Source organism: Myodes glareolus, chromosome 15 (assembly GCF_982192425.1).
Source record: "Myodes glareolus chromosome 15, mMyoGla1.1, whole genome shotgun sequence".
In the NCBI taxonomy this organism is placed as follows: Eukaryota; Metazoa; Chordata; class Mammalia; order Rodentia; family Cricetidae; genus Myodes; species Myodes glareolus.
In genome coordinates, this window is record NC_142040.1 from 65,742,945 (window position 1) to 65,859,425 (window position 116,481).

The 116,481-nt window shown below is 47.0% G+C and overlaps 2 protein-coding genes, 1 non-coding gene and 1 pseudogene across 7 annotated transcripts; 2 read left to right on the forward strand and 2 right to left on the reverse strand.

Moving 5' to 3' along the window:
- Nucleotides 1–6,587: 6,587 nt before the first annotated feature.
- On the reverse strand, nt 6,588–6,774 carry LOC148119714 (U2 spliceosomal RNA). The gene has a single exon (XR_015735063.1). It is a non-coding gene; the product is annotated as a U2 spliceosomal RNA (small nuclear RNA).
- Nucleotides 6,775–23,802: 17,028 nt separating this feature from the next.
- On the forward strand, nt 23,803–106,981 carry Myo10 (myosin X). 5 transcript variants are annotated; one of them, XM_087896965.1, is made up of 35 exons: nt 23,803–23,887; nt 25,447–25,550; nt 31,444–31,573; nt 34,599–34,717; nt 34,929–35,075; nt 35,250–35,350; nt 35,460–35,526; nt 36,049–36,141; nt 36,550–36,618; nt 37,721–37,803; nt 40,445–40,553; nt 41,658–41,738; nt 70,899–71,023; nt 71,131–71,245; nt 73,054–73,160; nt 74,568–74,795; nt 75,475–75,523; nt 76,079–76,963; nt 77,861–77,984; nt 80,628–80,871; nt 84,051–84,146; nt 86,569–86,662; nt 89,357–89,412; nt 91,955–92,097; nt 92,595–92,789; nt 93,700–93,857; nt 95,717–95,840; nt 96,663–96,960; nt 97,911–98,118; nt 99,011–99,147; nt 99,969–100,089; nt 100,488–100,940; nt 103,931–104,122; nt 105,538–105,635; nt 106,760–106,981. In XM_087896965.1, exons 3-35 carry the CDS (start codon nt 31,450–31,452, stop codon nt 106,788–106,790), a joined length of 5,274 nt encoding a protein of 1,757 aa, XP_087753091.1. In that variant the 5' UTR covers nt 23,803–23,887; nt 25,447–25,550; nt 31,444–31,449; the 3' UTR covers nt 106,791–106,981. The 5 variants fall into 5 exon arrangements, with proteins under 5 accessions (XP_087753091.1, XP_087753092.1, XP_087753094.1 ...); XM_087896966.1 differs by having other exon boundaries at nt 105,538–106,981; XM_087896968.1 differs by lacking the exons at nt 23,803–23,887; nt 25,447–25,550; nt 31,444–31,573; ... (7 more) ...; nt 40,445–40,553; nt 41,658–41,738 and adding an exon at nt 50,444–50,577.
- Nucleotides 87,772–88,638, forward strand: LOC148119715 (PRELI domain-containing protein 1, mitochondrial). Its single transcript, XM_087896970.1, has one exon. The coding sequence runs from the start codon at nt 87,925–87,927 to the stop codon at nt 88,573–88,575; it is 651 nt and encodes a 216-aa protein (XP_087753096.1). The 5' UTR covers nt 87,772–87,924; the 3' UTR covers nt 88,576–88,638.
- Nucleotides 106,982–110,604: 3,623 nt separating the features above from the next.
- LOC125414949 (E3 ubiquitin-protein ligase RBX1 pseudogene) lies at nt 110,605–110,936 on the reverse strand (annotated as a pseudogene).
- Nucleotides 110,937–116,481: the final 5,545 nt, after the last annotated feature.

Here is a 116,481-nt window from a genome sequence, read left to right on the forward strand (position 1 = left end):
GATGTGAAGTTCTTCTTCCTCATCTCTTTTGAGGGAAAAGTACGTGATTTTTGTACACCAAACTTGAAGTTAGAACTAGTCACTTATGCTCCTTTTTGAGCTGAGCTCGGCTGTATTATTGCCCATAAAGGGCACAGTATGACTAGGCCATTGCTGTGCTGTGTGCGGGAGGTTACAGTCCAGTGCAATCAAAACCGCTCACGGTCAGAAGAGCCACCACTTCCCCTGAGTCCCAGCTCTGCACAATGCCTGTTTATATCTTAACACATTTAGGGGGATTCTTTGAATTTTGCTCAGGGTGTTGTTTTAATGTTCTCTTTCGGAATGAGCACAATGCCATACCTGTGCTCGATCCAGACAGCTAATTTATCTGGTTACAGTGTGCAGACATGATGGATAAAAGCCATCTCACGGGTTGGAAGAAAAGTGCCTGCAGGGTTGCTCTGCTTTCTTGGGGGCCCTAGGGTGCCCACTTCCTGTTCATTCCCCTTGGTGGCAGAATTCAGTCACGCGCAGTTGTAGATGGAGTCTGTTCTTTACTCCTGACTGACATCTGAAGGGAATCCCCAGCGTCTATAGCCATTCATGTTCCATGTCCCTTTCCTCTGGGCACACAGTCATTCTCTCTCTCTCTCCCCTTTCTCCTTCCCTCCCCCCTCCTTTCCTTCTCTCTCTCTGTCTGTCTGTCTCTGTTCCTCATGAGGAAAGGTGACATTATGTCTCAGGATTGGATCAGAACCAGGGAGTCAGAGACAGCTCAGTCAGCGAAGTACCTACCATGTAAACACATGAACCTTAGTCAGTGTGTGAATGTAAACAGCAGTGCTGGGTGGGAGAGCAGACAGACAGACAGACAGATGGGCCCCTGAGAAGTGACCCACAGCCAGCCCAACAGAGTCCATGATCTCTGGGTTCTCAAAGACAGAGTGAGAAGTGATTTAGGAAGACAGCTGACATCAACCACTGACCTCCTCTGTACATACACACATGAGCATATGCCCCTGCCCGTGTGCATACATGAACACACACATAAATATACACCACACAATTTTCTTTTATAAAATTAAAACAAACCAAATGGGCAGACCCCCCTGGTAATGTCCTAGCTGCATTCACAGTTGTTCGTACCTATGGAGTCCCGTCACTGTGGACATATATAATCAGTTTCTGGGGGTGAGTACTCTGTTTCTCTGGGGAGGAGCTGGTGTTCTGCCTTCCACTAATAAAAAAGGACTCTTCCTGCTAGGCCCCACTCATGCAAATTCCTGCCATGTGCTGTGGGACAATGATCTGTACCCTGTCATTTGTATTTTAATGAAACGCTGATTGGCCAGTAGCCAGGCAGGACGTATAGGTGGGGCAACCAGGCAGGAAGTAGAGGCGGGGCAACAAGAACAGCAGAATTCTGGGAAGAGGAAAGAGGCAGCCTGCAGTCGTCACCCAGCTGCAGAGGAAGCAAGATGAGAACCCCTTGCTGACAAAGGTACCAAGCCACGTGTCTAACACAGACAAGGATAATGGGTTAATGTAAGAATTAGTTAATAAGAAGCCTGAGCTAATAGACCAACCAGTTTATAATTAGTGTAGACCTCTGTGTATTTCTTTGGATGAACGGCTGCTGGATCAGGCAGGACAGAAACCTGTGTCAACAGCCATGGCTTTCTGCTCTGAACTGACAAGTTGGTGGCAGTAAGGACCACTTCCAGCAAAGACATCTGCTGCTCTCTGCTCACGAGGACTTGATCCAAAGAAAACTTCTTTTTCCTAGCATTTACCATTCGCTATGGAAAGAGGTAGAGAATACCTAATAAAAAGAAGAGAAGGTTTGAGACTACGCAAGTGAGAACCAAGCCCCACTTTTCTTCAATGGCCCCGTCAGGTCCACGGGGCTAATTTAATCTTTCAGAATTGCCCTTTCTGATAATTTGCTTTTGGAAAGGTCAGATATCATAGCCCTCTTTTCATCATTGCTCTGAAATAGAACAATAGAAAGCTTAGAAACTTTAGCTGTTGAATTTTCTTATCCAGCTTATTCATCTCATACCAATGAGTTTTTATTTAGAAAACCCCAGCCTGGAACTTGGCACCACATTCCGGAGCATTTGGAAGATGTCTAGAGCATGTCCCTGGCCTCAGCCTGCAGTTTAGCAGGAGGGAAAACCCAAAACTAACTGACACAGTGTGACAGCCTACACACTGAGCAACTGAAGATCCAATCTCACTGAGGGAGAGCAGATACGAGAGTGATACAATCTTCTCATGACCTATGTCCCTTAACTCCTTCTGTGGGAGGGTGGATCCCTGTCCAGTACTTGCCCTAGGTAGGGAGAAGGTGAACACTCTCCTCTGGTCGCGTCTGTAGACCCCGGGGCTCTGTCCTGCCTCTGGCATGTTTGGCTCCATGACCCTCCCACAGCAGGTCCATTCCTCCTGACACCGCCCATGTCAGAGCCCTGCTTTAGATTCCAGCACTGGGTTCCCTTGTGGTAACTCCAGACTCGTCTGTGTTGGGGGCTTCCCCTCATCTGCCTTCTCATCCTTGCCTGCTCTTCACTGTCCCTCCTCACTATGGCCCTGGCTTCCACTCTGGGCCTCCTTGACATATGCCTGCTAGTCTTCACTGTACCTACTAGTCCCTTGGTGGGAGTGCGGGTGGCGGTCTGAGGAGGGTTCCCCTCCTTGGTCTCATCTCTTCCCACCTCCTGATGGAAATTGGTAAACATCACACCAAGATAAAAGTTCAGTTGTATGTGAGGGCTTCACTGAATTAGGAGAAGGTAAGCTGTGGCTATGGAACCCGGTGTTTGCTGGGAAATATTGGAAAATTCACTGGGATAGGCATGCAAGGTTAGAAATCCATTTGTTTTCAACTGAATAGCTGTCTCTCTGGGCTATTTGGCAGCATCTGAAGACGTTTTCTAATTATTATAGGTAAGTTGAGAAATGCTAAATATCTCTAGCTGCTAAAGGCCCTTGAATGGTTTCTGACAACCTCTACCACCGGGGATTATCTGGCCCCACTTGTCACAAGTGACAAGATTGGGAACCCCCACCTGTCATGTTGATCTGAAAAGTGTACAGTCGACGGTATAGAGTCCACATTACCTCTGTTAAAAGTTTATAGAAAATGACTTCGCTGGACAGTTGATAAGGATCAGATCTGCCAGCCAAGAGTGTTGAGATGGAGATTTTAGACCAGCATTGAGATGGAGGTAAGGCCTTAGGTGAGAAGCAGGAGAGAGAGCGAAGGAAGGATTCCCAGCTTGGGAAGCCCTGTGGTGGGAAGGCGCGACACCAACAGTCTTGGCAGCTCCTCAAGGACTAGAAAGGATCTGTGGCTTTCGGAGGCCTGTCCTAGTCACCCCTGGAGCCTGGATCATCTCAGCGTCTGAACAGTGCTGACTGGAGCGGGATGAGGTTCCCATGATTCTGGCAGGAAGCGTTGTGTCCGAGTGTGGGTGGGAACTGCCAGGCTTGCTGGTCCGGCAGCTCTGCTTTCTGCCAAATGGAGGAGATGCTCATCCCCCATGGCAGTGGCTGTCAGTTGGGAGTTAGCTCTGTGGAGGAGACTCCCCTCCCAGCAACTAAGGAGCGGCTCCAGACCACATCACTAGAGCCGCAGGGAACCTGCTTTTATGGTGTTGAGGAGGGCCCAGAGGAGGCTGTTTTGTGTTCCGCCCAGCTAACTCTTCTGTTAGTTTGTTGGTCTTGCAGAATAAATAGCCGCAGAGATCGGAATCAAAGGAGCCGGCTGGGGAGTCAGACTATGTCTACAGATACGGCTCTGTGAGCAGGGAAGATGTTCTGCATACATCTCACGTAGCTGTAGTTCTTTCAAAAGTAGCTTTTCTTGGTTAGGGGGCCCTTTAGCCCCAGTATGTAAGGGTGTGCACTCTTCCCGGGTTACTTTTGAAGCTCGCTTCTAGGAAGAGAAATGCACTAGCCGAGAGGTTCTGGCCAGCTAGTTACCTGTTGGCTTTAGCAGACACTCAGTGGCGTGGCGCTGGCCTCTGGGAAAACCACAGGTGTCGTAACAATGGGCATATCCTGTCATGGAGGTTTCTGTTCAGGCACACCATCATCAAAATTTGTGTTTCATTTCCACAAGCTGAGTCTCCCCAAAGAAGACATTTTCATTCGCTTCTGTCTGTTGGCAAAGCCAGAATCAACAATCTCCACAAGTCACAAGTTTCAGGAGGGCCTAGAGCTTGGACCATTCACCCAGTTTGGCTTGTGGCACACACCAGGAACAGCTGTGTGGTGAGGCTTGTGAGGAGGCTCTTGTTTTGTGACTTTTTTTTATCCCTCACTTGAAGTCAAGATTTGTGTTACCAAGATGTAATTGTAACCATCTGGCTGGTTCTGAGTGTTTTTAACATTTACCCCACTGGGCCCACAAGTCGCCACCATCCATGCCCACACACAATGGCACCTATGGCCACAATTAGGGCCTGTGTTTTTACAATGTTCACCACATACCCTGATTTGCCATTGGTTCAGATTCCTTTCAGCATGACAAGAACTTGAAACATAAATTCATTCATAGGAAGTGGAGACACTGAAAACTCTAAACCGGGTCCCTGGGCTTCGGCTCTTGTGGTGCTGGCATCTTTTTAAAAGCATTTTTAACATTTAACATTTTTTGTTGTTGTTTTCATTTTGTATAAGCAGACCATGCAAGTCGTTTTTTAATATAGGACTGAGCAAAGAGCACCCTTGAACAGAACGCAACAGAATGGGTATGTTGAGGCAGCATGGGGAGAGGGGGCTGTGTGCAATGTATGTCCCCAGTATGTCCGTATCGATTTAGCCCTGCTGAGTATCACACTCTGTGCTGGGCTCCAGGGTTGCAGAATTCCTCTTGTTCACAGTAACTGTCTGTTGAAAGATTGTGTAAGTGGAAGTCACTTAATTGATTGGTGAGGACAGACATTAGCAAGCCATGACTGCGGCTCAGGGCGGCAGTGGGCGTGCTGAAAACACTGAGTCTGGTGGCGAAGCATCAGGATGAGGAAGCGGCAGGGTGTTCCTCAGCCAGGGTGTTAGCTGCATGAGTTTGGAGCATCCGTGGGGACATTTGGCTAAAGAGGAAGGTGGCTGTCATGGCAGCATTTGGGCGCAGAGAAAGAGTAAAATAGCTCAGTGCATGTATCCAATGCAGGCCATTCAAAACACAGGAACAAAGGCTGCACATTGCTGGTCAGCAAGGTGCCTGCGAGCGGGTGTGTGCGTTAATGAACGTTATTCAACTCATAAAAATGATGACAGGAAATAGACATGAGTTTTGGGGAAACTATAGCAACAAATATTTGGCTAACAGTAGAAGGCACCAGATCTGGTAGGAGGGTTGATGTCTTAGTCACAGAGAGTCAGGGAAGCAGAATCCAGTTCCTTAGTCACGTTGGCTGGGAAGAAAGTTGAATTCACTTTTTAAACATTATATATTTTATTTATTTAATTTATCATGAGTTTCTCTCTTTCTGTATGTGTATTGTATGTGTTTATGTTCATGCATGTACATGCCATCATGCCCATGGTGCACACATGGAGGACAGAGGAAGCTTGTGGGACCGTGGTGGATGGGGATCGAACACAGGTCATTAGGTTTGCTGGCAAGTGCCTTTCTTCCTGAGCTGACTTGTTGGCTCTAAAAGTCTGACTTTCTGTAAGATCGCTGAGTTGCCATCTGGCTAGGTGTGGTGACATTGTCAAGGTGTGTTCTGTGGGAGGAGACAGGTGCTCAGGAGAGTTTACCCTCGTCCATGTTGGATTTGAGCCATCTGTTGGGCACCCACGGAAAGAGATGCAATAGTCCATTGAGTAATGGATCTCTAGCTGAAGTTAATGACACCAGGTAAAGATTTAGAAAGTGAACCACTGGGGCTGAGAGATGGCTCAGCAGTTAGGAGCACTGCTGCTCTTCCAGAGGTCCTGAGTTCAATTCCCAGCAACCACGTGGTGGCTCACAACTCTCTGTAATGAGATCTGGTGCCCTCTTCTGACCTGCAAGCATTTGTGCAGGCAAAACACTGTATACATAAAAAAGAAAAAAAAAAGAAACAACTGTCTTATTGAACTAGGATGACTGCAAGAGGAGATGGGGCAGTGGGGGTGGGAAATAAATCGAAAATAAGCAACTTCTATTTCTTCACAGCATCTCGCTTCAGGAGAACACCCCCCAGCATGAACTGTAAATAACCAGCTCCCCTGATACATGACAACCTACTTGATCTCTGTTCAGCTTTGCAGCACCGCGGGGGAAGAGGGTTGTTAGCAATGACAATAATAAACCCCTCTGAGTCATGGAGCATTTCCACACAGTGATCATGTAAGCTACTGGAGGGGACCAGGCTCCGGCCGAGCAGAATCTTGGTCCAGAGATGTTAAGCCATGTATCAGGGAATGCAGCCCTGGGGCCGAGGACCAGGTGTGTGGACGTCTCCAGACCACGCTGTCCCGATGAGTTGTTCCATTGAGGGAACTCTGCTGTCCCACCAATACTGTGGCTACCGTCACGTCTATAGCTCAGTGCAGCTAAAGCCTGTGGGTCACACAAGATTTTTAATTATACTTGATTTTACTGTAAGATGGGGTATATTGTCCCTAGAGGTACTAAAAAACCAAGCCAATGTGTGGAGTGGACATAACAGGCTACTCTATTTCCCGCCTCCGAAAATGCACTCCCTATCTCATTCTTAGCTACAGGGTGCATCTGATGCTAAACCACAAGAACGGTGACTCCTCTTGGTCTCAGTCTAAGGGCTGAGAAGTGAGATGCATGACTGAGAAAGAAAAACAAACACTCTATGAAGATACACCGCATGCATGGTGCTTTGACATACACATATACTGTGAAATCCAATTAAAATGTTGATGGCCTAGATATAGGTACTGTGAAATCAAATTAAAATTTTGATGGGCTAGATATAGATACATTCTGTTTTTTCAAGCCCTGAACTGATGGATTTGGTGTCGAAGAATCACCATTGAGTTTCTCTTAGCATTTTGGGCAACACATGCAGTGGCTGTTCCCAATTATTAGAGTGGGCAAGGAAGCATGTTTTTCAACATGAGTTATGTGGAACCTTTCTGGCGAGAAAGTTTACACGCTTCAAAATAGGATGTGTTTTCTATTTCTGAACAGCCATTAAAATGACTGTGTTGTTTAGTGTTGTGGAATTTGGAATCCAGCTTGCAGAAGCCGGCACCTGCGTGTGTCCAGCCTTAAGCTGCAGAGTCATCATGGCCGTTTTGGGAGCAGCGATAATACCTTTATATAGAGCACAGAATTATCAAAGCTTGCAACCAGTGCTGCTTCACAGCTGCTAGGGTCTCTTCCAGGGCTGTGCCTTCCGCCCCACTTGGTACCATCTGCCATCCTGGCCTCTTCTCCCTCCACCTGCCATTTCCCTGAGCTGCTTGTCGCATTTCTCTTGTTATTTACTGACCCCTCTAAAGTCACAGCTTGTGTTTTGGAGACAAAAATCACTTTTGCAAAGGGTGGTATCCTTAACTGGGATGCTGTCTTTGACCCTAATTATTTTGTCCAGGTTTCAAACACTGACTTGTTGTTGTTTGGGTACACTATTGTGAGCCATTACTGTGGTGGCCTTTCCAGAATAGCCTTCCGTGATGAGGTTCAGAAGTGTGCTTCGGCACCTTCCTTGGCACAGGCCCTTAAAGTTTACTAGTAAGGATGCTTCCGTGGACTGAAGCCGTTGTTCTGACAATACGGTCACATGTCACTGAATGGTGGGAATGATGCCTGAGAAATGATCCGGGCAGCATTAGTCCATTGTCATCATGCAGGGGGTGTGGTGTAGGTAGGCAGTCATGCTGCTGGAGAAGTACCCGAGAGCTTTGCATCCTAATCTGCAGGCAGCAGGCACAGAGATGCGGAGAGGGAGGGAGTTAGGAAAGAGATCTTAAGAGAGACAGAGGCTGGGTCTGCTGTGGGCTGTTGACAGAGGCTACTTGTTCATTCCTGGCCGCCTTGATCTGAAATAATTACACAGAAACTGTATTATTTACAATACTGTTTGTCCAGTAGCTTAAGCATATTGCTAGCTAGCTCTTATATCTTAAATTAACCCATTTTTATTATTTTATATAGAAATATTTTATATACCTCTATTATTTTATATAAACCGTGAGGCTTGTGGTTTACTGGCAAGATTTTGGCTAGCGGCTCACATCTTTCTTCTCTTGCAGCTACATGGCCTCTCCCTGACTCCTCCTACTCTCTCTTCCTCTAACTGCTTGGAATCCCACCTTGCCCTATTCTATGCTGCAATAAGCCCAAAGCAGCCTCTTTATTAACCAGTGGTATTCACAGTATACAGAGGGGAATCCCACTTCAGTGGACTTTTGAAACCTCAAAGCCTACCCCTAATAACACACCTCCTCCAGTAAGGACACACCCACTCCAACAAGGCCACACCTCCTACACCTTCTAAACAGTTTAACAACTAGGGACTAATCATGATGTACAAATACATCACCTTGGGCGGGGGGGTTGCATTCTCTTTCAAACCACCACACCTAGGATCATGAAATATCAACTGAAGTTGTTTTGGAAAAATGTAGACTTCCTTGTCATCTAAAATGCTGTGACGAAGAAGGTTGGCATGGTGCCACATGTCTATCATCCTAGCACCTGGGAAGCTGAAGCGTGAGAATGAGGCCAGCCTGAGCTACAGGAGAACTTGTATCTTAAAAGAGAAAGAACAAAAGTTCCTATGGCAAGGATAAAGTTTTTGTGTGCTCAGAATCTTTTGAAGTCGAGGTACAGTACTGATAATGATAAGCGAAAATAGTCAAACTCTCCTACTCCTGTTGGGAGAGCTGTATCCACCCTGCACACTAGAAGGGGCACTATAAAGGAGACTTTGTTTTGTCAATACTGGGGACCAAGCCCAGTTCTCTAACATGTCAAGCAAGTGCTCCACCACTGAACTACATCCCCCAGCTCCAACTGCTTCCTTTTTAGCAGTCAGGTACAGCTCCACCTGATGTCATTTGCCCAACAGGGAGATGTGTCCCAAGCCTTATTAGGGCAGGAAAATTCAACTGCTGGGCTGGGTGAAAGCTGTAAAATATAAAAGAGCCTGGAGTTGAAGGCCGACACATACCTTAGAGTAGGCAGCCTCTACGGCTCGCGCAGATTTACTCGTAATTGACCTTAAAAGGTACAAAGGTGGTGGATTTTTGTGGCACTGTAGGTCAAAGTCAGGACTTCATCCTGCTAAGCAAGGGTCCATCTCTGAGTTACATCCCCAGCCACAAAAGGCAAGATGTTTTAAACATACTGAAATGCGAATCATTTTGACAACCTGTATTTCAGTTGTTACATTGTCTTATATCTAAAATGGCAAGTAAGAGAAGAACTTAGTGTGGTATCACCCATTATCTGGACTTTGTACTAAAACTCTCGTTGTTGGCAGACCACTTACGGCCCCCACAGCCATCCCTCTGACGTAGCCTTTCATTTTACAGGCCACCCCTATGGCACCGTTCTCCAGTGTAGCCATGGGGCCAGGCCTGGGATGATTTCAGCATAGATTGGCAGGTACCACCTACCTTGTCCACTGGGGACATCGTATTTGTGGGCTTAGAGCTTGAGTGAGAACAAAACTCCTCAGGACTGTGTTAAGTCAGCTACGGACCCGTGTTTGAGGACACAAGGGCACAGGCTGTAGCCTTTGGAAGTTTCCTTCAAGATTGTGGAAAATCAAAACTCTGGGGCAAGAATTATACCTCTCAGCCATGTCTATATAAATTTGAAATTCTCAGTAGTCTGTCAGAATAAGAAACCTTGTTTCTTCCTGCCAGCTCACTAAGTGGTAACTGAGCAGAGCACCCTCCCTGTCGGAATGGACTTAGGAGATGTGTACAGTCACCCGAGCTGCTGTGGACATTAGCCAGGTAGTCTTTTCCTTAAAACCACAGCAGCTTCAATAGCTTTGTCTTCTGCCTATATCACAGGCTGTGGAGACCCTTGATTGAGGTGATTATTGGCATCAGGAGGAGGCTTCCTCCCTCCTGAAAGGTGGTGCCTTCATGAAGGAGTCTTTAGATGTTTCTAGAAGGATGTTAGTGACCTTCAGGTCATGGGCTAGCTGTAAATGCTGGCCCTGGGTGGTAGTGGCCACATCAGTGGGGAAAGCAACCATAGTGCTTTTCATGAAGTTTGGCAAGGGTGGCCATTGAGATACACCACAAATTTTTGATCTCTGCAGACTGCTTTTGAATAGCACAGCTGTTGCCAGAAGTGCTTTGCTTCCTCTGACCCCAGGAAGCACTGTCATTGGGTGAGGACAGCATGTAGACCTGGACTTCTGGGCTGCGGACAACCAGAGCCAGCACAGTTGCCAGACTGGTCCCTGAAAACTATTTCACTGGACAAGTCCAGTCTGAATTACTGCAACCAAAGAAGTGAGTGGCAAGACCGTGGCTGCTGCCTTTACCGTTGCTAAGGAAGGCTGTTGCCTCTCCTCCTGCATAGCAACCACGTCATCCATGCAGTCAGAATGAGCCACATCCCAAAGGATGCTGTGTGATTTAGAGAAGAACATGGCTTTGAGACGGTAGCAGAAATAAGCTCTTTGTTTTTAAGCAAGCTTGCAGAAAAGAGGACCTAGAATTGCTGATAGTTTTTGGGGTTTTAGAAATAAGGGTAGGGATGGGAAGAGGGAGGTGCCTGCCGGGCAGTGGCTTTTATCTTAACCTTACTCCTGGGCTTTTATCTTAACCTTACTCCTGGGGCAAAGGGAGGCAGATTCCTGGAGCTCACTGCTGGCCAGCCGAGCTGAGTCAGTGAGCTCAAGGTTCACTAACAGATCTGGTCTCAAAACTAAGACGGGGGTTCGAGAACGGTGCAGAGGTTAAGGGCACTTGTTACACTTCTAGAGGAACACACACACACATTTTTTTAAAAGTAAAAGAAGGTAGGAAGCAATTGAGAAAGATCCCTGGCCTCACTCTCTCTCTGACCTTAATAGGTATACAGCAAAGGGAGGGGTGGAGGGAAGTACTGTGGGAGGGGTGGAGGGGGAGTAGACAGCTCAGAATTTTGCAACATTATACAAATCTTACAAATAGACATGCAAAATAATCAAGATATGATGTAGCATTTTAAACCAACAGTCTCATTAATGACAGGTATACAACCTTGCACCACATTAAGTGAATCAAATGTGGTAATCTACATAATGTCATGCCTATGGCTAAGTCGGGCTTAGTCCCAGGCCCCACTCATGTGCCCATCCGAGCCACTATGTTGATCGAATGCAGTTGCTCCTCTGTTGACGTGTTTGGCTTTCTAAAGAGTGACGGCATTGACTGTTGACCTCTGTTGAGGTGAGCGAAGATGGATCTCACAATGGAAACACAAATTCTTTGAATTGGTAGTTAACAATTAGAAACAACACCGAAAGGGTAAAAATGGAGATAAGGACCAAGCACTCAGAGCCTTAAGTGTCCCCACATAGAGAGCTAACAAGAGAGAAGGGACCAGTATGCCTGGACCAGAGAAGCTCTTCTCCTTCTACAGAGGGAGGAGTGGCTTCCATTTTTCTTTCTAGCTAAATTTTCCCTATAGAGCTATGATAAAGAAAAGTGAACTTTCAGGGCATCCCTGTTTCCTAAGATTTTGTGGAATATTATTTTAAGGTATGCAGCAGTTGTTTATTCTGTGGAATATTTGTTTAATGCTGCAAAGATATGTTTTATTCTTCTAGGTTGCATTTGTTTAACTCTGTGAAGCTGTGAGTCTTTGCCTGTCTAAAGCACCTGATTGGTTTAATAAAGAGCTGAATGGCCAATAGCGAGGCAGGAGGAAGGACAGGCGGGGCTGGCAGGCAGTGCCTGTAAATCAGAGGAGAAATCTGGGCTAAGATGGAATGAGAGAAAAGGAGGCAAGAAGCCAGGCAGATACCAGCCAGGCACGTAAAGAAGTAGTGAAAGTAAGATACACAGAAGTGAGAAAAGGGAAAGGCCCAGAGACAAGAGATAGATGGGGTAATTTGGGATAAGAAAAGCTGGCTAGGAATAAGCGAAGCTAAGGCCGGGCATTTGTAAGAAAGGAAACAAAGAGCCCAGAGGGAAAAGACTAAAAGCAGCCAACCACACAGACCTGCTCGTAAGTACAAAATAGCCTTAGTTTGTCTAGCTGAGGTGAACTTTATTTAACATCAAGTTTGTCACGGGAAGTCTGCGAACCAGTGAGATCTAGTTCATCCATGATGTTGACCAGCCCACGCTTTAATCTGGTCCCCACATATCATTGTCACCCCAGACGGAACCTGGTCCTGATTACACTGCCACAAACAGGGAGTTCTGCTACTGCTGTCTTCCTGTTTCTGTGTCTTTGCCTATTCTGGCAAATCCTCTACACTGATACAGCATATATGAGTACGGCGTTCCTGTTCTGTGCCTCAAGATTCTGTTGATGGCTGTACCACAGCTTTCTCCCTTGTTGGTCTAAAGGTGGCATTAGGGTTTCACACCCTTCGGTTGTGTTAATAACGCTGTTGTCAACTTGGGTGTGCGTATATTCGACTGTCTGCTCTCCAGCCTTTTTGGTTGTAAACTTAAGAGCGCAGTTACCATGGTAATGCCATTTATGTTTTTAATCTCTTTTTGGTTCGGATTATTTCCCCAATCTAGATGTTCTTACGTTGGAAAGGTTGCACTGAACATACATGGCGGTGCCTGGTGTTCTTGGCAGTTGCCGTGAATGTAAAAATCACTACAAATTATTATAATGAGGCACAGATGTTCTCAGAGTGCATGGACTTTCTGTCTACCTTCGCTGCCTCCCTGCCCCATAATTGCTGTACTTTAGTGAATGTGGTAACTAAAGTAATGAAGGTTCTAGCATTAGGTTGCCTGGATTGCTGTGAAAAAAACCCACAGCACATACTTCACGGTCTCAGAGGCCAGGGTAGCAGATACGATTGGTTCTTCCTGCATTTTTTTCTACCAGCCTGCTTCCAAGTGTACATCCCTGGGCTCTCTGAATGTGCCCAGCTGCCCATTTCTTATGAAGACACCAGGCAGAATTGGATTCGGATACCCCTAGGAGGCTGAGTTTAAATTAATCGCTCTTTAAAGGCCCGGTCTACAAGTGCAATGCTATTTTTAGGTATTGTGGGCCGGGGCTTCAACACATGGGAAATGGAGAAGGACACACAGGTCCCTGTAAAGCCGCAGCAGGTGTGCTCCCTAGGAGGCAGGAGGTGTCCGCGGATGCTGTTTCCTTGTCTGTGTGTGACTCTGGAAAACCCGGGAGCCTAGATGCAGGAGTGCCAGTGAGTGGAAGCCCCTGTGGAGGGAACCCAGGGTTCTCAGCCGTGGGAAGCAGCTTGTGCTGTAACTGCTGGGGGGGAGGGGGAGTAATTTCTGCCCAGAGATTGACCCAGGAAGATGATGCTTCCAGGCATGGACATTCCTGACAAGTTAGGTGGCACTCGCATTTCCCAAACAGTCTGTCATCCTTAAAAACCTGTGACTGCTTAGTGGGTGTGGTGGCACATGCTTTTAAATCCACCACTCAGGAGGCAAAGACAGGCATAACTCTTGAGTTTGAGAGCAGCCTGGTCTACTGATTGAGTTCTGAGTTTCAGGACAGCCAGGACTACATAGAGAGAGACTCCATCTCAGAGGGAAAAAAAATGAAAGAAAGAAAGTGAATGATGAATGATGAACCCTAGCATGGGATTTGCCACTGGGATGATTTTTAACTATTTCAACAGACATCTGTCCCCAGTGTGTCCATAACTTGACCTCTACAAGTTACCCCACACCCAAACTGCTCATTCAATAGTACCGTCCCCTCTCCCCACCCCACCCCCCTGCCCTTTTTTCTATTTTCTGCCTTTGTCACCTGCTGTTTCATAACAGCCACTGGTGGAGGAAGGGAACCGGAACTGACTGGGCTTTGTGCCAGGAAAGGATTGGGATTGAGGAGGTCACCTGGGAACAGGGATTTGGTCTGGGCTCATCGCCATCCGCATTCGCTGTTAACCATTCCCAGGAAGCGCGCACTGAACCTGCTCCCGGTGCATCTGCGCAGTGACAAGATTAGGGTGTAGGGACGTTGTGGACAGTGGGCGCTGAGGCCCTGTGAGACGATCATTTCGCCGGGTCGGTCCTGGTCCCTGTGCAGAGTGCAGAGCCGGCGAGGTGCGAGGTGCGAGTCCGGAGCCTGGCTCACTGCCCCGCTAACGCTGCCCGGTCCTTCCCCTCTGCTTGCAGACCTACATCGGCTCCATCATCGCCTCAGTGAACCCGTATCAGCCCATCGCCGGCCTGTACGAGCGCGCCACCATGGAGCAGTACAGCAGGTGCCATCTCGGCGAGCTCCCTCCGCACATCTTCGCCATCGCCAATGAGTGCTATCGCTGCCTGTGGAAGCGCCATGACAACCAATGCGTGCTCATCAGGTGAGCCAGGAGCAGCGGGGTGCAAGGGGTAGGCCTACCGTCCCGAGCCCAGCACGAACCTGCAAGCGCCGCTGGCGGGATAAACGCTCTGCAGCCACCTGGCTCCTGCTGAGGGCGCACAGAAAACACATGGAGCTTGCAGATGGACTGTGTGGGTTGGCGGCTTGCCCTTCAGAGGCCCTCCATTCATTCATTCATTTGTTCGACCATTTATGCATTCCCATTTTCTTTTCCTTCCAATTTTCTTGAATTATTCTTCAGGCTATATCGTGGATGAAGCGTGATTTTAAAGATAGATGGCTCTTTCATATTTGAAATATTTTACATATTTTAGAATGCTTGTCATGATGCTCAAATGTTTGAACAAGACTTCTCTTTTTCCTCTGCTATGATAGAAATCACCCTAGATAACAATGTCCCGATTTTAAGTATTTTTTTTTTATATTGGGATGCCCCCAAACCAGTGATTCTCAACCTGTGGGTTTAGACCCCTCTTGGAATGACTGACCCTCTCACAGAGGGTCACCTAAGACCATCAGAAAACACAGATATTTACATTATGATTCATAACAGTAGCAAAATTACAGTCATGAAGTAGCAACAAAAACATTTTACGGTTGTGGGGTCACCAGAACACGAGGAAAGATATTAAAGGTCCCAGAACTAGGAAGGTTGAGAAGCACTGCCCTAACATTTACCTGTGAATTAGCAGGAGAAAGAGAGCTTGCTGTGCATGTGTTAAGAGAACAGTACAAGGACATGCTTATTTAAAATAATTTTGTGTTAGGTAAGACAGGCCTGTTCAAGCCAAGCCTTGCTTTTTTATGTGTTTGTTTGTATGATTTTATGTCTTTGGTTATCTTTGAGATGGGGTTTTACTGCGTATCTCACACTGTTCTCAAACTCATAGCAATCCTCCTGCCTCAGCCTCTGTAGTGCTGGGATTGCATATGTGTGTCAAGCAACGTACCAGCTCTTACTTATTGGGAAAATAAAGTGCTAGGATCCCCCACCCTAAAACCCTTTCCCATTAAGAACCACATTTTAAGAAGAACTGGGATACGTTTTTATAATTTTCTTAGGTGTTATTGTTAATGAATACAAATTGTCCCACTGCACACATCCCGGTGGCATCCTATGGGAACTTACTGTTTGTGCCGGGAGTCTGTTCCAGGGGCGATGAGCAAGGCCTGGATGGAGTCCAACACAGATGTGATGAACGTACTGAGGTTTCCATGGAGTATGAAAGCACCTCATTCATTTATCCCTCCAGGAACCCGTTCATAGGACACGACTGTCACCGAGGACTGACAGTCCACGGAACTGCTGTCGTGAATGATTTTGACGACTGTTTTACATGGCTTTCTAGCCCCAACTGTGACAGAACAGTTATATTATTTCAAGAGCAAAGGAAGTGGAGAGGACAGTTGGGTTTGGGGGAGGACAACAGAGAGAAACCCCCGGGATTTCCAGTTCCGTGAAAGTAAGACACAGGAGACAGATGGAGAGCCGTATGTCACATTTTCAGACTTCAAGCCAGTCGCACTTGCCAAAATTGTAGCCCAGTGTCGCACAGACAGACCACCTGGTCACGGACACAGCCAGGTAATGGGTGGCCTTCAGCCCCACGGGAGACCAAGTCCCAGATGGTGAGGAGTGGATCAGAGGCCAAGCAGAGCATGCGCTAGGGCCATTCCTCTCCCCAGATCATGGAAACTGTCAGGGGAGGGGTACCAGTAAGTCCTCCACAGACCCCAGGCGAGGGGACACTGGAGATGTGTTCATCCTGTTAAATGACGGCTAGCACGTTTTTACAGGATTACGGTGTATCGTTCACGGTGCCAGGCTGGAAGACGCAGAAAGCTTTTGCAGGCTTTGATGTGGGCACTCTGGAATGAGCACTGCAGGTGCCACACAGTTTTCATCCTGCACAATCTGCCCATTATATTTGTTAAAAGTTTCGCTGCTTTTTGAGCAAATGGAAATTGCATGTGTATGAACGACTGAGCTAAGTCCGCCTCCCCCGGAGCACACGGAGAGAAGGACTCTGTTCCCGTTGTCGCTGTAGCACGGCTAACGTGCAAGGTTGGAGAAGTCACTTGGACAGAACTGAATTCGGTAATGCAGACAGGGATCGTGCAAATTCAAAGTTAAGCAAAGCCCAGAAGTAGCATTTAAGAATAGTGTGTCTCTGGCCTGAGCTCCCAAAGTCCAGTTGAATAGTGGGAGGAATGAGAATATGAGCAAAGAGGTTAAGACCATGATGGGTACACCCATTGAAATAATCTACCTGAGCTATGGGAACTCGCCAGCTCCAGAGGGACAGGGAAGGAACAAGTGTAGGTCCAAACTAGACCCTCTGAAGTGGGTGACAGTTGTATGGCTGGGGCAGATTGAGGGGCTACTGGCAGTGGCACCAGAATTTATCCCTACTGCTTGTACTGGCTTCTTTGAAACCAATTTTTTTTGGGGGGGGGATAGACACCTTGCTCGGCCTAGATATAGTAGGGAGGGCCTTGGACCTTCCCCAAAGCGTTGTGCCTTACCCTCTCTGAGGAGTGGATAAAGGGTGGGGCGGGGGTGGAGTAGGTGGAGGGAATGAGAGGAGGGGAGGGAGTGGGAACTGGGATTGGTATGTAAAATGAAGAAAGATAGTTTGTTTTCTTTTTTTCTTAAAAAAAGAATAATATGCGTAATGAAGTCACTTGCAACTCAAGCACCATGGAAAACTGTCATTTTTTTTTGTTTTTTGTTCTTTTTTTAACCCCTATAAGTCAGGGTCTGTGCACATTGCCCAAGCTGGCCTTGAACTCAGGACACATAAATCTCAGTCCAGGCATGCCGGGATTAGAACTGTGCTACTAGGTGGGAGGTGGTTGGTGCCCACCTTTAGTCCCAGCACTTGGGCAGCAGAGGCAGGTGCATCTCTGAGTTCAAGACCAGACTGGTCTGAGTTCCAGAACAGCTAGGGTTACCCAGAGAAACTCAGTTTCAAAAAAACTCAAATAAATAAGTAAAGAGAGGGGGGCGGGAGGGAAGAATATGCAACTTGATTGTGAATTTTTTTTAGGTAACTTTATAGATTTTTTTTTTTTTTTAAAGACAGGTTCTCACTATGTCTCTCTGGCTGTCCTGGAACTCATTATGTAGACAGGCTAACCTCAAACTCACAGAGGTCACCTTCCCCGCCTCCCGAGTGCCGAGATTACAGGTGTGCACCACCTTGCCCAACTCTAGAAGGTTTAAAAGAATATGGAGTCTTTACTTTAGCATCTGGGAATGCTGTTGTGACATTAGCGGGAAGCAAAATGTACCACAATATCAAACTATACTTCACAGTTACATTACGTACGGAGATGCTTGCTACTGATGAGTGCTGGATTGGTTACTTTGGGGGATGGTGGAGGATGAGAACGTGACTGATCAAGCCCTTGCTAGACCAGAGCAGTTTAAGGGGAAAATCGGTGTGGTCCCTTGCAGGTGAGACAAAGAAGGTGGGTGGGGTTTTTATCCACAGGCCGGGAGTGAGCAACAAACAGAAAACCCCCATTACGCGTGCTGTTAATCCCAGTACTCAGGAGGCAGAGGCAGGGACTTTTCTTGTCTTCCTCCTCCTCCCCATTCCCTGCTCCCTCTCCTCTTCCTAATCCTAATAAAGAGAATGTGGAATTTTAAAGCTAAGTAACTGGAACAGGCATCTGTGTGGTTTCCTCGGGCCTGCTCTGCCCCCTGGTGGACAAAGTGTGTCTTTCTAGTCTCACAACCTTCTCTCATGCTATCAACATTAAAATCTATTCGATTCCTAGCCCTCCACGCGGTCAAGTAAATACAAAAAGAGCTTGTTTGGAAGTGGACTGGGTCTTGTGGTTCAGCCTCGGCTGAGATCCCCAGCTGGCTGAGACAGCACCAGGCCCTTAGGCTTCCAGGCTGTGCCTCTTTGATCTCTGCTTCACGGTTGTTCTGCTCTTACACTAGTTTTGAAAAAACTTCATAATTTAAAAACATGTATGTGTGTGTTGTACATGTACATATGTGTTGTACCTGCATGAGTTAATGTGCAACACATGCATGCAGGTGCCTACGGACGCAGGAAGGCATTGGCTTCCCTGTGTCTGCAGCTACAGGCTGCTGTGAGCTGTCAGGTGTGCCTGCCGGGAACCCAGCCCAGGTCCTCTGTAAGAGCAATGCGGGCTCTTAACTGCTTAGCCCTCTCGCCAATCTCTGGAACTCTGCTCTTATTTTGCCTTTTAATGGATGTACCTTCTTTGTTTCTCGAAGTGTCTCTCACTGAGTGAAGGCCCAAATCTGTGGGTGGGTTAGAAAGGGACCACGTGGCACTGGTCGTGGGTGGTGAGTCACGTTAAAAGGAAGATGAAGGGCGTGGGTGAGGAAGATCGAGGGGACTGGAGACCATGAAGAATGCTCCTCTTTATAACCTTTTTCGTGGAGAAGATAAGGTTTGAACCTGGTGCGCGACTGTCTGCAGAGATTTGAACTTCAGTCTCCTCCAGCCGAGTGGAACTTCCTGCTGCAGGCGTGATGGAAGGATTGTTTAACTTGCTAAGATCTTTGGACTTAATCCCTGGAGACACCAGAGTCTCTTCTTTATTTGGCTGCCAACTAGGAAATGATAGAAATTAGGTTTGACCTGATTTACATTTTGAGAAGGTTGTTTAGTTTTGGAATTTGAGTCATAGGAAGGGCATGCTTAGTCAGCAAAAGGGCCAAAGTACTTCCGTTTTCTGTTCTGTGATCAGCTCACCAACGCCTGAGCGTCTCAACCCTACCCTGAAATTGCAATGAAAGCATGCAAAGAGATGGGAGGGCAGGAAGATGGGGTGTAAGGACCAGAGGTGGCCAGGACATGCATGGATCTAGAACACAGCCAGCACCAGTGTGTCCTGCTAACAGGCCAGCATCCCCATACCATGCATGGAGAGTGTGTGCATGCTGGGAACCCCTCCTGCAGGTGTCTGGCTCACCTCCCCCTTGCTTTCCAGAGCACATTGCTCCCAGCGTCCTGGAGCCTCACTACTCCCGGTTCGTTAATGCCCCCTTATGGTAACTTGGCATAATCACCCAAGAATCTCTAGTGTGTTACATGTTGAGGCAGGTTCTGTGACTTAATTGAGTCACCCCAGTTTCCCCGCCCCCCAGCCGGCTCACTCTCTTCCTTGAAGCATAGTCTGTCTGGTGTTTCTCTCTCTCTGGCCCTATCATTTCTTCTATCTTCCCTCCTCCACATTTTTTACCCCTCAGCGTCTCCTTGGTCCACCAAGGCTCCCACCCACCCCGGGGAAGTTTTCCAAGTCCTCGGGTGTCATACCCCCATATCTCTCGGGTGTCTCCAGGGCTGGGTTCTGGACTCTCATCATTTTCTCTCCAAAATATCTTCCTCCTCCTCTTACCTTTCTCAGCCACGGTTCCCCTGCCTGAAATACTTTGCTCACTCTCTCTTAGCTGTGACTAACAACGACATCCACAGGACTTTGCGGTCAGGTACCCCTAGAGTTCAGTTCTGACCCAGGCCCTCAGCCCTGGCCTCCTTCCCTTGCAGAATCGCTGGGAGGGTAGTCATGCAGGGTGGGTTTCATCCTTTTGCAACACTGCTGGTTTCATTCTTATGCTCATTAACTGCATGGTTTCACACAAAAGTACTGCTCCTATGCCCATTCATTTAACAGCCACGCACCAGAAATCCACCTGAGCAGGTGTTATTGGGGGACTGGGGATGTGCGTGGGAACACTACGAAATAGAGATCTTGCACGTGCCGAGCTTCCCTCATTTGAAAAGTGCCATCTCTCTCCTGAGTCTAGATTAAGAAGCATCTTTCTGCTGAATCTAGCACAAGGAGCATCTCTCTCCCGAGTCTGGCATAAGAAGCAGCATAGGGGAGGCCACAAGTGGACCGGCCTGCAGGAGAAAGAATTTCTACTTTCCTTCAACTCAAGTTGTTTAGCAACAGGCAATTTTAAAATGGCATTTATGACTCGAGTGAGAGAGGAGGGCATGCATGGGCTGTAGGAGACAGGCGTGTGGCGGTCACAGGAGAACTTGCATGAGTCTGTTTTCTCTTTTCATGTTCAAGAGAGTGAAGTGAGGGTCATCAGACTCGGTGCAAGCTCCCCTAGTCACCGAGTTTCTTCCTGGCCCAGCAACAGGGATTTTGATCTCCATTCTCCCCGCTGTTAATAATGACAAAGTTGGTTGTTTCAAGAATACTTGTCTGTAGACAGAGTTTCTCTGTGTCCTGACTGCCGCTCCCAAATAACCACCAGACTTATTATTAATTATAAATGTTCAGCTGATAGTTTAGACTTGTTTTTAGCTAGCTCTTATAACTTAAATTAACCCATTTTTATCGATCTGTGTACTGCCTCAAGGCTAGTTTTACGTCCTTCCGCTCCTGCTCACACTGCATCTCAATGACATTTCCTCTGACTCCACCCTTCTCCCCAGCATTCTCTATGCCCTAAAAATCCTGTCTAACCAATGATCAATCAGCTTTATATTAACCATGAGGGCAGCATGTCTTCATGGTGAACTGAAAGATTATTCGCTAACACTTGTCTTCCCCTAGAAACCAAAATGTGTGTGTTTTGTCTTTCAGTGGAGAAAGTGGGGCCGGGAAGACGGAAAGCACCAAGTTGATCCTCAAGTTTCTCTCCGTCATCAGCCAGCATTCCTTGGACTTGTCCTTACAGGAGAAGACGTCCTGTGTTGAGCAAGCCATCCTCCAAAGCAGGTATCTCACTGGTGTTCTTCCTCCCAAGCGATAGGATGTGCTTTTCCTCTGGAATGGAATAGCTAAAGTTCAGAGGTCTCTCTCTGTTCGTGACTTGCCTGTTAGGATTCCTCAAGAGATCTGTGCCTCGAACCTTTCTTCCCAGCACTGGGGAGGCAGAGGCAAGCAGACCACTGTGATTTCAAGGCCAGTTGGGCTTACATAGAGAGTTGGAAGCTAGCCAAAGTGACATAGTGAGCCTTCGACTCACCTCCCACACCCTCCACTGACCCCTTAAGCAGCACTTTCAGGAACCTTCAGCAACACCTGCTTTGGCAGAAGCAGCTCCATGACCCTCCTTCCCAGTTGAGCCACTCAGGATGATACCACAAGGTTTTGAGAAGCAGCCTAACTCCATCTGCCTGATTGCCAAGGGCTCCAACTCATACTGACCCAGTTGCCACGTGCAGTGGGCTTGGCATTCAGACTGAAGAAGGTGCTGTTCGTGTGAGCAGAGTGCATTTTCATAGCCTCCCTGGGACAGATCAGCAGGACCCAGCAGGACCCAGCCATGCTCCTTGGAACCCGGACAGAGAGCCCCGTGGCCCCGTGTCATCTACAGACAACTGACTCGGTGTCTTATTTGTGCTTTGTCAGGTGGTAGAACTGGTAGACACATTATAGACCCCAGATGCAGAGAGCTGACCAGGGTCAGCAACCTACAGCCTAGGACAGTTTCCCGCAGCTTTTTAGTTTTAAATCATGGATACAGCTCAGTAGTAGAATGCTTTCTTAGTATGTTCAAGATCAAAGGTACCGTTTGTACACGCTACACACACAATCTTTTTTAATTGCAGTTAAATACACATACTTTAATTTTTAGCCATTTTCTCACAGCCAGCTCAGTAGCAGTGGTCACCACTGTCGAGTCTCAGGCTTCTACATCTGCCTCCTGCAGCCTTCATTGTAAATAATTTTCTTGGGACCCTGCCATGGTCTCTGTGTTCTTCCCGGCTGCTTTCACGCGATGGCGGCAGCAGTGAGTAGCACTCTCTGGTCCTTTGGAGAACTTTCTCGGACACACTTGATCTATCATGACTCCATTTCACAGTTGGAGCTCATCCACGGTGTTAAATAAATTACCTCCAGGCCACGCAGCAAACGTGTGAAATGTCCAGAATCGAGGGCTTTCCAGCTCCTAGATGTGAGTGTGGGCTCTTCTGTGCAGCTCTTGGGCTGCGTGTATCAACCTAGTTCATCCGTGCAGAGCCGAATCATGTGGTCCCATGATTACCATCCTTAGGTGTGTGGTATTCTCTTCCTTATCCTGACTAAAGGGGTGTTCTGTTCAGTGAGTGTTCAGGAAAGCCAGCTCCTCTGTAAATAACCAGAGTCGGGCTGGGCCCTGTGCGCACAGATTTCCCGCATTTGTGTGGTTGAGCATCTGCCCTGACTAATGCTCCGCTCTGCTCGCTGTTCGCAGCCCCATCATGGAAGCGTTTGGCAACGCGAAGACAGTGTACAACAACAACTCCAGTCGCTTTGGGAAGTTCGTTCAGCTGAACATCTGCCAGAAGGGAAATATCCAGGGCGGAAGAATTGTAGATTGTATCCTGTTTCGTTTCATGTTCACGTTCGTCTCTGCACTTGGCGCTAACAGTGGTCACTTTGCTGCTCTCTTGTTGTGAGGGCCCCGAAGGAGCGTGAAGTGCTTGTTAACTCTAGTTCAAGTTCATTTTTGCTTTGATATTAGTGCCTTTGTTTTTCCTTTGTAAATATCTCATATTATGCCTACAATCTAGATTCATGATTTCTTAGTCTGTTTTCTGTTGCTGTAATGGAATGTCTGAGTGGGAACTTGATAGAGAAAAGAGATTTTTGCCCCCTTTTTTTTCTTTCTGATCACTTTATCTTAGCTCACAGTTTTGGGGGCTGAAAGTCCAAGGTCAGTCATTTATTCAGATCCTGGTACAAGCCTTCTAGCTCCATTGTAGCATGATGGCTGGTGTCATCGAGGGAGCATGTGCGAGAGAGCACATGACAGGAAGGAAGAGGAAGAGAGAACCAGGATGGCTGGACTCCATTCTTGACAATTCTCAAGAAACTGACATACCTATGAGATCAGTACTAATGTAGCTTTAATAACCTTGACCCAGCCACCTCCCACTTTGCCCCACCTCGTGTACGGGGTCTACCACCCTCATGCCATAGACCAAGGACTCTGTGCAGGGCCCGTGTGTAAAGACACTCAAGCCATGTCTACCTGCCGCAGTTGTCAAGCCCTCATTGTGTGCTTGAATCCAGTCCCTTCATTTGGCACCTGCTAGGGCACCATGCCATTGGAGCTGAGTTTGGGTGAAGTGGGCTCTGCTTTGATGTCTTCTGGCACCAGCGGCAGCAATGTCGGAGCCATAGCCCAAGTCAAGACTAACCTCCTGCCGTGTCTGTTTTCTTCCTTGACTTGCCTTCCTTTTCACACGAAGATTTATTAGAAAAAGTAAGTAACTGTGATTCAGTTCACAATTTTCCTATAATGACATTTTTTGTTCTGTATTAAGTGGTGGAAATTATTATTGTCATTATTATTATTATATTATTATTATTATTATGATAAATGTGGTTTCTCTCCACAGAACCGAGTAGTGAGGCAGAATCCCGGGGAGAGGAATTATCACATATTCTATGCACTGCTGGCAGGGCTGGGGCAGGGAGAGCGAGGTGAGTGGTGGGCAGCAGCTCATGGTTTATCTCAAGCACATCGGGAATGACAGCGGCCTGGGCATGCCCGGACTTCCGCCGACTGCGGTGACGTGTGTGCTTGAGAGTGAAAGATGCCGAGCTGATCTGGGATCAGAACAACAAAGGGAGGAAATTAACAGCAGAGAAACCGCAAACGATTTGTATCTAGCGTATTTTTAATTTGATGGGTATTTTGTAAGAAATATATAGTGTACTATAATCACCTTTATTGCAGTGTTTGTGTGTGTGTGTGTGTGTGTGTGTGTGTGTGAGAGAGAGAGAAAGAGAGAGAGCTAACGAGTTTGCCTGTTTGTGCGTAGAGACGGTGTGTGTGTGTGAGAGAGAGAGAGAGAGAGAGAGAGAGAGAGAGAGAGCTAACGAGTTTGCCTGTTTGTGCGTAGAGACGGTGTGTGTGTGTGTGTGAGAGAGAGAGAGAGAGCTAACGAGTTTGCCTGTTTGTGCGTAGAGACGGTGTGTGTGTGTGTGTGTGAGAGAGAGAGAGAGAGAGAGAGAGAGAGAGAGAGCTAACGAGTTTGCCTGTTTGTGCGTAGAGACGGTGTGTGTGTGTGTGTGAGAGAGAGAGAGAGAGAGAGAGAGAGAGAGAGAGCTAACGAGTTTGCCTGTTTGTGCGTAGAGACGGTGTGTGTGTGTGTGTGTGAGAGAGAGAGAGAGAGAGCTAACGAGTTTGCCTGTTTGTGCGTAGAGACGGTGTGCGTGTGTGTGTGTGTGTGTGTGTGAGAGAGAGAGAGAGAGAGAGTGTTTGCCTGTTTGTGCGTAGAGACGGTGTGTGTGTGAGAGAGAGAGAGAGAGAGTGTTTGCCTGTTTGTGCGTAGAGACGGTGTGTGTGTGAGAGAGAGAGAGAGAGTGTTTGCCTATTTGTGCGTAAGAGGCCAGAAGTCTTCCCCTTACCTTCGGAGACAGGACCCCTCCCTGAGCCCACGGCACGCTGTTGAGTGTGTCCTGGTTGACTGGTGAGCCTGGGATTATAAACTCACTATCCTACATGGCTTTTCATGTGTGTTCTGGACACTGAACTGGAGCTGCTTGGCTGGGCTTTCTCCCCAGCCTACCTATGGCTGTACTTTAAAAACATACCTACGTCAAATTCCTAAAAGCTCATTTTTTTTTCTTTTCTTTCTTTTTTTTTTTTTTTTGTCCTACTAGAGAGTGAACCCAGAGCTTATGTGTTTAAGCAAGTCCTTTCCCATTTAACTGTCTCTAACCCTAAATGTTTGGCTTTTAAAAGGAAATAATAAAGTAAAGCCTTCATTAATCTGTTTTTTTTTCTGATCCTATTTAATTTAATTGAGTTGTTTATATTTTGCTTGGATTGTTAAAAGGTAGCATTATTAGCATCTTAGTGTGTGGCATTTGGGGTATAAAATTGTGTGTGTGTGCGTTAGTTATTGAAGGCACACTCCAGTCTCCCGCGGACTCAAGGAAGTATAGAAGTATGTAAATTACAGTGATCGCTTCTGACATTTTTCAGCCAGGGCCAACTGAGTCCTGATGTCCCGTCTTTCTTTGTCTTTCTACAGAAGAGTTTTATTTATCTTTGCCGGAGAACTACCATTACTTGAATCAGTCTGGCTGTACAGAGGACAAGACAATCAGCGACCAGGAATCCTTCACACAAGTTATTGTAAGTTATCCTCATAAGAGTCTGGATTTCATTTTTGTTTTCAAGAAAAGTTCTTTTGTGTAGTGAAAACAGACAGGATCACGTTTGGGAGGATATACGAGAACTGCTATTTCTCCCCCTGTAAGTCACCGTGAAGCCTGCTTTCCAGGCTGGAAAGGGACCCCAGGAATCCTTGGAAATGACGGGTGGCTGTGTTGGTCAGGACAGGTGCCTGACTCTCTGCCAGCAGCCTGTGCAGTCTGTGTCCCCCTTTCTCAAAACAAAACCCCAAGAACCTGGGCTTTGCACCCCACAGATATTCTCCAGTTTTGAGGTTGCAGGCAGAGTTTCTTTTGGAAAACAGGTTCGTCATGGGACAAGGTCAGAATGGGGTTGTTACCCGGTTCCTGACTGGAGCTAGTTCTGGTTGCATGTGCCGATCTTGACTCTGGCTCGTGGCAACAGTGGTCGCTAGCATATCTCGGTTCCCACAAGGGCTCTGGGCAGTGTGGCTGCACCGAATAAACCTGGTCCCTGCACACCGCCATCAGCCTGTCTGACTGGGTGTGCCCGGCCATCACATCACGGTGGGCTCAGTGTCTTTGCCGGAGTCCTCAGCTTTCGGACACAGTGTGGATAGGGTTTGACTCATCCTTAATCATAACCGGGTGTTAATGCGGCTGACACAGGTTGAGGTACCCTGTCCCCACTACCTACAGCCTCAGAGTGAACTGTCAGCGGAGGGGAAAACAAGGTTTTTAAATGTGCTTAACATAGCCAGGCCTTTTTCCTAGTTGCCAATTCCTACGCAATACAGTATAGCAGGTATGTATATATACTGTATTAGGGATTTAGAGATGATATAGAGATGTGCATAGGCCATGTATACATATTTATAAGGGACTGGTGCTTTAAGGTCTTGCTCCTTGGCAAATGACATACAAAAAGGACTGCCATGTGATTTCAGAATGTCCACAGGTCACACAGAAACTCTCCTCATCCCATGTAATCCAGGTCAAAGTTGGAAGTAGAATTCAAACTTGGTATGATGGCTCATACCTACAATCCCAGCATTTCTGTGGCTGAGACAGGAGGATTGTCACGAGTTTAAGGTTAGCCTAATATGCAGAGTTAGACCCTGTCTCAAAAGACATACATGCATTCATACATACATACATACATGCATGGGGGCGAATGAAATTCAGAGCAGACGAGGGAGTAGTGTGATCATCTTTACTTCCTGGGAAAAGCCACACAAATGTGCCGAGTGATCACTGTCTCCCAATGTCTCTGTGTCTCTCTCTGTCTCTGTCTGTTCCATCTTTGTCTCTGACATTCATTCATTGCTGTTCTAGCTGTCCTCAGTAAGAGGGATCAAACCTAGGGCCTCAAATACACAAGGCAATTGTCTTGCCTCTGAGCTACGCCCCACTGAAGACGTCACTCTTTGGTGTGTATTCCTTGGAGGGAAAGGATTGTCAGCCCCCATATCTATGAGTCCCATCTCTCCGAGGATAACCAAATTCAGATAGAAAGTACTTTAGAAAGAAACAAACACAAAGGTTGCGTCTACAAAAGCATTGTAACATAAGAACTGCGCTTTGGTAGCATATGCCTTGAGTTTGGTACCAGAGGTGATCTAGAGGTGGTTTAAGTCTGCAGGGGTGGGGTGGGGAGGGGGGTCAGGCACAGCGACACATGCCTGTGATCCCAGCACCACAGAGGTTGAAGCAGGATGACTGATGCCAATTTGAGGCCAGCCTGGGCTGCTTTGTGAGTTCAGGGTCAGCCTGGGGTAGCCTTGCCTTTGAATGAAGTGTGTAGGATGACTGTGGGTCCTCTGCAGGTGCCACACAGTTTTATGTACAGGACTGTATCACGCACAGGTCCTGACAGACCACTGTGTTCTAAGCTGTCTTTCTTTTATTTTTTTTTTTTAAAAAAAAGATTTATTTTATTTATTATGTACACAGTGTTCTGTCTGCATGTATGCCTGCAGGGCAGAAGAGGGCACCAGATCTCATGATAGGTGGTTGTGAGCCACCACGTGGGTGCTGGGAATTGAACTCAGGTCCTCTGGAAGAACAGCCAGTGCTCTTAATCGCTGATCCTTCTCTCCAACCCCCTAAGCTGTCTTTCTTCATTCCGTTCTGGTTGCACGCTTTTCCCACTCTCCAGCCTTCCTCTCACGGTTTATTTCTTACTGTTTGGAGATTCGCACTCATTCTTTCTCCTCATGAGCGGGGAGGGGAGAAGAGGCAGTTATCTAGTCTACTCTTGCTGCAGGCACGCCCACTCCCAGAGAGCTGTGGCCACCAAGACACATCGCCTGGGAAAACCTTGGGTGCTGTTCCTCTCTCTTCCTCTTGGGGCTTCATTTCCCCACACAAAACTTTCTGTCGGCTTCAAGTCAGGTTAAATAGTTTGTGTTTCTTAATCCCTGTGTTTCAGCTTTATGGTTACATTGAAATAACAAGTGTTGGTATTTGAAATTTGATCTTATGACAAAATCATGTAAAAGACATGGATATTTACATATGAAATCAGCATAACGTTGGTTAATGTCTTCTAGTTACACATTCTCTTTATGGATCTCCTTGTAGATCTGTAAATGTTCGATTCACAGCTGCTTCTTACTATTGGCCACCAGAAGTAGAGGTGAAAAACTAGCTGATCTTTACTAAGATCATAAATCTGACATTTTGTTATTGTTATTTAGCCATTTAATTTTATTCGAGAGATTCTAAGCAAGGCTTCAAAAAAAAGGGCACAACTTTGATGGAGGAGGAGCAAACATAATCTTCCTTCCTGGAAACAGCAAGGTCTTCCTCCTTTCAGACTAATTGGGAGACATTTAAGATAATTTGTTAGACACACAGATGAGATCCCCTTGTAGCAAGTGAAGCACATGCCTGAATGGAATGTTTAAAAATATTGTAAATTTGTTTCTTATATAAGAAACGAGGAGGGCAGGAAGCAGCAATATGCATTAAACATATATAGAATCCTTTTGTTTTTAGACATTGTTTTATATAATATCATACATATAGCAACTTTAAGTGACGAAAAATAATGAAACATAACAAAAGTATGTCCCAAAAGTGTTACTTTACATGGCACAATTCTACGATTTTATTTTATTTTTATGCCATTCTCTGGATGCTATGTTTTCATAATGAACATATTATCTTTTCCATGATTATATGATTATTATTTGGAAGGACACCTGCTTTTCATGGTCCATAGGCTATGAATGTATGCTCAATGTTATAGCCAGTTTTAATACAGCTTTCAGAATAAATTTTTCAACTGAGATGACAAGCTGTTTCAAGTCAGCAGTAGCAACTGATCTGTCTTACTGCCTCCATCTGACCCACCAGGGTGGTGGCTGACGAAACGTGTGTGAAATAGCTGGAGACTTTGATGCTTGATGCCCTGTTGGTTCTCTTCGCAAATTCTGAGTGTTTAGAGCATCCTTGACTGTGGACCACAGCTAAGATTTCCAGACTTCAGAGACCTTCCTGCACATATCCAGGGGTTCTGCGTGGTCTGTGGCTGTATTTACGTATCTGAAAATTCATTTGGCATGAGTCAGATTGTATGACTTCTCGAACAATTGATTTTTCCCCTCTCTCTTTCAATCTTGGAAAACTTAGGAGTTGTTGATCTAGGGAACAGGTAAAAGGCTGAGAATGTTGTTGATTTGGTGGGCTTTGCCTGACCGGCACAGAGCCCCAGGTTCCACCCCAGTACCACACCACCACACAGGAGGATTAGAAACTCAAGGTCATCCCTCCTCAGTACATAGTAAGGTTCTCTCTCTCTCTCTCTCTCTCTCTCTGTCTCTCTCTCTCTCTCAAATAACAACAACAAAAAGAACAAAAAACAGAACAAGAAGTAGAAAAGACTCTGGGAAGATACTGAGTTTACTCTCGAATGGTACCACAAAGGGAATATGCCAACTTCCTATCTTAGGATGCTGCAGCTAGGGGAGGTTTCAAAATGAGTATTACAGAGGTGTTCTTGAAATACTGATCCCTTGTGCAGTGATCCCCAGCAAGAATATCGTGGAGGTAGTGATTGGGTGATAGGCAGAGGTCCTGATAATGTATCTTCTGAGGACACTGTGGCTTCTGCAGAAATTCTTCTTGTGGGTCATAAATTCAGGGGAGCCCTTCCTTCATGCCCTGCCGACTTTATTTGACCAGTTACAACTTGACATAAATAACTCCACTTTGATTTCAGCAGCCTTCAGTCAACATAAGCTAATGTAATACATTATATCCCTTCGTCGTCACCCCAACACGCTGGACCTGCAGATTGTTTTAATACGTCTGGTGTTTACTTTGGTTCCGGGGATCTGAATGCACGTGCAGCACGTGCAGGCACAATGCTTGCACGGCAGGCGCAATGCTTGCACGGCAGGTGCTTCACCCACTGAGCTGTCTCCCCAGCCCCCGATAATTCTGTGTTATGAACTGCGTGTTTATACTATTTCAACCGATAGGAACTGCTTGCTACTGTTCATACATATTTTTAAATCTTCTTTTAGTGCTTTAGAAGCAAGGTAAATGACTCTGTTTTAGCTTCGGAGCAGTAGTTGTGCCTTAATCTACTGCTATTTCAGCAGCGTTTGCAGCTCCAGTTACTAGTCGGCTTCTCTAGCAGCAGCCTGGCAGGAACCCTGTGCCTGCAAGCAGCAACTCTATTGTTCTATTTATAAATAAGACTCAAGATTCAAAGGCTGGGGTAAAAACCTGCCAGATCAGAGAGGCTAGGTCACAATTAGCTAACCTCTCCTTGCTGGTCTGAAAGACCCAAGCTTCTGCTTCACCAAACCAGAAAAAGCTGCACCACTTCAAACCCCGCCCTACTACTTCCTGTGTCTCTCTATCTCTCCCGGATGCCCTCGAATGCTCTATGATTACTTTCAGTCAACTAGTCCTCCTGACCCAACATTGATTTTATTTAATTAACAGAAATGCAAACTTGGGGTTTGCAGTGTGCAAACATCGCCTAACATGATTCAGTGAAGATAGATGTTCATTTCTGTGGTCCTTGTCAAACTGACTGGGGGGGATAAAAACACATTATTTTCTTTTGATTTTTGAGATGATGTCCTGCTACGTGACCCAGGTTAGCCTTGAATTTGTGGTAATTGTTCTTCTCCTGCCTCCTCAGTTCTGGGATTGCAGGCATACAGTGCCATGATTGGTTTTGGCTTAGAAAATACCTATAAACTCACAGAAAGAAAGGAGTGAAGTCCACATTAGCACAGCATAGCTCCTTTGTAATTATTTTGTTCATTTCTGACTCGGTTTTTAACTTTGTTTTAAAAGTCTTGAGACAGCCAAGCAGTGTTGGTACACACCTTTAATCCCAGCACTCGGGAGACAGAGGCAGGCAGATCTCTCAGTCTGGTCTACAAGAGCAAGTTCAAGGACAGACTCCAAAGCTACAGAAAAACCCTATCTTGAAAAACAATAAATAAATAAATAAATAAATAAATAAATAAATAAATAAATAAATGTCTTGAGGCTAAGAGATGATCATTTATTTCTTAACCACAGCTCTCCCTTTTTGTATGTCCCCCTGCCTCCAGTTTCTGTAAAGGAAGCAGTGCTCATTGCCCTTTCCTGTTGGAGGAGAGCAGTGTTTTGTTGACATGACAGTGATTCCTCAGATGCTGTTTAGTAATGGAAGCCAGAGGCTGTCTGTCACAGACGTATGGTCGTATCTTGCTGGATGCTCAGTATTTTTCATTTCTGCCTTGTTTTATTTTTTATATTTTTACTATGCAGCATTGTTAAAGTCAGTGATTATCCATCATGGCTTTTTTTTTTTCCTTTTTCTTGTTCTTGAAACCATACCTACTAATTTAACTTAATCATGAGCAGTTTGTGTTTTCTTCTAGACGGCAATGGAAGTCATGCAGTTCAGCAAGGAGGAAGTTCGGGAGGTTTTGAGGTTGCTGGCTGGGATACTGCATCTCGGCAACATAGAATTCATCACTGCTGGAGGGGCGCAGGTTTCCTTCAAAACAGGTGAGATAAGCCATTTTTGTCTGTTTGTTTTTGTTTTTTGAGGCAGTGTTTCTCTGTGTAGTCCTGGCTGTCCTGGAATAGCTCTGGAGACCAGGCTGGCCTTGAACTCACAGACATCTCCTTGCCTCTACTTCTCAAGTAGTATGCTGGGATTAAAGGCGTGTACCACCACCATGCTATTGACACATGGTTCTTTACAGAAAGTTTTCTGGTGCCTAGAGTAGTGCCAGATTTCCTCTCTCTTTTACATTGGGGCCTGAACCTATGTTCTCACCCACTCTCCCATGCTAAGCACATGTCTGCCACTGTGCCATGTCCAGGTCAGGAGCTGTGGAACTTCACCTGTGATGTGAAGTGTCAGGGCAAAGGTCAAAGCCTACGGAACGTTCCAGAATTGACATCTGTTCTTATTCTTACTAAGAAGTAAAATGGACCAAATAAGTAGAATATGAGCAATATGCTCTTGATATATGAAAAGTGTTAAATCTGGCAGTGAGTGTCCTACTGTGTCTTGGTTTTTAGAATTTTGAAAGTGTGGTGCCTCGTGACAGTCCATCAGACTCGCCATGCAGATGCTGGTCCATAGCCCAGCTCTGCCAGGAGGTGTTCCCCCACCCATCCCATTTCCCTTAGGACTTTCTCTTGGTTGAGTACCTTGGAGTTTGTTGTCTGTATAAAATGCCAGTTGAAGTGTTTTTAAATATGTACACAGAAGCATTGTGAGTTTTCTGATGGAAGCAATAAGCGGTGTTGCAAAAACTGGAAACTGAATGTGTTTGGGATCACAGTGCCTCTCTGGGAGCCCCTTCCTTGGGCAATGGTTATCGGGTGTTTGACCCCAACTAGTTCCTTTCCACACCCTAGAAGCCCAAGAGCTTTGTTTAGGGTCGTAGAGGGAGAAATGGTTTAGAGATCAAGAGATGAGGGCTTTTTGAGAGGATATACATTCTGTAACTCGAGTTCTAGAGCACCCAGTGCCCTCTTCTGGCCTCCTCGGGCAATGCAAATGTTCATTCTCTGTGCTGCAGTCCTGGCTGTCCGGGAACTCTCTTTGTGGACCTGGCTGGCTTCGAATTCACAGAGACCCATCTGCCTCTGCCTCCCGAGTGCTGGGATAAACGCGTGGCCTGGCATATGTATATTCTTAAAAAAAAAAAGCTTTGTTTATATGGACAATGCATGTTCACATCTAATGCATTAGAGATTATGATTAACGGTTGAGTATTAGTACAGGTCTGATGCCAGCACATGGGAGGCTGAGACAGGAGGATGGTGAGTTGCTGGTCTGCCTAGGCTACAGACCAAGCCCAGAACCCTTGGAGAAGCTGGAGGTGGGGTCATGTGTCCATAGCCCCAGCACTGGGAAGGGCAGAAACATCCAGATCTCTGGAGCTCCTTGATCCGTGAAGTTCAGCTTCAGTGAGAAATCCAGTCTCAAAAAACAAGGGGGAGAGTGACTGAGAAAGACAATGTCAACCTCTGGCCTCCACCTACATGCACACACCCATATGAACATACAAAAGACACACATGTATTAATTCACTTAATAATAATACATGTAGCATACTAAAATAAATATGGTTTTGTTTCCCCAAACAGAAAAAGGTCAGGAAGAAGAGTTCCATTATTTTTCCTCTTGACCACTTTTGAAATTTTTTATTTGATTATTATTATTTTAATAAAAATATAATCATATCATTTTCCCCTTTTATTTCTCTAATCCCCCCACCCTCTCACTCCTTCTCAAATCCATAGCCCTTTTTGCATCAGTGTATGACTACAGCAAGCTGAATCCACGTAGTGATGTCTGTATGTGTATGATTTCAGGGATGACCACTTGGCGTGGAATTATCAATTAAGGGACTTATCCCTGAGGAAGACTGAGTCTCCCGCTGTCAGCATTCCTTAGTCTCCTGTAGTTCTTCATCTAGGCTGAGGATTCACGAGATTTCTCTCCCTCTCTCCGTGTTAGCATATCTCTTGTGTCGTCCTTGCGCGGATCTTATCTTGGCAGTCACATTGTTGAGGACTGTGGATGAAACTTCGCTGTCATTTCTAGCAAACACAACCCCACGGCAGATTTCCTGGTCCTCTGACTCTTACAGTCTTTCTATCTCCTTTTCCCTGATGCCCTGGGCTCTGGGTGAATGAGTTGTGTTGGAGAGGTCTCCATTGCATTTGGGTATGATCCATTGCTCCCAGAACTTTGATCAACTCTGCTTCTCTGTAACAGTCTCTGTCTGTAGTGACTTTGTTGTTGTTTGTTTTTGTTTATTGAGGACAGGGTTTTAGCTTTGGAGACCAGGCTGGTCTCGAACTCACAGAGATCCACCTGCCTTTGCCTCCCAAGCGCTGGGATGAAAGGTATGCACCACCACTGCCCAGCTGTAGCGACTTTCTTTAATGTCCTGCATCATAAAAGGCAGATTTTCTGTCCCTTTTAAATTATTGTATATTTTTATTGTGTATGTATGTGTACCTGTTTGTATGTTACAATCTGATTGCAGGTTTCTTCACTAAGCTAGATGCTTATGATCCGCCTACAGTGGGTGCTGGGAATCAAACCCAGGTCCTCTGCAAGAGCAGCAAGTACTCTTAACTGCTGAGCCATTTCTCCAACCCCAACAGCTTGTATCTGCTTTTAAATTCAGTTCGTTAAGATGTCCCTGTGTCTTGAAACCTCTTAAAAGCATGTTTGTTCTGGTGAGAGCTCTGTAGTGGCAAAGCCAGTCACACTTGAGTGCTACCAGTGAAAATAGTCACACACCTTGTCAGCGTCTCAGGGTCACCAGCCATCACTTTGCTCAGGCGTTGGGTCCTTCCGCTCTCCTAACCTGAGATTGCTATGGGAGTTATTTACTTAGCAATGAGAGAGATATGTCCATCAGTTCTGCCTGAGGAGCTGCGGAACGTCCTCTGCTTTCTGGTGTTGTGGCATGTGGTTGGATTTGAACCCAGCTGAGGTCCAGCCTCTGGTGTGTTTGAGCGACAGTAGATTCACCTCTGCCTCCTTCTTCGCTTCCAGCTTTGGGTAGGTCTGCGGAGTTGCTTGGGCTGGACCCAACACAGCTCACAGATGCTCTGACCCAGAGATCGATGTTCCTCAGGGGAGAAGAGATCCTCACGCCTCTCAGCGTTCAGCAGGTATGGCCCCTCCCTCAGTGCCGTTGAAACTTGTCTCAAACGACATCTTTGGGGTTTCTGATTGAGGTCTTGCTTTGCGTTGTGTGGCCACAATGAACCGTTTAAACATCTAACTCATAGTCAAAATATGAAGTATTCCCCAGAGCACTGTATCCCCCAGTGGGGTGGGACAAGCTGGCTATGCCTTCTGCCACTGTCTTCTCCCCTCCAGGCAATAGATAGCAGAGACTCCTTGGCCATGGCACTTTATGCACGCTGCTTTGAGTGGATAATCAAGAAGATCAACAGCCGGATCAAGGGCAAAGAAGACTTCAAATCCATCGGCATCCTTGACATCTTTGGATTTGAAAACTTCGAGGTACGCCTGCAGTCACCAGGATGGCTACCTTCAGGAAGCTGCTCTTTAACACATTCCTTAAAGCAGTCATAGGTGTTTCTCTCTGTTCCCCTTTCTTCTCTCTTGCCCCTCTGTCCCTTTTCTGTGTACCCTTGAGGGTCCCGAAGAACTCACTTGATGTATCCCCATCCTTAGGTTAACCACTTTGAACAGTTCAATATCAACTATGCAAATGAGAAGCTTCAGGAATACTTCAACAAGCATATTTTTTCTTTAGAGCAGCTGGAATATAGCAGGTAAGCACACAGCGATTCTACTTCAAAAATGTTTTTGGTCTTGATCAGTAATTTAAGTTAGCGTGAGGTGTGTCTTGGTTTCCCACGGCCCTCGTTCTTCTTCCCCCAGAGAAGGGCTACTGTGGGAAGACATTGACTGGATAGACAATGGAGAGTGCCTCGACTTGATTGAGAAGGTAATGGGTCGCTGGGGAAGGAGTGGTTGCAGTCCCAAGGGTGTCCAGCTGGGGTGAATCATAGTTATGTGAACAAAATAGCTTGTGCAAACACACACATCAAAGATGTGAATGTTTAGAACACAATGGGCCATTTGGAAACCTGAATGCGAATGCACCGTGGGGTTGGATTTAAATACTTGGCTGCTGCCAGGCTATTGTCTCACCGAACTCAGTATTTCAGAATCAACAGTGTGTGTGAACTGGCCTCACAGATGTTAAGTGCCAGCAGATCCTTGTCCACCGCACTAGTAGGCTTGCCAGTTCTGGAAGTTTATCCATACCATTTCAGTGGGTCCCATTTTTGCAAAGACAACTAGAATTTCATTGGTTTTCTTGGTATGTTTCCTTCTGAATTTTTCAGCCCCAGAGAACACGGTGATGTTTCTTTTTTTAAGCACTGACTGGGTCAGATCTCTGAAGTGGTTTGAGAGACAGACATTCCACATTTCATTCATTCACTCTTTGTTTCTCCTCTTGTAGAAACTCGGCCTGCTTGCCTTGATCAATGAAGAGAGCCATTTTCCGCAAGCCACAGACAGTACCTTGTTGGAGAAGTTACACAATCAACACGCTGTATGTCAAAACCTGCCAGCCTTTCTCGTTTTTGTCTGAGCAGCAGATCCGAGCATTAAGATGATGAGTGAGGTGCCCAGGGCTGCTGGCCCTACTATGCCTCCCACATTTCATGTTCTGTGTCCCTGAAACTGAAGCTTTCCTCCTCCCTAAGTGGAAAAGAGTTAGCTTTGGGGAAGCTGGACTGAATGTGCCCAAGTTTATTTCCTAAGCGGAGAACTGGAATGTTTAACCTATTGTCATGACACACTGAGAGCAATGGTTGGGAGCTCACCCCTTGCCATATGCCAAAACTCTGATGGGATGTGGCTAGCTTTGCAATTGTGTTAAAATGTGGAGTTTCCAAGATGTCAAAGGAAATCAATGAGTAAAATAAGACTTTCGTGGTTTTTTTTTTTTTAACATTAGAACAACCACTTTTATGTGAAGCCCCGAGTTGCGGTCAACAATTTTGGAGTGAAGCACTACGCTGGAGAGGTAATTTCTTCTTAAGATGCTGCGAAGGGCTGGCATGTGGCTGAACTGCCACTGCTCTTACTGTGACTATGAAAAACCCCAAGTTCGATGCCCAGTGCCACATAAACCAGGCATGCTGGTGCACCCCTGAAAGCTCAGGTGGTGGGAGCAGGAAGATGAGAAGTTAAAGGGCATAGCCATGCCAAAATACAGCTCTCATCTCAGAGGGGCAAGAGGAAGTCTTAACCTGAAGCCAAGTGTGAATGACCATACCTGGGAACACCAGTGTAGGTTACCCCAAACATCATGTTCCATGAAATTTTGTAATAACAGAACAGAGAAAGTCATAAATCAAGACTCTCTTTAAATGCATTGGTAGGAATGCCAGGTAGGTAGGAACAGCAAAGAAAGCAGAGAGCCCCTACTCCAGGCCTTGGCTGCTCGGAGGCCGCTCTGGGCTTTCCTGTTGGTGGGAGCTGGTGACCTGTTGAATTAATGCCTCCCAAAATGTTCCATATGTCGGTCACAAGGACAGTAAGTCAGACACAGAGGAGGATAATGGCTATTCAAGAGGCCAAGATAGCCCGTGATAATTTCTAATTAGGCCCCCTACCTACAACATTCCAAACTGTCCACAGTCATTGAGCTGGTTTAATGTTAGGTCTGGTTTTATAGGATCCTGTTTCATTAATGTTTCACTTAACCTGTGTAGAATGGTCAAGCCAGGCACACGGTTGTGTTTCTGGGGGTTTCATCCACGGTCATTTCTACATATAGAGGAATGTGTGGGGTCAGCCTGAACTGCCTCAGACCAACAGAAACAAACAAGCAAATAAAACAGGGTATTTATTGATATTTGCCTACATAGTGCTCACAAGAAGTAGTTGTTTGAGAAGCCAAACACAGCTTTGTTAAAATGATTGCTTTTCATGAGTCTAGCTTTTCCAGAAGTTGCTAGCTAGGTGTGCTGACTCCTGCCCATGGTCTCAGGACTCAGGAGGATCCTGACTTTGAGTCTAGCCTGTGCCCCATACCGTACCAAAAGAGTAAGGGTAGTTGATCGTAACTTGAAACTAATTCATTGCGAGTATGACACTGTCTCTTGTTTTGCTTTTGAAACAAGGTGCACTATGATGTCCGAGGCATCCTGGAAAAGAACAGGGACACCTTTAGAGACGACCTTCTCAACCTGCTGAGGGAAAGCAGGTACGTGGGGTCTCCTCTAGGAAGTCAAATTGCCTTTTGTGTAGCTGTCAGTAGTTTTTGTTTGTTGATTGGTTTTGGTTTTTCGAGACAGGGTTTCTCTTTGTGGCTTTGGAGCCTGTCCTGGAATTCACTCTGTAGACCAGGCTGGCCTCAAACTCACAGAGATCCGCCTTCCTCTGCCTCCCGATACCCTGCAAATGTCAGTAATTTGTGGCTGCTGTTGAGGAAGCATTGACTTAGCTTCTTCTCCAGGTCACACTGCCTCAATGACTTTAGGGATGCACTGTAGTAGCAAGGACTACCGCTTAATGAGGAGAAACCACAGCAAAGCCATGCAGTAGATGCTCTCCTCATTTCTGTTACAGGAGGGGAAACTGAGGCTGGGAGCAGGTAAGTAGTTGCTGAGGGTCGTATCTGAGCTGGTAGCCAGGGCGAGCTTAGCTATGAAGTATGTATGACTCAGAAACCTGCTCCTGACCAGTCCAGCCTGCTTTCCCCACTCCAGCCACAGAGCTGTTTTATGTCAGGTCGGTGTTATAGGATCCTGTTTCTCTTCGTTGTGAGATGTCAAGAAAGTGAAGCAAGGGTTAATGCAGCCAGAATTGTAAACGTATTGCACATTCATGTATTCATTCATTCGGAACTGTTCATGCACGCCATCGAGAGTTAAGGCAAACATCTAGAAACTTTAATGGTTGATTTCGCTATTTGTATCCATGAAGCCAGGAAGTCCCCTATTGTCCCGCGACTGGTGGAAGAGAAAGAATTTGCGACAAAGCCCTTTCTTGTAGGCTTTCCAAACCTTTGGAGGATCTAGCGTGAATATATACAGAAATAAACTTTTAATATCTGAGGAAGGAAGTAGACAATTGTGAAAAGCCACACTGTTTCTCAGAGTGTACATACCAGGTGGCCATCCTGTCGCTTAGCCAGCTGTGAATTGGGGTGAAGGGAGCCAGGCTGATCTCCGAATCTGAAACTTTTGATCTTCAAGTTTCTGCTCGCATGTGACAACACACCGCTTAAACTATTATCAGCTATTTCTATTTGTAGATGAGTTTTCACGCCTGCAGAAAATACAGGATGCTGGGAAAATGCCACAGCATGTTACCTGTCAAAGTGGTCTTTCTTGACTGGGCCTGTTAAAAGGATACATTTAAATCCAAGCCACCTGCTGGTTTGAAGCGGAAGTGCTTTGTTGTGGTGAAAGCTAGCTCGTGGGCTGGATAGTGGACCAGGGTCACCAGCTGTCGCTGTCCTTCTGTTAAAAGGGGTGCTAGGACAGGGGTCGTGAATTTGCTGCTGCAGCCTGGGGTTTTCTTTTAGACAATTGGGGAGCCTCTCTCTTTGCTCTCGCCCTTCACTTTTGACCTCTTTGCCCATTGCCACCTACAGGATGGCTCTTTTACCTTTCCTGGTGACAGTGAAGCCAACGACCTTCCCAGCTTTATAGCACATAATGTCCTCTGTGCCCGGAATATAACGAGTTATTGGGAAGTCTTTTTTTTTTTTTAAAGATTTTTTTTAAAAAGATTTATTTATTTATTTATTATTTAGTTTACAGTGTTCTGTCTGCATGTGTGCCTGCAGGCCAGAAGAGGGCACCAGATTTCTTTTACAGATGGTTGTGAGCCACCATGTGGTTGCTGGGAATTGAACTCAGGACTTGTGGAAGAACAATCAGTGTTCTTACCCTCTGAGCCATCTCTCCAGCCCCCTATTGGGAAGTCTTTTGATTTATTAATAGTGGCAGTGTTTTAAGAAATTGACTACTATAATAGAGCTGGAATCAATATTGACTGAGACCCAGGCACTGGTCTTCTAGCCTTGGACTGTATTTCCTCATTTTATTCTTGCTGTAGTATCAGAGAACAAATGACTCCCACCTGAACCCTTTAGAGAGCGATGGAGCATCTTACATTTGTGACACAGCCGGGAAGTAGAAGAGGCAGAATTTGAACCTTTATCTGCCTTGCTCCCAACACCTCTCTGATCGGACCTTCACAACACTACACAAGGGCATAACCCAACAGCTCTGCATCTTTTAGTTCCTCCATTGAGTTAACCAACTATTGACTGAAAATATTTATTAAAATAAAATTTTTAAAAAAGCCTGTGACTGTGCTGAAGATGTACAGACTTCTGTCATCACCATTTTTTCCCTAAACAACGGCACTTTACCGACTCATGGAGAATGTCCCTTGTGTTACTGTAAACCATATAGACATGGTTTGGTGCTTGGGACAATGTGTATTTTCCATGTAAACATTGCCCTATCATAAATAAGGGACTTGAGCCTTTGGGTCATTGCTTTCAATGAGAGGTCCTAGAATCTGTTCCTTAGCGACAGATGAGAAGTTTAGGGGGTTCTCCAGACAGCCCTATCCCTCAGTGAGACCCCCCCCCCCGGGTCATTGTCTTTTCATTTTCTCCCTCCTCTGAGGAAGGACTCTGGTACTCCCAGGACTGCCTCCAGCCGCCAAGCGCTGGTTGGCTGAATCTTTCACGTGCTGTTGCAGCTCGGCAGGCCTCAGTGTACGACGACGTTAATTATCGTTGTGGAAATCCTCTGTAATTACACTGACCAGGCACCTGACACTCGCGTGCACTCACCTCACAGTCCTGCCCGTCCTTCACACAGGTTTGACTTCATCTATGACCTTTTTGAACACGTCTCAAGTCGCAACAACCAGGACACCCTGAAATGCGGAAGCAAACACCGGCGGCCCACCGTCAGCTCACAGTTCAAGGTCAGTCTGCACCACTGACTTGTGTGAATCAACTGAGGCAGGAGTGGGGTGTGTGAGAGGTGTGTGAGGAGACTGGACTTGGTTTCTGTTCTGTCACGTTTTTAAGGCAGGCAGAGCTTCACAGGTACACATCTTGGGCTTGAGGATGTACTTGCTTTTTTTGTTCATTTAATCATACTTAAGGACCTTGGTTCCATTTCCAACACTCAAAAAAAAAAAAAGGATCAAAAAAAGGTATACACATGAATATTTAGACTTTTCTTTAGATTTTATAAATTAAATTATACTATTCTTTCCCTCTAGTGGCATGACACTTATAATTACTAATAATTACTAATGTCATTAAAGTAGAAATATTTTGGCCAGATAGTGTTAGCGCATGCTTTTAATCCCAGGACAGAAGTAGGTGAATCTCTGTGAGTTCAAGGCCACTCTGGTCTACAGAGCGAGTTCTAGTGATGCCAGTTACCCAAATTCAAGGGAAAAAGGAGCACCAGCATTTTGAATGTGTAAAATTCAATGTGTAATTTTCTGTCATTTGGAAGTAGAGCCTATGAAGATCACCGCCCCCTCGTTGAATTATCTATTTGCCCTTAAGTGAAAACCCTGACTCAAGGGGCAATGGCATCCTGTCAGTCAAGAGATGCTGAGAAAAACCGCCCTGGGAGGGTTGTGCTGCTGGAGACTGAGCGGAGGGAAGAACACCTCCGCTTGCTTGACAGCCCTGGGACTGTAGTGTGCAGTGCAGGCTTTACGCAGAGAAGATGGGCAATGCCAGGTCCCATCGGTGAGGTGAATGCTTACTCTGTGCCAGTCGCTGAAACAAGCGCTCTGCATCCATGGCTGTGTCCCTGCTAGCCTCCCCCTCTGAGTACGTGTCGCTATACGTTATGGAAACAGGAACTGAGATCTGGGGAAGTAGAGGAACGAAGCAGGACTTGAGTCGGAGCTGCGTCCGTCAAGCCTAGACTCTAAATGTTTAAGTGAGATCCTTTGTCTTGTTTTATGTTATGGTGAGGTAATGTAAAACGAAAGCCTCTCATTTCTCTGGTTTGTTATTTTTGTTTTATTCCGCCTAAACCCACTGTCCTCTTCCTCTGACAGGACTCCCTGCATTCCTTAATGGCCACGCTAAGCTCCTCCAATCCCTTCTTTGTGCGCTGCATCAAGCCCAACACGAAGAAGGTAAGGCTTCTGAAGGACCAGCCTGGGCTCTCCTCAAGGACGGTCTCCAGGAGCAGTCCAGCCTGGTCTACCAAGGACAGCCTCTGGGAGTGGTTATGCTTAGATTCGGTTTCTCCAAAGTCCTTCGTCACAGATGGTTGAAAACAGATGTGGCATTCCTATAACCTGACAGGAAGTGGGAATCCCTTCATCCTCTGAGCCTGAGTCAGCTTTTGAATGCTGCCATGTAGATTTAGGAAATACTACTTTGAAAGGAGACAGTGTAAAGCCGACATGGTTTCTTTGTTATTTGGTTTAAAATGCTTGGTTCCAGCTCCAAAATGCAAAAAAGAAAAAAAAAAACACTTAATATGTTTTCTGGTGTAGCTATTTTTTAAAAGATTTATTTATTAATTGTGTATGCAACATCTGCCTGCATGTATCCCTGCAGGCCAGAAGAGGGCACCAGATCTTATTACAGATGGTTGTGAACCACCACGTGATTATGAGAATTGAACACAGGTCCTCTGAAAGAAAAGTCAGTGCTCTTAACCACTGAGCCATCTCTCAGCCCCTCTTTTGTTTTTATTTTTGTTTTGTTTTAAGTTTTCTTTTTTAGTTTTATTGTTCAACTCTGGGGAAAAGGTTATAAGCTAAGTAACAATGTTTTCAGTACTTTGTCTTTTCAATTAAAAAAAAAGGCAGACTTACTTATTTTATGTATATGGGTGTTTTGCCTACATGTATATCTATGTATCACATGAGTGTCTGGAGCCCTCAGAGGTCAGAAGAGGGCATCTGATTCCCTGGAACTGGAGTTATGAGCTAACATATGGATGCTTGGAATGGGTCATGGGTCCTTTGCAAGAACAACAATTGCTCTTAACCACTGACCTATCTCTCCAGACCTATTTTAAGTACTTTGATAACAAGGCCAAGGCAACTTAAGGCTAGATTTTTTTTAAATATCATGACTCAATTAGAAGCAGTTTAAAAAGGAGAAGCTGCTGGGGCTGGAGAGATGGTTAAGTGCACTGGGTGCTCTTCTGAAAGACCTGTGTTCATTTCCTAGCACCCACATGGCAGCTCATAGCTGTCTGTAAATCCAGTTCTGGCATCATCACACAGACATACATGCAGGCAAAACCCCAATGTGCATAAAAATAAATAAATCAGAGAGAGAGAGAGAGAGAGAGAGAGAGAGAGAGAGAGAGAAGCTCTTCACCAAGAGAATCCAAAGCTAAAAAGGAGAACTTGTCACAAGTGTGTATTTGGGGTTGTTTTGTTTTTTGAGATAGAGTCTCATGAACTCCATTCTTTCTTTGAAGTCACTATGTAGCATAGGCTGTATTTGAACTTCTAATCCTCCTGCCTCTGCCTCCTGAAGGCTGGAATTGCAGATGTGTACATCACACCCAGTTTTATGCCCTGTTAAGGATTGGCCCCAGGGCCTCATGCACCTAGGCAAGCAAGCATTGTTTCAACCAAGCTACATTCTGAGTCCATACAAAATGTTAATGAGTTAATTTTCATTTGCCAAACAAACCTCTTTGGAACCCTTCTTTAGAGAGAGTTAACCACCCCCGACCCCCATACAGTTATTTCTAGAACTCTGTCATGTGAAAGAATAGAAAAGATGAAGATGAGAAATCTGACCTGGCCTTTGTCCCCTTAGAACTTGGGTTTGGGGGCTGAGGAGGTGGCTCAGCGGTTAAGAGCACTGACTGCTCTTCCAGAGGTCCTGAGTTCAATTCCCAGCAATCACAACCATCTATAGTGGGATCTGGTGCCCTCTTCTGTCATAAAGGTGTGCATGCAGATATACACTCATATACATAACATAAATAAATCTTAAAAAAAAGAAGAAGAGCTTGGGTTTTATTCTCCCCGCCTTCCCCCTGCTGCTAACAGTGTCCTTGTTTGACTCTGGGCTCTGACTTAATGTTGTATTGTTTCCACATACAGTCACAGATGTGTTCCTGTGTGTTCTGGCAGGAGTGGCCTAATTAGGCAGTGTTGCCCTTCTGTGCGGTAGGGTTAATAATGCCACATCTCATCCTTTGAGCCTGTCAGCTTTTTCTCATTTGGAGTCTGAAAGTATGGATGCCCATTGGATTTTTTTAATCGAACCGTTTCCTTACAACCAGGAGACATCCCTGGGCAGGTCTATTGATATTAGTATCTCAGACTCCGTGAAACGGGAATGTGCCCTGATGCTGACTTTCCTCAGACAAAAAATGTCATTTTGAAAAATTTCCATCCTTGATAGTTTCTGTTCTTAGATGGCACAAAGTTCATTTTTCCTTCAGACTACACTATAAATCTTGAAGCCCATCTGCAGCCAGAATTGAAGAAATGACTTCCTTTTTCTTGTTATTTTTCCATGCTGAGATTTGATTGTGCCCAATTACTTGGAATTTTGTACTTTACAAAGTGATCCAACGCAGCTCTGTTTACCTTGGCTCATGGCCTCGTGTCCTCCTGACTTGCTGCAGACACTAGTTAGTCACTTGCCAAGGGATGGCTTGATATCTCGATACCATTTTAAAGGCACTAGAATATGAAGGCCCTGACACAAGAGCTAACTTGTCTCTGACCTAAAACGTAGGTGTGGTTTATGAGTGTAAAGAATGCTAATTAGAATACGGTGATAGCAAGTAATGACCTGATTAGCGTCCATTCAGTTCCGTCAAGAATATTGTTCTGTTCCTGCCCATCGCGTGCTATGAAACATACAACACCGATCCTTGCTTGGAATTTCTCACAAATGGTTTTAGTCTAAAAGCAAATCCAGAACTTTTCACAGGGATTCTTGCGTCTCCCCCCACCCCCACATTCCCTGTGTGTCCTGGCAGGGGACTGTGTGTCCCTGGCACCCAGGGAGGGATGAAGGCCCCTCATCTCTCCTCATCCTCTTCTGTCAGGTTCATTATGGGAAACTGGAGGTGTGTTTAACTATCTGTGGAAGTGTTTGCATATCCTCAGGATGGAGATGTTGGGTGGCTTGAACAGATTCTAGAGTTTTTTTTTTTTACAGTTTCTGTGGCCAAAAAAGGCAACCATAATAGCTAACAAAGTCTGTGGGCTGACTAAAGAACTGGATTAGAATTGAAGGGACCTGCTTTCGGGAGTCACACAGTGACCAGGTGTGTGAAGCCATGCAGCATGTGTCTAGGGATTAGCAGCCTTCCCTCCTGCCACCAATTGTTTAGACCCCAGGATAGTCATTCAAGTCTGAAGAATTGGGGATCCTTTGTGCCTTTTGTATACTTGTCTGTTGTTGCTATGCTTTTGGCTCCCTTCCCCATACACATCCAACTCGTGCGTGCGTGAGTGTGTGTGTGTGTGTGTGTGTGTGTGTGTGTGTGTGTGTGTGTTGCTGTTGGTTTTCTCCGCCCCCCCCCACCCGCATCCTTCACTGCACTCCCCCCATGTGTATTTGTAGGATGGGGGAGGAGAGAGAGAGAGAGAGAGAGAGAGAGAGAGAGAGAGAGAGAGAGAGTCTTTCTGCTGCCAAATTGCAATGAAGCCAAGAAAACTCACTCCTAATAGAAGGTTGTCTGCAGCCTGCCCTGGGCTTGCTGGGCTTGGGACAGCCTGGGGAGGGTATAGCTCTCTGCTGAGTTTAGACATTCATCGTTTCCAGAGGACGGATGAATTTACATGGTTGTATTTAGACGGTGATGTGCCCTTTCAGCTTCCTTCTGTTGGGATATACTAGGGTGTAGCAATCGCTGGCCAAAAACTGCCCCCAAACCTGGGAGACTTCTGGATTGAAGGCTAACCTGCTGGACCTCATCTGCCTCTCCCCCTCAGGGCATCCTGGGCCTGTGATCTCTCTCTGCCCCATATTTTAGCAAGTGAGATCTCATCAGGAAAGGCTTTCATTAACATTCCGCAGAAAAGCCCGAGGTTATCCTGAACAGCATTAAAACCGAGGGCAGACTGCTGAGTGTCAGGGAGGCTGTCGGTCCTGCTGTGAGAACTAGTTACAGCTCCAGGGAGCCCGGGTGAAGCTGAGGCCACTGCCCACAGCATCAGCCGAGCCTGCTTCTTGCACCACGCCTGGCTACCATGTCTCAATCTTCTGTCACTAGTTTGGTTTGATGAGGGCCTAGATTTGAGGAGGGAAGCGTTATGGGTTCCAGGATTCCAGAACACTGCTGTCCAAGTTTTAATAATAGATTTTCCAGAACGTGTCTCCTCCCGAAAGCCAAGATAGAGATGGCATCTGTAATATGTATGGTCTTGCCGTATTAGCATGTTAATTCACCTCAGCTGTCTCTATCAAGGGACCCCTTCTCAGGTTTGATAACCCTAGCTTTCCGGTCCTGCCAGGTCTCTTTCTCAAACCATCCTCCGGCTGTGGGTTGGTGCCTCCTACTCAGATACCGAGATCTCTGCATGGTATGGGCATTCTGGAACCATGTCTTTCATGGATGTATGGATGGCAGATATGCCCACGGCAAAAAGTTAAGCAGAAAGTTTAAACATTGGAGCTTAATATTTGAATTACTCTTTCTGGAATTATACATTACTTGTTTGGTCCAAACACAATCTATTATTGTACTTTATTGAACCTAAGATCCCGTAAGTGTGAAGTGCAGAATTTTTCTGTCACTGCAGGTTGAACAGTCTCAGCAAGGATGCCGGCCAGTCCACACAGACGCCATGCTTGCTCACCACTTTGTTGCCATTTTACTTTAGAAAGTGCATAGAGTGGAGGTCACTCCTCTCCCAAGTGCTCCCAAGTGCATGCCCTGCTCCTCAGTCTCCCAGCTTTCGGATAAAATAATTTTATGTCTTGGATGATCTGTAGTAATTTTGTTTTGCTTTCTCAGAACTGGGGATTAAACTCCAGTCCTCATGCATGCCAGACAAGTGCCCTGCTGCTGAGCCGCTCCTCCAGCCCTGCTACATAAGACACAGGAGAGAGACAAGCAGAGTGGGTGGTTAGCTTCATAGTTTGTAAGAAAGTAGAAAGGGCTCTGATGAAATTCACTCGCACCAGGCAGTGTGTTGCCCTGTGGGGGCTGCTTGGGGTTAGAGGGCAGCGGGTTAGGTGACATCTAATCAGACACATCTAGATTTCATTTGTATTAATAAAATATGAAAGCCAGGCGGGTAGTGACTCACGTCTTTAATCCAAGCACTCGGGAGGCAGAGGCAGGCAGATCTTTGTGAGTTTAAGGCCAGCCTGGTCTATACAGTCAGTTCCAGGACAGTCAGGGCTCCACAGAGAAACTCTGTCACGAAAAAAAACTAAACTAAACTAAAATATTAAACAGCCACATACCTTTAATCCCAACCCTCAGAAGCAGAGGTAGGCAGATTTCTGTGAATTTGAGGCCAACCAAAGGCTACAATAGTGAAACCCTATCTCAAAAAGAAACATAACTGGTCTTCCCCAGACTAGTTATCTTCTTTGGTGCATCTGTGTGAGTATGTCCGTGTGTGTGTGTGTGTGTGTGTGTGTGTGTGTGTGTGTGTGTGTGTGTGTGTGTGTGTGTGGTGAACTCACTGGCATGAGTGGTGTGCTGTCCTTGTGGAGACCAGACGAAGCCATGCTGTGTCCTGCTGTATCACTTCGTCTTATTGTTTTTGAGGTCTTATTGAACCTGGTCAGCCAGCTTTCAGAAAGCCCAAGAGATCTTCCTGCTCCCTCTCCGGCCTGTCTGCTCCAAGCACTGAGGTCACAGACATAGTGTGACCAAGTCTAGCTTCTTAACAGGCTCTGGGTCAGACCTCGAGGCTCATGCCTGCCTGCAGAGCACACACAATTAGCTACTGAGCCATCTTCCCAGCTCTGGTTATCTCTTTTAAACGTCACACAAGGGGCCGGCAGAATGGATGAGCAAGTGTCGGCCCTTGCCTCCAAGCCTAACAACCTGAGTTTGACCCGAGTCCACGTGGTAGAAAGAAAGAACCGACTCCTTTGGGACTGGGACTTGTTTCTGTTGGCCACGTTTGTCACCAGTCACCTACACATCAGCTCCTGTTGCCTGGGGCCGCTGGGTTATTCATCGTCTGTGCCCAGGACTCTGAGGGTTAACTCCATTGCTCTGATACACAGGGCTCTGTTTAGCCCATTCAGAGGCACCTGCCTCTTGCCTGGAAGGGAAATTGCTACATTCCTGAAGCACAGGAGCCCTAAAAGCAATGGCAGGAAGTAGAAATCCAAGGCGTATGTCTAGGCTTGGCTAAACTTTCCTCTCTAAGCCTTGTGTCCCCCCCCACCATGACTTCCTTGCCTCTAGACTGTATGTTTTGATGACGTCTACATAGATGAGTGGTTATATGTGTTTTGTGAGGGTGTCAAGATGTTAAACAGCTGCAGAGAACCATGTGAAGTCGTCCGTGCCTGCCTTACATTTATGGTGGAGAAGTTACTCAACGTTTATGACTTTTATTGTTATATGCTTAAAATTAATTAATTAAAAAATTAATTAAATTCAGGCCAGTTTCCTGACCAAGGGACCACCCTTCAGGAAGGCAGGTTTACCCGAAGCCATGCTAATGAGGTAGGAGCAAAAACTTGCCCTGTAATGAGATGTCTACTTAACCTGCCCCCTAGCGGCCTCACTCGGAGAACTGCAGACTGTTCCCTAAATCTGCCGCTTTTCTGAGGGACTCAGATCATAACTATTCCTTTTCTTCTCTCTCTCTCTCTCTCTCTCTCTCTCTCTCTCTCTCTCTCTCTCTCTCTATCTATCTCCTTTTGAGACAGGGTTTCTCTGGGGCTTTGGAGCTTGTCCTGGAACTTACTCTGTAGACTAGGCTACCAGGCTGGCCTCGAACTCACAGAGATCCGCCTGTCTCTGCCTCCCGAGGACTGGGATTAAAGGTGTGCTCCACCACCTCTGGTCTTCGTCTCTTTTCTAAGTATGCTTTTCCTAATGCTTTGGCCTTCACTCTTTCTCTGAAGGCCCATGCCAGCTTATTCTCTTTCTCTGCTCTCCTCCTCCTTCAAGATTCACACCTGGCCTGCTCCAGGATCTCCTCTGCTAGCAATCACTGTCTTCCATCTTCCATTTGGGTCCATTCTTGAATTCTTTAATTATAAATACTTAGAACCTTCCAGGGGGCATGGCAGTGGTGGCACACACACTTTAACACCAGCAGAGGCAGTGAGGTTTCTTTGAGTTCAAGGCCAATCTGGTCTACAGAGCCAGTTCTGGGACAACCAGGGCTGAACAGAGAAATCCTGTCTAAAACACAGGTCTCCTAAAAGGAGACCCTGATTTTCACAGTATCACTAATGTATCAAAATGTTAAATGTTCACATTTGGCTCAAATTACGATGAGTATCTTTTTTTATTATTATTATTTATTAGGTATACAATGTTCTGTCTGCGTGTATGCTTGCAGGCCAGAAGAGGGCACCAGACCTCATTACAAATGGTTGTGAGCCACCATGTGGTTGCTGGGAATTGAACTCAAGACCTTTAGGAAGAGCAGGCAATGCTCTTAACCACTGAGCCATCTCTCCAGCCCGATGAGTATCTTTTTTAAGAAACATTTTGTAAGATTAGTTTGCGACAACCTGGCTGAGAGGTTAACTTCTTATTGAACAGAAGAAAACATGAATAATGCCAGGCAGCGGTGGCACACGCCTTTAATCCCAGCACTCAGGAGGTGGAAGCAGGTGGGTCTCTGTGAGTTCAAGGCCAGCCTGGTCTCCAAGAGCTAGTTCTAGGACAGGCTCCAAAGCTACAGAGAAACCCTATCTCAAAAAACCAAAAAAAGAAAAGAAAACATGAATGATATCACTTTAAGTAGAAAAGATTATGTGAGCCGGGCGGTGGTGGCACACGCTTTTGATGCCACTTGGGAGGCAGAGGCAGGTGGATCTTCATGAGTTTGAGGCCAGCCTGGTCTACAAAATAAGTTCCAGAACAGTCAGGATTATTACACAGAGAAACCCTGTCTCAATAAGCCAAACAAACAAACGAACAAACAAACAAATGAATCTAAGATTGTGTGAAGGATGAAAGTAGGGGTTTTGTAGAATTATGTAGACTGTCAGCTCTTTTAACTAACTCTGGGTGAATTGAGGTCTTTCTTTAGAGGTTGCTACATTTCCTCTGTGTACACTCCCCCATCGTTAACTAACCTTCAATAATTCTGTTTTTCTGATTGCCTCCAATATTCCTGGCTGGCTTTGACCATCTTCCCCCAGCTAGGACACATTTCTAGAGTTTTCCTTTTGCTTAGAGAATATCTCATACAGAAGACCTGTGAAAAGGCAGCTTTGCCTTTTGAGGAAATTTTGGTAAAAAGAAACCATTAAAGCAACTATTCTTCTCCCTCAACAAAACAATCCAGTAAACCCCTCACTGGTCACTTCAGCCCTGTTTACCAAGTTGTCATGGCAACTATTCAGCTGCCCTGTGTAAAGACCTGGATAAATAGCTGTAAATGAAACTCAGCTCAAGTGAAGAGTGTTGTTCTCCAGGTGGGTTTTCCAAGATCACAGCTAAAATACTTGAGTGTCTTTGTCCTTGGGCATCTCTAAATACATACATACATATATAAAATCTTTGAAAATTTAGCTTCTTTGTACTCTTCCTTGAATTTGTGTATTTGTCAGTGTGTGGATGATGGCTCTTTGTGCCTAGAGTCGAAAGTATTATCAGCCATTCCTGTCACGCTGGCCTGAGAGGCTGGGCGTCTTTGAGTAGACTCAGGCAGGAATGAATTTTAAGCAAGCACAGCCCAAGACAGCACATAAAAGGCAGGGAGCTGGGCGAGCTTCGGAGAGCGGGGATTGCCTGTCAGCTCAGATGCTCTTGCGCTTTTCCTCTGGAGATGCAGCTGTTCGCCTTGGACGGACCCTGAAGGGAGGGAAAGAAAACTCAAGGTAGGCTTTTGTTTTGCTCTGTTTTTCCTTCTTCGGGGCTCTGCCTAGAAGTTTTGTCTACTTTGTAATGGTTACTGTCGTGTAAAACTGTAGGATGAAATACCAAAGGAGGGGTTTGGTCGCCTCTCTGAGCCCCAAACTTTAGGTCCCTAAACAAATGGGGAAGGTGCTGGTTCGGATGGTACAGGTTTGAAATATTAATAATCCTTTGTAAAAATGAAGGCATTACTCCATTTATCAGCTGAGGCATTGACTGTGTGATCTATTTTTGATAAGCCAAGTATTTAAAGAAAAACACATTTTGAATGAATTGAAGAGGAAACTTGGTAATGGTGTCTTTTGTTTGAATTTGAAGTATTTCTCCCTAAAAACTTCTTACTACCATCTTATAGCTTTCCCGTGCCTTGGGCTGCGTAGAAATGTTCAAAGAAATCCGCACAAAAGTTAACTCTTCCTAAATTTGCCTTTTAGGGGACTACTGGTGTGGAAATGTGAGAAGTTAGGTGAATTAACTGATCTGTTGGATAATGTGAGCTTTTTTCACACATACACACGCACGCACGCTCGCGCACACGTCTGTGACTATTGCTACCAACCTGGAGAACTATGAGGAAGCACGGGAATATTGTGCTCGGTTCTCTGAAGGGAAAGGCCCCCTAAGAAAGAACTCTTGGAGTGAGGGAAGCCAGCACCGAGAGAGAGTGGGATGGCTTAGGCTGGTGTCCATTCAGTTGCTAAGTGGGTCCTGGGAGGGATTAAATGTTTTCAATATGAAGGTAGTCTTTCATATTAAAGAGGACAACATTTGAAAGCCATGCATAATAATGGTCTGCCACCTACTTGGCTACATCTACCTTTCTGTTGAAATGGGCATCTAGGGTCTAGAAATAATCAAAACCTCTCTCGTGAGCTTGTGCTTATCTGGGGCCTTCCTCCCTCTGTGTGGGGAGAGGTGTCCAACTGGACCACTGTGTGGCCATCCCTCACCACCCTCACGTTGTTCTGCTGAGTGGACCAGTGTTTGTCTCCCTGACGGCCCTCATGGCAGGTCAAAGGTTGTATAGGAGGTGATTGCTGCTCTCTCTGGCGTCACAGCTGTAAATGGGGCCCCTGCTCCCTCCTTGCTATTGTCCTCCAGTAGCCTTTAGCTCCTCCTGATGGACTTCCAGAACGTTATCCAATCAGATGGGAGACCCACTGGCTCTTATGAGGAGCCTGCCCCAGACACTTGGCTGTCACTGACAGATTTGGGGGGAGGGGGACGGGGGTAGTCTCTTGGCATATGAAGCTCCATATTAGCATGCTCACAGGCAACCCCCACAGCGTGTGACTTCTGTCCCTGGCTGTCCTGTTACTTCCCAGCTCACTGAGCTCAGCAAAGAGCACTCTTCCATTCTCATTCTGGCCAAGTGGTGGGGGGTGGGAGGGCGCCTGACTCTCAGGGTAGCTTCTTCCCTCTTCTACGAACATTGAGGAAGAATGGTAAGAAATATACAAACAGCATCTGCCTCCACTCATGCCAGTGTAAAGGACAGGTTTATTATTTCTAAATATTGGAAAGTTGTCAGTGAACTTTTTTCTTTATTCACCCATAATTTCACTACCCAAAGACCATCCGTTTATATTTGAATGTATATCTACTGCTTCCCACCAATCCCCCCGTCCCTGGGGACTAACCAGGACCTTGACCACCCTCCCTGTTCATCTGAGCTGCATTTCCAGTCTCTTTATCATAGTCTTAGTTTGAGACAGGGTCCTTACCCAACTGACCTTACGCTTCCTTTATAGGCTAAGTCCTCCTTGGCCTTGGCCTCCAAGGTAGCTGGAATGACAGGTAGGTGCCACCATACCCAGCTATACTTATTTTTTCTAAACTGTTTCTCTGTGTAACAGTCTTAATTGTCATGGAACTCACGCTGTAGGCCAGGTTGGCCTCGAACTCACAGAGATTCACCTGCTTCTGTCTCCTGAGTGCTGGGATTAAAGGTGTGCACCACCACCGCCTGGCCATTACGATTTATTCTTATAGCTGTAGGATTCTGTCAAGGGCTGTGTGTGTATGCGTGTGTTGTGTGCATGCTGGTGAATAAACCCAGGGCCTTCTCTGCACGATGCAGGTGAAGGGACTTGCTTTTTAATGATCTGTGTCTCCAGTCCTCAGTGGCAGTATTTGAAAGATTTCTGCTTCTGCATTGTCTCTCTTGCTGCAAGCAGCACTGTTGTCTTGTTCCCATCTGCAGATACTGTTTTCTTAAAAGTCTTTTTTTTTTCTTTTCCTAAATCCAAGTGTGTGCATTGTTATGGCTCTATTAGTATACGTATGCATGTAGCTGAGTTCCTGTTCAAATCAAGAAATAGGTAGCCTTCGCTGGGCGATGATGGTGGCACACGCTTTGCTTTTAATCCCAGCACTCAAGCAGGCGGATCTTTGTGAGTTTGAGGCCAGCCTGGTCTACAGAGCAAATTCCTGGACAGGCTCCACAGAGAAACCTGTCTCAAAAAAAAAACAATAAAAAAAAAGGAAGGAGGGGAAAAGGAATAGGTAGTTTTACTATATAAAGAGCATTTACAAACTGATTAAAGCTATAACAGATGCTTTAGAGAAATTAAGAAAGCACAAGCAAAAAATTTGCAAGAAGTAATGAAATTTGGGGATCTTCAAATTAAAATGTAATTTTTCAGGCTGAAGTTTGAAATTATGTTTGTTTTTATTTGGTCGGTTTTGGTTTTGGTCTGGCAGCCCTGGGACTCAGTACGTAGACTGAGCTAGCCTGGAACTCACAAAGATCCGTCTGCCTCTGCCTGGGAATAGAGGTGTGTACCATCACGTCTGGCATAAATTAATTTTTAATTGAATTTTTCTTCTTGCCTGCTTTGATATACAGTTATACACACATACATTAATACACCTTGATAGAGATAGACAGACTGACATATCTACCTTCTCAAGAGGGAAGAGGTGAGGCCTGAACTGGGCTGTCCCCTTGAGCAAGCAACTTCTTCACTGCTGAGTATTTAACTAGTCTGAGGCTGTGGGATCAAAGCCTTTCGTGGCACTCTCTGTAAGCTTCCTGCCTCCTGCTCTGCCCTCCTTCCTGGTCTCCACCCCACCCCCAGGCAAGGGGCACCGCTAGCTACTAACTGCCACTCCTTCCCGCCCTCTGACCAGCCTCCCCACCCCCACGCCAGGCTCTTGACTGGCTCCTCCAGGCGGAGGCCTGGCCTTGGGCTCTGCCCCCACCTGCCTGTTCCAGCCTCCAGATCCAGGCTCCTTTCTCCTGAAACTCCTGGCTGGTGAGTACCTACCCTTCCCACCACATCTTTCCAGTCTGAAGCTTCGTATTTGGGTTTCACAGTCGCCTTAATTTTGTAGTCCACTTTTCTGGGTGCAGTTGCCTGGATTTTCCAGTTCTGTGCAGCCTGGCTCTTTGAAGTGAAATGTGTCCATGATTTAATTTCACACCTTTCCCTTCCTCCCCCTCCTCTCCTCATACCCCCTTACCATTTTCTTTCTCAGCAAGTTAAGGCAGAGATTGCTGCGCTTGGCCCTGCTGACAGGTGGGCTGGGCAGTTGAGGGTAGTTGTATTCTAGCCTGTTCTTTGCAAGAGACTCAGCAGTGATCTTGGTCCTCACTCAGTAGATACAGGCTGTAGCCCCCAGTGTCTACCATAGAACCTCTGCATGAGGATTTTAGAACTACTTGTTGCTTTTTATTTTATTATTATTTGCTCTTAGGGAGATGGCACTCACATTAAATTTTTCTGTCAAATTTACTGTCGCTTTTAACCTCGTGTTTACTCATAGAAAACTGTATCATTTAAAATCTTCGAGATGATTTAATGCCGTGGTTTTAGTAAGCTGTGTTCTGACTTTGAGAATGTTTGAGGGGCTTTTAGGCCAGTGTGTTGCACGTCATTGTGTGGTGGCTGTGCACTGTCCACCCTCTCGGATGAATGGCTGCCCTAGTTTCAGTCCTGTGAAAGGATGCAGCCGCTCATTAACGCGTGCCAGATGCTGCTCTGGTCGGCACTGCACTTTAAAGGGAATAATACTTCTAGCTTTGGAACGACATGGGGATCGTCTCAGCGTCTGCCTCTAGGCAATGGAAGAGAAGTGGCCCTGTTATAGACATTGCTACTTCTCCCGGCTCCCAATCTTTATGGGGTGAAAAATCCATCAAAAAAGTTTGTTTCCTTGGCTATTTTTAAAGCTCTAAATAAGAAAAAAAAAATGAGATGAGGTAAGGCTTCACTTGATAAACATAGATAGCTGAGATTTCACCTCCTGGCCTAGGCAAAGGAACAGGGTAAGTCTTTGAGATGTGTACATACTGACTTCTTTTAAGGAAGCCTAGACTTAGATACAGTTATTGCAATATTTACATAGAACACCATAAAGATTTGCTACACCACAGGAAAGTCCCATGGGATCAAGGAAACCCAATACAAATCATTTTCTTACGTTAATTGTGCCCAGATGAAGTTCGAGAAGAAAAATTAGCTTCATTTTGTTTATTTATTTATTTTTTTGACACTCATTCTGAAATTTGGGTCTGTCACTTGATTCGAGGATTTGCATTGCATAATTTCAGCAGCGCCCAGGCTAGTTGGTTTCCATTGGATCACAGGTGCACGCCCTGCCCTGGGAGTCCAGTCAGAGGTAGCTGCAAATTAGGGAAATGAGGTCCCGGGGAGGTGGAAGAACAGGTTGGACCTGGCCATGATGTCATTTGATTCTGATTTCCAGGCATCTAACACAGCCTGTTAGTACTCAGGGCGGAGCATCAAAGGAACAAAGAGGGTCTGGAGCTGCAAAGCCATGCCACCGGCCGCCTCTTAGACCAGCCTTGCTTGCGGCCTTCCCCTCACCTGTTGCTCCTGCTGTCTGGAACAAGCTAGCGGCGGTCCGTGGTCGGCATCACCTCCAGCTTCTGCCGACGTCCATGGGGTGAAAACTTTTCCTTTCTCGTGGCTCATTTAAGAAAAGCAGCTTCAAGACAGTCGCCACTTGTTCTGTAGCGCACTCCCCAGGTCTTCTCATGCCTTGCAAGTTAACATCATGTTGCTATCGGGCGTTTGAATGGTTGAGAAGGTGGTTTGGGAATATTCAATGGAGGCCCAGCTGGTTTAGGGGCCCAGGGATTTTGTTGCCGTCGCTTCTTATCATTGTGCAGGTCTCCTTGTAGACACACAAGCCATAGAGGAGACACCAACTACTCTCTTTTGAGTGCGTGTTGGGGAACTGGGGAGACCTGAGAGGAGTTTTTAGAGTGTTCCCCAGCATATGATGTGTCCTGGGGTGTAGTAAGGAGCCGCTTGTTCGTTCCCGACTTCTCAGCCCTGAAATAATCACACAGAACTGTATTAATTAAATCGCTGCATAGCCCATTAGCTCTAGCTTTCTTAGTCTATTCTTATATCTGGATTTAACCCACTTTTATCTGTGTATGGCCATGTGACTTCAGTTTACCGGCTAAAGTTCCAATCTGCGACTTCTGTCCCCAGTGGCTCAACAGTGTCCTCTCTGACTCCGCCCTTTTCCCCCAGTATTCAGCTTAGTTTTCCCTGCCTAGCTTTGTTTCACTATAGCTCTGCTGTAGGCTTGGAGCAGTTACTTTATTTATTAAGATAATCATAGCATACAGAGGGAAATCCCACATCACTAGAGTTTGAAAACTTTGTTTACCCTGGTGACCTTCCATGGTATCATCAGAATTTCAGCTTTATCCTGCACAAAGCCCCGCTGGCGTGTGTCCCCTTGGACAGGACTGTATTGCTACATCTTGCGGGGCCAATGGCAAGGGCTTTCAGAATTCTCGAAGAACAAGTTAACTGTGTTGTTGGCCCAGTGAGAAAAGTCACCGTTCCATTAGATAGCCCATGGAAAACAGCATGACAAAATGCTTTATTCTCTAAACATCCCTGAGGACAGTGACAGGTGAATGCCACCTACCTGTAGCCAGCTCAGGTCACCGCCTGATGTCTGAGTGTTCATTTTGTCACTGATAGTTTTGAAGATGAATTTTACCCGCTTTGGGAAGGACCTAAGGATTGCCTGTGAATGCGTCCGTGTCCACGCTCCGGCTCCATGTCACCACTGATGTCACGGAGGGCTGACAACCCCCACCATCCTTTCCATCCCTGTGGGACATAGTGACACACTTGTGTTGCTAGAGGACTCTGGTGCTGCATGGCCCTTCAGAGAAGAGGGCTCATTTTCCAAACTTTCCACGACCTCCCCAAGTAGAATTTGTGGGGGATGCATATCCATCCCGAGAAAGACAACTGGAAAGGCCAGCCCAGGACGCTGCAAACTATTCTCAAAAGGCCAGCTGGGCATACTTGGTGTAAGGTGAAGTGGGATCACTGGTGGAAGTGAGGAAATGTTACTCTAGGGTCAGGTGAGCAGAAGGAAGGTTGCCCGAGTGGACAACTGATGGCTATGTCTCGGGTTCAGGAAATGCACCCACCACCGCTGCTCCTACCGTATACTTGTAAATGTTTCCGATCCCTCCTTTTATTATTATTGCTTATTTATTATCTGTGAGTGTGTCTGTGTTGATGAGGACCTAGGACCTTGAGTATGCTAGGCTAAGTTTTTTGCCACGCAGTTACATCCCCGGCCCCTTTAGTTTGAATATTTTGCTTAGTCTAAAAGTTTCTCTCAAAGTGGGGTGGTGACACACACCTTTAATCCCACTACTCAGGAGCAGAGGCAGGTGGATTTCTGAATTTGAGGCCAGCCTGGTCTACAGAGAGAGTTCAAGGATAGCCAAGGCTACACAGAGAAACCCTGTCTTGAAAAAAACAGAAACAAAACTTTTGTTGATAGCAAGCTCTTTCATACAAATTTGGCCATAGATGCTGGCAGGGTGGTGCCTCATCCCCTGGGTTCTCCTGTGGTGCACGCCTTTAATCCCAGCATTTGAGAAGCAGAGACAGGCAGATCTCTGTGAGTTTGAGGCCACCCTGATATGCAGAGCGATACCCAGGACAGGCTCCAAAGCTACAGAGAAAACTTGTCTTGAAAAATCAAGAAAAAAGAAAGGCAGGGAGGGAGAGAAGGAAGGAAGCAAGCCTAGACTGGCAGGCTACGGGCTCCAGGGATCCCCAGATCCTAGCCCCTTCTGAACTGGGAATCTAGTGTGCTTAGACTCCTGGAGAATGCCCCAACCAAGGATGGGAATAACCCAGCTTTTGACCTCTTATTTCCTAGCAACTTGTAACTGCTCAGTGTAATACTGTGTGATGGCTCTAATGTATCCTTAACAGACATTAGCAGATAATGCTAAACAGATTCTGTGGGCTGGCTAATTTCCCACTATGACATGCAAGCAACCACTTTAATACATGACTGGGCAGAAGAGAAGACTCCTAGGACACCATGCTCACCCATGCCCCCGCCACCAGGCCCACCTGCCCTCAGTAGAATTTACCCAGGGCTTGCCAATGCTTTTCTACCTGTCTCAGCACACTGCATGGAGCAATCGTCAAATGAGGTTCTCCGTTTGATTTTGTTTTACTCCCGGTATTTTGCATGTGTTCATGAACATTTATAAATCGCCTATATTCATTACTGAAGTTTTTTCTTCGCTGTACATTTTTATGCAAATTGAGTTCCCTGTGAAAGGGGTGCTGTCTCAAGACTGTCTTAGCTCCGCCCTGAATCTGAGGATGTCTTTATTCTCCCAGGCGACCGCTCTGCTTGATGACTAGAAATTTGGCTTGACTTTTTCTAAGTTGCTGTTTTCATCTTTCTTTAGATAATTTAGACTGCTTAGCTCTGTGGTGCGTGTGTGTGTGTGTGTGTGTATGTATGTAGTCTGTCTGTCTGTATCTGGTGTCTTTTTGAGGGGAGAGGCTCAAGACAGGGTGTCTCTGTAGCTTTGGAGCCTGTCCTGGAACTAGCTCTTGGAGACCAGGCTGGCCTCGAACTCACAGAGATCTGCCTGCCTCTGCCTCTCGAGTGCTGGGATTAAAGGCGTGCACCACCACCACCCACCTGCATCTGGTATCTATAGCAAGGACCCACATACACGTATTCTGGTTATCATCTATACGATGGTTTGCATGGTTACCACAGTGTATTATATATCTGCTGTGAACCCAGCATTATGAAACTCTTCCTCCAGACCAAGCATTCCAGATCTCAGTTTAACAATATTCCAGGTCTGGACACTGAAGAATGTTTACCTGTAGTTCCGTATTTAATTCTTGCCTCTTCCTAGCTGTAAATCCTGATTGCATTGCTTAGCCATAACCTTGGGCCTTGATAAGTGACTCAGAGAGATGCCTAGCTATTCAGCATTCTAATGAGCGGTGTGGGCGTCCCTGCCAGCGAAGAGGGACAGCTGCTCTCCTAATTTGTATTTCTCAGCATGATTTGTCAGAGGGACTCTGAATAGAGGGGGCTGCGACCTACTCCGTATGGCGGCTGGAGAAATGGCAGAACAATGATGAATAGGTCGAGATTGGAGTTTTAGTTTCACAGGATGAAAAGGCTGCTTTGGGTTCTTTTGATAAGAAGGCAACAGATTATACTCAAGGCTGCTCTCTGAAGGTTCGCAGATGGGGTTTATACAGAGGGCCGGACCTTCTGTCGACTCCTCCGTCAACTCCTCCAGGGCCGTGGTCAGATTGGAAAAATCCTTCCTGCCCATCCTCTTCCTCTGGGTCTTTTTGGGTTTTAGCTTTGTTGTTGTTTTTGGTTTTTCAAGACAGAGTTTCTCTGTGTAACAAACAGTCCTGGATGTCCTGGAACTCACTTAGTAGACCAGGCTCGCCTCTGGCCTCCAGCTCAATGAAAATCTACCTCTGCTTCCCAAGTGTTAGGATTAAAGAAGTGCACCACCACTGCCCGGAGAGTTTTGACTTTTCTGAAATGGGGCCTCACTGTCCTGGAATTTCCTACATAACCCGAGTGGGCCTTGAACTTGTGGCGATGCAGTGTTCCCGCTTAGCCTTCCACGGCTGGAATTCAAACATGCTCCACCACACCTGACCTTATTGCGTGTTTCTGAGACTCATGCAGCACTCTTTTGGATTCTTTTTGGTGCGAGGGCTGGAACCTGAGAAGGGCTCAGCTTAAGACTGTCTCTGAGCAGATGGAGAACCGGGTGACCTGGCTTCCCAGCGTGGCCTTCAGGGCAGGGCCTGCCCCTTCTGCTTTCTGGGCAGCAGTAACTTAGGTTTTACCCCGCATGATTCCAATCTCCCTGCCATGCAGAGGGTTCCGCCCTCATGAGTAGCCCATAAATGAGATGTGCCCAGGTCCTTGAGGTTGCTGATGACATGTAACCCCCAAGCTACACTGCAGCCCACATCTTAATGGACACTCTGGTTCCATTGTTCAAGTCCTCTCACCCCATTTTAGTTTCCAGTCTTCTAAATCTGCTGTCTCAACCCTGCAGAACGTAGGAACTGACTTCATTTGGTCACACAGGCATCACGGTCCTTTTCTTAGTGTCTTCAGGGACCTCCACCCCTCCCCCACCACTGCTGCTGCCGGAGAATATCACTACTCCTTTGCCTCAGTTAATGCTTTGGTCAGCGTGAGAATTATTTTTTTTTTCTGATTGCAGCATCGCTTACATATGAAAAACTGAGCTCTGAAATCCCTTGTCGACCTTGGAATGCTCTGTAAGGGGCCGGAGGAAGTGGTGAGCCACTGACGGGCTCAGTTCCGCAGAGCCAGAGCCGCAGCCTCGCAGCCTCTCGCTGACTCTCCCACACCTGCCCACAGCTGAGCTTCCATAGCCCATGAGCTCACCTTGTAACTCAGCAAGGGCTGAGAGCATCAATTCCTGAGCCCACGCAACCCACCTGTGTCCTACTGGAGCCGAGTCTCCGCCTCCTCCTCCATCCTCACTCTACTCAGAGCACTGTTTTCCCACGACTTTCCCACCCGGGGAACCTGGGCATTTGCCCACTGCTGATGAGGCCTCCCTGAGGATTCTCCCTCAGGCCGCTGACTCTGGTCCCTGCTCCCAGCTGACTCTGACTTCCTACCTTTGAGACTGACAGCCTAGCTTACCATCGTGGGCTGACTTGGGCTGCTACGCTGACCGCTGCTCCACGCTGGCTTGCCTTGAGCATATTTTTGACGTTTAGGGTTCCTCACCGGGGACAGTCTTCCTATTTGGAAGAATGCTCTTCCCCTGGGAGACCTTTGTCTGCCAGCAACCTAGGGAAAGTGCAGCACACAGTTCTCTTCTCTGTGTGTCCTTCCGCATAAACGTCCAAATCTTCAGGACAGATGGTAACTGCCAACAGTGACCTGGGCATCTGGTGTGCTTGAGGTTCTGCTTCATAGCAGGTGTTTGTTGGGAGCTTCCACAGTGTCGGGCTTCCCAGTTAACACGTCTGTAGCCCCTTGGGTTTGCAACATGGCAACTGTCACAACTCTGAGAGCATCATCAAGCAGTTTTGTCAGCATTTTTTTTTTTTAATGTGTCGTTTAGGTCAATCTGACTAAAAAACAAAGGCTGGGAAGAGTCAGAGCTGAGCCCTGAGAGCCCCCCCCCCATTACTAGGAAACTTTTCCTGGGGTTCTTTAGTGGGTTTGTCCACATTCCCCTAGCCTGGCTTTTCTGCTGGGTTCAAGGGCTGGGAACATACTGTTGTCTTTCTGCACTTTCAGAGGAGACTCCGTGCCTTGCTGGAGGGATCCCCATGATGGCATGCAAACTGGCACCTTGCTATGGAGTGTACTGGGAGTGTGGGGGGGGGGGGGTCCACATTGCAGCATGGAGATGGAAGAACAGGAAGCTCATCCCTGGGCAGTATTAAGCACAAAGCCCTGGAGAAGGGAAGGAAGTCTACAGTAGGGTCAGGGTCTGCTAGAGGCAGGAAGCTGGAAGAGCTGGGGTGGAGACCAGGCTGGCATTCTCATGCCTTGGGGAAACATCTGACTGTGTGTTCACTGTGTGGTTTTCAGGCCCCGTATGGGGATTGGAAACAAGTACGTGACAGGGGAGCAATAGTGGCCAAGGTCTGAATGTGTGAACGTCCTGTGGGTACAATGAGAGAGGAAGACTGACTGCAAACAATGGAGGCCTGGTAGGCCTAGTCCTCCTGAGCACTTACTATTCTGTGTGTGCACCCCATTTTGTCCGGCCCGGCTTCTGTACACATTTACAGAAGTTCTCCTCACAGCTGTGAGCACTGACAGTGCTGTGTTTCAAGGTTTATTTTTAAAGAGTTGCTGCGGCAATCTTTTGTGGTGTTCTAGAAACTAAATGCAGAATTGTTGGGAAAGCTGCCATGTTTGAGAAACACTGCTTCTGTCTTGAAAGCCTTTCATGTGGCGTATTTGATGCTGGGGGAAAGTCCTCATACCCGATGTTTCACGCGCCTCGCTGTTTTTGCTAGTTCACGTTCTTGCCTCAGCCTTCCTCGTCGTCATCAGATCACAGCAGCTGGTGAGACTGTCAGTCTGAGAGTTTATCTAACTGTATGAGCCTTGTGTTAGACACTGTACGTCTGAGAGTTTATCTAACTGTATGAGCCTTGTGTTAGACACTGTACGTCTGAGAGTTTATCTAACTGTATGAGCCTTGTGTTAGACACTCAAGTAGAATGATTTTAAACTTGATGTTTTCTTACCCCGCAAGCTTTTGGGGAAAACAGGCTCTGTTTCGTCAGGAGATGCATGATATGAGCTGTGTACAGAACCAAGCACTTTCCAATAGCTGTATTGAAAAGTATAAAGAACATTAATTTTATAAAGATGATTTTTTAAATAGCATGTATAGCTTCCTGCATCCTGATTCTGGGCCCTACTCCTGAACTGTGCCTCAGTCCCAGGCATGGCCTTTGTTCTTGAACTCAGAAATCAGCATTGTGGATGCATATGCACGTGCGCGTGTGGGTGTGTGTACATGCTATGTGTGTGGTATATGTGTGTGTGATGATCAGTCCAGTGCTGGTGTGTAAGTTGACCACAGGAAGACATCGGGTAGCCTTTTTATCTCTCCCTGCCTTATCTTGAGACAGTCTCTCGCTGAACCTGGAGCCAGACAGGGGACTAGTAAGCTCAATGAGCCTCCTTGTCCCCTGCCTCCCTCAGCACTAGGGTTGTGGGTACACTTGACCATGCCCAGTTTTTTATATAGGTGCTGGGAATTTGAACTGAAGTCCCCGTGCTTCCCAACCTCATACGACTGTATTCCAATAAAACTTTATTTATATAAACAGGCTATACTTGGTTAGCTCCCGCTCTAACTAAAGTCACTGTCTCAACTGCGTTTTAATCCTTAGATTGGAGTTCTATTTTGGGCTACTCCCAAAATAGCTACTGTGGTGAAGTTCATTCAGGAATACCAGGAAATAAACTCTACTGTTGCGTAATGAATGCTTTGATGCTGCAGGAACACCCCATCCCCTTTCTGAACTTACGCAAGTATGGCTAGCTAGGGCCTTAGCAGTCACTCTGTCTGACTCTGGCAGGCATGTGCTCTGTGACCCTCGAGGTTACGAATGGCTTCTGTAAAACGGAGAGAGCGGTGATGCCTATCCAATAGAAATCACTGAAATCGGTGCCTGGGCACCTAATCCGTGGGACATGGTAGCTCTCGTTCTGGCTGTTGTCATGAATAATGTTGATGTTAGTTTTGTGCCTCTTCCTCCCAAATGCAAGCCAATCCAGGTGCTGGAACAGAGGAGGGTCCACTTGACAGTGACCCACAGCAGATGGCCGTTGGGCTCACACGGTGTCATTGTACTCTTGATCTGGCCCATTAAGCAGAGAGACCACTGCAGTCTAGAAGGTCCGCAGGATCTGTCCCCAGGGACTCAGTACTCAGTGACACACCGTGGTGTGAGTAGCCCTGCCCGCCCCTGGGGTGGGGGAGAGAGAGAGATAAGCAAATGATCGCTTATGTGTGCAGTATTTTGGAAGTTGTAAAATAGTATTTCCCAGATGGTCATCTCTAACATCACAAACTACAAACTGCACTTGTCATCGTGGGCAGGTGACTTGTGCAGAGGGGAGGAGGGGTGACCCACGCACATGGAGATGTGGCAGCATCCGAGAGCTTCACCTGCGGCAAAGACAAGTGCATTTGCTAGTTGAGAAGCAACTAGACTTATCTGTGGTGTGGAAAAATACAGATGTGTGTCCTTCCATATAAAGGGGGATTGGAGCCCTGTTTCAGGGTCCTTGAGTGTGAAGCTGCCCCCTTTGTCTTCATTGTATCCTCGGTTTTCCTTTCCCGGCGAGACACCTGGGTTTGTGTGGCTCTGGAGAAAGTGGGCAGTTCCAAACTCAGGACAGGGTTTCCTGTGCCCCTGTACTAACTAACCTACTCCTCTGGGTGTGAGAAATTTCCCTGAGCTGTAACCTCCAGGCTAACTCACAGCTCCCGGTGGGCCTGTCTGTCACATATGGCGTTCTATTCTTACCTGGGGAGACGGCCCGCCCCGTCCATCCGTCTGTCTGTGGAGGGAAATGAACTTCCACCTCTTTCCCCCCAAGTGTGAAAATTAGCAAGAATGCAACAGCTGTATGAAATGCCTGTCAGCCTTGGAGAGCTGATGGCAGCTGAAAACAGAAAAGCTTGCAGCTGACTGAGCCAGCTTTGGCTTTTGCCTGTCGGTGGAAGCAATGCCAAGATCAGGAAGACTATATTGGTGACCTTGAGTTTTAGCATAACCTAACGTGCCTGTGGTATTGAATCTCTAAATATCAAAAGACAAGGCTGACTCGTGCCCACAGTTGGAGGATGGCGTTCTGTCTGTCCGACAGTGACGGTCTGTGACCGCAGGACAGCAGGGGAGATGTTCTCACGACTTGGGTTCCTTGTTTGGCTTCTGTAGCCATTGGTGCTCTAGAGGTCTTCTGGATCTCCAGAGCCCGGCCGCATTGCCCTTTGCATTTTTAGCAGTTGGGTGCCAAGCACCATCTAGGCTGGACCAGGCAGGGCTGGCTTGCCATGATTCCTACAGAGGCTGGCTTCCCTTGTGGCTGTGTGGGTGAGGCTTTTCATAAATCTTTTCAACTGATTAAAAATGTCATGTTTACATGATCTCATAAATTATCTCCAAAAGAGGAAGAAGTGATTCATTTTTGGAAATAAATTATAATCCATTAATAGCACAGCCTAAAAGGACAGCTGAGTTGGTGAGGCGGGCGCTAGAGGGGAGGGCATGGGTCCAAGAGGGCAGCTCAGCTGGGAAGGCTCCTGACCTGGTAGCAGGAGGGTGTGGATTCCATCTCTAGAGTCAGCTTAGAAAACTGAGCCATACTAGCACATACGTGTATTCTCAGCACTAGGCGGGGTGATGGGGGGGGGGGGCTCCCTAGGACTTCTTGGCTAGTCTGTATAGCCTAGCCAGTACACTGCAGGTCCCAGTGAGAGGTGCACACATCCCAGAACACAAGTGAGTAGACAGATGATAGACACACTGATAGACAGACAGACAAAAGTTCCAAAGACAATAAACTCACTCGGTTTTCTTAGATTTACTAAGTACAGATGGAATCTCCCATTACCGTAGGCAGATGACACACGCTGTGTTTGTGTGATGTGCTTGACCCAAGGCTGGGTCACATTTGCAGACAATCCGATTTAGAAGTGTTCCCACATCTGTCTCTGGCCCCACTGTGAAGCCTTTTCTGGTCCTCTGCCCCTCATTGCCAGGTCGCCTGATGTCTTTGTATGTAAATTCCCGGAGCAAATGTTTGCCTACTCGTTATTTAACTGATAACTTGTTCTATTATCGGTCATTTGTTCCTGTCTAGGTATTTTGCCTTCTTATTTCATTCTGAAGAAAAAACTTTTTTCTTCTTTTTTTACACATTCTAAGAGATGTTTCTATTTTGTTTCTTCTGTATTTGACTGAATTCCTTAAGCTACAGTTAAGCATAAGTGAAAACTATGTCTCATCCTGTTTCGGAATGCAAGCTTTCTCTTACCTTCACTTCTTAGGTGTTATTAAAAGCCTCATGGCCTGCTGGGCCTTTACTGTCCTTTCTTTTCTTACTTTCTCACTGCTGGGACTCAAACTTGGACCCGTGATGGTGCTCGGCAAGTGCTACGCTGACCTACATTCCCAGCTTCCTCTCTGCTGCATCACCTTTTTAGCTAGGGTCCTACTGTGTAGCCCAGGCTGGTCTTACCTTCAACTCCCTGGCTCAGACTCCTAATTATAGGCATAAACTACCATACCTAGACTTTTATTTGCAGTTTTTTTACTTGGGTTTTGTCGTTATGTTTTGCTTCTCTGAGACAAGGTCACACTTGCGTACAGCCCAAGCTGGCCTAGAAGTCACTGTGTAGACCAGGCTGACCTTAAACTTGTTTGACATTCCTGCCTCAATCTCCCCAGTAACTCTAACTACAAGCATGCACCACGACCAGCCAACTCAGGCACCGCATGACTGACTTGCTGAAAACACACGTTTTGGTGACTTTTAAATTTTTCACAGGTGCAGGCAGCTAAAGTCACCACGTGCACCACATTCACCCAAAGAGAATCTCCCTTCTCCTCCCCACATGACCCCACCGGGTGATCCCCAGCTCCCTGGTCAGTCCACTTCTATGTCTATAGAGTTCCCTCTGCTGGATGTTTCATCTGAATTGAATCATAGAATGTGTGGTCTTCTGCAATGGACTCTTTCACTTAGCGTGACTGTATTGTAATGTTAGTAGCGCATTCCTCATTCTGGGATAGAATATGTACAGTCAGCCCTTTGTATCCTTGAGTTCCTCGACTGTGGATTTAGGGAGTGGAGAGATGGCTCAGCAGTTAGGAGCACTTGCTGCACCTGTAGAGGGCCTGCGTTCAGGTATCTAACCCATATTAGATGGCTCACAACTGCTGTCATTACTATTCAGGGGATCCAGCATTCCTCTGGCACGCAAGCCCGTGGTGCACATAAACACAAGCAGATAAGCACTTGTACAAACAAAGTAAAATAAATAAATCTTTTTTTAAAAAAGGTGGACAGTGCATGAGGCATAATACTTAAAGTTGTCCCTCTGGCATCTAGTCACATGTGTACATGCACATACATTCCTCATACATGTGTGTATCTGCGCAATCATGAACACACGCACACACACAAAGATGTACCGTTCCGGAATGTCTTTAAAGATAAACTCATACGGAGACCTGTTCTCTGTATGGCTAGTTCCTTCTCTAGTGCAGTCTGGTTCTTTTCCCTGCCCTTTCTCCTCAGAAGTCTCCCTGCACTCACACCTGCTTTGGCTTTCGTATGTCTCGCCCTGTGACCAGCCGCGAGTACAGCCAGTTTTGCAGGAAGGGGCTGTCGATTTTCAAAGTGAGCGGAACATCCGTGGCTGGCGCTTCCAGTCATCTCTGCAGAAGGTGCCACCGCTGCTGGTGTGCTGGGGCCAGGTGGCCGCTGGCACTTGGCGGGTGATGGCCTCATTTTGAGTGTTGTCCTGCTGACAAGGTTGTCCTTTGATCACACAAAGGTCCACACTCGGCCTCCCCTGTTGAACCCCATAACCATTCCATCCAGAATGCTATGTCCCTGCTCAGACTGGGTCTCTGCCCTGCATCCCGTCTCTGCCCCATGCGAAAACTAGACCATGGCAGGCGGGTTTTTTGTTTGTTTGTTTGTTTGTTTGTTTGCCCTCTCCTTTGTTTGGACTCCTCCTTCCATTACAGCCAACCTTCCTCTTGGGCCCTTGTGACATCAAACTGGTGCAAGTCCATGTGGTGCCTGAGGTTCCTTTTTTCTTTTCATGACAGGATTTTTCTGTGTACAATCCTAGCATTTACTTTGTAGACCCAGCTGACCTTGAACTCACCGAAATCCACCTGCCTCTGCCTCCTGAGAGCTGGGGTTACAGGCGTGTGCCTCCACCGCCCGTCTGACGTGTCTTCCATCCCCTCCTCCGTGTGGTTTCTGAACCTTGGAAGGGTGACAGCAGGTACATCATTTAGGACCGAGCACCCAACGATCTCTTACCCTCAGCTATTTGACCAGTAACTGCTGCTCATTGATAGAAGGACCAAAGCTGCAGACATCACTAAAGGCAGTTTGACAGCCTGACCACTTAGCAAAACAGTGGTAGTAGCCCCTCACCCCATACCCCCCCCCAGGGCCTTTGACCTCCCCAGACTTGGGTCTTTGCATTCATACGTCAGGCATGAAATTCCCTCCTGAGGAGCACAGCGATAATGCCACTAATGAGCCCGTAGCTTCGTCTGGATGAGTGAGACCGTTCTTGTCTTTCTGTTCGTGTGTTTGCTGCGGTGCAGTCTTAGACTCTCTGTTGTATTATGTGCTGTGTGTGCCGCCTGTGTGTGTGTCCTTTCTCCAGTGTGCGTATGTGTGTGCCGCCTGTGTGTGTGTCCTTTCTCCAGTGTGCGTATGTGTGTGCCGCCTGTGTGTGTCCTTTCTCCAGTGTGCATATGTGTGTGCCGCCTGTGTGTGTGTCCTTTCTCCAGTGTGCGTATGTGGAGGCCAGAAGTCAACTTCAAGTTACTTCTATTGCGCTCAACCTTGTTTCCTTCCGATGACGTATTCATTTATGAAAGCGGCTTACCTGTGGGCGGAATCCGTTCTCTTCTGTGTGTGTGTGTTCCCTGGGTCAAATCCCGGTGCAAGCACCTGTACTGGGCCAACTCAGGGAACCACCACCGCCTTATTTTTGAGACAAGACCTCCAACTGAAGCTGGCTTTGGACTAGACTGGCTAGCTACTGAGTTCCTAAGATTTGCCTGTATATGAAGCTCAGCACATATACGGGGGTCACAGAAGTGTCACTGTGCCCAACTTTTGTGGGGGTGTATCTTTGTCCACGGGCCATCTTCCCCAGTCAGTGGTAACACATGGCACCCCTTCCAGACATCAGAAACCTTAAGGACAAAATTTAGCCCCCACTTGTGACTCTTCCACGAGCCCGAATGACAAAAATCTTGTACGTAGTAGGGGTTTCATAACAGTGCAGTTAGTGACTTCGCTGGGGCTGCCATTGCCTGGAGTTAGAACGGCTTCTTCCAAAAATCCAGTCTATTTGTTCCCATCAAAACCTGGCTGTTAGGGCTCGGCAGGCAGTCTTTGTTGCGGGCTGCAGGGCCGGGAGAACTGGTTACCAGCGAGGACTAGCAAGCATTAGGCAGGCTTTGAAAAGCAAAATGCTTCTTGTCCAGCCTCCAGCTGTGACATCTTTGAAAGTTAAATTCACCAGAAAAGGAAGTTGCCACTGAAAAGAGAAGCACCAATGGAAAGCCTGGGCTACCCCCTCGTGACCACCGTAGGCGGGTTGCCCAGGGCGACAATCGGCCTATAGAGCCCCTTCCCCTGGTTAAATTACTGGGAAGGGGCCGAGGCACAATGGCTGTGGGAGTCTGCAAAAAGCCGCAGCTCCCAGCGTCCCTCACTCCCCTCGCAGAGCTGTATCGAATCCTCGAACCACACCACACTAATTAGCCCGGAGTGGAAAGGGTTGTCATGGTGACCGGGCACTTTTTTAAAGCCCAGGAATGGTGTTCATTATTGTTCCAAGTCTTTAGCTGTGGGGAAAAGGTCAGGGTGGCAGTCGTTTTCCGTATGAAGTTTGGCCTGAGAGCCTAGCAGAAGGTGGAATGTCCCTCGGAGACACAGGAAGATGGTGAGTGCCGATCCGGGTTCAGAGGGGCGGCCCCTGCAGTCCTAGCTTTCTGAACGCTTTAATAACTTGGGTGCCAGGCTAAGGATATGTGGAGGAAGGAGCAGGCGACAGGGCCAGAGTGTGGGTCAGGGGGAGTGCTAATTCTCACTTCTTGGAACCTCAGATTACGCCAGTTAAAAGTTTCCCCGCTTCCACTGAATTTATGAAGAAAATTGAAGGTGTCTGATAGTCTATAAATACTTCGCTCTGTAAATGCACTCTGTACTATTCTTCGTAGATCATTACTGCTCAGGTTTCGTTTCTAAATCTGTCAAGCTAGAAGCATCACAGCCAAATGCTTCCATTGCAGTTACTTACCCTCACACTCCCAACATAAAGTGTGTCACGGTGATTGGGATTTCAGAGCCTTTTGCTTGTCTTCCTTTTCTAAGGAGAGTTCAAATGCAGAGACTAAAAATTCGGGTCGCCGGTCCCTGGCCGCTTGCCCTAATTTGTTGGCTACACTCTGTTAGAATACTGCTAAGTAAAGACAACCTGACCACAGTGTTTGTGTTAGACATTCTTGAGAGGAGTCTGCCTGCTGGAGATGGGGGCAGCTGTTCCATCAGAGGGATTTGCAGTGATTGTGCGTGTGTGTGCGTGTGTGTGTGTGTGTGTGTGCGCGCGCGTGCTTAATTGTTGTTGTCGTTTTAATTTTAGTTTTTGAAGCTGCAGAATCACCTGGCTTTAAGCCTACTTTTGTGTTCATGACTAATTGTGTGTGTGTGTGTGTGTGTGTGTGTGTGTGTGTGTGTGTGTGTTTAAGGGTTAGAGAGGAAACCACTTTGTGTTTTTTGGCCTTTTCCACAGTATGGTCGTTTTTGGTTCTTTTATTAGACTTCTATAGAATAACAGCATACAAGTTAATTAAAGGGACTAGGGGCCCGGGTTAGAAGAATGGATCACCGTCCAAAGAGCTGCAAGTGGGAAGTGACCCGCTTTGCTTTCCCCTGAAAACACAATTGTTCCAGCGGCAGAGCCAGCTGGCAGCTGTGCAGACGGGAGAGCAGACACCCGAGGAGGTGCCTTGGCTTGGCTTCCTGTCTCATCTCTGTGTCCTTGGGATCACTCTGGGGGAACTCGCAATCAGTGAGGTACCGGCCTCGCCGCACGCATGCATGTGTGAGTGTGTGTGTGTGTGTGTGTGTGTGTGCGCGTGCGCACGCGCTTGCATGTGAGAGAGAATCTCCGTCCTGTGTCCTCCTTATTGATTACTGCATTTTTTTCAGCTCAGAAAATATCTCTCACTATCCTTAAATAGAAGTTTAATAAACAGAGCTATATTCAGAACTGTATTTACGTAACACCGTGGACTTTAAAATGGTGACAAGTAAACTTTGAGGTGTATTTGTGACATGAACATGGATACTGATATTTTAAGGGATCGATGGTATTGTTCAAGATGTAGTTACGGTATGGTAGTTATGTTAAACTGTCGTATATGTGCTTAACGTTTTACTAATGAGATTAAATTGGCAAAGGTATGAGGGGGACAGTAAAGAGGCTGGTGGGCGCAGCAGGCTTGGCTGGGACTGGGGAAGTTGGTGATGAATCCGCAGGCCTTCATTTTCTGTTGTGTCTTTTGTGTCGGTTCAAAATTACCGTGTGTATCTGCACACAAAACAGCAGTGAGGGTGGCCTTGTGAGCGCTGTGTCATCTAACGACCCGATGTCATCCCATTGTTCACGGTTTAGATGCCAGACCAGTTTGATCAGGCGGTGGTGTTAAACCAGCTGCGCTACTCTGGGATGCTGGAGACCGTGAGGATTCGAAAAGCAGGATATGCTGTCCGGAGACCCTTTCAGGATTTTTACAAAAGGCAAGAAGGAGCTAAATGGAGCCTCCCTTTCCTCTCACTCGACCCATCTCTCTCTTCAGAAGGGGTAGGAGAGAGCAGAAGGTAACACCACGTGCCCTCTCCCGCAGATACAAAGTGCTGATGCGGAGCCTGGCCCTGCCTGAGGACATCCGAGGGAAGTGCACTGTGCTGCTGCAGCTCTACGATGCCACCAACAGCGAATGGCAGCTGGGGAAGACCAAGGTAGAGTGGCGGGAATCTGCCACGCCTGCCCAGGGATCTGGTGATATCCACAGGTGTAGCGTTCCCAGACACTACTCGGTGGTTGTTATTAACATCCTGATGTGGGGTGGGTGGATGTGCACGCATGTGCGTGCACGCACACACATACCAGGCAGTCAGGAATGCTGACTAAATGAGACCCTTGCATTGTGAATCTACAAGGCAACTCCCAACACCTCAGAAGTGAAACCCCAAGGCCTTCCAGCTCTAGTTTGAATGCCGTGTGTGTGTGTGTGTGTGTGTGTGTGTGTGTGTGTGTGTGTGTGTGTCATCCTCGCCATCACAGCAGCTATTGTGTGGGAGACCAGCAGAGAGCATGAAACCCTTTGGGTTGCCAAAACCTCAGCCAAGAACAAGGAAAGTAAAACCCACATTCTGCCTTGCTGGAGCAGAGGTCCTTAACCCCTTATTCCAGATGAGAGCTGGTACCTTTACTGAGAGAAAACCCTCGTGTCTGCATCTTTCTCGCACTGAGAGTCACTGCTGTTAAAGACCCATGTGAGATGCGCTTAACTTGACCAGCATTAGATTCAGGAGACCCTTGACCAAAATGAGCCTGGAAGGACCTGTAGTTTATTCATTCCTGAACCTGGTGTGTTTGTAACCCCTGAACCAATTGACGGTTCGTTTCCAACTTCAAACTTGGTAATCAGAATTACCGAGGGTGGGGGAGGGAGGCTTGAACAGAACTCAGAACCTCATCCATACTATCTACTAGGCTCTCACTGCCACTAAACTACGTTCCCAGATCCCAGAATTTCTTCCTTACCCTTCTTTAAAAACGATTTTATGCCAGGTGGTGGTGCCTTTAATCCCGCACTCAGGAGGCAGAAGCAGACAAAACTCTGAGTTTGAGACCTGGTTTACAAAAGCTAGTTCCAGCACAGGCTCCAAACCTTGTCTCATATATATATATATATATATATATATATATATATATATATATATATATATATAATGTGTGTGTATATGTATATATGTGTGTGTGTGTATGTATATATATATATATATATATATATATATATATATATACTTTGTTTTTAATTATGTGTGTGGTGTGTGCCTGTGAGTGTAAGTGCCCGTGGAGGCCAGATGTGGGAACCCCTGGGACTGGACTTCTGGGTAATTGTGATCCACCTGATCACATTGGAAGAGCAGCAAGTGTTGTTAACCACTGGGCCATCTCTCCAGCGCCCAGAGCTGCCTTCTGGGTGTCAGTACTTTTCTGTGCGTGTAAACTTTTGAAGCCAAGATACCCCGGTGGCAATTGCTTAGCAGGCATGGAGAGGTTTCTTCCCACAAGACAGCAGAATTATAATGTCTCAAGACTCTCCTGCATTCACCCCTTGGTCTCTCCTCTCTCTGTGCCGATCTCTTTGTCTCTTGTCACTCAGATTCAGTCTAGTGCCAACGCTGGTCTGTGTGCTAGTGTGTCCTGGAGACAGTGACCTAAGACAGGAACTTTAGTGGCCATCTGACCATCCCTTTATGCCTGCTGACTGTAGTAATAACAACAGAAGGTGGGACTTGACTCTCTGTCGGCCCCTTTTTGTTTGTCTTGTCATATTCCCTTATTGGATTTTAGAATGTGTTGGTCTGCGGCAGGCGAGCCGTGTAAGATGCCCTGGCCTGAAAAGCCTTATTGTAGGACTTAGCAACAGACGGCAGTAGAGGAACGGGTGCTGTCCCCAGGAGACGGCCCTGACGTGGAGATGTCTCCTTCTGCAACCGTGTTCTTTTCCCCTGACACATGCCTCCCTCATGGGCAGGTCTTCCTTCGGGAATCCTTGGAGCAGAAACTGGAGAAAAGGCGGGAAGAGGAGATTAACCGCGCAGCCATGGTGATCCGAGCGCACATCTTGGGCTACTTGGCGCGGTAAGAACTCCACCCAGGAGAGGGGCATGAAGCTGTGGCCCCCAGTGGAGTGATTTGTGGGAGGGGAGAGGGTACCCCACATCAGATAAGTGGCCACAGCAGCAACCCAGTAAGTCTGACCTGGGCAGAGCGCACTTAGAAGCCTCATGCTTGGCTCTGCCGCATATCCTGAAGCCCCTGGGGTGTGTGTCCTTTGGCACTTCTACCTGAGGGTGTCTCTTATTGGAGACACTGGGGCTCACAAGCATTTCAGATTCTGGAGTTATCCTATTGGAATATCTGCCTGGTCTTCAATGATTGACAGACAGAAACAAAAATACTCCAGAATCTGAATTTTTTTTTACTGTGTGAACCATTGACCCCTCCCATATTTGTTCATATAGGCTAAGCATACCTTCTGCCTATGAGTATCATCCTAGCCCCAGAAATCGGAAAAATCTCTTGATTTCATTTTATATGTATGGGTTTGTTGCCTGTATTTCTTGTACCATGTTCCTGCAGGTGGTTGTGAGTGCTGTGTGGGTGCTGGGAATTGAACCCCGGTCCTCTGGAAGGGCAGCCTGTGGTCTTAAGTGTTGAGCCATCTCTCTAGCATTTGAATCTAAAATCTTCTAAGTTTCCTACTAGCATTCAAGAAATTGCAGATTTGAGGTTTAGGGATGAAGAATTCTCAACTTACTTCGCATTGTCTAGAGACCCCTTCTCTCACTGCTTCTTTCATGGCTGTTTAGTTTTGCTGTTTTGTGAGAAAATCTTACTATGAGCTGTGGATGGTTTGGAGCTCGCAGTGTTGGTCAGCTTGGCCTCAGAGTTAGAGATATGTCCGCCTCTGCCACCCAAGTGCTGAAACCAACTGCCTTTAATCCCAGCAGAGGCGGGCGGATCTTTGTGAGTTCAAGGCCAGCCTGGTCTATAGAGCTAGTTCAGGACAACCAGGGCTACATAGAGAGACCCTGTCTCAAAATAACCAAAACCACCACCAACAAAAAGCCATACCAACTCTGCCTCATGGTCATTTGGTCAGATATGCTCTGCAGGCCACAGGAAGCCCTGGCTCTTCCATTCCATGTGGTAGCATTTTGTTTTCTCGCCTTTACATGAACGGTAGAACATACTGGGTCTTCTTAGGCTGTGTTTACCCAGCCCGTGGCAGGCTGATTGAAGTTGGTCTTAGGGTTACTTGTTAATTTAGCCGAGATAATGACAGGATTCTAGCTTTCTTTTGTTTATTATCATTCTTTTGTTTTTCTTCTGTTCTGTTTGGGCCCACATTTCCTCCTCTGCCTGTCAGTCTCCATAATGAGAATCCGTGTCCAAATCTGAGTGCTTTCCCTTTGTCCCGTCCTAACGTAAGCTCATCTGAATAGCTCAGAGCCTCATCATCTACGCGACCGATCTCATTCGCAGGAAACAGTATAGAAAGGTCCTCTGCGGTGTGGTGACGATACAGAAGAACTACAGAGCCTTCCTCATGAGGAAGCGATTTTTGCTCTTGAGAAAGGCAGCCATCGTCTTCCAGAAGCAGCTCAGAGGACAGCTGGCTCGCCGGGTTTACAGACAGCTGCTGGCTGAGAGGCAGGAGCAGGAGGAAAGGAAGAGGCAGGAGGAAGAGAAGAAGCGAGAGGAAGAAGAAAGGTATGTGCTTGCTTGGGTGAGACAGAAGGGGACCCTGGGAATGTCACCCTCTTGGGTGTCAGGAATTCCCAGGGGACTGGGAGAGCTCGTGTGAAACAATAGTTCTTGTTTCACACTCAGGTCTGTGAACAGTTCTCTTTATACATAGAATAAGTACACCCATCCGTGTGTGTGTGTGTGTGTGTGTGTGTGTGTGTGTGTGTGTGTGTGCGCATGTGTGCGCATGCAGCACACAAACAGGCATACACGTAGGTGTGTGATGTGGAGGGCAGATGTTGAAGTCAGGGAGCTCTCTCAGTTTCTCTCTGCTACCACTGAACCAGAAATTTACCAATCTGGAAAGACTGACTGGCCAGCGACTTCCATGGGCTCCCTGTTTCTGTTTCCTCCAGCACTGGAATTACAAATATGTACTGCATGCTTAACTCTTTCCATGGGTGCAGAGGATCAGAACCGAGGACCACACGCTTGCGCAGTGAGGACCTCACAGACTGAGCCGTTGACTCAGCCCTCGTCCTGTTTTTCAACGGTTAGAGATCTTGGGCCGAGCACATAGCTCAGCAGTCAAGTGCTTGCCTAGTATCCAAGCACCAGCACCGTCAAAAAAAAATTAGTCCCATTGAAAAACAGTTTCAGAGATGTTGGTTTTCACCAGCTGTTTTTCTTTTCCGTTTTTTAGAGAACGAGAGAGAGTCCAGAGAGAAGCCGAGCTCCTCCGCGCCCAGCAGGTGAGGACCACGGCTACATCTGAGGCTCTTTATGTACTTCCTTCCTGCGTCAACCCTTGACACTGGGGTTTAGAATGGAAGTCAAGCAGGAGGCAGTGGGATTACAGAGATGCTGGGGAGATGCTGCTGGTCTCCCAGTGGTGCAGGGCTTCGAGAGTGCCTTGAGATTTCAGTGTGAATAGTATGGTCTCTCTGTAGTAAGGTACCGCCCTGGCAGATGCCATCATTCTGTGCCGTTTCCAAGGCTTGGTTTCTCCTGAGGCCTCTCCATGACCCGGTGGCCACCTCACTGTGTCCTTACACCATCTTGGTCCTTGATGTGTATCTCCTGGTGTTTGCCCCACTCTCTCCTTTTATAAGGACACCATTCTTATTGGATACAGGTTCACCCCAGTGACCCCTCATCATTTTAACTGATTAAAGGCCCCTGGTCCAACTACAGCCATATCTTGGGTGTTGGGGATAGGACTTCACGTCAGTTGGGTGGGGCCGTAGTTCGATGTGTGTAAAAGGAAGAAGGTGCTGATTCTAAAACCCACCTTCCCCCATGTCTAGGAGGAGGAAGCGAGGAAGCAGCAAGAACTTGAAGCCTTGCAGAAGAGCCAGAGGGAAGCGGAGCTGACCCGGGAGCTGGAAAAGCAGAGGGAGAACAAGCAGGTGGAGGAGATCCTCCGCCTGGAGAAGGAAATCGAGGACCTGCAGCGCATGAAGGAGCAGCAGGAGCTGTCCTTGACCGAGGCCTCCCTGCAGAAGCTGCAGCAGCTGCGGGATGAGGAACTGCGGAGGCTGGAGGACGAGGCCTGCCGCGCTGCCCAGGAGTTCCTGGAGTCCCTCAACTTCGACGAGATCGACGAGTGTGTCCGCAACATCGAGCGCTCCCTGTCCGTGGGGAGCGAGATTTCAGGCGAGCTCAACGAACTCGCGGAGACGGCCAGCGGCGAGAAGCCCAACTTCAACTTCAGCCAGCCCTACCCCGAGGAGGAGGTGGACGAAGGTTTCGAGGCTGACGATGATGCCTTCAAGGACTCGCCCAACCCCAGTGAGCATGGCCACTCTGACCAGCGGACCAGCGGCATCCGGACCAGCGACGACTCCTCTGAGGAGGACCCGTACATGAACTACACGGTGGTGCCCACCAGCCCCAGTGCCGACAGCACGGTGCTGCTTGCTCCGTCCGTGCAGGACTCTGCCAGCCTGCACAACTCCTCCAGCGGGGAGTCTACCTACTGTATGCCCCAAAACAACGGGGACCTGCCCTCCCCCGATGGCGACTATGACTACGACCAGGACGATTACGAGGACGGTGCCATCACCTCCGGCAGCAGCGTGACTTTCTCCAACTCCTACGGGAGCCAGTGGTCCCCAGACTACAGGTATTCTGTGGGCACCTACAACAGTTCCGGAGCGTACCGGTTCAGCTCGGAAGGGGCCCAGTCCTCGGTGAGTATCTGCCCTCTTGTCACTAAGAGTGGAAGTGTTCCGCCACACTGCTGCATTAAGACAGGACCCCCAAAGATGTCATTTGTGTTCTTATAGGTATTCTTCAACTCCTTTCTCTTTCCAAATGGGGTCAGTGCAGAGCCCAGAACTGACCTTCATCCAAGCCATGAGAAAACTGGCATCTTAAATAAGGCTTAGCGTGGCCTTTCTACAAACATACCTAGCTTAAGCTGGCCCCAGAGTCCCTTGTATTGAAGAATTTCCCGACCGTAACTTCATAGTCCATACTAAACAGTGCATTTTTTATAATCTTGATAAGGGAGGAATGTTCTTTTCATTTTCTTCTGTTTTTTGATTTTTTTTTTAAATTTTCTTATGTTTGTTCTTTTTGTTATGTATTAAATGCTGTCTTTACTTTTTCAGACTTGGCCATGTTTTTGGTCTAACAGCTTAAAGAAGAGTAACTCTTGCATGGCTCTATTAAAATGATACCCTCAAATATCTCCTCCTGCCCTGTTTTCAGGGACTGGGCTTCTCTGTATAACAGTTCTGGCTGTCCAGGAACTAGCTCTGTAGACCAGGCTGGCCTCGAACTCAGAGATCCCCCTGCCTCTGCTGGGATTAAAGGTGTGCGCCACTACCTCCTGGCTAAACATCTTTTTAGCATGGAGCCTTCAAGCTGAGGTCAATTTGTATTGTAGGTATCACGTCAGCTCACGGCTTGACCCTAAGGTCTGAGTACCCTGTAATTCTGAATTCCTCAGATGACCCCATAACTGTGATGTCCTGGATCGGGAGTGTGCCCCAGTTATGTTGATGTTTAGCCAGCAGGTGTTTTCATCGCTTGCTTCCCACCCCTGCTCACCGCTGCCTCTCCTTCTCTGTCTCCTGGCCCAGTTCGAAGACAGCGAAGAGGACTTTGACTCCAGGTTCGACACGGACGATGAGCTTTCCTACCGGCGAGACTCTGTGTACAGCTGCGTCACTCTGCCCTATTTCCACAGCTTTCTGTACATGAAAGGTACAGCCCGCGGCCCCCACAGCCTGGGTTGGGGTCAGCACAGCCCTCACCTCATGACGGGACACTTAGGTGAATGAAGAGCCCTGGGTCGTGTTGGGGCGATGTGGCTGCTACCGCCCGATGAATGTGGCCTTGACCCCTCTGAATTGGTTCCGGGTGATAGGTCAGAGTTTGCGAGCCTGCAGCGTCTGTTTTTGTCCCGCTCTTCGCCTGTCTTGTATCACCTCTTTCTCACTCACACTCAAGCAGATGTGAGCTTGGTCACTGCCGGAAGGCCCTGGAACCGAGTCTAATAATAACTCCCCTCATCCCACCTCCATACACGCAAGACCTGGAAGGATGTGTTGACGGCTGTGGGGACACAGCCTGCTCACACCGCTGCACAATGAGATTTTGGGCATCGCTTCCGGTTGCTGTTCAATATCAAATGTGCTGCACTTAAATAATAAGCATCAAAAAACCTGGAGGCACCTGCCACTTAGGAGTTGTTTTAATTCAGGTCTTCGGTTTTGTGCTTGGATCATGTGTGGTGCTGGGTAGTCACACAGAGTCAAGCCTAGTGAGAAACCAGTCGTCACCAGGATTGGCTGGCAGATTAATGCAGATGGATTGTTTCTTGTAGGGTCCTAGGCTAGGGGCTGTGGGGAGCGGGGAGTAGAGCACGGAGCCTCGGAATGACAACAGAAGCACTCATCCCTGATTCTGCAAGCCTTGCTCTCCTCCTGATTTCGCTATTAGCAAGGATTTTGTTATTTGCAGCCCTTTTCTTCCCTGCCCACTCACACATGCACACACAAGTTCATGTGTGTCTGCCTGCCTGCCTTTTCTAAAACGTGAGTCCAATGACCATGTTCAGTTATTTCACTTTTCACTGTGAGCCAAATATCTGCAAAATGCTCATAAATTTCCTGTCGGGTTTAGCTTGGGGAAGACTTTTCTGCTCCCTGAAGTCACTGTTTGGAAAGATGAATGCTGGGAAATTCCTAAGACACTTAGCACTCAAGTGTTGACTAATCAGAAAAGTCTCAAGGACATGGCCCCCTGAGCCTGAGTGCGGAGAGTCTCCTAGGGCCCACTCCTAAACAAAGAGCTATAGGAAACTAGCCACACTGAGTAGAGGACCTGTCCTCTCCAGGGAAGAGCCCCCCTGTTGGTTATCCAATGCCAAGTGGTCCCCCTGAAACCATACGTGCAGTCACGTGTTCTGAGCAGAACAGCTGCAGGGAGGCCCGCGCAGTGACTGCTATTGACGCATTTGACTAGGATTTATCACTTAAAGATAAAGCGACAACAGAACAGCCTTGTGCTGCGGTTTCCTCCGGGCCTGTTTTGAACGATGGAGATTAAAGTCACAAAGCAGAGCAATCATCATGCTTCGTCATGAGAGTCCTTGGCAGGTCTGTCTGCGCGGAGGAACAGCTCTGTCTTGGCTTAGTCACAAGCGGTCTCAGCCAGCTGAGTGGAGGACTTCCAAAGTCTAAGGAGGGAGAGTGGGTATTTCCATGAGGGGAGGGGCTCTCTCGGCTGTCCTTTCGCTCCAGGAAAGGGTCTGTTAGATGTGTTTTCTGACTGAAGAGGAACACATTGTTGTTTGAGCTTTAAGTCTCCATGTTATGTGTCCCTTGCTTTGGTATGGTTTGATCAAAAGAAGATAGTATGAACCGTTTGGGAGCGAGGGATAGAAAGAGTTTGTGTTCTCCCGTGTGCCATTGTGAAAGACGTCTGAGTGTGGCTACTAAGATGCCAGGCTCATATCTGTGAGTGAACCTGGCTGCCAAGGTCACCTCACCCTATGGAAGATAGCCATGGATGTATTCTCGTTACGTTAGCGCAGTTAAAGAACGTTTCCCGCCAGGTGTGCTGGCTTGCAGTGCTATTTCATCCTCTCAGAGGGCTGAAGCAGGAGGGCAGCACTGGCATCCGAATGAGACCCTATCTCAAAATAAAGATTGAAAAATGGAGCGGGCTGGAGTGGAATATACTAGCTTGCTTAGCATGCATAGGTCCCTGGGTTAGTCGCCAGTCCCACAGAACAAGGATAGAAGGCAGGTAGGCTAGATCCAGTTCCGCCTGCCCGTTCTCTCTTTCCTAGTCTGATGCACGTCCCTCTCCATGCCTGCTTGTTTGTGATAGTCTCAGCCTTTTTCCTTTCACCTATAATCCATCTTCAGATGATGATGTTTTTCTGTGAGAAGATGCGTTGCGCAAAACTCAGTATTTTCAGTCTCTAGATTGAGACTCCATCATGAGTTCTAGAACTGACAATGCTCGCTCCTACTTCTGCCAAGTAAGGGGAGATTGACTTCTCTGGGGCACTTGGAGGCGACTGTGGTCTCTACCTGTGGAGAAAGTTCTGTTCATGGCTCAGAAATCATTCCTGGGTCGATGATCAGTCATGGACCACATTTATGTGGGCTGTTTCAGGGGATTTCTCAGTTAACTGAAGAGGAACAGCATTCTAGGATGGCCCATCTTTGCTGGATCATCTTCTGTCCACTGGACAGAAACCAGAAGCCCCTCCTCCACTCTGGAAGGGTCTATGAGTGCCTGTCAGCTGAGGCAAGGCTCAGAATGGGCTGTGGGTTTTGTGGCTTGGTTTTATTGGCTCCGCAACCCTTTCTCTGCCCCTTCCTGGGGGAACAGGTGGCCTGATGAACTCCTGGAAGCGCCGCTGGTGCGTTCTCAAGGATGAGACCTTCCTGTGGTTCCGCTCCAAGCAGGAAGCCCTCAAGCAAGGCTGGCTACACAAGAAAGGCGGAGGCTCCTCCACGCTGTCCAGGAGGAACTGGAAGCGCCGCTGGTTTGTCCTGCGCCAGTCCAAGCTGATGTACTTTGAAAATGACAGCGAGGAGAAGCTCAAGGGCACTGTGGAAGTCCGGACAGCCAAGTATGTTCCTGCAGCCTGGCTTCTGGATTGTACTGATGGGCACATGTGTTCATTTTTAAAAGTGTGTGTGTGTGTGTGTGTGTGTGTGTGTGTGTGTGTGTGTGTGTTTGCACACACGCTCATGCACATGTGTATAAGGAAACCAGACATCAGTGTGGGATGCCATTCCTCAGAAGCTTTCCTTCAGAGATAGTCTGTCACTGGGGCCTGGAGCTTGCCAAGTGGGTTGGGCTGGCTGGCCAGCAAGCCCTAGGGATTCTCCTGTCTCCGCCTCCCCAGTTCTGAGATTGCTAATGTGTGCCAGTGCGCTCAGTTCCCAGACCCCACACCCCCACCAACTAGCAAGGAAAAGGAAGCACTGATAAATAGCAACATGATAGCACCGACATAGAAATACCCTGTCAAGGTGACCACTGGCCGTGTGAGGCTGTCTTATGGGATTTAAAGGAAAGATAGGCTATGCCTAGCAGTGTAATGTGGTAGTTCTCTGTTCTCTGACCTTTGTGTGTGTCCCTTCCCATAATGCACTAGATTTTAATCATATGCATGCCTAGTTAATTATACATAGGCACAAAGAGGTAAATGGGAGATTCTCCTTGAATGTTCTTTTACAGGACAGTTTGCTTGACTGTATGTGGAGCCTAGATTACTTCAGGCCTGATGGGCTCTTTTTCCCTTGTCCCCAGCTGTAACTGGGGTGCAGGTGACTAGAAACTAAACTGTTCACCTTTGATAGTAGCTCAGGGGAGGAGAAATTTATTCCATTCTTTAGAGTAGGGTATGCATGTAGTTAGATGCGGGTAGGGGTCCTGAGTTTCCAGTACGTTGCTAGGGTTAGGGTTGGGGTCTGTAAGCGGTGTGTATGGATAACACATGTAGGTGAGGGTCCTAAGCTACAAGGGTGCTAGCAGAATTGTTAGCACACTCCTACCCATCACACCCAGAGATTTTAAGTGGGTTCTGGGGCTTGAACCTAGGTCCTTGAGCTTGTATAGCAAGTACGTTTCAGACTAAATTGTCTCCCCAGCTCATGAGTTCTCTGCAGCAGTGGGCCAGCATAGGTCCCCAGACAGACTTAACAGTTCACTTTAGTGGGTTAAATTGTGAAAGAGCTGGGAAACAAGACATAATCTCTGAATTATTTATTTATTTATTTATTTGAGGTTGAGTTACACCCAGATGTTGATTTTCACTTGGAAGATAGCCCCTTGAGCATATATATCGACTGGAAATATAGTAATGTGTATACAGAGAAAGTTGGTTTGAATAAAGCCCGGTATAATGTACACCTCTAACCTCAGCTCTGGGGAGGCTTAGGTAGGGAAATTGAATTTGAGGCCAGCCTGGACTACTAGAGAGTTTGGGGGCAGCCTGACCTATATGGTGAGACCCAATCTCAGTAAACTAGGAAAGAAGAAAGCCATGTGTGAAGTGATTGGTTGAGAGCCTTCCTGTGGGTCATCTCGCCCCTTCTATTTCTTCCTCACTCTGGCTGCCGTCCAACAGCTAAATGGAGAGCTGATTGACAGGTATATTTTGAAATGAATCGTTTATCGTCTATCCGTGATGTGCTTACTAACTCCCCACCTTGGTTCCCCTCAGTAGAAGAACTGAGCTGGAATTTGAATTCCACACAACCTTCTTTCCTGCCAATAATCCCTTTTAGAACCAAAGCTTTGGACTGTCAAGGGACTCTTATTGTTAAAATTTAATGTGTTTAGAAAATTTGGAGTGCCTAGGGGCAGCTGTTTTTCTTGGTTAAGTAGGTACTAAGTATTAAAAAAAAAAAAACTGTTTGGGAATAACCGGTACCCATAGTGCTTAAAATCAGGAAATCACAAATATTTGGGAAAGTGGCAAAATGCATGCTCTCAGAGGGGAGCAAGGAATATACCAGGTAGCACATGTCCCGAACCCTCACTGTAAAGGTAGAGGCAGGAGACTTGCCAGTTTGAGGCCAGCCTTGCTATCTTGCGAGACCCTGTCTCGGTAAAAACACCGATGTGATGTAGCTCAGTGGTAGGGTGCTTGTCCAGCTGCTCGGGGCCTGGGTGCAATGCCAGAGCTACAGAAAAAGAGGGGAACAAAAGAAGGAAAAGAGAAACAAAACGAAATCATTTCCAACCCTAAGAACCTTCATCTATTTGCAGTGGTGGAGCCTCCTAGGCAGTTCCTTCTTCAGAGCCCTGCCTAGAAATACCTACCTATCTGACATAGGAGCTTGGGAGTGCCATCCTCAAGCCGCAGCAGCTGAGATCAACTAGGGAAAGCACTCACACCATACTAGTCTCCCTTCTGGGTTTCCTCCTATTGTAGATCAGAGGTGGGAGCCAGAGGAAGGCTTTACTGGGCTTGGAGCAGAGTTAGACATTGGGTGTCCTCTGTGATAAGAGATCCCTGCAGAGACATCAGGGAAACACCCGTGCCACCCTTCTCCCTCCCCACCCCATCCCTAACCGCACTGGAGACCCACTATTAGGAGCACAGAGGAGTCTGGCTCCCCCTAGAGGTCGGTAAAGAGAAAGCTGGTGACAAAGTGCTCTGTTCATCTGGCCTTGTTTTCATTCATGTTCATGATTTCAGTTACCTGTGGTCAAAAGACACCAATTAGAAACATTTCCTATTTAGTGGGGGAGAAATGGAGAGAACGGTCACCTTCCTCTGTTTGGGATATAGCATCTGTTCTGTTAGTGATTACCCTTGCTGTGTCTAATTTACGAAGCAAGCTTTCCAGTTCAGATGCTTGGGTGGGTTATATGCCCCCAATTGGAAAATCCGAAATGATGGGTTACACTCAAAATTCAGGCGTGTGGGAAACACCGTATGACATTGCATCCCGGAAGCTAGAGCATAGCACCATAGTATACCCTCTGCTTAGCATAAAACAAATGCCTGCAGGCTGTGTGTATATGATACATAAATGCCTCCCATGTTTAGAGTTAGGTCCCATTCTGAACTGTAAAACACTTGGTCTCGGGAGTTCTGGGCCAGGAGGGGGGTGTCCCATAGTGTATGTGAGCTTTACTACTGTCTGCAGTCTCGGGTACCCTTTAGGAGTCTCAGAAGAAATCTTTTATGAATAGGGAAGTGGGGCGTGGTATGTAATTTCTAAAGCAACACTTCCCAGCTTGGTCGTTCTGCAATGCTTGATTCCTACCCGCTGCCTCTGTGTCTCGCAGGGAGATCATAGACAACACAAGCAAAGAGAACGGCATCGACATCATCATGGCTGACAGGACCTTCCATCTCATCGCAGAATCCCCTGAAGATGCCAGGTGAGGGCTGCGGAATGGGCTTCCTCCTCGCTATATCCTCCCCCGAGTTCGGGCACCAGCCCCGTGCGGACTCTTTACTGTGTTGCCGTTAAAGGGGTTTTCATTTTCTAGTTGGGTTTCAATCAGGACAGTCTAGGAGGCATAGGAGATGCAGGTTAGGGGCTCTTGTCCGAGCAGATAGGTCTAAGTACAGCAGCTTGGCCTTTTCCAGCTTCCCGTGTCACTAGAGAAGACAGAAACTGGAGCTTTTGTTGCTGCTAGCGTCTGGTACAGATGGAACTGGAAGCCCCCGCTTTGGACGTTTCTGAGGCTCAGAAGCAAAGAATTTGTACATAGATGTAAAGAGCAGTCGGTGGCCTTAGTCATTGTCTTCTAAATGGATGGTGATACGCTGTGGCGTGCAGAGGGTTTGGAAGGCTCTACCTTGAAGGCATCAGTGAACCACTATGAACTAACAGCTGTATTGCAGGCAGTATTAGCTCATTTCCTTCTCCGCCAGTCCTATGGGTTGGATATCACTGTTTATACTGTGCAGACTGAGTGACAGAGAAAGGCGAACACACTGTAATAGAATGTGAGCTTGGTTCTGTCGAATGGATGTCCCCTCTTGGCTGGTGCAAGCTGCCTGGCTTTGGACCTTGACCTTCCGTGCAGGAACACTGAGCGTAGGGAGGGGACAAACCGGGGGAAAAGTGACATTTGCTCTTCAGCGAGAAAATGTCGCATGGTCATGTGGTGTCTAGGACACATTTTGGGGCCTTTGTGGGACTCGAGGATTCCGGTGGAAGAGGTTGTTTTTGTCTCTGAGCAGTGCGGGGTGGTACTCTATGGGGAAGGGGCTCTGCTCCTCTGTGTTCAGAGCTTTCAGCTGTGTTCTCAGACCCATCACTCACTACCTCCTGCCACCCCTGGAGTGTTTTTAAGTTGCAATAACACCGTGGCAGCTACGTGAAGGGTGCAGACACCAGGAAGTAGTTCTTCCCAAGGGAACAAACTGAAGCCTTGGCCGGACTCATAAATTACAGCACACACTGGAGAAACAAGCAAACCTGAAATTACAGCCCTAACCTTCTGTCTGGGACTCCTGGAGACCGCGCGTGGCTCCCTGTGGTCCAGGGGCTGCCCAGAAGTGCTCAGCCGAATTACAGGCCAGGCATCTGGCAGCTGCTCGCTCTGTTCTGGGCCATCGTGAGCTGCTAAACTTAATATTTGGAATGTTTGAGTCAAAACCTTTTTCCCCTGTCCAGTGGAACACATTAAAAAAAAATCCCTTTACAGATTTTAAGTTATACGTGATTCATAAGAAATTTTGTAAATTGTAAGAGTGTCCGTAGAAATCGAAAGCACAACAGTGTTGTTCTTTGCTATGTGTGCATGTGTACATGTGTATGTGGTTGATATGGCATACGTCTTGAATTACGTATGTTACAGTGTTTGCTTTAGGAGATTTTTTTTTTTTTTTGAGGTTATGACTGCAAGGAGCCTTCTGGTCAAAGGAGGCCGCAAGGGCACATGAGGAGGTCTCGCTTTGTTCTCTAATGGATTCTCCTTCAGGGATTTTAGGAAGCAGGTTTTAGTTTTTGCTGTAAATGTTTACATGGCTAGCTTTGTGTGGGGATGTTATTTTCCCACTTAAATATCCCATTGCACACCCAGTCTTTCTTCCGTGCCCTGCTGAGCAGTAGTGTGTGTTTATTAGATGGAAGAATAGCCTTGAGAGGAGAAGGGGGCCTTGGCTGCTCCCGCCCAGTCTGTGTTTGTGTAGTCAGTGCTGTCTGTCTGTCTGTTCCGGACCATTTTCTTCCTGTATGTCTCGGTTCCTGGTTCTAGCAGGAATTTTATTCTGCTTGGGTTTCTCTGGAATTGGCACGCCTTTTGCTTTTCATGGTCTTCCTTTTTCTGATCATGGTGAGGCTGAAAGTGAGAAGACCCCCGTTGGAGTGAAGATGGAAGAATTTTGATGAAAATAGTTTTCTGCTTTTGACTTTGCCCCCTGCTTTAATTCCCACCTCCCTTGTGCTTTTATCCACTTGGCTGGGAGTCCTGGCCGGCCACAGAAAGCACATTACAATCCAAGTAGAAAGACAGGTGTCCAGCCTTGGTCTGAGGCAGTTTATCCTCCGTTGTTGACTCTCTTTCTTCATTGGTGTCCTGTAGCACATGAGCATAGTACTCACTGATGTCTGAGGTCTGGTGGGGGCAGAGGGGGAGACTTAATGTATCAATACATCCTACTAAAGGCAGTTTGGATGATCTTTTAACTTTGCTTGTGATAGTACGTACCTCCACTTGCCTGTGTAAAACAGGCAAATTGCAGACAGAGCTGCTCGGAAGAGATGTCTTGTGGGCAGAAAACATGGGAAAGCATTGTTTTGCCCCTCTGTGCTTGGCCACCCTTGACCATTGCCCTCTCTTTCCACAGCCAGTGGTTCAGCGTGCTCAGTCAGGTCCACTCATCCACAGACCAGGAGATCCGAGAGATGCACGATGAGCAGGCGAACCCCCAGAATGCCGTGGTGAGTGGACACTGACAGGGGTGGGGTGTCCAGAGGTGACAAACCCCCAGAATGCCGTGGTGAGTGGACACTGACAGGGGTGGGGTGTGCAGAGGTGACGAACCCCCAGAATGCCGTGGTGAGTAGACACTGACAGGGGTGGGGTGTGCAGAGGTGACGAACCCCCAGAATGCCGTGGTGAGTGGACACTGACAGGGTGGGGTGTCCAGAGGTAGCGAACCCCCAGAATGCCGTGGTGAGTGGACACTGACAGGGTGGGGTGTTCAGAGGTAGCGAACCCCCAGAATGCCGTGGTGAGTGGACCCTGACAGGGGTGGGGTATCCAGAGGTGACGAACCCCCAGAATGCCGTGGTGAGTGGACACTGACGGGGTGGGGTGTCCAGAGGTGACGAACCCCCAGAATGCCGTGGTGAGTGGACACTGACAGGGGTGGGGTGTCCAGAGGTGACGAACCCCAAGAATGCCGTGGTGAGTGTATACTTACTGGGGGAGGCAGGGTGTACAGAGGTGATTATGGGAAAGAAATTAGGTTGAACAAGAGGTGGGGTGAATCTGTTTAGGTAATATTTGTAAGTAAAAGAATAATGATTATGGAGAAAACAGGACTATTTAAAATCATAAATTTTGTTTAAAATCTTGCATAGAAAAAGACAAATTACAGGTGAGTTCTGCAACATTCCTCATCTTCCACCTCAAATCTTAAAAAAAATCTCAATTTTCATGATAGTACATAAGCACTAGAAAACGTATACTTTAAAGAATCAAATGAATCGCAAATAATAGTATTTGTCTGTATTCCGGGTACACAGGAAATTATTAATACATTTTTTAAAGAAATTTTAATTTTTAAACATTTTATAATGATTTTTAAAAATTAAAGATGAGGGGTTTTTGTTTAGTTATGCAAGGTGTTTTTGCAATACAGTTTTGGTTTTTCTTTTTTAATGTGTTTATTTTTAGTTGTGTCTAAGAGGCTAGTCTGTGCATGTATGCTGCAGTTGCCCTCAGGACACAATAGGGCGTCAGATCCCTGCAGAACTACAGTGCCCACCCAGAGACTGCCAGCCACCCAATGTGGGTGCTGGGAACTAAATTCTCCTCTGCAAGCTTGTAGTCCCTCATGGCGGCCGTAGGGACCTGGGCGCGGTGCGGCGGTGACTGAGCTGCGAGCCTGGCGGGCGTGCGCCGAGCCACGTGTCCCCCACCCCCGGGCTCTTCACCCTGATGCTGCACGGGTGCTGAGCCCGTCCGGGTCGGGACGATGGTGAAGTATTTCCTGGGCCAGAGCGTGCTCCGAAGTTCCTGGGACCAAGTGTTCGCTGCCTTCTGGCAACGGTACCCGAATCCCTATAGCAAACATGTCTTAACGGAAGACATAGTACACCGGGAGGTGACCCCTGACCAGAAGCTTCTGTCCCGGAGACTCCTGACCAAGACCAACAGGATGCCACGTTGGGCAGAGCGACTTTTTCCTGCCAACGTTGCTCACTCGGTGTACATCCTGGAGGACTCTATTGTGGACCCACAGAACCAGACCATGACCACCTTCACCTGGAACATCAACCACGCCCGGCTGATGGTGGTGGAGGAACGATGTGTTTACTGTGTTAACTCTGACAACAGCGGCTGGACCGAAATCCGTCGGGAAGCCTGGGTCTCCTCCAGCTTATTTGGTGTCTCTCGAGCTGTCCAGGAATTTGGCCTTGCCCGGTTCAAAAGCAATGTGACCAAGACAATGAAGGGCTTTGAGTACATCTTGGCCAAGCTACAAGGGGAGGCCCCTTCCAGAACACTCGTTGAGACAGCCAAAGAGGCCAAAGAAAAAGCAAAGGAGACGGCACTGGCAGCTACAGAGAAGGCCAAGGACCTGGCCAACAAGGCCGCCACCAAGCAGCAGCAGCAGCTCGTGTAGCTGCCCCCTTCCTCTCCCTTCTCTTCACTGTACTTGACTATTAAAGATGCGCCTCCAGCCCTCTCTGCTGTCTGGGTGGTGGGTTCGAGTGGTGTCCTGGCCTGCATCTGCAGTACACCCTGCTCAGCATCTACTGAGCCCAGCCTCCTTTTACCCCATTGGGCAGAAAGGCGCAGAGACTTGCCCAGGGTCACAAGCAGTACCCAGGTGAAGCGGCGACACACGACAGACTGTGCGCTCCACGAGGGCAGGGCTCCTTGTTTTATTCTCTGATGTGTCCCAAGTACCCTGAACAATATTTAGCACATAACAGGCACTCAATAAACACGTGAATTGATTGGCCCCCAAAAAAAAAAAAAAAAAAAAAAAAAAAAAAAAAATTCTCCTCTGCAAGAGTGGCATACTCTTTAACCCCTGGGTCCAGAAAACTTTAAAATCCAAAGTTTCTTTGCAGAGTAATTGTTAAATTAACAAAGAATCAGTAAATTTACACTTGAAAAGTTGATGAGTGTCTTCCGTAAAAACATTTTACTAACCAGAGGGACTGTCTGATGACCATGTGTTCTGAGGCGTGGACCATCCATCCTCTGTGCCCCAGCTAGAGACTGTCGGAACTCATTAAAGGGTGGGAACTTCTCTTAAATAACTGTCATTTTGAAGCTTACCCGAAAAAAGCACACATATCTTTGCTTTGTGGTCTGAGGAGTTATAACCTAGGGATACCGTGTGATGTCATTCAGCTGGAGCTCCTCCCTCACCATCTCCTTTTGTTCCTTTTTAGGGCACACTGGATGTGGGGCTGATTGATTCCGTATGTGCCTCTGACAGCCCTGATAGGTAAGCTCCAACACGGACACAGAACATCTGCCCGTCCCCATAGGCGGCCTTGCCGCTGCTGCCTGTGCCAGGCTCTGTATGAACCCTTAGCAGCCGCCTCATCCAGTCCTCCAGAAGGTGACTTCGGGTGGCTAAGGTCAATGAGAGGCCAAATCTTGACATTCCATTTTCAAATGCCAACTGCAGCCCAAGAAGAGTGTGGTGTTTGTGTGAAAGATCTACTAGGGGTATCTTTTCTTCTTCGTTTTTTTTGACACAGGGCCTGGCTATGTTAGCCTATGCTGGAGTCAAGCTTGGGACAGTCCTCTTGTCTCAGCCTCCCCATTTCTTGAACCACATGTGTGAGCCACCATACCTAACAGTCTTGAAATTCTTTTTTTAAGATTTTATTTATTTATTATGTATATAGTATTCTGTGTCCATGTATGCCTGCATGCCAAAAGAGGGCACCAGATCTCATTGTAGATGGTTGTAAGCCACCATGTGGTTGCTGGGAATTGAACTCAGGACCTCTGGAAGAGCAGCCAGTAACTCTTAACTGCTGAGCCATCTCTCCAGCCCCAGTCTTGAAATTCTTACAGCAAGAAAACGGCTGTTTAGGAAAATAGTACTCCTGCATACGGAGTCTGTAGTGTTCCTTTCTCTAAAAATTAATGACCTTGATGATTTTATTCGTGTAAAATAGGCATAATAGATGTAAATCCAACCACAAGTCTTGTCCTTGACATTTCTGCTTTCTCTGTTTGACCTTCAAGGCAAACTGTCTTCAGGTTGACTTGGTTGACACCCTGTCTGTTGTTGCTGCTTGTAAATTCCTTTCTTAGTCCTTGGCAGACTTAGTTGTTCTAGGGCCAGAGTCAGAATTAGAATCAACTTCTGCCCAGTTAAGATAGCCAGAAAGTAAATATGAGTGTGTTAAAACTTATAAAATAATACTAATAAATAATAATAATAGCATCTGCCAGGCAGAGTGAGAACTCTGGGGTCTCTGAGACTCTTGGGAGACAGGGATGGTTTGTCTCCAGAAATCAATCTGTGCCACCTACCTTATGCCTGGCTTAGAAGTGTTCACACCCATGCTGTCAGCATCGAAGACCCAAGTTTTTCATGTTTACTTAAGTTTTACCTTACTAAGCCTGCTTCTTACTTTTTACAAACCCACTGCCCCAGCAAGCCTGGCAGGGTGTCTTCATCAGGTTTTCTGTTACTGTGGAAACAACCACGGCAACTCTTAGGAAAGAAAATATTTAACTGGGTTGGCTCGCTTACAGTTCAGTCCATTTTCATCATGGCAGTAAGCAAGGCAAGCATGGTGCTAAAGAAGAAACTGAGAGTTCTTACATCTTGACTCACAAGCAACAGGAAGTGGTCTGAGATGTTGGGTGTAGCTTGAGCATATATGAGACCTCAAAGCCCTCCTCCACAGTGACGCACTTCCTCCAACAAGCCCATACCTATTTCAACAAAGCCACACTCCTAATAGTGCTACTCCCTTTGGTGGCCATTTCTTTCAAACCACCACACAGGGATGGCTCATCCTGAAAACTTGGCATTCTGATATTCTAGCTTTCCCACCTTTCTGAATCCTTCCCAGCTACAGTTTTGGGGTTTAGTTTGTTTTCATATGTTTTTTTTTAAAGAAGGGTTTCTCTGTGTATTCTGTCTGTCCTGGAACTCACTCTATAGACCAGGCTGGCCTCGAACTCACAGAGATCCAATTGTTTCTGCCTCCTGAGTGCTGCGTTTAAAGATGTGCGCCACCAGCACCTGGCTCAGCTACAGCTTTTAGCTGAGGCAGGCAGGCAGTCCAGTTAACCTTTTTGTCTTGAACTCTGATAGTGCTTCATTACAGTGAACACTGAAAGCTCACAAGACAGTAAAATTCACAGTCAGTAGTATAGGAAGCTGATGAAGGAATTAGTGTGTGCACAGTTCTGTGAGAGCTGCTGAGCACTGGCAGACAGGAGCTGAAGGACAAAGCGAGTTTCCATTATCACTTTATCCCTGGCTGGGAAATGAGCCCCTGTTGGGTGGCTTTGAAAACATGGACCCAAGTAGCTTTTCGTGCTCGGCACAACCAAGGGCATAAGATGTTCTCCCAACCCCGAGTTGCTAATCCTCCTCCATTACCGCTGTCTGGTATTTCATTCTCAACCCACAGAAATATTATCCAAGGCTATATCTGGAGGCAGGAAGAAATTGGTTTTGGAGATGAATTTTCAAAAAAAAAAAATCTCCCATAACCGCCTAATTTTGCCTCCCCGGGACTAGTTTGTTCTGGAAAGTCTTAGGGAAGACTTAGACTTCTCTCAGGACTTCTAGATGAGTGTTTTGCTCCAAGTTTGAAAGTTAATGATGCATAAAGTAAGTGCCACAGAAATATGAGTAAGGTTTGCCTTCATACGAAATATAAATAGCATGCCAGTGTCTCCCAGGGACCCCTACGCCAGGGAAACAGCCGCGAAGCCTTGGTGCAGACAGCGGTAATGCCCACACTGGGTCTAAGAGGCTCCGCCTTTTTCTCTTCCCGTCTCTCTCTCAGACCCAACTCCTTTGTGATCATCACGGCCAACCGGGTGCTGCATTGTAACGCGGACACGCCGGAGGAGATGCACCACTGGATAACGCTGCTGCAGAGGTCCAAGGGCGACACCAGGGTGGAGGGCCAGGAGTTCATCGTGAGAGGTGACTGCCAGCCGTGTTTCCATGCCTTCCTAAGTCAGGGTCCCTCACTAAAACGTCAGTGCAGCTGGACTAGGTGGCCACTGCGATCCAGGAAACCCTCCTGTTTAGGATAACAGGTGCATGCCGTTGTGCCCAGGCTCTTTACATGGGTGCCGGGACTCCAAGCTCAGACTCCCATGCTTGTACAGCAGGCGCTATGTGACAGAGCCATCTCCTGGCTTCAAATACCTTCTTCAAGTTGGTCTGAAAAGTTTGAAGAAGAAGAAAAAAAAGGCAATGATTGTGGCCATTTTTTAACCAATAGGTAAAACTGAAGCCCATATTTAATGTTTTACCAACGTAAATGGCGGAATGACACTTAGGGTTTTGCCTCACGTTTGTTGTTTTTAGGGTCAGGTCTAGGGCCTCAAGCATATCCCTAAAGCCCTCTGCTGCCATTCTTTACCTCCAGCCCATCTTGATGGTTTTCTGACAGCCACTTGAACCTTCCCTTCCAGGGTGGCTGCACAAGGAAGTGAAAAACAGTCCGAAGATGTCCTCACTGAAGCTGAAGAAGCGCTGGTTCGTCCTGACCCACAATTCCCTGGATTACTACAAGAGTTCAGAGAAGAATGCCCTGAAACTGGGCACCCTGGTCCTCAACAGCCTGTGCTCTGTTGTGCCCCCCGATGAGAAGATATTCAAGGAGACAGGTACCTAAGGCCGCAGGCTGAAGCACAGCCAGGCTTCAGACGCGGGGTGACAAGTCTCAGGAGGCCGGGGCTTGCTCCATTGAAGGGATAAATGTCTACCTAGTGTAGTGTGGATTCCTTCACTCCAAAAGAAGTTTCTGTTCTTGATCTACGTCCTGAGGCTGGCTGGGTTTGGTTCTGAACGCTTTGTATTTGAAGCTATAGCAAGACAGTTTGATTGGGGGCAAGGGTATGCAGAAAGATTCTGGTAAGAGCAATATATATATATATATATATATATATATATATATATATATATATATATATAGCCTAGTGCATAAGAAATAGTTGTTTGGGTTCTTCCCCTAATTTGTGACACGGTAAGAGTTTCTGAAAGATTGCTTCTCTTGATTTCTGCCTCTAGTTATTTTAAAGAGTTTAGGACTCTTTAAAATACAGTCGCTCCATCTGTGTCAGATGTGGGCAATAGCATGAATCTTGTCTGGGCATGCAGTGTCTAGCAGCGCTCTTTGCTGAGGGAGGGGCTGAAGCAGGGGTGGAAGGAATGTCAGGAAGAGCCGCACATCTGACTTTTGTGCCAGTCCCGAGAGCATGGCATTAGCCTGCACCCACTCTTTTTTCTGAGAGAGACTGCTTTTGTGAAAGTATTTAATTCTGGACTTGTTGTTTTAGCATTTGTCTCCTCTTGACTACAAACTCCACAGGGCCAGGGACACTTGTTTTCTGTTTGTCACTGGATGCCTCATGCCAGACATAGCACGTGCATAACTCCAGTGTTTACTGAGTTAAACCACTGATTAAGACTTCGCTTCTTGTGTTGCTGATGGGGGCTCCAGTACAAGCCTTGGTGGGATTTAAACCTTGGTCCCAGAGGGTGATGTTGACATGTGATTGCTGCACTGCCTTCCAGGCTACTGGAATGTCACCGTGTATGGGCGCAAACACTGTTACCGGCTCTACACCAAACTACTCAATGAGGCTACTCGGTGGTCCAGTGCCATTCAAAATGTGACTGACACCAAGGCCCCAATCGACACACCCACCCAGCAGCTGATCCAAGATATTAAGGTGAGAAGAAGCCCAAGAACGCCTTGTGAAGTCTTCCCTTGGCAGAAAAGACCGCAGGGTTTCACTGGTTCAGTTCTCAGTCACGCTTGTATGTTTTTCAGTTGAGATTCTTAGGGAAATTTTACATTAAAAACGTTTGTCTCTGTAGAGGTGTTAGAATTTGTGTGTGAACTGGTTATGGTCTACCTGAACCATCCCAGGCTCACCTTTGCCGAAGCAACAGTAATTCATTTCTCAATGCTCAGTCCTAGGCCACAGAAGTCAGTTCACAAAGAGCCCAGAGCGGAGATCTGGCCACATGGCTCAGTGGTAGAGTGCTTGTTGGTGTGTACAAAGCCCTGGGTCCAAAAACAAAGAGCCCAGATCGATCTACCTCCAAATAGCCAGAAACAACAAATCTCATTGATTTCCTTAAATTGTTCTTTGCTGCTTGTAGGCTTAGTTGTTCAGTAAATGTCTGTTGTTTGAAAGAACCAATGCTTACCCAGCTGCCATGAACCTTGCTCATGGTCCTGTGGGCCCCAGTGGCGCTGGAGGGGTCTAATATATCCATAGTATAATTTCCTGCCCAAATCAAGTGGCCTCCTGTTTGAGACCAAACTGCAGCAAATATTTTATTCTCCAACACACCCGAGCTTCCAATAGACTCAGGACTCTACACACAAATAATCTCACTTGTTACCTTAAAAAGATTTTTTGAGACTTCCCTTAAGAGTTTTTGTTTTGTGAGTACGTGTGCGTGTGCTCGCACACACGCGTACGTGTGTGTGTGTGTGTGTGTGTGTGTGTGTGTGTGTGTTGACTTGTCAATCACAACATTCTCATCAAGGCTGTGCCCTTTATTATTTACCCTCTGATTGTTGTCAAATCAGACATTCACAGAATAAACAGAAATTTTCAGATGTAAAACAGCATTTCTTAAGACATGAGACAAGGTACCCTAATTAACTAGAAAATTTCAGTCATTGATTTTTTTTTTCCCGGCCTGCAACGGAGTGTTGTCAGAAAGATTTCCTAGTGGAAATGAAATTGCCGAGAGAGAATGACTCAGGGCCTGTCCCAGCCCTGCTGTGTGTTTAGTGTCGTGGCTGCCTTCACGTCCCAGGGTAGCACGTGAAGAGCAGCAGAGAGGCCGGAGAAGGACGGCTCCCCATGGACACTACATGTGTCCTTTTCAAATGCAGGAGGAGCCCAGCAAAGGGCAGGCAGGATGGGGTGCTTGAGCTTATCGCTGATCTAATGGAAAGTCAGCTTCTGTTCCCATCACCCATGTTGTTAGGTCACAGCCACCTCTAACTCTGGTTCCAAAGAATTATGATGCCCTTGTCTAGACTCCACAGGCCCCCACATACCTAAAAAGAAAATCTTTAAAAGAGAGTAAAATACCAAAAATAATTAAAGCCAGACTGTGGTGATGCATGCCTGTAATCCCAGCAATAGGGAGACGGAGGCAGGAGGATTGTCATGAGTTCTAGGCTTGTCTAGATTAGACCCATTCTCAAGACTCAAAATAGAAAGTCTACCAAAATGTTTTTAGAATGAATTATAGTTGAAGGTTGATGATTGTTGGCAAATCATGAAGATAATTAATTTTTTAGTATATGTATATATGATCTCCAGGGATGGGGAGTTTAATAACGCGGGGAAACATGCACTTGAAACAGAGACGGAGTTGTGTGAGGTGTTTTTGTGATCTGTGTTCAAATGTAGATTGGGTTCACTTTGGCTGGGAGTGATTAACACTAGATTTCCCTTCTTGGGAAGTCGGTCCTGTGTGAGGATGCATGGTTGGATTTGCCGAGTGTGAGCTCTCCACAGTCAGCCCCCTGCTTTCATTAAGTGGCAGCTTTGTTTTCCAGGAGAACTGCCTGAACTCCGACGTGGTAGAGCAGATTTACAAGCGGAACCCGATCCTTCGATACACGCATCACCCCCTGCACTCGCCGCTCCTGCCTCTCCCCTATGGGGATATAAATCTCAACTGTGAGTTCAGGAAGCCAGCAGGATCCTCGGAGCCTGTGGTTTGGTTTTTCCTGTTAACTTCAGCTCTTAACACAGAAGTGTTGCTTACTCGGAGTTCCTAGGTCATCATAGACGGGAAAGAAGTCAAGATTCAAAGGGACATCAGAGAATGCTAGCACTCTCCATGAGTTCAGAGTATATAGAACCCGCTTTACAATGGTGTGAAGTTATACACTGTTACTGCTTCACAGTGGTGTGAGGCTGTACCCATTCAACGCTCCCTGCTTCACAGTGTGAAGCTATACCCGTTCAGCCCTCCCTGCATTACATCCCTTCTGTCTATAATTCTCAATACAGTGTCCAGTTAATTGTGTGTGTTCATTCCTTCCCCATGAAATGGCTTCGTACCATGATGCTGCTCAGCAGTGGCTTGTGGGAAGTGCAGCTCAAATCTGTAATACATGAGACAAAAGCTCTGGGGTTTAGAGTTTGTGGTGTTTGTTGCATTCAATGCATTTCTGACTTACAATGATTTAAGCCATAATGGACAAAATCAAGGTCAAGAGGTCCTAGATAGTATTTCCTTCTAAGTGAGGAAGCTGCCCAGTTGGAGTTCAAGGTCAAGTGTGTGAAGCTTTCACACACTCAAGCTTCAGCTGCACAACAGAGCAGGGCAGCTCCCTCACCCCTCTTTCCTGCTCTGCTCAGCTGATTCAAACACACGGGGAATAGGGTGGACACCGCACTAGGAAGGGGCTATTTGCCCCCTCCTCCCATCACTCCTTTCTTTTTTGTTCTTTCTTCCAACCTCTTGAGTGACGGCTGTTGATTTCCTTTTTCCAGTGCTCAAAGACAAAGGCTACACAACCCTCCAGGATGAAGCTATCAAGATATTCAATTCGCTCCAGCAGCTGGAGTCCATGTCCGACCCCATCCCCATCATCCAGGGCATCCTGCAGACGGGGCACGACCTGCGGCCTCTGCGGGATGAAGTGTACTGCCAGCTCATCAAGCAGACCAATAAGGTGCCCCACCCTGGCAGTGTGGGCAACCTGTACAGCTGGCAGATCCTGACGTGCCTCAGCTGTACCTTCCTGCCGAGCCGAGCCATCCTTAAGTACCTCAAGTTCCACCTGAAAAGGTAAAGAAAGCACCGGGAGCAAGGGGGAGATGTCTGAAAGAAGCTGGGCAGAAGCTTGTGCCTTAGCAGACTGGATTCCAGCCCTGAATACTGCAGCAGGGACCTCCAGTCAGACCCACAGGCCCTTACAGAAGCTCGTATGATTTAGGTGCCCCATTCCCTTTAAGCCGTACAAAACTGTGTAGGGATCCAAACAACTATTGGAGCACTCTAATACATTCATGTTGGGTGCATTTGGTTGCTCTACTCTAAATAAATACAGAAAACTTCAAGTTGGATATTTTATTTATGTATCCCGACTTGTTGATGGGTTTTCTTCTGAGGTTGATAGCCCAAGGTTATGGAAACATTTAGTTAACAAAATGATTACCTGGGTGGGATCTCAGTAGCCCTGGACCCGCATCTCATTGTTTGCTGTGTGGCAGAAGCAGTTAAAATCTCATTTTACTTAACTCAGGCAAACACACTGCTTAAAGCTGGACGTGCGGTCTTATTCTAGTAATCTTAGCACTTAGAAGGCTGAGGCAGGAGGAACAAGAGGTCAAGGCCGGCCTGGACTCAACAAAACCAAAGGCAGGGGTACCTGGTAGCACACATCTTTAATCCCAGCACTGTAGGAGGCAGAGGCAGGTGGGCCTCTTGAGTTCAAGGCCATAGTCTTTGTTGTCATCCTTAAAGGCAGCGTGTAGCATCATTTCCTGTATTAGTGGTGCTGGTGCTGCCTAGAGACCTGGCAGCAGCCCACTCACAAACAGCAGTTCTTTCTGCTGTTTGAAGTAAACTCAGGCAGAGAAAGCTGGACCTTAAAAGATACCAATGATTGCTCCTGTCACCACTAGGAGGCAACCTCCCTTCCTCCTACCCTCTCCTTGCCCAGCCTTCCCCACAGCCCAGCTCCTTCATGCCAGTCAGCCTCTGTGCACAACTCACAGTTCCCCTTTGTCTCCTAGGATACGGGAGCAGTTCCCGGGAACCGAGATGGAAAAGTACGCCCTCTTTATCTACGAATCTCTTAAGAAAACCAAATGCAGAGAGTTTGTGCCTTCCCGAGATGAAATTGAAGCTCTGATCCACCGGCAGGAAATGACGTCCACGGTGTACTGCCATGGCGGAGGGTCCTGCAAGATCACCATCAACTCACACACCACAGCTGGAGAGGTAGGGAACACTGACAGCCCCCTTGTGCTTGATGCTCGCCTGTCCATACACCCGTAGCCCCCGGGTTGAGCATAGCCACAGTGCTGTTTTTGCACAGCACATCTGCATGACAAACAGGAAGTAAATACAGCCAGCAGTCAAGCATACAGATAGAGGTAAACGTGAGTTAAATGTAGGGAAACACAAAGCTCCACTCAGGCCAATGCCTCTGAGATGTGGTCCCACCCATTGTCTCCAGAGATCCACCACAGAGGAAATACTGTGAGAGGGTGTGTCAGGTCACCTGGGCCTGGGCCACAGGCTGACAGGACCACATTAAATGAATACGTTTTGCCTGGTCCTTTTAAAGCTAGCCCAATGGAAGCTTGGGGTAATGGTAGTATTGCTAACAAAGCCTGGAGAGCCCTTTTGAAAGGAAGAATCATCAATCAGAATCACTAGTGTTTCTCAAGTTTTATCAATGTTTCAAATAAAAGATGGGACTTAGGGATTTCATCCATTTTTCCAACTACTTTGGCTTTGCAAAATACTAATAATAAAGTAGCTTGCCATCCTCTCCCCAAGGAGGAATATTTGGGAGTGGGGGAGCAAGAAGAAAGCAAAGCTAACTTTGCCAAGAGAGTAAGAAAAAAAGCAGTGCCTGTTAGATTCCGGGGCCAGCACACAGCCAGCGGTGCATGTTAGGCCCTAGGGCCAGCACGTAGCCAGCGGTGTGTGTTAGACTCTGGGGCCAGCACGCAGCCAGCGGTGCATGTTGGGCTTTGGGGCCAGCACGCAACCAGCAGTTTCAGGAGGCTGTGTGGACTCTCCCGTGCCTTCTCTGAGTTCACGACATTGTGTGTGTGTGAAGTGCACACAGCCTCTGAGGTGAGGGCCTCCTCATGTCTTCCAGGTGGTGGAGAAGCTGATCCGGGGCCTCGCCATGGAGGACAGTAGGAACATGTTTGCCTTGTTTGAGTACAATGGCCTTGTGGACAAGGCCATCGAAAGCCGGACCATTGTAGCCGACGTCCTGGCCAAGTTTGAGAAGTAAGTTAGTTCTTCCACCTCCCAGTGCTGGAAGAACTTTGATGCTCCCTGTTTGGCCTCGTTGCATGCTTCCTTTAGGTTTTTGTTTGTTTGCTTGCTTTTTTTTTCCATGTCAAACTACTTTATGTTTGTTTGTTTTAACCTTTATTAATCTATTTACCTTGTCTTCTCTGCCATCTTTATGTCCTGGCTCAGAGACAAAAACCGTGATCTCAATGCTGATTTAGCTCATCCTCAGCCCTTCGCCCCCATTCTCACTCTTCCAGCCCCCGAATTCCCTGTCTCTTAGAACTGATGTTTTCACTTCGTACCAATGAGCTTCGACATGATGGTGGACTCACGCCGGCACCCCACCTCTCGAAACTGCCTCTTGTGTCCCTTCAACAGTGCATCCTTGATCTCAGACGTAGATTGCCTAACTCGGCCAAGACGCTTGGCATCCAAAGGCAGTCCACTGAATACTCACCGCAATTTTAACTAGGAAAACTCAGTCGAGATTTATTAGAGGAAGTGAACAAGTAGCATTTCTGTGCATTAAGCACAGATTAGATGGTACCAGTTCAGCTGGGACCCTCAGTGAGTCCCTGCCAGCAGGCTTTGCCTGAAGGCCTTCTCTTTGGACCTTCCCTCTGGTTAAAGCACTGAGGAACTCTGACACGTGCTGTCTTGCTAGTTTGTTTGTATGACTGTCCCTTATGTCATCTCCTCCCCCGTCATACCAGTACCACCATAGGTAGGACGTCTGTATCCTCCGAGTGAGCTGTGGGCCACCAGCAGCCGATTCCAATTTTGCTCAGAGTCTTTTGTGGCTTCTGTCTTAGGCTTGCAGCCACGTCAGAAGCTGGGGACTCGCCATGGAAATTTTATTTCAAGCTTTATTGCTTCCTGGACACCGACAGCGTGCCAAAAGACAGCGTGGAGTTTGCGTTTATGTTTGAACAGGTAAAAGGAACTTTGAGAAGCCGATTCCTTTGTTTGAGGCAGGCGTGAAGCCCATTACTATGCCATAAAAATTAACTGCTCAAGTCCTTAGGATTAGGTAGGGTGGTAGATTTCCCAGCAAGGAAAAGCTAGCAGCTCATTTTGCAGAATGAAACCCTTACACTCTTGACCATAGGAATAAAAGGTATTGCAGTGTTGGGGGGTACCTGCGAAGGGGAGGAATTTGTCTTGAAAGCAGTGGGTTGTGCTTTGCTGGAGAGAAATCCAACGTGAAAGTGGTGGGCTGTGCTCCGCTGGCGTGGAATTCAGCTTACAATCCACAGGGCATGAGGGAGCCGGCCTTGGGGCTTCCTGAAATACTCGGCAGTTACCTGACCGCAGCTTCTCTCCCCTCTCAGGCCCATGAAGCCGTCATCCATGGCCACCACCCAGCCCCTGAAGAGAATCTGCAAGTGCTGGCTGCCTTGAGACTCCAGTACCTGCAGGGGGATTATACCTTGCACACCTCAGTCCCACCCCTAGAGGAGGTTTACTCCCTGCAGAGACTCAAAGCCCGCATCAGTCAGTCGACCAAAACCTTCACCCCATACGAGCGCCTGGAGAAGAGGCGGACCAGCTTCCTGGAGGGGACGCTGAGGCGCAGCTTCCGGACCGGGGCGGTGGTTCGGCAGAAAGCAGAGGAGGAGCAGATGCTGGACATGTGGGTTAAGGAAGAAGTCTGCTCGGCTCGAGCCAGTATCATCGACAAGTGGAAGAAGCTGCAGGGAATGAACCAGGAGCAAGCCATGGCCAAGTATATGGCCTTGATCAAGGAGTGGCCTGGCTACGGGTCAACGCTCTTTGATGTGGAGGTGAGCGCTGGTCGCTGTAATGTCCCATTGTGAGGAGGCAGGTGCCCCGTCCTGGCCACACCGTGCCAGAGTCTGAACCTTGCCAGGTTCATACCGAGGGGGAAAGGGACAGAAAATGGACCTCTTGGCCCTGTGCTTCCTGGGTTTTACCATTAGCATCTTCATCTCCCGAGGCGCTTTTTGATTTATTTTGTTGTTTTCAACTCATATTCATGTATTTATTTATTTATTTATTTAGTGTGTGTCTGTATGTGTGTGTGTCTGTGTGTGTGTTGCATGTGGAAGAGGACAACTTACCGAAGTCAGTTTTCTCTGACCCCTGTGTAAGCTCCAGAGTCCGTTGAACTGAGGTAGTCAAGTTGGTGGCAACCGCGATTACCCGCTGAGCTATGTTGCTGGCCCACCAAGGTTTTTTCCCTTCCTTTGTAGCAAATGTTTCTATAATAGGATCACCATTGGAATGACTTCCATCTCTGTGTTTGGTTGGCTGGCTTGATTTCTGTTGGTGTTGAGGTAGACTAGCATCTGGCCCAGCTGGCTTCCAGCTTGCTCTGTAGCTGAAGATGGTTTTGAACTTTCTCCACTTCCCAGGCCTTAAATGTCTCTTGTGTTAAGTAACTTATACTCTTTTTTTTAAATTCAAGCTATTGATCTAATTTTTAAAATACTTATTAAACCGAGGGCATTTTTTTTTTACATTCTTGTTCTTAGACTTATATATTCACTTAGAAACTTTATGCATGCAGATTTAGGAACTCCTTATCTAAAATACTTGGAGAAATTTCCCCAGATTAAAAGGTTTTCTAACTTCAGAATTTTTACACAAATTTTTCTGCTTGAGCATCCCTGGTCTGATAATTTAGAATATTTTCAAAATTCACGTTACCCCATCTTCTCACTCATCTTTTTCCAGATGGGGGTCTCCCTGTGTAACTATGACAGGCCTGGAACTAACTCTGTAAACCTGACTCACCTCAGATGGGCAGAGATCACCTCCCAAGGGCTGAGATTAAAGGCAAAATCCAACCTCTTTCTTTTTTTTTTTTTTTTTTTTGGTTGTTTTTGGTTTTTTGAGACAGGGTTTCTCTGTGAAACTCTGGTTGTCCTGGAACTCACTGTGTAGACCAGGCTGCCCTCGGACTCAGAGATCCACCTACCTCTGCTTCCTGAGCACTGGAATTAAAGGCGTGCGCCACCACGTCCCAGCAGCAAAAATCCAACTTTTAAAAAATATATTTACTCTTTCTTTTTTGAATTCTGGGGACGAAACTCAGGACCGTGCGTGCGCATACAAGGCAAGTACCCTACCACTGAGCGACATCCCTAAACCCTAGTCGCCAAGTCCTTCACATCAGCATGTGATGTTTCAGATTTTAAGACATTTCCGATAACCAGGTTAGAAACATGGAGCTTGCCCTTGCCTTGTTTGTCCCTCGTGATGTCTGCTCAAAGAAACAGCATCTTAGAAAGTGGGATTTGCCACCGCCTCACCCAATCCTAATTCCCAATTTCCCTATTTAAGGTCTTTGCCCGGAAGGAAATGTAATCAGTGGTGTGGAGCAGAGGGACGCTTGTCAAACTGGCCTGCGTGTCAAATCCCGCCTCTGTTGTGTGGTTCCTTTGCAGCTGTGGAGGCTTTAGTCAGTGCCAGAGACCACAAGGCCTGCTAGGCCCGAGGAATCCCCCCTCCCAAATGGATGAGTTTCCCAGCCCCCTGTACAGATGAGCTTCTAGATTTCTTACGGCTGCAGCAATTTAGCATGGTCTTTGATGACTTTAAGTAGGAGCTTTGCAGAAGTCTAAGTACTGATTACGTTTTCCAAAATGCTTTAATTGCTTGTGGTAGGATGCTGTCCTGGGTGTGGCAGGTTGGTTGATATGGTTATGTCTGTGCTGATGCAGCAGTTCTCAACCTGTGAGTTGCGACCCCGTTCACAAGGGCTGCCTAAGATTGTCAGAAAACACAGATATTTACATTGTAAGCCACAACAGTTGGAAAATTACAGTCATGGAGTAGCAACAAGAATGACTTTCTGGACTGGGCAGTGGTGGTGCACGCCTTTAATTCCAGTACTCAGCAGGCAGAGGTAGGCGGATCTCTGTGGGTCCGAGGCCAGCCTGGTCTACGGGAGTGAGTTCCAGGACAGCTAGGAATGTTACACAGAGAAACCCTGTCTCGCAGAAGGTTGGGGGCCACCATAACCCATAATATATTAGGGTCGCAGCGTTAGGAAGGTTGAGAACCACTGCTCTAACTCACAAATAAGGCCCTTTGTGCCCTCCGCACTCTCTGTTCTGTGTCCCCAAACGTACGCCGCCCCTTTATGCTCTGGTTCCTGCCATTCCTGCGTTGCTATTCCCTACAGGCTCCTGTTTTCCTCCCTTTGCTCTGTGTAAGCAACTCTGTAGTTAGACCAGTCAAGTGTGTTTACGCTGAACATGTGGCCGCTTCTTGTGGAAAGATGCCAACGCACGGTGATCGGGAGAATTTTTCTCTGTGATCCTAGGTAAACCAGTCCAGACAGGTTGAGGACAGACCTAGAAGCAGCAGAGCAGAGCTGGCTTACCCAAGGTGCCTGGCATTGCTGTTCGGTTGCTTGCCCAGCTGGTGTGTTCCTGGGTTTCTTCTATGAGGCTGATTCAGGTGCCTCTAATAGAACAGCTAATTCAAGGTAGAATTACAAAGCTAATTAACAGCTAATTCAAGGTAGAATTACAAAGCTAATTAACAGCTAATTCAAGGTAGAGAGAGGCCTTACGAAGAAGTAGAGCACGAGTCGGTTTTCTGCAAACCCTAAAATTGATTAGCCAGTCAAAAATCAACCAGGGTGTGAACCAAGGTACAGTTTCCCCTGTCTCTGTGCTGGTGTGTTGACTTTGGTCAGTATCATTTACCAAGCACGGCCTCAGTGCCTGTCTTGTGGCTTCTAGGACGTGTTCTGGTCTGCCTTGTCCAATGCTGACTCACGGTGACTCTCTTGCCCCTACAGTGCAAGGAAGGCGGCTTCCCCCAAGAACTCTGGCTGGGCGTCAGTGCGGACGCCGTGTCGGTGTACAAGCGCGGAGAGGGCAAACCATTAGAAGTCTTCCAGTATGAGCACATCCTCTCTTTCGGGGCACCCCTGGCCAACACGTACAAGATCGTGGTCGATGAGCGGGAGCTGCTCTTTGAAACAAGTGAGGTAAGAGGTGGAAGCAGGGCAGACAGGATTCATTCAGGATCTCTGCAAAAAAGGAGAACAGCGCCCCCATCTCCTGGCTGCCTTGACCAAGTCTCCTCATTTGGCAGTGACTCCTTGCAGAGAATAGGAGATTAAGGCAAAGGACCGCAGCAATCAGACTCAACTCTGGAGGCTGGAAAGGTGGCTCAGCAGCTAAGAGCACATGTTGCTTTTGCAGAAGACCCTGGTTTCTATCCCAGTACCACACAGTGGCTCACAACTGTCTCCATTCACACATGTGGTGTCCAAACATGCACACAAGCAAAACACATAAAATAAACCAAATAAATTATATATATATATAAAATCTGTACTACAATGGCATCCACAGAGCAGAGCAGGGTACCTGAGGGACCTCCCATCTAGCCATAGTTGGTGGATCACAAAATCATACTCAAAAAAAGCCACTGAGTATGCATGCTAGCAGCTCCAAACTCGAGTAGCTGTAATAATAAAAGAAGAGGCCACATGAGGCCTCCACAAAGGGCGCTGCTACCAAGAAGGGTGGTAAAGGAGGATGAATTGTATGCTGCCTTTGGTGGGTTGGAGGGCATTCGAGGAGCTGTTGTGGGGGGCGGGGTGAAGGATGAGGCTTAGTGGGTTGTTGAGGAAAGTATGCAGAGAGAAGAAAGAGCCCAAGACTCTGTGTCACTTAGTCGAATCCCATGGAAGGGAGGAAGCTACTGTGAAATCTGGGATTGTAATACAATGCAGCAGTGGCTTTACCAACATCAGTATGGGGTGAGATTGGAAGGGCAGGAGGAGATATAGAAGCCTAGTAAGATGCCTTTGCAGACTGGCCAGGGAAGGGAGAACAGGGATGGCAGCATCACTGGAAGATGCTAGTGAAAGATCCCAGCTTGGGAGAATGTGTGGTTTGCAGTGGAAGTGGGCCAGGCATCCGGCCAGCTGGTCATAGCCCTGCCCTGGCCCCCAAAGCTCCCTTCAGCTTCTTCCTCTGCTTCCAAATGAATGGACTGGAATTAGCTACCGTAGCCTATAAAGGCTGATGTGGTTTCCAGATTTCACCATTTTCAGTGAGGCTAGCAGTTCGAATCCTAATGGTACAAACTCTGCTGTCCAGTGTACTTGTGGTGAACTGACTGCAAAGTCAGACAGCTTGCATCAAATAAAAGCCCTGCTCTCTGTGTGGGAGCCACTAGGTGGTGCATGCTCTATTTAGAAAAGCTCCATGTTACTCTCTCTGGCTAGTAGACATGGTCAGCTCAGCCCTTGTCTTCCTGTGAGTCTAAAGCCCAGACTTAGTGTAGCAGCTGCCAGATCTTCCATGGAGGACAGTCAGAAGATGTTGCTGAGCTAGGTGCTTGGATCTGGTCTCTACCATGACCCTGTGTGCGGTCTGCTCTCCCCGGCAGGTGGTGGATGTGGCCAAGCTCATGAAAGCCTACATCAGCATGATTGTGAAGAAGCGCTATAGTACCACACGCTCCGTGAGCAGCCAGGGCAGCTCCAGGTGAAGACAAGCAAGCCCATGTAATTTTCAGATCTGAATGTGCCCAGGCCAGCGCCAGGTCCTGACCCAGCTTTGGAAACACAGCTGCCCAGGCCTTCGGAAACCAGTCGTCAGAGAGAGGAGTTTCCGCAACTCCTTTCCCCCCCATCCACTTCAGTGATCACGTATTAAGCTGTCAACCTTAACTGTCTGCCCAATTTCTAAAGCTTTAGTACTCATAGATACTTGCCTTAAAAAAAAAAAAAGAAAGAAAGGGGAGAAAACCATGCTGCCACCAAAGCAGCCAGAAGTGCCTTAACTTGCAGAATCGACCCTAATCGACCTTAACTGTGCTACTGAGGGAATGCACTTTCCCCTTCTGGGAGAATCTGCAGAGCTTGGAAGCGGGGCATTGATCCGTTGATTGTGCACTAACCTCCCAGCCTGATTTCCCGACTCTGAGGGAAGGTGAGGGAGCTGGGAGGGGAGACAGAGCGGAAGGGGACAGTGTGTCGTAGTCGGAGCGCTGCTGGCAGCCTTCCTCATGGACGGGTATTAACAGTTTGCTTTGTTTCGTTTAAACGTCTGTGCTTGCCCGAGCATGTGTTCATACACTCAACACATTAATCGTTGTTGCGTGCGCATTAAACACAAAGGGAAGAGGATGTGCAATGGTGTAAACAGTCTGTTTGTATATTTTAATAGTTCAGAGTTATAGGCTCCAAGGTGGTTTTACTAACAGATCAGGACCCTGGATGTGTTCCTGTCTTTGCTGTATTTTGGAAAGAGACGTTTTGACTCGGTTTCGTTTTACATGTAGCAAGGGCTGCGACCTGTGACTGCTGTATTCCTAGCAGGTCCGCGGCCCATGGAGATAATTTATAAACCACTCTTAAACTGCTGGCCCCAGTGCTGTTTGTAGAACAATATGAAGTCACTTTGGAGTCGTCTATTTCTAAAAGTTAATTCTGTTGTTGTCTCCTCTGAAGGGTAGTTTTGTATCATCTCTCTGAACAGACATAGCCATGTTGAAAATGGGGGGAGCTGCTGCCTCCCCAAGCCCTGTAGCCCTCGAGCAGACCTCTAAAGGACCCTGAATGCTGAGGCCAAGACTCAATGAAATTTCTCCATTCTTTCGTCCCTAGCTCACAATGGTGGCCTGAACAGCACCTGTAAATAACAGCGTTTATGACCAGAAGAAAAAGAATCTGGGCTTGGACTTTTATTTTTATATGGAAATATTATAAAGGTGGGCTAGACAAGTCCACTCACAAAGAAGAGTTCAATTTGCCTTATCCCCTGTGGACATCTATATGAAAGTGGTGTTTGTTGACTCACAAAGTCTGACAATAAAAGATATTAGCTAACATGATGCGTTTACTTTATTTGGATAGTTTTTAATAGCCATGTGATGGAAGTGACTGACATTTTTATTTTTAGGGATAGATAGATAGATAGATAGCCATTTTTATCGAAACATTTACTATACACAACTCGGTACCTTATCACCTATGTTTGTGCCCCTCTGTTCACAATAATAGCGAAATGGAATCAACCTAGATGTTCACCAGCAGATGAGTGGGTAGCAAAACTGCAGCCAGGATGCAGAAAGGAATTTCATACAGCCACACATATAAAGAAAATTTGTTTAAAAAAAAATCAATAGAATCCAGGCTCAAAGAGATAAGGTCCAGCACTTTCTCTCTCACATGCACATCTGAGCTGCTAATTGTGTGTGTGTGTATGTGTTGTGTTTATGGAGATGTGAGTGTGAGTGGGGACAAAATGAGAAAGTGGCCCACAAGAAGGGGAAAAGAAGAGGCTTTAGGCAAGGTCGCAAAGAACAATAGAAGGGATGGACGTGTTAGAGGAGGTGGGAAGGTGGTGCAGGGGCTGTCAGGTGTCATAGGGACGAGGGACAGAAGTGTGTATGGGGGAGCCGACTAAATTAGCATGGAAAAATCAAAGATTTTCACAGGGTAGAATTCTTACTAGGGGTGGTGTGTGTGTGTTCACGCACGTGCATGTGCACATACCACAGCATGAGTGTGGAGATTAGAGGTCAGCCTGCAGGAACTGGTTCTCTCCTTTGCAAGTGGGTCCTTGGGATTGCGTTCTCATCATCAGTTGCGGAGGCGATGCCCTTCCATGATGGGCCACATCACCAGCCCTATTCCTAGCTTCTGTTTTCCAAGGCGGCATCTCATCCCTTTGATAGCAGTGCTAGAGTTGGTCAACAGTGGGCTACAGAAGCAGAATCCATAAATACGAATACACCGGGGCATTTGCTTGGTAAGTGGGTGCCTCTTGCTAAATTACTCTTTCCGTTCCCTTACGGAATAATAGGGTAATCTTAAAAATTAAATTGAGCTCACAACCAAAAATATAAGAGTTCGGTTCCCAGCACCCACAGATGTCTCTCCAGCCATTTAAAATAAAATAAAATAAAATAAAATGAAAAAAAAGCGAAAAAAAAATTAAATTGAATTAAATTAATAATGCCTAGACTCTCCTGCAGATTCAAAGCATGACTTCACATTGAAGAAATTTAATTGGCTTCCTAGTTAGAAAAAGGAAAACCCCAAACTTCAACAGAAATTAATTAATCATAATTTATTAAGTATATACTGTCAAGTTACCGTTTGGATTGAAAAAGCAAAACATCAGGGCTACTTCAACGGAATTGGCAAAGGACACAGAATTATGTTAAGCTGCTTAGAGCCTCGCTGAATGAACGATGTCTAAAGATGAAGCAGGACGGTTGTGAGAGCCCGGTCTGGGCCGTCCCGTCTGCTGTGTGCTGAAGGGCTCTGGAAGGAAGCGTGAGGAGGACGGTAAAAGAACTTTGCGCAGGTCCATGATACTTACTGCGAAGATGGACCCGTCCAGTGGAACAAGCATCAAGAAAACTCACGAGACAATCACGGCCGGGCTGTCTAAGGTGGTTCCTTCGCTCTCCCTTCTTGGTGCCCTACATTCCGTTGTCTCTTTCCAATACATTCACCACACCTGTGTCAGGCTTAGTGCTGGACACGTCATCTTTATCTGTTTGTCACGGAGGCCACAATGCAGGTTCTACCTTAGAGGGAGGATACCGAGGTTTAAAAACGAAACTGTTGAACTTGCTGTTACAGCTTTGCTGTGTAACAAATCCTCACCAACATTAATGACTGTTAGGAATATTTCCTAATACGAGCTTTCTGCTGATGCAAATTCCCAATCAAGCCAAATTAAGAGATATCCAGGTTTAATGGGAGTTCTGCGCTCTCGGGTAGCCCCGAGGGGGAACCGGGAAGCCAAGCTAAAGCTAAAGCGACCACTTGAAGAAGTAAAGGAGACCGCGTGTTCCTCTTTTGGGAGTTCACGTAAATATTCTTGGGAGTGATTCTGACCTTCCCGCCCCAGGGAGGAGTCAGGACCTGGCCTGCTGAGATTTGGAGTCCAGAGTGCTTACTCTCAGGGTCAGGGGGCTAGGATAGATACAAGGGACTGGGGGTGGCCTAAGCTCCCAACTTAACAATGACTGTGTCAACTGCTCTTTGAAGCATAAAAGGTTGATTTTGATTCACAGTTTGAAGGTATAATCCATCACGATGGGGAAAAGCATGGGACTGGCGCATGAGGCTTGGTCACGTGTCACCCAGCCATGTTGCTCAGCTAGTTGTTTCTTTGTTTTGTGTTTTTTTACAGTCCAGTATTCCAGATCAAGGAGTGTTATTGTCCGGCCATAGTATTGATATTGTTCTTCTCCCCTCAATTAGGCTAATCAAGATAGCCCCTCACTGACATACCCAGATTCTGTCAAACTGACAATCAATATTAAACCCTCACACTGGCTAATGTAACATAAGCAGATGTAGTTCATTCCTCTGGATCAGTGGTTCTCAACCTTTTTTGTTTGTTTGTTTGTTTCTTTCTTTTTTGGATTTTTGAGACAGGGTTTCTCTATAGCTTTGGAGCCTGCCTGTCCTAGAATTAGTTAGCTCTTATAGACCAGGCTGGCCTTGAACTCACAGAGATCCGCCTGACTCTGCCTCCCAATGTTTTGACAGACAGACTGCAGACCCGGGCTTTAAAGTCTTGCTCTTCCTCACAAACTACACTAAGTGGAAATATGTTCTCCATTCCCCCTTGCTTTCCTGTATGGCCACATCCACTCCAGAGGGCATGCTCTATGGCCATGCCATCACCGGCTTCCTGTCATTAGGCATGCTTCTCATGGAAGCCTGCGTTATACCCAACTAAGTGTCTCCTTTCCCTGTATCTCCTAGTTGTCTCTTGTCTTTCTGATTCCTCCCTGTTCATTTTCCCTTTACCCATGAAAACATGGTCCAGGACTTAATGTCTTCTCTCTCGGAATGGCTTCTACCAGACTGCTAACCACCCCTCAGTGACCCACCGCCCTCCCTTTACCTTTCAATAATGAATTACGCAGAATTTTTCTTCACAGAGGAAGTTTAGCTGCAAAAGGTGTTTCCCAGGTTCATTTGCAGTTCTGTGCAGGTGGCAGTTTTACATCAAGTTGCAAATTCTTGATAAGTCTCACTCAAAAGGTGAAATCTAATTCTCACGAGAAGGTGCTAGTCACAGTGGTTACTCCTAATGAATAGAGGATGCGTAAGGATACTGCATTGCTTACCAGCCAAGGTCATAAAAAGGGATTCTTCTGTCTGCTTTTTCTCTTGGGTTACCATACTTTGAGATGGCATGAGTCTCAAGAAGCTAAAGCTGCTGCCGTAGACATATATACATACATACATACATACATACATACACACATAATACATACATACATGTGTGTTTACATATATATGTATATGTGTTTTTTCTCAAACATAATGACTTTATTTGACACAAAATACAGTATGGCTATAGGAACAGCATATGCCAAAAACAGGAAAGAAAAAACCACAGTTCTATCTAATTTATAATAAACAGGAAGGTGAGTCTACACAAGGAACAAATGGGTAAGCTTTAGGGAGAGTCTTTCCTAGTGCCCGTACTTTTGGGATTCCCACTCTCTGTTGTCCAACAGACACACTTGCCTCGTTCTGAGTCATCACGAGATGCAGTGGGAATGAACAGCATGATTGCAGACTCCCCATGCAACAGCACACTGTTCAGAAGTAGCAGACGCCTGGTTGGCCTGACTCTCAATGCAAAGATCCCTAATGTCGCCGCTGCAGATGGCACAGTCATCAACCACAGTATCCCAGGCCCAGAGGGCTACTGCGGGCCTCTTTCTCACTTCCAAGTGCTTCTTGTCCATGCTGCTGTTGCTGTCACTGGGGTATCCACGTTCATCACTGCCGCCATTTTGGGAACACACTGTCTAGTGCCAGGCCAGTGCGTTTATGTGCGTGTATATGTGTGTGTGTGTGTGTGTGTGTGTGTGTGTATAAGTGTACATATGCATACACACCACACACACACACATAGCACGTGAACTAAAAACCCAGATACAGATACTGGCTTTCAACCTGAAGGTCAGAAAAGCTAAACAACTGGCCATTGGCTTTTACTCTATCTCAGTCTGAAACGGCGATCCTGCCTCCAAGAATCTTCAGAAAGAGACTGCGTGAGAGCTGTGTCTTCCACTCTTATATTCCTCTCTAGTGCTGGAATTAAAGGCGTACTACTACCACTAACACCTGGCTCCTATAGCAAACTAGTGTGGGTACTAGGATTAGAGGTGTGTGTCACCACTGACTGAACTGTAAGACTGACCAGGGCAGCTGTTCTGTGTGTGTGTGTGTGTGTGTGTGTGTGTGTGTATTCTTAATCTCTGATCATCAGGCAAGTTTTATTTATTAAAATACAAATGAAATATATATCTCCACATGGCAAAGAGATGTGCAAACCACCCCGGGCTACAAGCCATCTGAAGCTGCTTGCTACCCTAGCCAATCGTGAGATACCTCCCTGACCCTGACTGTCTTTCAGCTGCCCTGGTTTCCTGTGGGAAACCCTCTCTATGAGGATCTGTCCAAAGTGCAGTTCCATGAGCAAAATGAACCACGGCTTAAGTTTGGGGTGCTTGGTTTCACAGTCTTATATAGCTAGGACCTGTTCCTAGTGCTAGTCATTGGTGTTGTCACAACAGCTGGTCTGTGGCCTTGGGACCAAGCAGTGTTAAAGACGCTGACCTTAGGAAGCGTGCTAGAGGAACCTGAGACAGTTACTAGAGGCCTGGTGGCCCTCTGAGTGGGCGATGGTGGGGATGTGAAGAAAGGTGGGGGAAACGCTGCTGAAGATGGGACAAAAGGATGTCTTTGTGACTGTGTAGAAAGTGCATCAACACTGCTGGCTGTGGTCATTCACACTCCAGAGAAGGCTTGAAGACGCACTTGACTTCTTCCTCCTGTTTATAGCAGAGGCCGGATTAGCGTGTGAAGATACTGCTGGATAGAAAGGAGCCAGTTTGTGAAGCAGCTTCTCACTCACTGGTCATTCTAGATCCTTCTGTTAGAGTTAGGATGAATGAAGAAAGAACAGGTGTGGTGATATATGACGTTGATCCCAGCACTCGGGAGGCAGAGAGGCAGGTGGATATCTCTGAATTTGAGGCCAGACTGCTCTACACAGCAAAAGTCCAGCTTTGTTGGGGTAATACATAGGCTGCAGAAACAAAGAACCAACTCCAACTGGAATTAATGCAGCTGGAAGGAAGTCAAGGCCTCGTAACTACTACTCCAAGAATCCTTCAATGCTGGGTAGAAAAACGGAGAGATTACATGACTCCTTCAAGGCAACAGACGTATCCTTTTATGACCAGAATAAGGTCCCATTCAGTGGTAAGTGGAGAATTCCTGTTTGACACGTCCATTTTGCACTGCCTCCTGTTATTTGGTAGAATAATAAGCTTTTTTTTTATTTTTAAGTGAATCTCTCCTGTTCTTCAACATATATACTCTTGTTGATGGGTCCTAATGGCTCCCTTTGGGGGATGGGGAGAAGGCACAGCATCAACTCTATAGACACAGGGGAGTCAGGTAAAAGGCAAACAGCAGACTGGTTTTTTCAGCAGTAGGGAGAGCCTTATATACACTCGCTCCTCCCAGCACACAGGCTGCATTTGATCCAATGACATCATATGGATGCCCTTCACTTGCTAGGCACCATTAGGACCTCTGATAGTGCCTACTGCTAGGCTCTTAGGCAGATCCCAGGTTGACTCACCTCTCAGCCTTGTAGGCCTTATCTTCCTACATCCACCGGTCCCTGAAATTTAGGGTACTTCTTCCTATTCACGAAGTAACCAGTTCTCTCGCCATCAGCATTCCCCAGTTGACCGTAGTTCTTTGTCTAGGGTTGAGGCCCCTCCAGCTTTGTAACATGAGGGCCGGCTTGTTGGGGTATCTGTCCCGCCCAGTACCCCACAACCAGCATGCCCCAAAGAAAATCAACCACACAGAGATCTCTATAAGTTATAAAGCTGATTGGCCCATTAGGTCAGGCTTCTTATTAGTCCTTGTAACTTATATTAATCCATTATCGTTATCTATGTTAGCCACACGGCTCAGTACCTTTCTCAGCTGGGCAGGTTACATGCTGCCTCTTCCATGGTCTGCACAGGAATGGTGGAGGGAGCTTCTCCTCCCTAGCCTTCTCCTAATCTCATTGCCCCGCCTCTACTTCCTGTCTGGTTGACCCGCCTATACTTCCTGCCTGGCCAATCAGCGTTTTATTAAAATACATGATTGACAGAATACAGACAATTATCCCGTACCAGAGCTTCTCAACTTCCACATTAGCATGTCTCTTGCTGTCTTGTTTGTTCGGGCCTTGTCCAGGCAGCCATGCTGATGAGTTTTCATGGTGTGGCCTCTCTGATGTTTCTAAGAGCTCGAACCAATATTAAGTGAACTTAAAATAAAAACTAACATCCGAAGATAAATGAGACATGTAGGATTATTTCCTGCAATGCTTCTATAATTAAAACTTAGTAAATGTCATATATAATAAAGTATTTGTGTGGTACTTGTTTGGCAAACTTAATAATGCTGAACATGGCCAAGAATCTTTGAGAAAGCAAAATATAACTCCATGTAAATAAAAATCCTCCATGTGAGTTTTATAAAACATGGCTTTCCATCCTGCCCCAAAAGTAAAAAAACAAAAAACAAAAAAACTTTTCTTTCATCTCAGTCCTCTCTCCCTGCTGCCCCAGGCTTCTGCTGTACATGATCTGCCCTTTGCGCACCCCACACTCTCCCTGGACTCCCCCTTTTTTTTAAGCTTTTAGTTATAGTTGAAAATTCCTGTGCTTCTGGAAACCTTGAGGGGGACTGATTGCCTCCCAGCTCCATCTCACGGGTCTGGGCATGAGATGATTTCCCCACTCCCTGACACCTGCCTGGGTTTCCAGACCATGTGTCTCCTTCCCTTCTTTTCCAGCGTCTACCTGTGTGTATGTTTGTACTGTGTGCATGATGGGTGCCTATGGAGGCCAGAAGAGGGCGCTGGATTCCCTGGAACTGGAGTCACAGATGGCTGTGAGCTGCCACGTGGGTGCCGAGAATTGAACCTGGCTCCTCTGGAAGACCGCACATGCTCTCAATTGCCCTCATTGACTCTCAGAAGCCACTTCCAGCCCTTTCTTCTGTTGTTAGACATCCTCCTTGAAGAAACTCCATTGGACCACACCTTTGTCAGTGCTACATGGCTGTGAAGAGTCACCGTGACAATAGCAGCTCTTCCAAAGGAAAGCATGAAATTGGAGCTTGCTTGCAGGCTCAGAGGCTTCGTCCATTGTCATGGTGGGAAGCGTGGCAGCATGCAGGTAGGCACGGTGCTGGAGAGGTAGCTGAGAGTTCTACCGGATCTTCAGGCAGAAGGAAGACCCACTGGGCCTAGCGTGGGCTTTTGAAAAAGCCCACCTCCAGGGTCATACTTCCTCCAACAGGGCCACACCCCCTAATCCTTTCAAATAGTGCCACTCCTGGTGACCAAGCATTCAAATCTATGAACCTACAGGGGTCATTCTCAATCAAACTGCCACAGACCATACCATCTACTTAGCCTTCTCATAAGTGTCTGACTTACTGCCTCTTATACCTTATACCATACACAACCTAGAATCACCTGAAAAAGAGTTGCAGTTGACTCACCGTCTTTATCAGGCTGGTCTGCACCTGTCTGTGAGGGATTGTCTCGATTCTCTAACCGATGTGGGAGGGCTCAGCCCACTGTGGAGGGCGCTGTTTCCTGTGCAGGTGGTCCTAGGCTGTGTTAGTTAAGCATGAGTCAGCGAGCTAGTCAGCAATCACTGTTTCTCCATGGCTCTGCTTCAGGCTCCTCCGTGAGTTCTTGCCCTGACTCTCTTCAATGATGCACTATGACCTGGAAGTAAAAGGCTAATAAATTCTTTCCTCCCTGTGTTAGTTTACTGTTCTGTTGCTGTGACAAAATACTGTTACAATTTAGGGCTCTTGATTAAAAGGCTGGAAAAATCTTAGGTACAGAAGGAAGACACAGGTAATGAACTTTTTATTAAAAGTGAAGAAGCATGCACAGAGAGAGAGGCAGAGACAGAGAAAGGAAAACAGAGAAAAAAACTCTCTGTAAAGTAGAGATGGAACTATATCAAAATTTATTTTCCCCTGGAGAACTCTGGCTATTAAGTATTTTTGGTGACCTGAAATAGGTACCCTTCCCCTTATTTTGTGTAAGTCAACTTAAACCAAGCAAGAAAAATGGATACAGCCACAGCTACTGGTAAACATTTGTTTATGGTGGCATAGGGCTCATCCCCCTTCACTGGTTTTGAGTTGGCCAATTTAGAGAAAGAAAGAAAGCTGACAGACCCAGAGCTTCAGGTAAATGTGATCAGGACCAGCCTTTAACACATCCGACCAGCCTGGATCAATCAGCGAGCTGGCAAGAGAAAAAGTTCACCACTTTTGTCTCAGGTCAGGAAGGTGAGGAAGAAGCTGGAGGTTATTAAATACCCGTGGTATCTCATCCATCCGCTGATCTAGTATGTGTCTAACCCTTAGTCCCCTCAATATCACAAGAAAGAGTAGCTTCTAGAGAGTTTAGTTGGGCTGAGAGTTCCAGGCGGAGGCCCTAGTGGCTGAGGAGATGGGGGGGGGGGGGGACAGGCAGCTGGAACAGGAAGTCAAGAGCTCACATCTCAACCAAACATAAAGCGGAGAAAGTGACATTGGAAGTGGTGTAAGACCGTAAATTCTCCAAGGCTGCCCCCAGCAAAGCCTTCCACATCAAGGCAGCACCTCTCACCTGTGTGAGGGCCAAAGTTACATTTTTAGTTTTTGTTATAAGCCTATGAGATCTATAAACAAAAATGCTCTCTTGCCCAAGGACAGAGAGTTCCAGAAATGCTTGTTTATGGGAGGAGATAACAAGCCACACATCTTCACTCCTCTAAACAAGTTTGCTTGACTCAGTGACACCAGATGTGCTTGATCACACATGAGCAGGAAATATGCCCGATTGGATGGAGGCAAACGGTATGGAGGCAGGAAGTCTATCAGGATGTATGCTTGTTCCTGATTGGACCTTGTGGGTTTTGATTATGGGTTTTGCCTTCTTAAGCCCCTGTTAAACGTGGCTTGGGGTCATTTCCTGGGAACCCAGGTATGGGCCTGGCCAGAGTTCATTCACCTGGCCAGTATTTAATTAAAGTTTGCTTCAAATTGGCTTTAAACTACAGTAGAGGTCTTATTCTTGGCCAGTGGGATTGACACACCACCAGTTGGGGACCAAGTGATCAATACAGGCACCTACTGGGGACATTTGTCATCTAAGCTACCACACTCCCCTAAGCCACTGCTCATTCGTGTTTTTCTCACAGCCACACAGTGTGGAAGCTTAGACGCTGCCTTTGGAACTCTGTATAGAGACT

What these genes read in the sequence shown, in the direction of transcription:
- Myo10 (XM_087896965.1), top strand. Translation starts at nt 31,450, where the DNA reads ATGGAAGTCATGCAGTTCAGCAAGGAGGAAGTTCGGGAGGTTTTGAGG. An exon ending in TCAAGCCCAACACGAAGAAG is followed by an intron (nt 41,739 to 70,898) that starts GTAAGGCTTCTG and finishes TTCACGGTTTAG; the next exon opens with ATGCCAGACCAGTTTGATCA. An exon ending in CAACGCTCTTTGATGTGGAG is followed by an intron (nt 100,941 to 103,930) that starts GTGAGCGCTGGT and finishes TTGCCCCTACAG; the next exon opens with TGCAAGGAAGGCGGCTTCCC.
- LOC148119715 (XM_087896970.1), top strand. Translation starts at nt 87,925, where the DNA reads ATGGTGAAGTATTTCCTGGGCCAGAGCGTGCTCCGAAGTTCCTGGGAC.